The sequence below is a fragment of the Phodopus roborovskii genome, unplaced genomic scaffold (assembly GCF_943737965.1).
Source record: "Phodopus roborovskii unplaced genomic scaffold, PHOROB, whole genome shotgun sequence".
Taxonomy (NCBI): Eukaryota; Metazoa; Chordata; class Mammalia; order Rodentia; family Cricetidae; genus Phodopus; species Phodopus roborovskii.
Genome location: NW_026126480.1, coordinates 50,836,794 through 50,979,177, shown reverse-complemented (window position 1 = coordinate 50,979,177; position 142,384 = coordinate 50,836,794). Strand labels below are relative to the sequence as shown.

The following is a 142,384-nucleotide window of genomic DNA, read 5'->3' as shown; positions in this document are numbered from 1 at the left end:
CTGTAACTCCAGCTCCAGGAGCTCCAACATCCTCTTATGGCCTTCAGGGGCAACTGTACTAACGTACATAGACACATGTGTATACACATAATTAGTAATTTTTTGAGACAGGGTCTTACTATGTAGCTCTGGCTGACCTGGAAGTAACACAGTATGTAGACCAGGCTAGCTTCGAACTCATAAAGATCCACCTGCTTCTGCCTCTCAAGTGCTGGGGTTAAAGATGCACCACTGTAAGGAGTAAGGTTTTTTTCCCTGCCAGCCTGGACCCACCGTGGCGGCAGCCCCAATTAACACATAGAGACTCTGTATTTGATATAATTCTGTTGGCCAGGTACTAGTTTCTTATCAGCTAGCTCTGTCTTAAGTATTAACCCATTTCTATTAATCTAAGTATCTCCACATGGTCTTATCTTACCAGAGAGTGGGCCAGGACCTCTGTTCTCTCCAGTCTCTACATACTGACTCCTCCTTACTACTTCCTTGAATCCTCCTTCTCTTCTAGTCCTGCCTATCTTGCTTTCCTATTGGCCAACAGTGTTTTGTTCATTAACCAGTATGAGAAACATATTTATAGAATGACATCTCCCATCACACCACCATGCCAAGCAATTTAAAAATAAAATACTTTGGAGCTGCAGAGTTGGCTCAGTGATTAAGAGATGTACTGCTCTCTCAGAGGACCCACATTCAGTCCCTACTACCTATGTCAGGCAGCTCCCAGTCACCTGCAAGTCCAACTCTATGTGATCCAGTGCCTGCTCCAGGCCTCCATGGGCAGCTATACTCATGTGCACATACCCCCAACACAAATACACAGGCTTACATGCAGTTTATTTATTTTGGTTTTTTGAGACAGGGATTTTCTGTGTAGCCCTGGCTTTCCTGGAACTCACTCTGTAGACCATGCTGACCTCAAACTCAGAGATCTGCCTGCCTCTACCTCCCAGGTGGTGGGATTAAAGGTGTGCATCACCACTACCTGGCTTACATGTAATTTTTAAAAATATTTTTGTATTTAAAAATCCAGTAGAAGTGCTTGCCACCATGCGTGGCCACCTGATTTCCGTAGTTGGGTTCCATATGGTGGGAAAAGAGAACAGCTAACTCCCAAGAATTGTCCCCTGATCTCCAGGTGCACCCCATGCCACAAGCCTGCCCACACACATAAGTAAATAATAAATGCTAAAAAATAAAAATTAGGGACTAGAGAGATGGTTCAGTGTAGGGGCCTGCATGGACCCCCTGAGGCACCTTGAGCAAGCCTGAAGCTGTTGGCTGGAACTTCTTGCCCCAAACCTGTTGTTGGTACTCTTCCCATTTTGATAACACAGACCTCGTGGGGGGGAGCCAAGCCTACAATTCCTGTAATTTTCCACTGTGCTGTAAGTCAGTATTTAGGCCTATTCCGTCCCTTCAACAAATGGCATTCTGCGTTCCAACATTGCCATTGAACAAATGACCCGCTGTCTTGTCTCTTTATTTCAATCTCTAGACCTTCGCTGACTCATGGAACAGATTGTAGCAAAGGCACTACAAGTGGAGGTCCCACCGAGATCAGAAAAGAAAGAATCACCTAAGAGATTGCCCTCAGAGGCCAGCTGATAAAGTAAGTGAATGAAGGTGTATTAAAGGATGGGTGTCAGTAACTGTAAGGAAATGCTCAGTGGGCAATTAGTGGCCCTATTGAAAAGACAGGGCACCAGGATTAAAACAAGACAGCTAAATTTTTTGACATGTTAGAGGAACATAGCCCCTGGTTTATGCACTCTGGAGGCTTTAACATCCCCAATTGGGAACAGGTAAAAGGAGACCTTCAAAAGGCTTATAAAGGAGAGGGGTCTGATAATTTCCCTATTGCCACCCTTTCCCTTTGGCGTCTAGTTAAAGGTGCGCTCCTGAGCAACAATGTTAAAGTAAAAGAACAATTGGCAGAGATGAATAGGACTTTTGAGGAAGTACAAGTAAATTTAGAATCTGTGAAGTCTATCAGGGAACAAGAGAGACCCCCAGCTAGGAGATGATGATAGTCCTACCGTAATTGATGAAGAGGATACTTTGGAATCAGAAACTGAAGCTAATGAGCGCATATGCCATCTGCCACAGCACAACCCCTTTTGTGATCCCTTTAGTAGGGCCTCGAGGGTTAGTGGAAAAAGTCAAAGATTTAATAACCAAGGTAGAAGAGTTAGAAAAGGGAAGACAGTGTTTCCAGTATTGAGATAGTGGATCCTCAGGATAACAGGGTTAGGGAGCACAACCCATTAAAATTTAAGGATATAAAATAGCTTAAAGAAGCTGTCACTGCTTATGGGCCCCATGCTCCTTTTACTCAGACAATTTTTGAGTCTTTCGCAACATTAAATTGCACTCCTAGTGATTGGATGCAGCTTTGTAGAGCCGCGCTGAGTGGGGGTGACTATTTGCTCTGTAGAGGCAAATTTTAAGAATTTTGCAAGGAAACCACCCAATGCAATGCTGCTGCCAGATTTCCTGCTAGGAATTTAGATATGCTCACGGGTGCTGGGCAATATGCTACCATTGCAGCTCAAATTCTTTTTGACCCAACGGTCTATGCACAGATTGCTGTTGCTGCTACTAGAGCTTGGAAAGCCCTGCCTAATAAGGCTGCAGGAGATCAACTATCTAAGGTATTGCAGGGACCATCTGAGCCCTATTCAGAATTTGCAAACCCACCTCCTACAGCTGACTGGTTGCATTTTTGGTGATGTTGAAAATGCCATGCCCATAGTTAAACAATTGACATTTGAAAATGCAAACAAGTATTGTAAATAGGCTCTACGTCCCCATAAGGCCAAAAGTCTTAATGACTATAAACCCATATGTTGGGACATAGATGGTCATCATCACATTATGGGCCATGTGTTAATACATCATTTTTCTCCAGGGGACCTGCGGTGATCAGTTTTTAAGTTATACACATGCTTTAGCCATGCAGATCATTAACATCAATGAAACCTGAGTACCACCTGCCAGTGCAGAAGACCTTTTACAAGGACTTCAGCTTGCAGGCAGATTATTTAGAGATTGGGCAATCTCTTTCATTGGGTTTCATAGCCCTTGCACTTGGTGCTACTTCGCCACAGCATTAGATAAGCCCAGGCCAACTTTTTGGCTCAAGAGAAAATGCTTCTGCCCACATGTGGCTGACAAACTATTCACCAGAGACGGGTAAGGCAGAGGGGGCAAATATCCAACCTAAGACGGGGGTTACAGGCCTGGGTGACCTCTCCAATGACGGGTAAGGAATTACGCTGATATCCTCTGCCACCTACGACAGGTATTAGTTTATATTAAAAGAAAGGGGGACCTGTAGGGCCCTGCATGGACCCCCCCTCCCAGACACCTTGAGCAAGCCTGAAGCTGTTGGCTGGAACTCCTTTCCCCAAACATGTTGTTGGTACTCTTCCTGTTTTAATAACACACACCTCATGACAACACACACCTCGTGGGGAGGAGCTAAGCCTAAAATTCCTGTAATTTTCCACTGTGCTGTAAGTCAGTATTTAAGCCTGTTCGATCCCCTCAATAAACGGCATTCGGTGTTCAGCATTCCGACATTGCCATTGAATGACCCGCTGTCTTGTCTCTTTATTTCAATCTCTAGGCCTTTGCCTAACTCGTGGAACACATCATTGCGCGGGTGCTACAGTTCAGTAGTTAGAAGTACTGTCTGAGGCCAGGTGGTAGTAGCACACACCTTTAATCCCAGCACATGGAGGTCTCTGTGAGTTCGAGACCAGCCTAGTCTACAAAGCTAGTTCCAGGACTGTCAGAACTACACAGAGAAACCCTGTCTTAAAAAAGAAGAAGGAGAAGAAGGGGGAGGAGAAGTAGTGGTGGTGGTGGTGGTGGTACTGGCTGCTCTTCCAGAGGATCAGGCTTCAATTCCCAGCACCCACATGGTGGGTCACAACCATCTGTAATATTAGTCCCAAGAGATCCAAAGTCCTCTTCTAGCCTCCAAGAGCATTGCATGAAGGCAGGTGAAAATCTGATATACATGCAGGCTAAACACCTATCCACATTTAAAAGAAAATTAAAACCCAATCTCCTCCTGTGTGACAATAGCTGTGTGATAAGTGCCCTGGGGGAAGAGGCATCTCAGTGCCACACCCTGTACCAACCCATGGAGGTTCTTCACTTTGGGAAAACAGCCACAATCCCAGCTTCATGCTGAGATTCTGTGCTCATATCCCAAGTTCTTGGAGCAACCACCCCTGGGGCCATGGATCTCTAGGGACTTCCCCCAGTTTCGGTGAACACAGCCAAGTACTTCGAAAGACACTTGATGTTTGTACCTAGAATTTTCTGATATCTTAGAGGTAGATCTGTCAAAACTATGCAGTACACTGTTTTCCAGATGTACAAACAAGGCTACCCTAGCACTTTGGGATGCTTCCAAAATGTTCCTCATGAAGCTCTCTTCAACAAGTGCTGGCCTCCTGTTTATGGCAGACTAGAGGCACATACCATCATGGGCCACAGCCACAAGCTGCCCCTCCCATTTTCTTTGGCATGCTAAAACAACATAGGGCTGAGAGAAGCAGGGAAAACAAAAACAAGCCACACCCAGAGTTCAAGGTTGCTGCATCCCTGCACCCACAGGAAACAAGGGCCCTCTAGACCCGGAAACCTGCCATGCTAAGCCTCTTTATGGGTCTCCACTACCCATCCCGCAGAACCAACTACGTGGGGGAATGCTGTCTCAGCCCAGGAACCTCCTGGAAGCAGACTGACACAAAGATTTGAGAGGGAACGGTCACCTAGAAGGTCATCCCAGGATGCAGAACTGAAGGACTAGGAGGACCAAGATGGCCACTCAAAAGAAGTGCTCAGACTCTGCAGGGGGAAATTGAACCTGAATCTATCCAGAACCTTCTGAGGAGCCTCTGAGCAATCCACCAGAGGATAATTAGAAATCTTTATTCATAGGCTCCCCGCACCCATTGCTTTAGGGCCCAAAGGTATACTGACCCCTCCACAGTCCCTTGGAATACTCACTCACTCCCACAGTCTCTTCAATATCCAGGGCTTGAGATCAGAGGCACCTCCCAGGGCAGAGCGCCCCCTCTGGTGTACACAGACCTCCAGCCTTCCACTCTTGTCCTCTCCACCTCTCCTGAGTGTGATGGACTGGGCTTTCCCTGCATCTTCCTTGATCAATCTCATCCTGTTTTCTGGGGGCCCTGAAAAGTATGCAAGGATATTCACGCCAATGCCTGGTCCCATCTAAGACAGACCTGCACCATGGCAGGCTTGCAGAACCATATCCATGTTATATATCCATAGTGCTCTCTGTGTCTGTACCTCTCTGCCATACCCCAAGTCTCTGTGGTTCAAACTAAGTTCAAATCTTATAATAATCTCTAACTTGGGTCTCAGACCACTGGGTCCTACATAGAAGCTCGAATTTACTGGTATGAGGGAGGATGATCTTCCAAACTAGAGTCTCAGGTAGAGTAGGGAGCTGGGCTTCCAGGCCTGGCCATGACTCCCCAGTCTACCCCACACCAACCACACCTCCTCTCCCACTGTCCCAACTGGATCATTCCAGAGCCACTAGACCCCCACCAAGAGACCCTCTATCCCCACCAGCCAGTGTTGGTGGCAGCCCTTCCCTATGTGTTCCTGAGGCCAACTGCCCCTTCATGCAAAGCCAGACCTGTGAAAACTCAGATCCCAGGAGGATGTGTCCACCCTGGCCTGCCCACTTATGACCTGAGATCATGGGGGCTATTCTGACAACACAGACTTCTCAGAAACAGGATGTCACAGCTGGAACAGCCAGCATTCCGAGGATGTTGTCAGCTGGTCCTGCCCAGGGCCTACAGGCAGCACTGTAGAACCCATCCTGTGTTGGCTGGATGGCATTCCCACTGCCTCTTCCTCCTGGATCCGTGCCAACTGTGCCTCTCCTGAGACCCGGGGAGGCCTTGCCTCCTCCTCAGCTATTCCCTTACCTCACTGGTTGGAAAAGTACAGCCAAACCCCAGCCCTTGTTTCCAGAGTTGTATCTTTTACAGCCTAGCTCCCTGCCAATCTGACCATGGTCCCAGTGTCCAAATCCCCAGTGCTGCAGGGCCAGCCCCAGAGAGGCTGGTGAGTAGCAGTGATGATGGAGAGCATATGTAGAAGATGTAGGTCCAAAGTTTGCTGTGTTCACAATATGTGTAACCAGCTTAGATATCAGAACACCACTGCCTCTAAAACTGGATTGAAATGTCTCTCTCAACTATTCTCTATAGAGTTTTGCAAGGTTTAAATGGTCCCCCTCCTTTTTTTTCTGTGAGTCTGTGCACCCATATGTATGCAAGTTCCTGTGTGTACACATGTCCATGTAGGTCCAAGTGTGTGGGAGAGCAAAGGTCTAACATTAAGTGTCTTTCATGGTTGCTCTCCATTTTATTTTTTGAGGTAGAGGCTTTCAATGAACCTCTAGCTCAATGCTTGTCTAGACTGGCCAGCCAGCAAGCCCCAGAACCTGCCTCTATGTGCCCCTCCTCCCCAAACACTGGGGTTTCAGACAACAAACTCATGGTCTCCGGCCTATGCAGCAGCATTTACAGATGGAGGTTATCTCCCCAGCCCAGAATGACTCATTTCTGCCTTAAGAACCCATGGACTTACCAGCTATATCATTGGGATGGAGAATTATTTAAGAAAAAAGTGTTTAATTAAAATCCTAATTTCTAGCTGAATGGTGGTGGCACACACCTTTAATCCCAGCACTTGGGAGGCAGAGGCAGGTGGATCTCTGAATTCAAGAGCTCTTAATATTATCATTTTCATCTTTGAGGGAGTTATACCATGTCCTCCACCCTGTCACATGTGTCTGCACACAGCTCTGTGGAAGCTGTCTCTTGACCATCACATGGGGAAGGGCAGGGCATACAGTTGAGTGATAGAGTGAATACAAGGCCCAGGGTCCAGCCCCAATACTGTTGGAACCAGACATGGTAAAGCACTTCTGAAATACCAATACTGGGAGGCTGAGGCAGGAGGGTCATTCTGTGTTCAATGCCAGCTTTAACTACATAGCAAGTGCCAGGACTGGATTACAAATCCATTTCAAAGAGAAATGGGAGAGGCACCCCATTTTAGTAATTTGCATTTTTGCTTTCTAAGTTAATCTACATAAAGTTTCTCAATTCTATCAATCTTTTGTTTTGTTTTTGAAAACAGGGTTTCTCTGTGTAGCCCTAGCAGTCCTGGAACTCACTTGGTAGACCAGGCTGGCCTTAAACTCACAGAGATCTGCCTGCCCTGCTTCCTGAGTACTGGGATTAAAAGTATGCACCAGGACTGGCAAGATGTCTCTGAAGTTAAGAGCACTGACTGCTCTTCCTGAGGACCTGGGTTCAATTCCCAGCACCCACATGACAGCTCACAACTGTCTGTAACTCCAGTTCTAAGGGACCCAACACCCACACATAGGCATACATGCAGGCAAACACTAATGTACATAAAATGAAAATAAATTATACTTTAAAAAAGGCGTGCACCACCATGCCTGGCTAGAAATCTATCAATCTTTTAATAATGCTATTTTTACTTTACTGTTTTTTGGTTTTTTTTTTTTTTTTTTTTTTTTTTTTGGCCTGGTCCATTTTCTGGGATTCTTAGGTTGCCTTTCTGTCTTCACATTTTCCTGAGGTTTCTTACTGGGGTTCCCCTGGTGAACCCCTGTAGTGCCTTCTCCCAGACCTCAGCTGAAGACCTCTTCCAGACAGTCACTATGAGCAAAGGGCATGCATGCAATCCTCATCTAGAAGCATTCTCTTGGGGAGCCCTGTGTTTATCTGCCTGGTTGCCCAACTCCTATTGAGTTTCTGGTTTTTATGATGGGGTAGCAGATTCCAGCTGGTATTCCTCCCTTATAACTGGGAATGAAAGTCACTCTTGGTTCCAGGCCCTCAGAAGACATCACCCCATGCTGTGGTCTTTGAAGTGCTCATGGCTGCCTCACTCAATGCCTTTTGTTTCATCCACAGCCCATCACAAGTTTCCTCTAATTAGCCCTGAGGCCACACATACCCTGGGCTTTGCTAGCTTTCCTCTTAACCACCACCAACGCTGCCAGACCCAGCCAAAAGCAGGTTTGAATGGAACTCACGGGACAATTTCAGCACAAGCAGGGACAGTCAGGAGGCAAGAGCTGCATGTCACTAAACACAACCATGGAGAGGGAACCCTAAGACAGTGCAGGAGGCAGCAGCTGCTAGAACATTCAACCCCACCCCCACCCCCAGGCCTGAGGACTCAAAGGAGCTGCCACTGTTAACATTCTTTCAAAGCCTTGAGGCCACGCGTCACAGCTCAGACTTTTGAGGAGGGCAGGCAGCCAGCTGGTGGCTGGTGTCTCTCAAATGTCAGATAAGGAGTAGTTTTTCAAGTTTTACAAAGACCACAAACTGGAATCAACTGCTACAACCAGGTTGGGAAAATTGTGGATTGTGACAGAAGCAAAAGCAAGAGAGGGTCCAAAATGTCAGATGGGCTGGCATGGAGCTCAAGTGGCAGAGCATAGCCTAGCATGACCAAAGCCTTGGTTCCATCCCCAGAACCACATAGGCAAGGTGTGGTGTCATGTACCTATAACCTTGGTTTGTAATTCCAGCATATGGGAGATGGAGTCAGGAGGATCAGAGGTTCCAGGTCATTCTTGGCCACCTTCGAGGCCAAGATGGGCTAAATGAGACTTTCAAACAAACAAACAAACATACATGTTCACTCACAAAACTGTAGGACCCTTCTCCTCTCTAGCATCCCCTGCTGGTGAGGCCTCCCAGGACTGTCCATCAAAGCCAGAGGCAGCTTGCAGAGATGTGGTGCCACATCCCAGCACCAGATAAGCACATGGGAATGGAGCCTGGAGACATCCCAACAGGTGGTGCCCCTGGGACTCAGAATCTAGCAGTCATCAGACACCATGAGTTCCTAAATATGACTGTCACCCTGTGGTCATGAAGGGCCATGCCAGTCAGGTTTGCAGGCCAGATTTCTGAAGGGTCACTTTCACAGAAACTTGTTCCCAGCTTGGCTCCACAATGGATAAGAACACAGGGGTCATTGCCATGGGAGCTGTTTATACCTGGTGAATTTTGGGTTCTTCTTGAGACTCTCCCATAAGTCTAAGGATTTCCCCTAATACTAAGGCGAGGAAGAGAATTGCTAGGAGATCCTGGAACTAGAACATGAACTTGCCCTTCCTCATTGAATACCAGCTGTAATCAGTGACCTGTAGTTTTAAGACAATTAGAGAGCTCTGAATTATTAAGGTTCACCCTTATGAGGCTGTCTCTGGTCCCCTCTCTGCTGGAGACTATACACTAGTTCTGCCTCTGCCACAACCTGGGCTCTCACAGCCCTGATGCCTGGAGTTGCCGGGGCCAGCAGCCTCCATGCTTTGCTTGTTAAAAACAAGCTTGTTAGACCCTGCCTGGCACATGGTCACCCCTGTCATTAGTAGAGAGAAATGGTCTCTAAAAGGCCCCTAGGAGTCTAGATAGGAGAACCTGTGAGGTCATTGCTAGGCATGTGGATGCTTAGCAGGCTTCCCTGAGCTATCCCGAATCCCTCTGAGTGCCAGGCTTGCCAGCAAGGCTGAGGGAGGAGCCCGCTTTCTCTTGCTGTCCATACCTGGGCAGTAATTGAGCCCAGCTTAGGAACAGGGTCCCCAGAGAGGCTCTTTCCTGACCGGCCCTATCCCCTCCAACACCATGTGACACTGAGGAGCCAGCCAGCTGACGCTGAGTGGGAGCGCCAGCCTGCAGCTTGGTAGCTCCGTAGCTCTGGCAGCCGCTAGAGCCTTGGTCTGGGCAGGACAGTTCCCTCCAAGACCGAGGGTGGAGCAGGGAGGACCAGAACGGTGAGCAGCCAGGGGACACTGGTCAAGGAGGAGCTCTGTGACAGCCCAGTATCTGGGTGTCTTCTGGGCGTTGGGGGGGGGTGGCGGCTGGGCGGGTGGGGGAGGGGCAACTATATGACACTGGCTGGCCTGTCCTCCATCCTCTGACTTGGGCTGGGCCATCTCACTTGCAGGCAGCCCTGGGCTACTCCAGAAAGGCAGCTGAGTTAAATAGCACTTCCCCCCACCTGTGGTGAGGCTCCTGTCTCATTCTGTCCCTCTCTGTGCTATTGTGTCCATTGAGGGAGAGGAGGATGGGTCATACTCCATGGACAGTAGAAGAAATTCAGGAGACAGTCACCCGGGCACTGTTCCTCAATCCTCATTGTTCCCAGCAAGAGCAGAGCCAGGGCAGCGAGTGCTCAGTGTCAATCTGTAGAAGGCAGAGCCACACCTATGCCCCATGCCAACCTTCTGTGTTTCCAAGGGGAACCTCCCCATTTCTCCTCTATTGTCCTCCTCCCTCTCCATCTCCTTCCCACCCACAGGGCATGCAATCAGTTCTTCCTGCCACCCACCCTGAGATACCCCCACCTATAACTGGCCAGTGAGCCCAAACACATCCCACACACAGGGTTCCAGTGGGAGAGGGACACTGGCCAGGCCTGGCTAAGCCTTGCCTTGCCTATCACCTCTAAGTTGTTACTGTTGTTACAATTCTCCTGGTATGGCTATAGCTTTCCTTCTCAGTCCTCCCCCCCCCTGCCCTTCCTCTCCCTACCACCTCATTTGCCATGTGCTCTCTCCTCTTCCCTCCTTTCCAGGCTTTCCCTGGGGTCTGCAGGGCTGTGTCCTCCCTAGCCCTGTCCCCAGCTGGCTCTGGGGACCCTTCAGGTACAGAGGTGAGGAAGGCAGCCCAGAAAAGGAGAGGAGGGAGGTTGCATAGCCATAGTGTGAGAACCTCAAGGCTGGAGAAAATTACCTGCTCCTTCAGACCCAGAGCCTCCTTGCGGTCCTGGAGGGAGCTCAGTGCATGGCTGTGTGGAACTGAGTAGTTAAGAGGGTCTTACGTCGGGTGTCTCACCTCTAAATGTACCCCTTTGACCATGGCAACCTGTCCAGGCTTCCTATGTGTGGAAACACTGGCTCACCCTATCAGTATGAGCAGGGAGCCCCTGAGCCTTGCACAGGGTTTTCCCCTGTGGAGTATGGGCTCAGGGGCCAGCAGCTGGTTTCCATGAGATGATGGTATTTGAGAGAATCCAGCTTCACCACCTAGACTCCACTCACCCTGCACCATCCCCCATACTCCTTTCCATTGCCCCTCAAGCATCCCAATGCCTTAGGAGCTAGGATGGAAATGGAGCCCTTAATCTCCACCCAGGGATTGGTACCCCTTCCCTAAAGGAGACCAGAGGGCTAGACACACCAAGGCAGGAAAAAGATTCCAGCCAGTCTCTGGGGAGAGGCAAGGCCCTGCCTTATCCAAAACACAAGGAAAAGCTGGAGATAGTGACTGGGACAGATGACCACAGGTGGGAGGGTGGGACAGATGATCTGGGATAAGACAGGAAACCGCAGGTGATGGAAGAGGCAGGGAATCATGCTGGTAGGATGTGGGTGTTTTGCTGAGCTCTGGAGCTTAGCTGCCTCAGTGTCACAGCCCCAGCTATGCTGGGTCAGGGTTGTGCTGCCTCTCCGGCCCCATCCTCCAGCATGCAGTGAGCCACTGTCCCAGGCAAGGAAGGCAGGTAAGGACCCTGCCTAGCATCACCTTCAAACAGGTACCTCTTCCCCCTCAGGGAAGGAGAGAAACAAGTGAATGGCATGTGAAAAGGAGGGGCCTCCCTAGTCCCTAAAGGGCTGGAGTACTGTCACAGGCTGTAGGCACATGGCTAAGGAGAGGAATGGTTGTTGGGTCTACCTTGCCCACAAATTATGGCTAGAGGGTCCAGAGCCCATTGGCAACACCCGCATGGAATGCTTCAGAAAGGACTAGAAAACTAAAGTGCTTTCTATGCCGATGACAAACACAAGGGGACCTACAGGTCCTCAGAGAAATCTTCCATCCCCTTCTCTCCCTACAAAGGGAGCCATTAGGTCTGGGCTTCTCTTCCTCTCCATGTGTTCCAGACCATCCAGCCCCTCCAGGGAAAGTACAGAGGAAACAGGCTCCTGGGACAGAGCTCTTGATTGACAGAAACATTTCCACCTCGTGCCTCAGACAGAGAAGGAGGGTTAGGTTGGGTGATGAGACAGAAATTGGACATGGGCACCTCCTTCAGTGGGTGTCACCATTCCTGTCATCTACTATTCCCTGCCTACCTGAGTCCTCAGGAGTGGGCAGGGCCAGGCCTGAGCTGGTGTCCTTATGGTTGCAGGGGTGTCCGGAGAGAGAAAACGCAACACATACTTCTGCAGCCTCCGCTGCACCCCACAATGTCACTGACAGTGCACACACAGTCTGCCAGAGTCCAGGAAGACATGGCGTTCAACCTGACCATCCTGTCCCTCACCGAGCTCATAAGTCTGGGTGGGCTGCTGGGCAATGGGGTGGCCCTCTGGCTGCTCAACCAGAATGTGTACCGGAACCCCTTCTCCATCTATCTCTTGGATGTGGCCTGTGCTGACCTCATCTTCCTCTGCTGCCACATGGTGGCCATCATCCCTGAGCTGCTGCCGGACCAGGTGAACTTCCCGGAGTTTGTACACATCAGCCTGCTCATGCTTCGGTTCTTCTGCTACATTGTGGGCCTGAGTCTCCTGGCGGCCATCAGCACGGAGCAGTGCCTGGCCACTCTATTCCCCGCCTGGTACCTGTGCCGCCGCCCACGATACCTGACCACCTGTGTGTGCGCACTCATCTGGGTGCTCTGCTTGCTATTGGACCTGCTGCTGAGCGGCACCTGCACCCAGTTCTTTGGAGCACTCAGCTACCACCTGTGTGGGATGCTGTGGCTGGTGGTGGCCGTTCTCCTGGCTGCCTTGTGCTGCACCATGTGTGTAACCAGCCTGCTCCTGTTGCTGCGGGTGGAGCGTGGTCCAGAGAGGCACCAGCCCCGGGGTTTCCCCACCCTGGTCTTACTGGCTGTCCTCCTCTTCCTTTTCTGCGGCCTGCCCTTTGGCATTTTCTGGCTGTCCAAGAACCTGTCCTGGCATACCCCTCTCTACTTCTACCACTTCAGTTTCTTCATGGCCAGTGTGCACAGTTCAGCCAAGCCTGCTATCTACTTTTTCTTAGGCAGCACACCTGGCCAGAGGCTGCAGGAACCCCTCCGGCTGGTGCTCCGTCGGGCACTGGGGGATGAGGCTGAGCTGGGGGCCGTGAGAGAGGCTTCCCAAGGGGGGCTTGTGGACATGACCGTCTAAGGCCAGTGGGTCACAACAGCAGCTCCAGCCCATGGGGGCTAGGGGAACTGGTAAGAGCTGGGATCAGAGCTTTGGCAGTAAGACCCTGGAGGGACACCTTTGCTGATGACCCAGTGTGTCCCCTGGGAGGGTGCTGGGAAAGGGCAGACAGAGAGTGATGTTTCTGCAGAGGGCCTGAGATTGTGCGTATTAGGCAGAGCTCCAGGACCTGGTGACAGCTATTTCCCCAGCCACCCTTCCCCCATGGCTACAGCAAGGAGAGGGGCGGACATGAGACAAGTGGCAGGCAACTGTCCCCCCCCCCCCCATCAGCACCCTCCTAGCTATAGAGTGGGGTGACTTTCCCAGTGCTCCATGCTCCTCCCTGGAATGAATGACTTGAAAAATTGGATGCTTGGTTAGCTATGGGGGAATAAGTGGATTGGGATTCCTCAGAGGTTGAACTATAGCAGACCCCATACCACAGCCAGAGAGCAAAGCCTGCTTGGCCTCTGTCTGGGACCAAGAGCAGAGCTGGCACAGCAACCTGTCAAGCTGTGGCAGGGGGGGTTTAAAACCAAGTCCTGCATAGGCTACACCTGTAACTCTAGTCTCAGGGGATCTGTCTCCCTCTTTTGGCTTCTGCAGTCAAAACATGCATGTGATACACACACACACACACTCATGCACGCATGCACGCACATGCATGCACACTGAAAACAGTGTCAAGGTCAGCTTAAGATATACGGGATCTGTCTCAGAAAACAAAGCACAGAGGGGGATGTAGAAGAGAGCAGTGGCCGATGCAAACCTCACCCAACACTTCAGAAAAGCTGGTGGCTCCTGGGTCTCAATCTCAAAGCAAGGTTCTCTGCTTGGGCAGCAAGGCCCCTCTCAGCTCTGCCCACACCCAAAGCACCTCTACCTGGCAGGACAGAGCCCAGAGCTTCAGTATCCGGACAGCCCCCCCCCATCCTGGACAGGATCTATCTGGAGGTTCTTCTGAGGAGCAGTCTGGCTGCACCCCACAGCAGGTGGCTGAGCTCCTGCCTGGCCCTGGCCGGGGGCACAGAAATGTGCCTATCAACCCAGGCACAAGTGGTTTACCACCACCCAGGTGTCATTGCACTAACTCTACCCTTACAGTCAGTTGATTTACATATACACAGTGGAGTTGTGTCCAGCAAGTCCCAAGAGGATTTTAGTATATCATCAACACTCCAGGCCCACATCCAAGACGTGCTGGCTTCCTATGACATCTGTGTGGGTGTAATTCTGACTTGGTCCAGGCCCACAGATGGAGGGACATTTGGTCTCTGTCATGACTAAACGTGTACCCAAGTCTGGACAAGGACAGCAGAACCCTGCCTGGCATCCTGGAATTGACAACTGCCCCTCCCCACCCCACTCAGGATGTGCTGGGATGCATCCTGTGGCATGATGCCTTCACCTCAGATTCTCTGGCAAGTCTAAATGCAGGGATCCCAGGAGGCTAGGAGCTTGGGGGTGGTGCTGGTCCTCCTCTTCCAGAGGAGTTCCCTTCCACAGCCTGTGAGGGCCTGCCCTCCTCCACACTGGAGGAACCAGCATGACTGTCTGTCCACCTCCAGAACAGAATTCCTCAACTTCAGTTCCTCAGCTTGGGAAACTGAGAGCATGAAGGGAAGTAGCCTGTACACAAGTCCAAGTTTTGGCCTCTGGACACCCACTTCTGCCCAGTGGAAAGTCCTAGGCAGCCTTACAAGTGTCCATTCAACTGTGCATTAGCCCAGAGCCCTGTCAGTGATGTTGGAAGACCCTCCCATGGTACAGTAAGACCCCCGAGACTCGGAGAACATGAAACAGACCCTCTACTACTCTCTGAGCCAGCTTCAGCTGTCTACTTGATACAGTCCAGAGGTATCTGAAGAAGTCTCAGGGAAATGTTTTGATCAGGTTGGCCTGTGGGCATCTTCTTGATTGCTACTAGGTGAGGAAGGGCAGTCCCACCCCTAACTAAGGAGGCCTGGGTTATATAAAAAAGCTAGCTAGGCATGGCCTACAGGCAAGTCAGTTCATTAAGCTTGTTCTTCCTACCTCGCTCCTGCTTGAGTTCCTACCCCAATTGCCCTCAGTGATGGACTGCGACCTGGAAGTATAAGCTGAATAAACCTTTTCCCCCCAAAATTGTTTTTGGTCATGGTGTTTATCACAGCAACAAAAGGAAAACTTGTGCATACACTTTCTGCCTTGCTGGGCCAGGGCTGGCTGGAGTGTCATAGCTCACCTTAGGTGCCCATGCCTCTTACCCACTTAGACCCCTTAGCCACCCTGGAGTACAGACAGATCAAGGGCCCTCAGAATACACCCTTCCTCCTAGATGGGTTTGGGATACCTCAAAATTCTTCTCTGGACTTCATGACTAGAGAACTCTTCTCAAAGATTGAGAATCTCTGAGATCACCATGGAAACAGTCTACCATCCCTATGGTGTGTGTGTGTGTGTGTGTGTGTGTGTGTGTGTGTGTGTGTGTGTGTCTGTGAATGGCCTGAATTGGTAGATTGTTCTCTAGGCTCAGGTCTGCTTGTTCAGTCTTCTTCCAAGAGGCCATTCTGTCTTTTCAGCCAGCCCTCATCCTGACCAAATGTCCCCTGTGCTCTTAGAGCAACAAAGGCCTCACAAAGGACCCCCAACCTTCTACAACACCACCCCCACCTAATGTGACACTGAAGTCAGGTTCTCCAAGTTCCCCTTCCCTGGGACTCTAAGCAAAGTCAGACCTTGAGAGAGAGACCCAGGTTCTAGGAGAACTTTCCAGGGAGTCAGGCTAGCATCACCATGTCCTACTCACCTCGGGATCTTGGAACACAGGAGCTCCTTGGGAGTACAAATTTCTCAGAAACAAGGATGTCACTGTAATGTCACCACTGGGTCAGCCAAACATTCTTGGGAGCCATTGTAAGTCTGGTCCCTCCCATGTCCCACAGGGAGCACGAAGGAACCCAGCCTATGTCAATAAAAACATAGATTGAGCAGGGACAGCAGCCTAATGGTCAGTGGCCTGAGATAACACTGTACTGCCCATTCTACCCTGCTGCACGCTAATAAAAACAGTTTTCCTCCCAAGACCTGTGAGGGCCTTGCTAGCCCACACCTCACCTTTCTCTTCATCTCAGAGGTCAGAAGGTACTGTCAGACTCCAGCCTTCCCCTGGCCCCTGTCTCCTGTTGTCTCCAGGGTTGCGTATGTCACAGCTCCTTACTGCTCCGATCCTGGATTCTAGTCTCCAGTCCCTTTGGTGCCTGTAGGGCCAGCCCCAGAGAGGTCGCCTGAGATAGTGGGGTCCCACTTGCCTTCATGCTTCCATACCACTTAGTGTGTGGTCACTAAGACACACCAGGCCTGGCTCTTTCAATGAGTTAGTATTAAAATTCGGGGTTCATTTGTGACATCCTTAGGTGTGGAATCTAGGGGCTAGGAATCACTTGTTGACAGGTTCGATGTCACATAATCTTCATAGGATTGTAGAGATGGAGCAGACCAAATAGGAGGCACAGCTCAGGGGACTGAGCACCTGGTAGTGAGAAGAAGCAAGCCTCTCTCTGCATGCCATGCGGGGCCCAGCCCAGGGAAAGGAGGACAGGAAGACCTCTGCCCCAGCCACTCCCTTCACCTCAGCAGTCCCTGTGTCTCTGGTCCTGCTCTGTTTTCATGCTTCCCTGTGTCTGTGGCCTCTCCAGTGCGGAAAGACGCTCCTCCCAGAGCAGAATGTGCAGGTTCAGGGTTCCAAGTACAGGCCTGGATGCAGAGCCCACACCCCTCCTTTATAGGGTTTTTATCCTTCTGTGACCACCTCTTCCCTCAACCCCCAGGGCAGGAGCCAACCAGTCGGGGATAGCCCTTGCTCCCGAGGCCCTGACATTGTCCCACCTGACCCAATCTTTCCCATGAAAATGGAAGTCCCACCTCTCACTCACACTCCCCACTTCCTTCTCCTGTCCCCTGACTCGCTCTGGAGTGTTAAGATTGGAGCTGAAGCTGCAGTTTCTAGGGTCCCAAGATACCCTGGAGGCATCAAACGCCCACTGGCCAGGCACAGGGAAAGTAGTCTGGAGATGACATCATACAAGCTGATGGGATAAAGTCTGGCAGGACACTGGACTGGACTATGGTGTCACAGGGCTGCCTGAGATTCAAGCTACACACACTTTGCATTTGAAAGTCAAATACAAAGGTCTGGAGAGAATACTCAGTGGCTAAGAGCACTGATTGCTCTTCTAGAGGACTCAGGTTTGATCCCTAGCACCCACACAGCTTACAACCATCTACAACTCCAGTTCCAGGCAGGGGATCTACTTTCTTCTCGCACATGCGAGTACACAGACATACACACAAGCAAAACATACATAAAATGAACAAAAAATTTTAAAGAAAGTCAAGTACACTGAGGACAGAGCTATCCAAGTGAGGTCAGTCCCATGAGATGGGCAGAGAGGTTAGGACACAAAGCCAGAAAGGGTTTGGCCAGTAGCCACTTCTTGGCTTATGCAGGGAAATTCCAGACTCATGTGTACCACTTGCATGCCCAAAGTCACCAGGAACCCGCCACACCTATGCAGCAGCAATGAGGTATGGCCCAGCCCTTGCTGGACACAGCACCTCCAGGCTGACCTAAAGCAAAGGGATCCAACTGGTCTTGCTGGAGTGCTTACAGGCCCTCACTTCCAACGGCTCTCCCAATAAACTGTGTGCTGAGTGGTACTGGGTCCATCTGCCTCTCTTTCTAGGGTTTCACAGCATCTCAGGACAGTCCTCAGCCACTAGGATTGGGCTGGTCCACAAAAAATCGAAGATCCAGTAAGGAGGCTGAAGAAGGAGCCAGAAAGTGGAAGCAGAGTGGGTAAAGCCCTCAGCAGGCCAACCCCAAGCAAGGAAAGTTGGGCTCCATGCTTAATGCCTCCAGCCAGCTGTGCAGATGCCCCACCACCAACAGGTAGGGACACCCCATGGCAATAAGGAAAGCAGGAAGCCTCAGAAGTGGGGAGGCCATTGTTGCCAGCCATTCAGTGGCCATTGATGTCTAAGGATGAGGGTGAAGCTAAAGGAGTTATAGCTTGAAACAGATAAACATCTTTATATCCCTCTTATCCTCAAAGCTACCTGAGGTGGAACCATAGCTCCCAGTTAACAACCCAAGCTTATAGCTTTAGAGAAGGAGGGTGGGAAGATAAGACAGGTGCCAGCTATTATTGTGGAAATTACTTTAACTGTGTAAAGATGTAACATTTGTTTATGCTGCAGAATATTACTTTAACTGTGCAAAGGCAAGTTACATTTGTTTATGTTGCATTTGTTTAATTACATAAAAGTATATAGCTGTTTCACCTTGCCTGCCTAAGGCACCCTTAGGCAGCTAATAAAAAGCTAAATGGCCAATAGCTAAGCAGGAAAGGGATAGGCAGGGCTAACAGGCAGAGAAAATGAGGAGGAGGGGAAATCTAGGAGAGTGGAAAGAACCAGAGGGGCCAGAAGACAAGCAGCTGTGGAGACAGCAGGAAAATAAGATATACAGAAAGAAAGAGAGGTCAAAGCCCAGAGGCAAAGCATAGATAAAGAGAAACAGATTAAAATAAGAGCTAGGATAATGCTAAGCATTCATAACTAACAAGAAGTCTCCATGTCATGATTTTGGAGTGGCCCCAAAGAAAGACCGATATAAGCTATTAGCTCAGGGATGAAATGGGATGGAATGATCTGGGAACCTGGGAAAAGGGTAGAAAGGCAACTAGAGACTGAAGGCTTAGTGGAAGAGCAGCAGCTGTGAGCCACACTCCTCCTTCCATGGTTACACCATGGGAAGCAGACAGCGGGGTGGAGAAGCGCTCTACAAAGGAGGCTGCTCAGGACCACAGCACTGTCAAGTGGCCCAATACAATAATCAAGGGGCAAGCTTCACAAATGTGAGTTTCAGGCAGTAAAATGGGTGGTATTTCTCTAGCAGGAAACAGAGTAAAGTCACGCTGGCCCTTGAGGGTTTGTGCTTTGTTTGTTTTGTTTTGTTTTTGCATTCTTTAGTATCTCAGGTGAAGGAAGGATTCATGAACTCTGATAGCATCATGTTATAGTGTCAAAAGGCTGGACACATCTGATACATTCTACCTGTCAGATTTGAAGAATTCAGGCCCCTCCCCTATAGACTGAATGATCATGGCCTTGAGAGTGGCATCTGCCAGACAGTCTAGCCAAAGCAGTGAACTCCAAGTTTGGTCAGTGATCTGTCTCAAAAGAATAAAGTGTACTGGTTGGACATTGGTGATGCACACCTTTAATCCCAGCACTTGGGAGGCAGAGGCAGGCGGATCTCTATGTTAGAAGCCAGCCTGGTCTACAGAGAGCAAGCAAGTTCCAGGACAGACTCCAAAGCTACACAGAAACCCTGTCTCAAAAAAAAAAAAAAAAAAAAAAAAAAAAAAGAAGAAAAGAAAAAAAAGAAAGAAAGAAAGAAAAGAAAGAAAGAAAAGAAAAGGAGAAGAATAAGGTGGAGTGACTGAGGGTGACACCCAACATCGGCCTCTGGCCTTCACACACATGCATATGCACACATTCACATGGTACATATGTATGGTGTACATAACAACCCAGCAATGACAGGCTTCGACAGTAGCCTACCGGCCTGGCATGCCACTTCATCACTGATCTTAGGTCTCATTCATGAACATGTTCTGCTGGCTAGCACATGTAGCATGCTCCATCATGCCAGCCTCACTGCAGCCACTCTGCTGTCCAGCAGGGTCACTGTCACCATCATCATCTTCAAGTCCTGACAAGTCCTCAATGTCTCTTAACACCTGTAGTTTGGCACTCCGGTGGATCACTGAAGGCTGCCTGTGACACCAGCATTCCCTGCAGTGCACACATCTCTGTACACACAAGCGTGTGGACAGGTCCTCCTTTCCAGATCACTGGACCACCTCATTGGATGTTTCCTCTCTGAGAACAAAATTGGAAAATTCTAGATAAATAAATGTGTCAAAAGCTCTGGAGAAACTAAACACTCTGAGCACTAAGACTGATGTCAGTTGTTGGAATAAACCTTGAATAAACTCTGCCAGACCCTGACCAAGGCCCTGTGTTGAAACTCCAGCTCCTTCCCCTCTCACTGCCATTGCCAAGCTCAATCACTCACTGTGGCCCTCATCTTGATAGCCAGGACAAGGCAGTTTCTAAAGATATAACAACCTTGTCTGGACAAACAACTCCAGGAGGGAGAAACTGCAGGCTCACATGTAGGGCCAGCCACTGTATTCCCCAAATCTCCAATATGAACCCCAAGGACCCCTTCCCCTTTAGTAGACACCCCTTTCCCACTGTGTCTTCCCCTTGATGTTTGAGATAAAACACTCCCATCTACTGAGATCAAACTGCTCTCTTCTGCCTCATAAATCTAACATTTGGTGCAGAAACCCAGGAGGACACCTGGGGCCCCCCAAGCCCTCTTTTCTAGGACCTTTGCCCACTCTTGTGAACTGTTTTCTTGTGAGAACAGATGCCCTCAAAACTCACTATATAAGCTAAATATCCACCAATCTACCTGGGACCTCTGGTCTTTGGCCTCTGTCTCCTTGAGCAGGACAGGTCCTATTGATGGGTCTCTGGTTCTGGGAGTTTTATTGGTGTTCTATGTAAAGCCAGTTTGGGGCCCAAGTAAGCCTGATGGAACCATCTGCCTCTTTCAGGCAGTCCTCTTTCCTCCCACTTTCCTCCATCTTGTTCAGACCTTGGGCTCTTCCAGTGACCCTGAGTTCCCGAAGGTCACTGGCAACCCTGGCTCTGGTGACATGATCATCTGACACCTTGGCTGAGTCTTTTCAGGGCCACCGGACAGGTAGACCCACCTATCCATCACTCTCAAGAACTTCTCTCCTCTATCATCTCTCCTTTCCTCATAAAAACCAAACATTTCTCTCCTCCCATGCCTCTCTGTTTCATTTTGACCTCCAGATAAGAGGCAAGTCTCCATTTAACCAGACGGAAGCCTCCTTCTGTCTTAAGACTCCCTTGATTGAAAGTTCCAGGATCTTTATGTGTCCCCCATGAGCCTTACTCATTCAAGAGTCCTGGGAACTCTGCACAGGCCAGTAAGGCTCATTGTGGGGAGGGGGGCTTATAAGAGATTTTCATTGTTTCTTGACTCCTGGAAAGTAACAAGTCTGGGGACACCCCTCTTTCCTTCCAGGCACATTTGGGCCATCTAATACTTGGGGGATGCTTCAAGTAGCTGTATCTGGCCCCTGTTTTACCTTGGTTCCACAACCACGAGTTCCAAATTGCCTTTGTCAAAGGACACACCTGTTTGCAGACTAATCTTAAAAAGCTCCATTTGGGAGATCTCAGACCAGCCACACTTGTTCAGCAGTCCCTCTGAGGAGGTTTGAAAGAAAATGGTCCCCATAGGGAGTGTCACTATATGGCTCTGTTGGAGTAGGTGTGGCCTTGTTGGAGAAAGACTGTCACTGTGGGGGTGGGCTTTAGGTCTCCTTTGCTCAAGCTATGTTCAGTGTGAGACAATTTCTTCTGGTGCCTTTGGATCAAGATGTAGAACTCTAAGCTCCTTCTCCATCACCATGACAAAGGACTAAACTCTGAAACTGTAAGCCAGCTCCAGTTAAATGTTATAAGAGTTGCCATGGTCATGGTGTCTCTCCACAGCAATAGAACACCAAGTAAGATACCTCCCTACTTGTCTATCCCTCCCCTAAACCCCAGGCACCCTAGCAGCTTTGCCAGCCAGTGAGTTCAGGACCCCACCTCAGAATGGCCACAGGATGCAGGGCAAATTTTTCTATGCAGAAAATCTTGGTTGCAAGGCTTGGAAGGGAAACTGCTCTTGGGACTCCTTTGCCTTTGGCCCATGGTCTGCCTTTGTTTGTGCCCCACCAAGCTTGGATACTCATATTTTTAGAGTTTTCTATTTGATGGCCTCCAGGTTACCTTATATTATTGGCAATTTGATGTCTTCATAAGAGAAAAATACTTTTTACACTTTTCAGGTTGTCTGCCTCCATCTACAGACACACATTAAACCAGATCTGAGAAAAAAAAAAAAAAAAAAAAAAAAAAAAAAGACCTTCTATCTAAAATCTCTCAATAACTCCAGATGTGTCTGTATCTGTTTGACATAATCACAGCTGGACTTTAAGTTAGGTGTGGTGGTTTGAAGGAAAATGGCCCCCATAGGCTCATAGATTTGAATGTTTGGTTACCAAGGAGAGGCACTATTTGGAAAGATTAGGTGGTGGGGCCTTGTTGGAGGAAGTGTGTCACTGGCGGTGGGTTTGAGGTTTCAAAAGCCCATGCCAAATCCAAGGTCTCTCTTCCTGCTGCCTGCGGATCCAGATGTAGAATTCCCAGCTACTTCACCAGCATGATGTCTGCCTGTAAGCTGCCATTCTCCTTGCCATGAAAATGAACTAGACCTCTGAAACTGATTGCTTACTTTTTTCTAAGAGTTGTCATTGTAATGGTGTCTCTTCACAGCAATAAGACACTAATCTGTAGGCATGGTCATCTGGTCATCACCTGAGTACCAGCTGCTCCTCTCAGCTACTTGTATGCAATTAGGCCCTAATTGTGTGAGACCTCAAGAAAAAAATTGGGATATACAGGCTAAGGACTAAAAATAGGAAGACAGTCCACCTATAAAACAATGGAAAAGCTATTAAATAAACTGAGCGAGATAGTGCTAACACCTCCCCTTAGGGGAAATTTCTTAGAACAAATGATAAACTTATTGGTTAGTGGTCTGTCTTGTGGCATTTAAATTTTTTAATCAAGTGAGACTCATATATAAAAGTTAGAATGGCTAAATGTAATTATAGATGTCTGACTCTCTGAATACTTTCCCCCTTTTTGGTTCTTGTTTATAAAAAAAAAAAACAAAAACTGTTCCCCCATTCAAGGTCATGGATACCTTTGATGCTGGAATGTAAATTTTCTTTGTCTCAAGATCTGTAAGACCACTGGGGATGGGGTTTAAAAAGCTGTAAAATTCCAAGCAGAGAAAAGTTAGCTGAAAACGTATAACAAAAGAGGTTACGCCTTAAAGGTTTGCACACAGGTGATCTTAATTTGCTATAGCTTGCCATGTATATAACTTGGATACAACTCTTGTTTAAAAGATAGAAAGAAACAGTAAGTAGGAAAAAAGTTTAAACAAATGTAAAATATAAGGTTATAAAGTCAAGCCACAGAAGGTCTGAGTAAGTTATACAAGGCTTATGGAGAATGGAACTTAAGGGTGATATTATTTGTATGTCTGATGATTAAGATTTTGAAATTAGCCGGGCATTGGTGGCACATGCCTTTAATCCTGGCACTCAGGAGGCAGAGGCAGGTGCATCTCTGTGAGCTGGCGGCCAGCCTGGTCTACAGAGCTAGTTCCAGGACAGGTTCCAAAACAATACAGAGAAACCCTGTCTCAAAAAACTAACCAAACAAAAAACACCCAAAAAACTATATTTTCTAAAAAGCACACTAAAAAAGCATCCGGAAAACCAGGTTCCCTGTCACTCCATGGACTGCATCTATCATTTAAAGTTTTTCCCACCAGAGGAAGTTGTTACATACTCATTATAGGAGAAGGATGCATGTGGAATAAGGCCTGCCAGGGATCTGCTGCTCCTGTCTCCAGCTGTGTAGGCCTTGCCAGGAAAATCTCCTCCTTATCTACATGAAAATGAATTACTCTTTGTGTCTCACATGACAGGGACATGGATTCTCTCATCCAGAGGAGGATCTTAGAGTCAGCACCCACATTCTAAATGTCTAAACAACACAGAGGCAAGTAGCAATTACTCTGCCCTCAGTGTCTCCCTAACTGACTTGTAAGGATGCTGTGAATAGAGAACCTTGTACCTAAGGTGCCAATAGGTATGAGACTTGCCTGCTAGTTCAATGGTCTTGCCCTTTGCCCTAACATTCAATTCTTTTCCTAAGCAAAAGCTAATTCAGGGTCCCTACCCTGACTACCCATGTTCCCTGATTAAAGGAGGTTGGCAGACACTCTGTCATCAAACTCAGTTTGGGGTATCTTTGAAAACTTGCTAGACTTGCTTGACTCAAATGGATTCTATTTCTCTTTTAATTTGTCAGTTAGATACTCACTTTAACTGACTTCCTTTACAAAGCTTCCAGGTGCTTGTTCCTCATGCGGGAGTCTGATGTAACAAATAGATAATTACAGTTATCTTATCCTTCTGCAGAACTGGTACATGGTCCCTCCAGTTGGACAATTGCATTTCACTTTACTAAACAAAACTTATGTCAATCATGATGTTAAACTAACTCTTAATGTTTCCCATAAGGTTGAAATGCAGAAAACTCAATAGATGATTCTGAAGTTATGCTGGCAAATGACATACATCTCAGGTTCCTCCACACACACACCCCAAAAAAAGGCTATTATAATCAACAGCAATGACAAAAAAAAAAAAAAAAAAATCATCTTGCTAAAACCTATGACAAAACCTGACAAAAATTCTCTAGATGGGCCTGTTCTCCTCTTCCAATGAGGACAAAACTGCCCTATTTTCTCAGCTATATCAGTAAATTTATTTTTATTTTATTTTACATGTATGGGTGTTTTGTTTGATGTATGTCTGTGAATCATATGCATACAGGCCAGAAGAGGGCGTAGGATCCCTTGGGACTGGTATTGTAGACAATTATGAGCTACTATGTGGGTACTGAGAATTGAACCCAGAACTTCCAAAAGAGCAGCCAGTGCTCAAACCAGGGACAAATGACTAACTAAAGTGCCCATCAACATATCAAAGTAGGTGTTAGCCTCCGGGTTTCCCCAGCATCCTTCAGTCCCTATCTGTTACATGGCCTTCCTGGCTGGCATACCCCGCCCCTACCCTAAACATCTTCAGCCCAGTGGCTGGGCTGCCCTTCCCTATATAATCCAGGCATATTTGGTCACCTGGACTTTTTTTGTCTACCCTCCTGGTTGGCAGTTCCTTTCCCCTCTCAATATTCCTCATACGGCCTGGCTCTACCTGGTCATGTTTACTCTGAACTCTCCCAGATATTCCTGTCTCCGATTATGCTCTAAAATAAACCAGTTATCTATAATAAACCTCCTCCTCCACCATACCTGATTCATCTGATGCCAAAACTGGAAATGCCATGAGTTTCCTCCCGAGGAAATTGTCGGCTCTGAACCTAGTTGCTGATTTGGCTCTCCTAAGGTTATGTATGTATCATTTGTTTCTGCTGGCTCCTGCCCTCCATCAAATTCAACCCCAAATCCTAGAGCGCATCTGTTCAGCTACTTCTCCCCTCCACATGCTCTAATCATGTCTCTCCAACTTCTAGAGCCTTCTATACCTCCCAAGGCACCTGCCTGGGCTCTTGTCTCACATCTGCCAGCTCTGGCCTATTACACCTGTCTGGGTATCTCTACTAACGATACTGTCTCCCTTTTCCCCTCATCTCCCTCTAGCTTTCTCTCACCTCCTCCTAGGAACATCAGCCCTCCTGCAGTGTCTCTACACTATCTCTCATCTTCTGCCTGCATTCCACGGTTTAAGTGTCTCTCTGTGCCCACCCTGCCCCACCCCCACCCCCATGTGGGCACTCCACACTCTGCCTGTGTTTCTTTGGCTCCTGCAACCTGCTGTGCCTCTGGCCCGCTACACCCATGTGGGCATCTCCCTTCTTTCTCTCACTCAGAGCTAGCTTGCAGCCTGGGACCCTTCGCCTTGCTTCCTCTCACTACCTGCTGTACCTCTCTTTGTTGCTTCCTGGGCCTATACACTGCTGTTCCCCTGCAGTCTTCCCCCATGGACTCACTACAGCTTGGCCTCAGTATGGATCAATGGCTAAAAATTGGCACACTTGATTTCCAAATTCTCACAAATTCTAACTGCCACTGAACAAACGATCCCCAAACCTCTTACAACCTAACTTGATCTGTCCTATGCTTCCAAGTCATATCTCTAAGGTTCTTCATCCCATTCTTAAAAACCTTGTATTTCTATGATTTTTCTGCACACTGCTCTCAAAAAAAAAATAAGAAAGAAAAAGAAAAGAAAAGAAAAAACACCCTCTGAAAACTATGCTGTAAACTATCTTAGTAAATTCATTGGTTATGGTTTAAAATCTATAACAAAATGTGGCTGTATATAACAAAAGGCCTATAATTAAAAATCTATAAATGAGTATTGTTAGCATCCAGGCACATCTGGCCCTGCCCCTTGGGGACCTCAAAGAGAGTGTCACCCCTGCATGCATGGCAAGTGTACCCTGGCCCTGCAAACAAGGTCTATTCAGGTTCACAGTAATATTTGCCTAATTCTTTGTCTTCACTCACTTTGTTAAGCTCTAGCTATTTGGATAAACTAAATCATACAAAAATAAACCCTGGTTGTCTATAATGTATACTATTAAAAGGATCAGAAAAGTTTCCAGTTTCCTTATGGACTGTATTTATAGTTTAATATTTTGTTTTGAATTTTTCAGCTCAATTTTTTAAAATAAGGATAAAGCTATAAAATTCTAATCTTATAAAAGCTACTAACTTGTAAACTGCTATGGAATTCATTTAATGACAAGCTTTATTTAGCCTCCTGTATGTGTTTTCAAGATTAAGCCTAAACTCAAATATACTTAATAGATAGATTGTCCTCAGACACATGCCCCTTCCAGTGGGGATCTTATGGTCTCCAAATAAGATGATAGGGCATGCTTTAGTTAGGGTTCCTATTGCTGTGACGAAACACTGTGACCAAAAAGCAAGTTGTGGCGGAAAGGGTTTATTTGGCTGACACTTCAGCATTGCTATACATCGCTGAAGGAAGTCAGGACAAGAAATCAAACAGGACAGGATCCTGGAGGCCATGGAGGAGTGCTGCTTACTGGCTTGCTTTCCATGGCTGGGTTTCTCTGTGTATTACTGGCTGTCTTGGAACTCCCTCTGTAGACCAGGCTGACCTTGAACTCAGAGAGTCACCTGTCTCCTGGATGCTGGGATTAAAGGTGTGTACCACCACCACACCTGGCTACAAGACAAGTTTTGGTTTCTTTTTGTCTTTTGATTTTTGTTTTGTTTTGTTTCCGAGAAAGGGTTTCTCTGTGGCTTTGGAGCCTGTCCTGGAACTAGCTCTTGTAGACCAGGCTGGTCTCGAACTCACAGAGATCCACCTGCCTCTGCCTACCGAGTGCTGGGATTAAAAGGAATGTGCCACCACCACCCAGCCCAGACAAGTTTTAATGTAACTTTTTACTATTCCTGTATTTAAAGAAACTTGTTTTTCATTGACTGCTCTTAGAATTAACCATTTGTGTCTCATGGTGAATGGTTGGATGGAAAGAAAAAGTTTAAAGCTTATATATAAAAGTTTCAGATGTCTTTTCCTGTCTGTGCTATTGTTATTATTTTTTTTTTGCTATTGTTATTATTAAGACTTCAAAAGTTCAGGGTTTTAACATTAATCAACAGAATTCTGACAAGCTATTAATCTAGCTCTGATAAGCACTGACTACCAATAACATAGTCACAAGCTCAAGGTTTTAAATTTCCTTTAGTGGTTTTCTAAGAATAGGTTCAGAGTGCTTCTCTATATTCACCCCTCTGGAAAGAGTGTTACTGCTTGTAACCCCCAAGTCATTTTGGGGTTCCCATGCTTTTACTCTGATCTGAAGCACGAGACTACTGCCTCTTCTACATTGTGGATTTCAGGATAGATTACAAACAATGGTGATTAGATAAACATAGCTAAAACTTTTGTCTCTTTTGTAAACTTAAGAAATCCATGTAAGCTGCAGGGAATCGACCTGGATCCACCTCCCACAAGTCAAATGGACCCCAGACAGTAGTCAGCCAACAGCCTATTTGCTCACCCGCCTATTCGTGAGGGTGGGATTTCTCTTTCTCCCCCCCCCCCCCTGGTCTTAAGACTTCCCTTCCCCAGCTACCAGGACTGTGGGCCTGGAAGTTTCATATGTATACCCTGAATTAAAAAAAAAAAAAAAATCCCCTAAAGTCCTTAACTTTACCTTCTGCCCCTAATACGTAGCTGTTCCAGCAGATTTCCTATCAACTAAAGACTGAAAGTTGCTCTAAATTCACCAGTCCTAGGTGCTTCTGAGGAAATTTCCTACCTATAGGAGCCTTAGCAGCTAGCCCCAGGTTGTCTAGAATCACAAAGGGCCCCAAAGAGGCCTGCACTTCCCTAGCCCCCCCCCCCCCGTGGTCCTGAAAAGCCTCTACCATAATGTAACAGCCCGCTTTTCCCAGCTTTGGGCAACATTTCAGCTTTTTTGGGGGCCCCCAACAATGATGCCCAATGTCAACAGGAAGTAGAAAAAGATTGTGTTGCCCCATATCATTTTTTTTTTTTTCAACAAAAAGGCTGGAATGTTAGGTCTCAAAACTGGAACAGATGGCTACCTGAAGTGCCTATATAACACATCAAAGCTGACAGGTGGCTGTCGTCCCGCTCTCCCCCTTCCCCCCATCCTTCCGTCTTTACCTGTTATGGGGCCCTCCTGGCCAGCATTCCTGCCTCCTACCCTAAACTTCTCCAGTGCTGCCCTTCCCTATATGATCCAGCCATCATGGTTACCTGGCCCTTTTGGTCTCCCCTTTACTCTCTTGGCTCAGACCACCCCTCTAGGTTGGCAGCTCCTCTCTCCCTCTCCTCCCCACTCCTCACATGGCCCAGCTCAGTCTCTGTCAAATGCCCCTGCCTCTGGCTATGCTCTCTCTTTTATCTGCAATAAACCCCCTTCTCCATACCTAGAAGCAGTCATGTCCTTCCTTTTTTATTTTTCACTCAGTAACCACTGAGCCATCTCTCCAGCCCAACCCTTGGGCTTGTTAACAGTAGTGTAGTAACAGTCTCACTTGTTTGGTTTTGCTTTGATTTTTGAGACAGTTTCTTTGTGTGATCCTGACTATCCTGGTCTCACCTTGTAGACCTCAAACTCCCAAGCGCTGGTATCAAAGGCGAGCCAGTGCCACCACTGCCCGGCCAGTGTAGTGTCACTTTTTTTAATGTCACAGGCACTACTTCCCTCTCAAAGCATGCTCCCAGGATACACATTATCACCAAATGGCTCTCTTGTGTTCTGGGTCTTTGCCATCTGCTAAGTTTTGTCATGACCTCTCCTCTGGGGCACCCTAACTGCTGCCCCTTCAACATAGCCCATTTTGTCAGCTGGAAGCAGTTACAGAGAGATTGGCACTCCCAAACCCCTGAAAGTAGTTCGGGTGACCTCTGAAAGGGGGACTAATTGCCATGGGCCATCCAACCCTTCCCTCTTGCCACTCAAGGCATTGTTTTCAGGACTCAAAACTGAAACCTTTTCTACATTAATTAACCTCTCGTTCTCACCAGGTCTCAAATGTGGGAAATTTTCAGATCATCTTAACACCCTTCAGGACCAACTGGAATCTTTGGCTATTGCTGTGCTCCAAGACTAGATCTGACCATGCTGGGACCTGTGCCCTCCTCTGTAAGCGATGCTGCTTCTGCACAAACAAACCCTAGCTGCTTTGAGAGGGGGCCTAAACACACAGGGACTGTGGGAAAACTGAGGCAGAGAAACAGATGAACTTGATCTCAGCAGGCTGAGAGTGCTTTATTGGAACAGTGAGGGGCCCCAACCTTTCCTACGATCGAGTGCAGTTAGAGGGGCAAGAAGCATGTACATGTATATACACACATATGTAAGTAGCTACCAGGAAGTTACAGCTGTTTTTCTGTGCTTGGACTGGGAGCAGGGTGGATTGTTTCCAATACCTGGCATATTATTTCTGCAGGTGAAGCAGAATGGTCAGACTAGGGCTACACCATTACTTATGGCTAGGGCTATTGCCCAGTACAACCTGACTCAATTCCTCATGCCCTGAGGCTATTGCTCAACAGGGATGGCCAAAACAATTCAGCCACAAGCCTCCTTCTATGTGTGGGCTTTTGGTTTCCTCCCTCTCTGGCTCCTCTCCTGGACCACTTCTTTGCTCCTTGTTATCCCTGTACTTAACATTTTCACCCTGTCTTTTAAAAGCTTACTTACTGACATCACCCTCTACCCAAACAAAATGACACATGTAAATTCTCTTAATGGGCCTCACCCTACACCAGCTCCATCTGATGATGATGTATCTGCAAAAAGACCTTTCAGATGCTACAGAGGAACTCTGGCTGCAAAGTCATCCCTTTGACTGCAGGCCAAATACCATTGTTTTTTATTGGTCCTCTAGTTTCTCCTTTAACACTCTGTGGTTCCCTATTGCTTCTGCTAGCTCATTTCAGTACAGTACTCCTGGCAGTGGGACAAGGCCCAGTCACTCTGTACCCACTTCCTCTCACCAGCTTACTGCACCCCCCCACACACACACCTCCCAGCCACCCTCCCTCCCTCTACCTTCCTGGGCAATCTGTCCTTTCCACTCTACAACCAAATCATTTGCTTCTAGAGCTCTCTACCGATTATGTCTCAGAAGTTTCTCCTGGAAGGCATGTCGGCAACCGTAAGATCAAATTAAAACTCTCCTCCTGCAAAGTGACTAGAGGAACCCCCTCTTCCACAAACTCTGAATTAGACTGCCTACAGATCCCCCACAAAACCCCAGTCCTATTACTGGAACCCTTATCCTCACTGGCCCATTCCTTATCTCTTAAGAGCTGGAAAGAATATGTTGGAACAAACTCAGCCAGACCCTGACCAAGGAAGGCCCTATGTTTGAAACTCCAAGTCCTTCCTCCTCGTGGCCATTGCCAAACTCAGTTGCCCACTATGACATGCAACCTGATAGCCAAGACAAGGCAGTTTCTAAAGATATAACAACCTTGTCTGAACAAACAGTTCCAGGAGGGAGGAACTGCAGGCTCGCACGTAGCCCCGGCCATTGCATTCCTCTGAACCCCAAGTACCCCTTCCCCCTTGGCAGACACCCCTTTCCCGTTATGTCTGCCCCTTGATGTTTGAAATAAACTCCTGTCTGCTGAGGTCAAACTGGTCTCCGAAATCTAACATCCGTATTATTAGAATTAGTTCTGGGGACCCAAAGAAATGACCCCTGCAGCCAAAGCACTTCAGCAAGACAAAGGTTCTACTCGTGCTTGAGCGGGCAAGCACACCCACTGTTAGTGGTCAGCCTGCCATTCTTACTTGATTGAGGACTGACTGGAGCAACCAGGTGGGGAAGCAGAAAGAAGTTCTGAGCAGAGCACAACCTTGAGTTCAGGAAGTGCTCGCTCACCCTGGAAGAATCTAGATATTTGACGAGTGGTTTCTTTACTACTGTTTAAAGGAAACGTTGTCTCCTGTGACCCTTTGATAGAAACACACAGAACACTCTGTTTACATTTCCCACAGTATTACTCAACGCCAATGACAAGGCCAGCCACAGATCACCAGTCACTGCAACAAGCCACACGAATAATATTGAACCAAAATAAACAAACAAAACAACAACAATAACAATGAGAACCCCGACAGGGCTGACTTGGGATAATGAAAAAGTTGGAGAGATTTGGGGCAGTCTCAAGAAGTTTCTGTTTGTGAAAGGAACTAAGAAACATCTACACCCATCCTTCTAATATCCCAATGGCTCTCAAATTTAATGGGGGAACAAACAAGTTTGTTTGGCTTATTACTGCATAGGTGACCCTAAAGCACACATGCTGGAAAGTCTGCACCCAGCATGGATAATAGCTGTGTAGAGAGAAACACTCCCCCAGCCATCCCCGATTATATACTCACCTTGGGCAGAACTGCATACAAATGGCTAGTGGAGGGGGGAGGGGGTGTCAGATACTCAAGGTTCTCAAGACCCTTCCCAGCTCCTCCTTCTATGCTCGAACCTCTAAACTCATCAGGTCCATTCAGGATGGGCACAGCTGAGCTCATGAAGATGGCAGCAGTAGGTTCAAAGTATGGGAGGACAGTGACTGCTATTCTACAGGGTCTGATAATATGGTTCAGTGGGTATAGGCACTTGCCACCAAGCCTGACAACCCAGAACCCATATGGCGGAAGGAGTGAACTGACCTCAATACATGCACACATATAAGTAAATAAATGTAATTTAAAATTGAGTTTGGAGAAATGAAGGAAAAATAGATTTGGGGCAGATGACTTGTGGATGACCCTGGGAATGGGTACCCTGGTCAGCAGGCAGCACTGTGACAGGGCTGGGGATTAGGGGATCTGGTTTAATCACATGAGGACACTGACCTTAGCTTCTTTAGGTCTAGTGGCTCTTGAGGACCAAATGTGTGGTCTCGGACACTTGGCAGTTTGCCACTCATGCCAAACAGGATCCAATGGTCTCAGAGAATTAACGGGTGGCCTGGTGACTTCATAATACTTGGAATAGGACACATTGGGGTTCATGGATGCAAGGGAAGATTGTCTGCATTCTACAAGCCACGATGATTCTGCTCACCCTTTAATTGGTACAATCACTGAACTCCAGTGCTAGGAATTGGGCTCAGGTCCTACAGAAGAACAATGACTGCTTTTTTTTTTTTTTTTTTTTTTTTTTTTTTTTTTTAAAGCCATCTGTCTAGCTTGGGGCTCAAGGTGTTAAATCAATCACACATTACACTTTTGGTCACATTCAAGCAGCAGCTGTTAGTGACAGTCTACAGGCCATACATAACTCATCAACATAGAATATCAATTCCACATCCAGATGCCATCCCATGTCACATGTGAAAACCCAGATCAATACCCTATCCAATCCCACACTTACATAGGAGAGATGCTAAGGCCTCTGTTTCATTCATGCACAGGCCCTCCTGCTGCTGTGGACTCCTTTAAAAAGCCAGGCAGACCCCCTCACAGCACCAGCATGCCATGTGAATTATGTTAATCCTGGAGGGTAACACCATGAAGAAGAAAAACAACTAAAACTCCACCAGGAAAACAAAAAGTTGGAGAGCTGTGAGGCTGCACAGGACCCATCCCACACAGGGGAGAGTATGGAAGTGGCTTGACATGATGGCAGCCATTCTGAGCTACGGCTGTCATGATTGTCTGAATCGTCACACTTGGTTTTCCTGCACATTTTGTTAGTAACAGAGCCGTGAAAGCACATGTGCTCTGCATGACCTGGAGGAATGTGCCTGGCTCTTGATGGAATCTGAAGATAAACCAGAGACATTCTGGCCAGAGAACATGCTGTGTCCTAACAACACTGTCTTCTATCCCGAATGCAGGGACCCACTCAGTGATTGGCTGCCCAGCTCCCCAGGACTTTTCTCTGCCAGTAAATTCACCAATATATCTCACTGTGCAGTCCTAGCTCTGTCTGCCCCTCTCCCTCTTCTCCCCCCTACTGTGTGTTTATGTGTGCATCTGTGCTGGCACATGTACATTGTGTGCAGGTGCCTGTGGCGTCTACAAGTCAACACAGGGTGTCTTTCAATTACTTTCCACTTTAAAAAAAAATAGCATTTAAGATTTTATTTTGTTGTTGTTTTCAAATCATGTTTCACTATGCTGCCCTGGCTGGCCTGGAACTGACTCTCTATGCAGACTCACAAGAGCCTGCCTCTGCCTCCCAAGTGCTGGGATTAAAGAAGTGGGCCACCACACCTGGCTTAAATACATTTTAAGTTTACTTGTGTGTGTGCACACACATGTGCCACCATGTGTGTTCAGATCAGAGGAAAACTTTTAGAAATAAATTTTCTCCTTCCATATGGATCCCTGGAATTGAATTTAGGTTAGTGTTGGTGGCAAGTGCCTTTACCCACTGAGACGTCTCACTGGCCCAATACCTTACTTTTTAAAGGTAAGATCTTGAACCAAACACACTGATTGGCATGGCTGGCTGGATAGCAAGTCCCAGGGATCCCCCTGTCCTTCACCTCCTAGTAGTGGGGTTACAAGCAAGCACCACCATGCCCAGCTTTTATCCCAGGATCTGGGAATCCAAACTCAGGTCCTCAAACTTACACAGCAAACCCTTTACTGACTGGGTCATCTCTACAATGGCGTTTCTTTCTTTGGTCCTGAGCACTTGGGGCCAGGGATTATTCCAGAATGGGTGTTGTGAAGGCTGTCTGGTTTCTTCTCCCAATGAGGAGGAGGAGCCACCCCCCACTGACAGTTTTGTTTGAGCTCATTCCTTTGGTTCCTATGAAAAGGTGACACACCCTCCCACTTCTAGGGAACTGGCAGGAGCCAGCCCCAGAGGACAAGAGGGGATTTAGGAGCCAAGAGGAGCTCAAGACAAGGAGCAGGCTGGGGACAGCCACTGTCAGCAGGTGGTCGGTCAGCAGGTGAGAAGGTTAGTATGCCCCTCTGCCTGCTCCCCCAAGCAAGGAACATCCTTTCTCTGGCCCTCTATGACACCCTGCTCCCTGCCTGGCTCTCAGAGGGGTGCTGGTGGCTCTGAGAATGTCCTCTGGCAGGTACCTTCCCTCTGAAAGGGAAGGCAGTTAAGGGAAACTTGGAGGCTGGGGTTGCAGGCTTGGAATTCACAGCTCTGAGTCCATTGGAGAATGAGGATGAGGAAGATGCTGAACCCATCTTGCACATCCTCTTTCAGAACTAGCCTGGCCTCTACCAGCTAGAATCCACACAGGAATAGGAGTCTGGATTCCACACCGGAGTAGGAGTCTGGATTCCACACCCTTGATGTACCATGGGGCACTAAGGCCACAGCGGAAAAGGGTCCTGTCTCTGTCACCACCACGATGCTTGAGAGTCCAGACAACTAATTTTAAGGTCCTGAGGACATGCAATCTGACTCTGACAGCTGGGCTTGTAGGTTGAACCACCATCCCCTGGACATGCCAGGTAGCATCCTTGGTGACAAGCAGGGAGGTGACACTTATCAGAACACCACAGAAGGTTAGGGACCATGAGAGGAAGCAGGGCCTTAAGGGGGGTGGGCCTCTGTTGAGTGGAGAGATAGTCAGTCTCTCGGGCAGAGGGCACAGGAATGAGGATGAAACACAAAGTACTCTTTGTCACTGTCTCCTGTCCCCCCCCTCGCCCGCCTCTCTCTCCATCTCTGACTTTGTCCCCTCTCTGTCTCTCTGTCCCAGTCTCCTTGTCTGTGTCTTCCTCTCTCTCTCTCTCTCTCTCTCTCTCTCTCTCTCTCTCTCTCTCTCTCTGTCTCTCTCTCTCTCTCATTTCCAATAGCTGTTCCTCCCTGGCAGTCCCTGGCTCCAGAACCTGGTCTGGGTCCTCATAGCTGGAACAAGTTAGGACAAGGTCCACTAGGGGCCCTGTAGAAAGAGAGGTACTGCTCTGAGATGCCCCTCCACTGAGCCCCAGGAACTCTCCTGTTGCTTAATCACTCCCAAGAAAACTCAGGGTCCTGATATAACACTTCCGAGTAGCCACAGTCCTTCAGGACCCTGGGGGTTTAGTGTCCTGCTTCAGATAGAATGGATGGAGAAGTCCCCTAAAACTTCACCCAGCACAGACTAGTGTGTCCTGGAATCACACCAGGGACCATCAGAGATCCTAGGGTGGGTGTGATTAGGGCCTTGGAGGAAGAGACTTCACACTAGTACCATGATGGAAAATAAAAGGGAATCCCTCTGCTCATGGCCCCTTTGCCTCAACGTGGTAGGCCTCTGCAAGGGGGGCCTCACTCAGGAAGGGTTGGCCAGCCAGGATGAGGGCAGAGAATGCTGCCTCAGAGCGCAGCAGAGGTTGGGGCCTGGGGGGGTGGGGATATCACACACAGCTAGGGAGGCTGCCAGGACAACTCTAACTCCTGAAGTGGGAGACTCATGATGTCTTATCTTCCACACTCAAGGAGTACAGCATCTGGATAGTGAGCATTGTCACCCTTTGCAGGGTCCTCCCAGAGCACCCACGGAAGCCAGCCAGGATGCTCTCCATATTCAACATCTGGGGCCCGTTCAACAAAGCGCTCTTCTACCTGAGCCTCGCTGTCAGCCTGGCTGGCCTGGGGGGCAACGCCCTGGTGCTCTGGCACCTCGGTCTGCACATCAAGAAGGGCCCCTTCAACGTCTACCTGCTACACCTGGCTGCTGCAGATTTCCTCTTCCTCTCCTGCCAGGTGGGATTCTCTATCGCCACGATCGCAGTGGGCTATGAGGACACACTTCACTTCCCGCTCATCTTCCTGTGGTTTGCTGTGGGGCTCTGGCTGCTGGCTACCTTCACTGTGGACTGCTGCCTCACCTACATGCTCCCCTCCTATTGTAGCCCCTCCTGCCGCCCCAAGTACACCTCAGTTGTGCTCTGCCTCCTGATTTGGGCATTGACCATGCCGGCCGTGCTCCTGCCGGCCAATGCCTGTGGACTGCTGTACAACAGGATGAGTCTGCTGGTCTGCTTCAAATACCACTGGGTCAGTGTCGTCTGGCTGGTGATGCTGGCGAGCATGGCCTGCGTGGGGAGCAAGATTCTCTTAATCTGTGGGAAGTGCTGCTCTTTGCAGCCACCCCCCAAGTTCTGCAAAGTGGCCCAGTGCTCCGGGATCCTGCTGTTCTTCTGTCGCCTGCCCATGGTTGTCTACTGGTGCCTGCGGCCAGTCATAACATTCCTGTTCCCTTTCTTCTTGCCATTGGCCATCCTCCTAGCCTGCATCGACAGCAGCGCAAAGCCCGTTTTGTACTACATGAAAGGCAGGCAGCTCAGGAAGAAGGAACCACTGCAGGTAGTCCTAAACAGAGCTCTAGGGGAGGAGCCCCAGTCAAGACTTGGGGGGCTATCCCTGCCTATGAGCCAAGTATAGAGTGGCCCATGCTATACCCAGCTGTCCTGCCCTCATAGCTGCCAGGAGATCCCAGTCTTGCTCAAACCATTGCCATGTCCCAGCTCTGGTTCTAGGAACTTCAGGGCTCCCTCTCATAAGCAGGGGACAAGGGAGAGGCCAGGCTGCATGTTGAACATGCATGGAACATGGCAAGGAGGACAGGGACAGACAGAGGGGCAGGGGCAGGAAGGAGGACCCCAGAGCTACAGTGAATGCATGTGCCCTGCATCCTTCTGCCCCTATGGCATCCCAGATGAGAAAACTGCCCCTCAGCCCTCATGGTCCAGGCAATAGGAGCTTTGCCTCCTCCCGTCAAGTGACTGGAGGCTCAGCTCCAGCTCCTGGGGAGCATTCGCTGCTCTTGGAGCCACTGGCCCTTCAGCTCTGTCCACAAAGGCCTTTTGTTGAATGCATCCACGACAAGGTCTCATCTGAATTGCTATTTCTCCCTCCCTTGCCCCAACATTCCGCACAAACCTTCACAGTCCAGGTGACTACTCTAGGTCGCCTCCCCAATTCTCCAGCCTGGCTTTACACATGGAAGCCACACGGTGGCACTGTTTTACCCCTAAACAGACCCAGTCTGTCCTCGCCCCAGAGCCACCCCAAATAGCTATGTCCAGGCTACTTCTGCCTCTCAGGTGCCCCAAAAGACCTTCACAGTGACAGCAGGGCACCCCTGGCTCCTATCCAGATTCCATCCCCATCCCTCCACTCTTTCAAGATTGTGCTCAGACAAGCTGTTTTTGCAGATGCCACCCTGTCCTGCCAGCCAGCTTCACCCACAGTTGGAGAAAAGAAAAAGAGAGCTAAGCTTCCAAAGTGCACATTGTTTTTATATGTTTTATAATGGTTCTTTAAAAATTAAAAAAAAGAAACTACTCTCATTGTCACTCTTAAAGCATTCAAGTCCTGAACCTGGAGAGATGGCTCAGCAGTTAAGAGCACTGGCTGCTCCTCCAAAAGACCGGGGTCTGGTTCCCAAGACCCACATGGTAGCTCAACCATCTGTCCCAGGGGTTCTGGCCTCTGTAGGCACTGCATACACATAGTGCACAGACATAATACCCAGACACATAAAACAGAAATGTAAAGAACAGCATTCAAACCTTGCTAAGAACACCAGGAAAATAAGTCACCACCACACTTTCCAGCCAGATGGAAACATCTGGTATGAAAAACAACATTCCACCCATGTACCTTTCTGATAGACACCCTCAGAAAACTCCTCCCTTTTGTGAGTGTTTGGGGAGGGGCATATGTATAGATGCCCATGTGGGTGTGAGTGTAGTTACACACACATGTGCATGGAGGCCAGAGGTCAACCTCAGGCTGTTGTGCTTAGAAACCATTTGTGTTTTTTGAGATAGTCTCTCACTGGGCTTTGGGGCTTGCTGATTAAGCTAGGTTAGCTGGCCAGCAAGCGCCTAGGATCCACTTGTCTCATTCCCTCAGCACCGAGATTCCAAGCATGCCTCGTCCCACCTGGGCTCTGGGGACAGGGTTCAGGTCCTTAGGCTAACACAGCACACACTTCGCCCACTGAGCTGTTTATTTTGATACTTTAATTCAAAGTAAAGATGTTCTTTCCATGCTAAGTACAGTGGCATGATAACTGCTAAATAAAGTTGTGTTTCCCCATTTGAAAGGCAATCTGCTACTCATTCTGGGGACTTTGGAGAATGTTCTTACAATGGAAAGAAAACCCTGCTTGTAGCCCCAACCAAGAGGAAACACCTCTGCAGGTGTAGCCATCCTGTGTTCCCAGTCTTCCTTGAGACAGAGACCCCAGGACTGGAGTGGCTTCAATAGGGAAGTTGGGAGACATGAGACCCTTAGACTAAAGGCCAACATGGTTTCCGGAAGGGTGGATGGAGGGCCCAGTGGATGAGGCTGCCTTGGGGAGGCAGAGAGAGGAAGAGCTGCCTATTCTTCATGCATTTCACACCAGACCCCAAGGAACAGAGTGCTCCCTTCCCATAAGGACAAATAAACCCAAGGTCAGCTGCATCCTCCTTGCCCAAGGACACAGATGTGGAGCCCTGTGAGGCATCCATCTGTGTGCCAGAGGCGACAGGTGAAGATCACAGCAGCTGTCAGCCTTGGGGCATATGATAAATGGCTTGGTCTAGACAGATGGGGGGGCACAGGGCCTCTGCTCCCCAGGCCATTACTGAGTATGAGGATGCCAGTGAAACCTAGAGGCAGCAGCCATGCCTATCCTAAACCTAGTGGTATCAAGGCTTCCCTTGGGCTGGCTTAAGTTGAGACAGGACAGACCTGACTCCATTACAGAGTTGTTAAGGCTCCTGCACCTCTGGCACCTCTGTAGCTGGATAGGGCTCACCTCTCAGCTCAGAACTAGGTCTGCAGAGAAGGTCCAAGTTTGCCAGGACAGTTGAGCCAGGCTTTAGCAGCAGATAGCCTGCCCTAACAACCTCCAAGGCCCCGGGCACCCTGCCCACCTGACCTCTCACCTCCACCTTGCTTGCCTCTGTCCCTGCCTAGGGTGCTATCTGTTTGCTCTGTGATGCTGTGGCTCCTGGCAGCAGGAGTCTCTTCTCAGCTCTTCTTACCTGTCTGGGTGCCACACATGCACATGGCCACAGCAAGCCTAATGTGGGGCTCCTTCCCCTACAGCTAATGTGTTGTTTGCCTGCTTGGTTCTGCATCTCCCACTAGCAGGTGTGCTCCTGAGGGCTCTGAGCCAGCAAGCAGCAGTCAGCTATCCCTGTACGGGAGGAGGAACCGAGAAGCATTCATCCAATGAATGGATGGGTTGGTTGGTGCTCAGTGGAGAATAAGGTCAAATGAATAAATGATACAGCGGATGCAAGCTGACTGTGCTGGGCATGAATTCTAGAAGCTTCTGAGATAACTCAACCTGATATCTGATATCAGACTCAGACTCAGGCTTGCTCACTATAGAGCCAGATTCCCAGGGCTCCCTGATTCTAGCAACTTCATTCTGGGCCCTGGGTGTGGTGCTGAGGGTGTGGACCTGCCACAATGGCTCCCGTCCCAAGGAATTTCTTTTTATATTACTCTATGTCTTATTCCTAACCTTGGAGCTTACTGATTTGGCTAAAGTAGTTGGTGACTGAGACTCAGGGATCCTTCTGTGTCCACTTGCCCCATGCTCGGGGCATGCATCATCATACTCAGCTTCTTTTGTGGGTGCTGGGGAATCTGAACTCAGGTCCTTACGCTGTATAACAAATGCTCTGCTGACAGAATCATCTCCCCAGCCCCAAACTCACATTCCAACAGTGGTGTTTTCTGATTTAATAATGAGATCTAGCCCTCTGCCTCCTTGGGGCCCCTGTGCTCCTTCAGGCTGTCCCTTGTGGCTTTCCATACAGCTGTCTCTGCATGCATCTAACAGACTCTCCTTCAGGTATTTGTGGTTTCTGTATCTGCATGCTGTGTAAACACGATCTCTCTTCATTATTGCTTCCCAGTTGTTAGCACTGACTTGATTTAGTCTGCTGACCTGACAGCTATCCTTTCAACCTACTGCATTCACTGATGTCATCCAGGATCTTTGTGAAAATGTCTGAGGTTAGCAAATAGTTGTGGTCTCTCCATCTCTGCCTTTCATGCTTGCTTCCTCACAGAGGCCTTCTTTCTGATGGAACCACAAAGGTAGGCATCACTGTCTTATCCCCAGTCTCACAGGGAAAATACTTTTCCTTCACCACTAAACACAATTCAGGGGCTCAGCCATTAAGAGCACTTACAGCTCTTGCAAAGAACCAGGATTTGGCTCCTAACAGCCACAGGGAAGCTCACAATTTCCTCTAACTCCAGTTTCAGGGAGTCTGCTTCTGGCAAATGTGAGTACTGCATGCATGTGTATACATGTAATGTCTATACACACTAGCAAGCAAACTCTCATATATAGAGACAATAAAAATAAATATTAAAGAACTGATCCAGCTGTAGACATATTGCTTATTTGAATATTCCCACCATGCTGGTAAGTTCCACATACTCACAGTTTTCCAAGAGTGTTTCAAACATACATGCATATTGGGTGCTACCAACAGTTCTTTCCTTCCTCTGTTAAAATGATCACATGGCATTTCTCCCTTTGTTAATGGGGTGATTTACATTAATTTTTTTGTTGTTGTTTTTGTATTTTGAAACAGGGTTTCTCTGTGTAGACCAGGCTGGCCTCAAACTCAGAGATCTGCCTGCCTCTGTTTCCCCAATGCTGGGATTAAAGGTGTGTGCCACCACCACCCAGCTATGTTGATTTAAAAAAAAAACAACTTTGTATTACTTTTAATTACATGTACACATGAGAATGCAGCTGCTCACAGAGGCCCCAAAAGGAAGTCAGATCCCCTGGAGCTGGTGTGATAAGCAGTTGTGATCAGTGCTGGGAACCAAACTCTGACCCTCTACAAGACCAGTAGCGCATGCTCTCAACTGCCAAACCATCTCTCCAGCCCCTGCACTGAGTTTTTTTTTTTTTTTTTTTTTTTTTTTTTACAGTGCTGACAATCAAGGCCTTTGCTCATGCCAGGTGGGCACTCTACCAAGCCCCACTCCAGCCCAGCCCAGCCCAAATGACATCGATTCGTCTCCCCACACTGACCCCGTGCTTCTTGGGTAGCCCTCACTGGATCATGATACATTCTCCGTCTGGCAGCTGCACAGGTTGAGGAGCCTGCTCATGTTCTGACAAGAGTGCTTGCATGCCTGTTCACAGGGAGGCTGGCACCAGTCCACTGTTGTGTGAACTGTTCCCAGGGAGTTATGATCAAACATCTACTCACCTCAGATAATGCATCCATAGGCTAACAGTTTCAGCCTTATGAACCAACGAGATTATTGGTGTTATTTCCAGGAGTGTGGGTGACTGTGTCACCAAGCAGCTGTGTCACTGAAATGTCTCACCACAGCATATATGATTGCTTCCCTGTAGCAACATAGATGGAGGCCCTACCTTCATTAACCGTCTACTCTGTATCCTAATGTCTGCTGGGACCACATACAGCTGGGAGAGAATTCACACAGCTAAGAAGGAAGTGTGGGTAGGAGTGGCTGGAATCTCGGGGCAGGGTCTATGGTCATCCCTACTCACCCCTCTTTCTATGGGAGCATCTACAGGCTGCATCTTGAGTCTCTTGTAGGTCATCACAGCTGCTCTGATGAAGATGGTAACACTACTATGCTTGGAGGTCAGTGCTCCAGGACCGTTCTCAGAGGTCAGTGCTCCAGGACTCTTCTCAGAGGTCAGTGCTCCAGGAGCCTTCTCGGAGGCCAGGGCTCCAGGGCCCTTCTTTCCTAGGAAAGTCCTTGAAGAGGTCTGAGTGCTCTTTCTTCCTTCACTGTGAATTTGTATAAAACCAGTCATTTTCACCAGGGAAGCTCTCATGAGAAGGCTTCAAAATTCAGCTTCCATTTCTTTTCCACCTGTTTATTTTTGCATTTAAAAAATTAATTTTACCTGTGTGTGGTGGTGCACACCTTTAATCTCCCAGCACTGGGGAGGCAGAGGGAGGCAGATCTCTGTGAGTTCAAGACCAGCCTGGTCTACAGAGTGAGCTCCAGGACAGCCAGAGTTACATAGTGAGACCCTGTCTTGGGAAAAAAAAATAATTTTAAAGACAATTGATTTTATTTTATTTATATATGTGAGCGTGCTTATGTCTGTGTGAGTATATGTCCACACCAGTGTGCAGCACCCAAAGGGGCCAGGAGAGGATGTCAGATCCCTTGCAGCTGGATTTATAGGTGTTTGTGAGCTGCCCATTGTGGGTTCTGGGCTCCAGGTTCTCACCCTCATGATTGAGCAGCAAGCATTCTTAACTGCTCAGCTCCTGTATTCGCTTAATCTTTACATATATATATATATATATATATATATATATATATATATTTGCTGCAGTCAGCAAATGCTAAAACTTGGAGTGCCCGGGAGGGAAGAGTAATGGCACAAAGATGCACAGACTCTCCACATTCCTTTATGTGGGAAAGAGACCGTTATTTTACAGTTTGGTATATTAAAGGGCTGAATGGGGTTACCGGGTTACTGGGTTACCTAGAGCTTTGGAGGTCATAAGGGCACAGAGCTACTTGTGAACATACTTCCCCAAGGCACACCTGAAGGCATTTCCTCCTGACTATCAGATTGCCCTGCAGTATTCCAGAGACATGTGAAGTCAAGAAGAAGATTAGTCACAAGCAGTCCTCAAATTTAGGTTTGTCCTTGATGAAAGCTTTATGGGCCACCTGCATAGCAACTAATATCGTCTTCTGTGTAACCCTGGTTAGCCCTGAATTCCCTGTGTAGATCAGAATGGCCTCTGATTTGTGGTATTCCTCCTGCCTCAGCCTCCAAAGTGCTGGGATTACAGGTGTGTCTCACCACACCCTGTCCTCCATGGTTAACAAGTAACTGTCCACAATGAATTCCCTGCCAGGTTGGGAATCTACCTCATCCTAGCCTCATAGCTCATCAGAAGAAAGGCTGAGGCCAAGCCAGGGTCACTGAGGTAACCAATACTCAGCAGTGATGGGGCCAGGGCCTCTGCTTTGGCATTTGCCATGCTCAGAGCCCTGACTCTGCTGAGCACTTGCTATGTGAGGCTCAGGCCTGGTGGAGACAGTTCCAGCCCTTCAAACAAGCATATAGTGTCGTGCCCCACCCCGCCCCCGCAAGGGCGGCAGGCGGCTAGGCAGAGTTAATGGCCTGGAAGAGGCTGGCTGCAGGAGGTGCCTAAGAGACGCTGAGTAAGGATGTTTGGCAGCTTCCTGTGGGGAGGTAGGTAACCCAACTTCACCAAAGGTAGGAGAGCCAAGCAGACAGATGGCACCTCCCCTTGGAACCAGCATGGCCTGGCAGGGTGCCATCTTCATTAGTGCCTTATTATATGATGGAGGGCTGCTTAGAATCTCTACAGAGAAGAGGGCCAATTTCTCACTTAGCACAGGACAGCCACTCTGGAGTACAGTTGGGGAGCTATTCCCCGCCCCAAATATTGCTTCCTTGTTCTTATAGGCTCCAAAATCCTATTGGTGCTACATTTTAGTGGGGTAAGGTTAGATAAACTGACCCACCAAAACAGGAAAAGAAAATGACACAGGAGATTTTTTTTTTTTTCTCACATAAGGGCTGGTCTGGTGCTGGCCACAAGCAAAAGGCAGACGAGCTGCAGTGTTGCCCAGACACTGTGGTGAGAAATGTGGGGGCTCTGAGCATCCAGGAGAGCTCTGGAACTGGGATGTGCCCTCATGCAAGGTGCCTCCATTTATTACACATCATCACTGCTGCTACACAACCTCGATCACTGTCACCATCACCATGAACACCAGTGTCATCACCACCATCACTATCGTTACTATGAGCACCATCACCATTGTCACCACCATCAACATCATTACCATCATCGTTGCTTTCTTCATCAGCGTCATTGCGTCATCATTACCATCATCATCACTTTCATCACCACAATTGTTCTTCATCACCATCATCACCACTCCTCCCCTAAGGCATCCACACTGTCTGCCAAGGACAGATGCCAGCTCAAGTGATCATGGGATCAGGGGCTATGCCTCTAACTTGATATTGTCATGATTGGGCATAGCCTGCAAGGTGCCCAGTTGATGCTGAATAGAGGAAAGAAAAGGAAGAGAGGAGGAGGGGGAGGGGAGGGAAGGGAAAGGGAGGGGAGGAGAAGGGGAGAAGAGGGGAAGGGAAGTAGTTCAGAGAAGAGGGGAGTAGAGATGATAAGCAAGGAAGAAGGAAAGGAAGGAGTAGAGGAAGATGCAAGAGGGAAATCAGAGAGGGATTCAGGGAGGGAGGGAGGCGGAGAGGAAGCAGGGATAGGTGTTAAAGAGAGGACTCAGCGGGGTTTCTCTTTGGACCACCAACTAGCACCCAAAGAAAGACATGGAGACTTATTATTAGTTACGAATGCTTGCCTTAGCTTAGGCTTGTTTCTCGCTAGATCTTATAACTTAATTTAGCCTGTTTTTCTTCATCTATGTTTTGCCTGGGGTCTGCTTATCTTTCTTTCATTCTGTATATTCTACTTTTCTGCTTTCCTCTGTGTCTGGCTGGCTGGCAGCTGCCTGGCTGGCTGGCCCTGGGCATTTCCCTCTCTCCCTCATTCTCCTTCTTTCTCCTCCTGGGCCTAGATTCCTCCTCCTACTTATTCTCTTTGCCTGCCAGCCTTTCCTATTCCTCTACTGCCTAGCTATTGGCCATTCAGCTTTGTATTAGACTAATCAGGTGCCTTAAGCAGGCAAGGTAAAACAAATGTAACACATCTGTACATAGTTATACAAATGCAGCATAAACAAACGAAACACAACTTTACAGAGGACCTGCAGGGATCTGCAGTTGTCCTTTTGGTCAGTGTTAGGAATCCCAGCCCCAGCTGCTGGGTTCAGGATGCCCTAGAAAGCAAAGAGCACTCAGGATGAACAAAGTGAACACCTCAAACCTACTTCCCATGTCCTGCAGCCTCCTTCTGCCATTGTGCCCAAGTACACACGGGATGTTAAGCTCTCCATCTCCTGAAGCCCCTCCCACCCCCCACCCCCCCACCCCCCATGGCAGGGACAAGCTGAGGAGCCTCTGAAAGAGTCATCTACATTTATGTTCTGGGCAACAGGACACCTTCCAGGAGGAGGAGCATCTGAGAGTCATGTGAGGGGAAGAGTGCATCCTTGTGTGTGCACTTTTGTACCATGAACTTCGCTCATCTATTTACAAAGGTCACTTGTCTTGACCCTTACAAGGTGGGTAAACCGAGGCACAGAGAGAGCCTGTGTTCTGCCAGCAGGTGGCCTCTAAGACCTCCTGTTTCCTCTTTGAGGTGTACAGGGCAGGGTGGCCTGCCAGACTGCCACTCTGAGCAACCTCTGCTGCCCAAATCCTGTGGCCCTGGCCACTGTCCTCCGCACTCTAAGGTTCACTGCCCAGGAGTCTGTGCCAGGGGTGGAGCCACGTGTAAACAAGCTGGACCTTGCCACATTCTAACATGCAGAGGTGGATACCCACAGTGGGGGGCAAGGACAGTTTTGCTGACATCTTAAGTACACAGAGAGACACTAAGATTGTCTGTCCAACTGCCCCCCATCCCCCACAACCACCCCCGAGGAGCAGGCATGGTGCTTCTTCACAAAGAGTTCTCCTGGGAGCTACAGGGGAGAAAGGACAACTGGACAGGAGAGGAGAGGGAAGCACAAGGGGGAGGAGGGGAAGGGCCAGGGAAAGATTGGGCAAGGTGCTGGTGCTCACACAATACAGACAGCACTAGAATACGATGGGCCACACACACCCTCTCCCTGCTTTGTCCTTGGAGTAAAAAGACCATCGAGGGGTTAGCGTGCCAATCAGTGGGGTCTTTGGTGTTTGTTACAGAGCCATCTCTCCTTCTGCAGCCCCTACCCAAATCAGCCGCAGAAGAGAGAGCCCTGGTATTAGGTAAGCACAGCTTTCACCAAGGCAGCTCCTGCTGCATCCAGGTCAGGCTGGATGCCCAGAGGGAGGCTGCAGAGGACCATGCTGGAGAGGACAGCTGTCCCGAACACCACATACGGAACCATTGTGGGTAACTATGTGTAAGTCTCTGGGGTACATCCCTGCAGTGAGCCCCTCAGTTCTAGGTCGCGTGCCTTACGCGCCCTCTAAACAGACAGATCCTCACTTGCCTGTGGCTGCTGCCATCCCGCCAGCAAGAGCCCTCACTGGAGGCGGGGCGGTCGGGTCCTGATTGCCATTGGCTCTGAGAGGCTAGCTGGAGGCGGGATTAGCCTACTTGGGGGTCCAACCCGCTGGAGATAGCAGAGCAGAGCGTGGCGAACTGAGAATCAGCCTGGAGGAGAATCTGCCCTGTGCCCTCATGCCGTGCTGCACGGTGAGTATGCAACATCCACTACCCGACCCCGCTGAGCCTTGTCCCATCCTTGAGGCTGCACTGCTGGAATCTGAGGGTCTGGAGCCATGCCGGGAGGAGACTGGGGACCCTGTAGGGTTTTCTCCTGATTCCAAAGTTTCCTGGAGTTGCACCTGGTCATCTGAACCAGACGTCGGAGGGGTCTGCTCAGGTCTGCTGTCTCCCAGCATTTGTCAGCCTTACAGGCCGATAGCAGGAGTGATGGGAGCAGACAAAACATTCCAGCAGCCCTCAGGTGCCTTGGGCAGGATGCTGCATTGCACCCACACACCAGGGCCCTGCTCCCTTGTCAGGATGGCTCCTCCCACCACCCACTGCTGGCACTACTGCCTAGAGTGGTGAGGGGACTGCACACACTTCCTGGATAGGGAAGCCCAACAGGCTCACACCCTATGCCTCTTCCTGCAGAGCCCTCTCCCAGGCTGTCTGAGACTTACAACTTAGCTCACTCTTTAAGAAGAAAGGGGCTGTTTCTAAATTCCTAACTTAATATTGCATTGGTGAGACTTGGGACAATACTGAGGTGCTCTTTGGATGTATCTCCCCATAGCAGGAATAGGCAAGAACTTGGCTAGATCCATGCTGGGTACAGACAGGGACCTGGGACCAACAGGGAGTCAGCAGGCTGACTTTCCCTGGCTGAGGCTAGCTGAGGACTTTGAGCATAGCTGGGATCCCAGGTTACTGACTAGTACAGGCTCCCTAGAGCAATGGTTCTCAACCTGTGGGTTACAACCACTTGAGATCACATATAAGATATCCTGCATATCAGATATTCATAACAGTAGCAAAATTACAATTATGAAGTAGCAACAGAATAATTTTATGGTTGGGGGTCACCACAGCATGAGGTACTGTATTAAAGGGTCACAGCATTAGAAAGGTTGAGAACCACTGCCCTAAAGGGAAGTTGGCTTTGTGGCTGATATGAAGGGACACACTGCCCCCACTACCCATATGATGTCTAAGTGCCCATCGGTGTATGGGAGAGGCAGTATCAGCTCTTGGGATGGCTCCTGAGAAAGGAGGTGCTCTGCCCCGGCTCTAGATATTTTCAGGAGGACATTGTGGAGAGCAAGGCTGGCCCATCCCGGCCCCTCAGTGCCGGCCAATGTGGGGAGGCTGGGGTCACATGACAGCTGCCAGGGGGAAGAACAGGTGCCATGACTCTTACTCCTCACTGCGTCTGCAAAGAAACAGGACGTCTCTGCAGTTCTAGACTCAAAGGAGCTCTGGACTCTGGGTGGTGGTACTGGTTAAAGTGGACTGAGCTGTGATGGAGCCTTCGGGGCCTCATGCTCCCCAGGTACTAGTCAAGTCGGGGTTACCACTCTCCATGGCCAAAGCCCAGGAGGAGTGAGGGTGACGGCTGCTGCTCCTTGCTCGCTCACTGCCAGCCTTTATGTAACACAACTTGCAAGAGGCAGCCACAGACTGCTTTCCTGTCTACCAGGGAGCCCTGCCTCCTGGAGGCTCTTCAGCCTCACCAGGCTTTCTACCCTCTCATCATTCCTATGTGCCAGCCAAGGGCCCCACCACAGTGACCACTGTGTTCTGGAGTCTTTGGAGCATTGTGCCAGAACAGCCCCACCCCACTGACACCCTGTTTCTAGGCAAATATGGCAGCTGAGCACCTAAGGTGGTGGTGGGGGGACCTGAAGCTGGGGACAACCCTGCCTCTGTGACCTTGGAGGACCACGAAGCCATTCTGAGCCTCAGTGTCCCCATTTGCATGTGAGAGATGTCCCTGCATAGGACGATCACAGGCAGGAGGACAGCAGGCTCTCTGTAAAGGCTTGAGCACCATGCCTTGCAAAACTCACAGCACCAAACCACCTAACACTGCAGGCCAATTCCATGACATAGTCCAGGGCCCAGGGCTGCCACTCATCCTAGGAAGATAGAACTGACTGAGATAGGTGAGTTAGGTGTGGCCAAGAGTCTGAAGTTGGGGCCACAGGATCCTGTGAGTTCTAGCTGTCTGCTGTTTTGAAGGTCTTAACAGGATATAGGATGCTATGGCCCTCATTACCACAGTGCCCTTTTCCCTTTGCATGGCCCCTCTGGGTATCCCCTGTCTAGCTGATGGAGTCATTACTGTTTCCCAACTCTGTGATCCTCTCTGCCACTAGGGCAGAGTCTACTCCCAGATCTGCATCGCTAGGCTGGCCTGGCAAGATCCTCCCCTTGGACAGGGCAGCAATGAGTCCTCAACTCCACTAGCTGCTGCTCTACCCATTTCTATGAGGAACACAAACAAGGCAACAAAGGGCCAAACCAGGGCCTGTTCAGGGCAGTGGAAGCCGAGAAGATAACTGCCTTGCTCTCCTCGTCTGTCCCTACCCCTCCCCGCCTGCCTCTTTGACTGTCGTTGGGTGCCCAAGGTAGCAGGCCACATTCCCAGGTGATAAGATGGCAGCAGGTCCAGGTCTCAATGTGTACTGTGGTCAGTGGTCCAGTGAGTGCACCTGCCAGACAGCCTCTGCAGTGGGCCCTTCACCCTGTTCCCAGATAGATTAGGTAGTGAGCATTCAGTGTGTCCCAGGATTTTTGAGACATCTATTGAATGCAGACCCCTCTGCCCTAGCAACCCTGAGCTGGCCTGACACCTGCTGACCAGCCCAGGACCCAAAGAAGCCCTAGGGAAAGGCCCCCCAGGCTGAATGAGCTGAGCTTGCCCTAATCAGTAGCTGGGATGGAACGGGGGTCAGCAAGGGGGAAATGAAGACTGAGACATGGAAGGTCTCTAGAGGTGATTCTGACCCTTGTCATTGGCCCTTCATAAAGCCCATTAAGCAACAAATGTAGAGTAGGTGGCAAGAACCCAAGCAGGGTCAGCCTGGTGGCAGCAGACTCTTGGCAGGATGAGAGGTAAGGTTGTGTTCTCGGGACGTAGTTTTAGATGTCAGCCTTGATGCTTCTATGCTGGAGTGACAACTTGCAGCCTTCTCTGCTTTGCTTTTCCCATCTGGGAATGATGGCGACCATTGTCTGTGTTCGGGAGAACTGAATGCTTGCAGGTTGTTTGCTGGGTGTGTAATGAGATAGATGTTTTGTGTGATGACTCTGGTGACGGTCAGGCCACTGGAGCACCACTAATTTCAACGTGACATTGTAGCTGAAGAAATCGGAAGTTTGGATTTTTGTTCACTTGTTTGTTTGTTTTTTAAGAGAGTTTCCTATAACCTAGGCTAGTCTCTAAATGCCTATATATAGCGTAGGCTGACTTTGAACTCCTGATCCCCTTGCTTCTACCTCCCAGTTTCTGGGACTTCAGGCATGCAACACCACACCCAGCTGAGGACTGAGGAGTTTTGGTTGCTTTCAACACAGCATGTAGACCCCAGGCACAATGCCCACAGGACCCACCGGCAAACTGTTCTTGAGCTTTGGGCCCCAGCAGGGCCAATCCTCTCACAAGCTAGAACCTGTATGCTACGCTCTGCCTCAGGGGCTACTGTCCTTGAGAGGTGGGACCTGCTGTGCCCTGTAGGCACCAGACCTGGGTCTGAGCCCCTAACCCTAGGCTGGGCCCCATCCAGACACTTGTTGGTGCCTGGGAGGCTGGGCCCCATGTGCTGTCCCTCAGGGATCTCAGTTCCCAGTTCCTCGACATCCTCTTTGTCTCTGGCCAGCTCCTGGCCTTGGCGGGCAGGAGGAGGTGAGGACAAGAATAGCAATTGGGCTGAGAAAAGTCTCTAGAACTTGTGTGTTTCCAGCCAAGGAGGTGAGGGAAATAGCAGGGTGGGAAGTGAGGCCAGCGGGTGCTCAAGTGAGAAGATATGCCTGCTGCCCCGAGAGTCCTTGGCCAATTCAAGGCTCCCTGCTGCCCTGAGGCCACCAACATCATGGTTGTGATAGTAGATTTCTGAGCCACCGAAGCCAGGAGCAGGGATGACTACAGGGGGTATGGTTGGGTTGGTGGCTGCTGGGTTGGGGCAGATCTCATCTGAAGGAGGGAGGGACAGGAAGGGCTTGATAATCCCTACCTCCCAATACTGGCCTTGTTGCTCCTCTTCAGCCAGAGCCCCACCCCCAGGCCTCATGCACCCCAAGCCTGTACAGTCCATTTGGATCCTCACTGCCTCTGGACCCCCGCTGCATGAGCCAGACGAGACAGGTCTCCAGCCCACCTCCTCCTCACAATCTTCAGGGTGAAGCTGGGGCAGGGACAAGGATACTCAAGGCCTGCCAGCCAGAGAAACCTGCAGGGCACCCAGTGCCAGGGTGACCTGTGACTCTGTCCCCATCTTTCACCTCCATCTGGTGACAGTCACATCTTGGCTGAGTCAGGAGCTGTCCTTTTGAGGGCAGCAGTACTGGCTGGCCCATCATTTGTCCTTGTCACATGAGTGTCTGTTTCTCCAGACCCTGCTGCTCTAGGAGTGGGTGGCTGCCACGTCTTGTTGGCTCTGTCTCCAGACCAAGGGACTGTTGAGGATTACCTCAGACTGGGGCTCCCTGGTGTCACAAGAGACAGGAGACATATGTGCTGTAGCTGCTGGAGAGAGAGCAGGCAGGAGGGGCTGCAAGGAGGGACCTCCAGTCAGGCTGCCCACCATCTTTCTGTGTTTAACCGTATGGTCCCCCAGACAGCAGTCTGGAAGATGGGACTCAGCCTCACTTGCCACCAGGTGGTTCCGGGACATACAGTGCCTGACCCTTGCCAAATTTGCATCCCACCTGAGCCCTGGCCATCTGTGAGAGTGCTGCTCACTGCCCATCTGGGCACCGAACTGGCCTCCCTGGACTTCTGAGCCAAAGGTTTATGACAGGTAAACGCTGCATTTCTCCAGACCTGGGACTTGTCCTTGGTACTGGCGCCCCAGAAGCTCTCAGCTGTCTCGGTGTGCCTCACCTCAGCCGTCCTTGTCAAGTGTGCAGGAAAAAGCAGGGACACACAGGTCTTCCAGCACAGGCCAGCCTGTCTAGGTGGCTTAAGTTATAGCTCACCCCACCTCTCTAAGGAGAGAGGGCCCAACAGCAGGACGGTCTCCAAGCCGTTAACAAAGCCCCACGGCCAGTGCCAGAGTGCTCTCTTCAGTCGCCCCTCACCAGGCATTGTGGGTATCTGACCAGAGCTCAAGTATCTATGTCTGCAGTCAGTCCACACAAACATGCTACATACGTGTTCCCTGGTGTTCTCAAAGCCCAGTGGGCCTAGAAGCCAGCAGCATTGCTTAGTGACAGACACAGCTTCTTTGATTGCTCTATGGAAAAAGCAATCAAAGAAGGGCTGTCAACTGCAGTGTGGCTGTGGGCCACCCCGCCCATCACACTCAGCCCCAGGGACAGTCCATTTAAACAGTTTTTAGATTTATTTTGTTTTTATTTATGTGTGGCAGGTAGAATGGGCGGCACCCCTCAGCATGTGGCCAGCCACCGTGCCTCTCTGTCTAGGAGGAGATTGCTTCACTCTCAGAGACATTTTGACACCATTATCAAAAGTCAATTGGCTATGCTTGCCAGAGCTGGTTTTTTCATGCATCTGTGTGCCAGCAGGTTCTGTCTGGGTACTAGAGTGGATTTTTCTAGCTCTGGGAAAATTCACAAATCTTAACAGGGATCCATCAAATTTACCTGTAGCTTTGGGAAATGGGACATCTTCAGGAACAACCCTGGAACATTCCCACCTATATCCCATGTAAGCCCAATGTCCCACCACAAAGCAAAGTGTGCCTTGGCAGCCACAAGCTACCTAAGGCTCTTTAATTGACATTTAAATCTACTAAAGTAAATTCCTGGATTGCCTACTATACCCTCCATCTGTGTTCATGTGTGGCTGGTGGCAGCCACGCCAGGCCACTTTGCTTATAGAATATTTCCAACATTCCAGAAGTATCTGCTATATAACACTCTTTTTGGTTAGAGTTGTAAGAAGCTGAAGGTGTGAGAACCCTAAGTTCTGGGCTGGGGAGGTGGTGGCTCAGTTTGTAAAGTCCTTGCTGTGAAAGCATAAGGACATGGGTCTGAGTCAGAGAACCTAACTTTTGTGGGGGGTGGGGGGGGGTTAAGACAGGGTTTCTCTGTGGCTTTGGAGGCTGTCCTGGAACTAGCTCTTGTAGACCAGGCTGGTCTCAAACTCAGAGATCTGCCTGCCTGTCTCCCAAGTGCTGGGATTAAAGGCGTGTGCTACCACCTGGCCCAGAACATAACTTTTAAAAGATGCACACACTTGTAGAGTCAAGTGGATCCCTGGGACTCAGGGGTGATCCAGCCTAGCCTAGCCTAATTGGAAAGTTCTAGGCCAGTAAGAGACTTGATAAAACAAGATGAACAGTGCCTGAGCAACAACACTTGAGGGTGATCTTGGACACACACACACACACACACACACACACCGGAGGATAGAAAGAGAGAAAACATCCCACTGGGAGCAGATGGAGGATGGGTCTCCATCAGAGACCTGCATACAGCCAGGGAGGATATGCTTACCCCATCTTTGCTCTCATAAATGGTATTTTCACATGTACCCACTTGTCCCCTCTACCCTCAAGAATGAAGTGGACCCTCCATGAGGCTGGAGAGATGGGCTCAGGGAGGCTCAGGGAGGGTCTGTGTCATTCCCCATCCTACTTCTGAGCCTCACAGTCCCATCCACATCACTCCAGGTCACCTGTGTCCCTTTCTCTCTGGCTGAGCATGGACTGGCAGCCTGAGTTACATAGCCTCCAATGGGGCAGGATACAACCCATCCCCTTTTAGTGTACCTGGGCCTGGAATTGGGCCAGGCCCTGAGCCAAGAGTTGCTCTACTCAGGACAGAGGACCCCTGTCACCTACTGCCCATCTGTTCCTATGTTGCTGACAGGTCCCTAACCCCACCAGGATGAGACTTACTTGAGGCCCCAGTGGAAGAGACTGAAAATGCCAAGTGGCCACATCTACTCTCTCCTTCCCATACCCTGTCCCATGAGGACCTAAGACAGCCACCACAGACCTGCCTGCCAGTTTCCCAATATCTATGGTCCCTTCCCACATCCAGAGCCACTCCCAAGCTGTGCCCTGATGACTAGACACAAGACCTACCATGATGGGATTTGCTCTCGACAGGGCCGGGTCTGATTTGGGACAGCATGGCCTCCAGGGCCTTCCTCGTGCCAGCTGCTCAGCTTGTATCCACCCCCACGGCCCCTCTGCATATGTGTTCATGTCCCGCAGCCCTTCTGTGTATGAGCGTACATGCTTTTGGATGACTCCCCCATCGCTGGCATTTCTTTCCATCGTTAAATCAGTGTGCTTTCTGGGCTGTTGTAGTTTCATTTCTGTTGTGGAGGTAACATGCCCTGCCAGAAGCAATTTAGGGGAGAGAAGGTTTATTTCAACTTACAATTCCAGCTTCTAGTCCACAACACCTGGGAAGTCAAGGCAGCAACTTCAAACCATTAGCCACAGCCAGCACATCCATAGTCAACAGCAGGGGGAAATGAATTCAGGTGTCCACGCTTGCTTGCTAATCTTAGCTCCGTATCTCTATTACACAGCTCAGGAGCTCCTACCTGGGGAATGGTGACATCTACAGTGTGGCACCAATTAGCTTAATCAACACAACCCCCCACAGATATGGCCACAGCCGACACCTGTCTTCCCTCCTCGACACTGCCGGCCTGTAGACAATTAATCTCTCATTGGGATTCTCTTCTTCCTGGGTAATTTAAGGTTGTGGCAAATTGACTTAAAGCTAACTGTCACACAGGATGCCATTGTAGTCCCACAGATCATGTTGATAGTGTGCGGGGAGCTATGTGTCCACAGTGGTGTAACTGTCACCACAGTCTAACTGCAGAGCAGTTTGCACACTTTTTTTTTGGGGGGGGGGGTTGTTGTTGTTTTTGGTTTTTTGTTTTTTTTTTTTTTTTTTTTTTGGTTTTTCCAGACAGGGTTTCTCTGTGGCTTTGGAGCCTGTCCTGGAACTCGCTGGCCTCAAACACATAGCTATCTTCCTGCCTCTGCCTCCAGAGTGCTGGGATTAAAGGCATGCTTCACCAACGCCCAGCTCTGGACACTCTTAAGACCAGCCCTGGAGTTTGTAGGTGTCCACCTTATCCTCTGCCTCTCAGCCCTGGCAAACCTGATCTCTCTCCTGTCCCTACACTTTTGCCTTTTCCAGAAAATTGTATGAACAATTGGTGGGTAGACATTTGGGCTTCTATGCTGCAGAGAATTTAGGAGATCCCTGCGTGCTACTGAGTGGAGGAAGGGGTTTGGGGGGGATGGGAATGTCTGCTCTGCCCAGTGCCCTGGTGCTCCTATGCCGCGTACCAGCTTGCTTATGTCTTGGGCATTTGTGAATGAAGCCATAGACAATACACACATTTCTGTGCAAATGTCACTTTTCTTGGGTGGGGCTGTAGTGCAATGAAGTCCATGAGTCTTCTCGAAGTGTGTAAATAAAAACCTGCCCATCTGCCTTCCAAAGGCCAGAGCCACTTGGCGTTCATTTCAGTGACACGTAGGGGCGCTGTTGTTCCATGGTCACCCACACCATCTGTTGTGATCTAATTTGCCAGTAACTCCTTCAAGGGCACAACCTAGCCCTACCTCCTCAGGGTCTCACCACCTCCCAGTAGCACCGCAGGTTGGACACAAATCCTCCTTACATGGTTTTAGCAGACTCTTCTCTAAAAGGCAGTATGGATCAAGGTTTGTCTGTGTGCAGAGAAAAGGCCAGTTGTCACAGTGCCTTTTGTTTGGCAGCCTGCCTTTTCTCCACTGATCTGCCTTTTCTATCTTTGTGTCAGTGTCAAAAACCAACGGTCCATGGATTCCTGGACTCTGCTCCATTCTGTTAATCTGTGTCTTTCTTTTGCCAACACTAATGCGGCACGGAATTGATTCCTGTGTGTTTACAATGAGTCCCCAAGCCAAGTGGAAAGAGCCCTCCCACCACACTGTTTCAAAACTGTATTAGCAATTCTACTTTTAAAGAGTATTTTTTTCATCTTTATTATGTGTATGAGTGTATGCCTGTGTATGCCTGTGTAGAGAGGCATGTGCACTTGAGTGCAGATGTAGAGGCCAAGAGGCATTAGCTGCCCTGAAAGTGCAGTTATAGGCTGTTGTGAGCTACCCAGTAACCAAACTCAGAGCCTCTGCATAAATAGTACCCGACCTTAACCCCTGAGGCATCTCTCCAGTCCCAGCTACTTTAAAGTTTGTTTGTTTGTTTGTTTGTTTGTTTTAATTGTTAGGCTGTTGAAACGGTTTAACAGGAAAAGGTGCTTACCCATTCTTGTGCAAGCCTGACAGCCTGAGTTCAATCCCTGGGACCCACATAAAGGTGGGAGCAGAACAGGCTCTGGGAAGTTGGCCTCTGACTCCCACACACATGCTGCAGCACGGCATCCCCTCACACACCACACGCACCAGCACTAATTACAAATTTTCAAATACATGAATATACATGACTTCCACAAAAAAATGGGTTTCTTTTGGGTTTTGTTTGATGGCTTGGGTCCTGAGAATGGTTTTCATTAATATCGTGTTTATATGTCATACTCCCCTTCTTCTTTTATGTCTTTTTGTAAAGTTTTTACTTATGTATGCATTTTGGTTTTCGAGACAGGGTTTCTCTGTAGCTTTGGAGCCTGTCCTGGAACTCACTCTGTAGACCAGGCTGGCCTTGAACTCACAGAGATCCACCTGCCTCTGCTTCAGGAGTGCTAGGATTAAAGGTGTGCCCTACCACTACCCAGTGTAAAATATTTTTAAATGTTTACAAATAAATATGTTTTCATTGATAGTAGATAAAACACAACTTGATACATTTTGTAATAAATAAACCCATAATCCAGGTAAAAAACTGAGAATACCTTCATACTCAGTCAGCGCTGGGCTCCCAGAGGTCACAGCATGTTGGCTTTTATCACAAAGGTTACCACCTCTGCCTGTGTCCAAACTTCATATGAACAATACTGCACAGCAATAGTCTTTTGTCAGGCTTCTTGGATACTTTTAATATGTCCAGTATTCACCTGTGCTGTGAAATGAAATTTCTATCTAAATATGACAATTTATTCACTGAACTGCTAATGTACACTGGACTGTCTTCGGGTTTTGCCTGTGTGAATGAGTTGCTTAAGTTTTATTCTTGTTATTTGTAAATTATGTGTGGGTCTGTGCACAAGGAGGACAGAAGAGGGCATCAGAACCCTGGAACTGGAGTTCTATACCATTGTGCGAATGCTGATGGTTATGCTGGGAAGTAAACTTGGATCCTCTGAGTCTGGCTTATTTTGCTTAATATGATCTCCATTTTTACCTGCTTTCTTATTTTTTTTTAAAGATTTATTTATTGTGTTTACAATGCTCTGCTTACATGTCTGTTCCAACACCAGACCGGATTACAGATGGCTGTGAGCCACCATGTGGTTGCTGGGAATTGAACTCAGGACCTTTGGAAGAGTAACCAGTGCTCTTAACCTCTGAGCCATCTCTCCAGCCCTACCTGCTTTCTTATAAATGACATTTCATTCTTCTTCATGCCAAACTACAACTCCATTGTGCAATTTATCTGTTGACCCTGAACATGCCTCATTTTCTTCACCATTCGTGTGTGGATGCACCACTTGACTGTCCCAAATAACTTCATTATGAATGCTGCCTTTTTGTGTGAATTTTAGAATCGCTCTGCTGGGCTCTTGTTGGGATCCCACTGAGTCTTAGCAATGCTCACTCCTGACAACACAGAGCTTTCTGATTGTTTTGTCCATAGCTAAACCCTTGGCATATTAAGCAGTTAATTGCTGCATGATTAGATTAGACCTGAGTATTTCCCACACTTAATTGTATGTGAATACTGTTTCAATAACACCATAGTACGGGGGTCTCCTTTGTGTCTTCTTTCCCAATACTTACACACATACACAATTGAACTTTACCTTGTAGTATAAGACCTTGTTCAAGCCATTACTGGGTTTGGCACTTAGTCTATTCTGTAGGATGCCCCACATAGATAATTAAAATGCTTTCAAACAGAGGCAATGTTATTTCTCCCTTCCCAGTGTGCCTAGCTGCCCCTCCTGTCCCTTTTATACCCCCTCCCTCTCTTCTTCCTCCTCCCTTTCCTCCTTCTTGTCCTCTCTCACTTTCTCCTCTTCTGTGCTGGGGTAGAGGCCTGATGTACTGGTTAGGTTTTGCTTTGTTTTTTTGTCAAATTGACACAAGCTGTTGTCCCCTTAGAAGAGAGAATCTCAGTTGAGGAACTGCCTCCTTTGTATTGGCTGTGGGCTAGTCTGTGAGGGCATTTCCATGATTAATGATTCATGTGGGAGTGGGAAGGTCCAGCTACTCTGTGTGGTACCACAATGGTCAGGTGATCTTGGGCTGTATGAGAAAGCAGTCTGAGCAAACCAGGTAGAGCAAGACAGTAACTGTATCGCTCCATGGTCTCTGCTTTAGTTCCTGCCTCTGGATTGCTGCCTGGAAGTTCTGTTCTGGCTTCCCTTCATGAGGGAAAACAAACCCTTTTCCTCCCTAAAGCTGTTTCTGGTCATGGTGTTTATTCCAGCAGCAGAGAAACAAACCAAGACATCAGGGCTTTTTAAGCTGGGCAAGGGTTCTGCCACTGAGCCTCTGCCCCATGAACTTTTGGGTGTTGTGTTCAGTTCCACAGCAATGGGGATGTGCACTGAATATACCTTTTTCTTGTCCCACTGAGCTGCCCAGGACCCACAAGTACTGTTGAATAGCAGTGAGACCCTGGACAGCTTCGCTCTATTCTTGGCACAAGGAGAAAGCGTTGGTGTTTCTCTGTCACCTGTGGTATTTGTAGTGGGTTTTCTCCAATGCCCAGAGCTGCAAGTGGTGGTGAGCTGTCCAGTATGAATGCTGAGAACTGAATCTAGGTCCTCTGTAAGAACTTATGCACCCTTAAAACAAGCAAGCAAGCAAACAAACAAACAAAAAGGTTTTTGAAACCAGAAGATTTTTTTTAAAAATTTGCTTTATTATTTGTATTTATTTAGGTTCCCCGCTCTCCAAAACAGGATTTCTCTGTGTAACAGTCCTGGAACTTACTTTGTAGTCCTGTCTGTCCTAGAACTCACTTTGTAGACCAGGCTGGCCTTGAACTCACTGCCTCCCGAGTGCTGGGATCTAAAGTGTGTGCCACCACCGCCTGGCCAGAACTTTTAATTTACTGACTGTTGAAATCCTTAGGACAAACTGGATAACTGCCCCCTTTGAATTTAGGTCTTGTTCCTCCGCAGAATCGTGCCTTAATCTGTGATAGACACTTTTAGGTGCCTCAGTCGCCCAGTCCCAGTAGAGTTCGCCTCTTAGCCTTGGCACTCCAGTGACACTTTCTCTTTTACTTGGTGAGGCAGCCACATTTGCCACAGGTGGACTTCTGAAAGTGGTGGGCCTCAGAGCCTCAGCGGTGGCACAAGGGTGTATGTCTCCAAAGGATGACTCTGCTTTCATCACCCTGCTTCTGCCACCACGCTCAAATAGTATGCAGTCTTAACCACCGAGCCCTCTCTCCGACCCCAGTTCTGCTGAGTCCTTACTTTGTTTCTGTCAAAAGGGAGGACCATCTGGCATTTCTTCCTCAGTGTGCTGTGATGATGCATGGCGTTGACAGTGGGAGACTCTCTCCGTGTGTGAGAAATCCCACATGGGCATGGTATTTACACAGGATTGGACTTGGTTAGCTCCTTCTGCTTGTTTCTACGTTCCCTCTTATTGTTTTAGAAACATGTTCTCCCTCTGTAGCCAGGCTGGCCTCTGCGGTGCTGGGAGCACGGGGAGCATCAGCAGGTCTGGCAGTCACTGCCTATGATCTGAGAACAATGTGGCCTTTTTTAAAAAAAAAAAAAACTTCTGTGTTGTGACACTCTCAGTAATTCTCAGCACATCTGCCGTGAATACAGTCTGGGGAGGGGGCTCCCGGAGAGGGAAGCAGGCTCTGATCTCCAGGAGATTGTGGTTGGCAGATAAGGTCATACACACTGCATGCCCTCGTGGCAGAAGACAAATGTTAGAATCTAGACCAGTGGAAATGATGTAAATACAGTATTTATGAATGACGTTCTCCAAAAAAAATTTTTAATTAAAAACAAAAAAAAAAAAAAAAAAAAAGAATCCAGACAAGACTGCTGCTCAGACCACACCCACCCACAGCAGCCTCTTTCTTCTGTAAAGAAGATGGTAAGCCCCACATAGAGACTGTGACTCCTTACCCCTTAAGACACCCCAAGTGCAGGATGCCAGGAGAGAGAGGCAGGCACCAGTGCCCGGGGACATTTGCAGACTCAGGTTGACAGACTCCAGGACCTCAGAGGGCTGTGGGGTAGGTGGCACATCCCTCACCCATACAGTGGGTACACCTCAGCTGAATGTGCCTCTCCTCTCTGCCCCACATCCCTCTTCCTGGAAATACAGGACTCCCTTCTCCTCCCATGCCAGCTCACCAAGAACCAGAGGCATCCTGATGCCATGAAACCTCCCTCTTCCTCTGAGAGCTACAAGGAGGGCCATCGATCTCCCTGGCAGGCCTGAACCCTTATCAGAAACCCCACCATGCTGTTTATCTATGATGTTGGGGCTTGAATGCTCCTCAGAGCCCTCACTCTGCTGCTGTCTGTCTGCTTATGGTGTTAATGACTCTTTGAATAAATCTCTTACCAAAAGAACAATCTACCTCAGTGTCCCCATGAGCCTCAAACCCAAAATCTTTCAACAAGGTGCTTTTGTCATAGAAAACATGTGCCCCTCAGTTACCCCAATGGAGACTTTAGCACCCTTCAAATCCACATTTGTTTACCTTCAAAGGACAGTGAGGAAACGGAGACATTAACAGATCAAAGTCAGCTGGCTGGGGTGAAGAGCCACCTGGAGCCCTGACCCCATGCCTGACTCTACAGCTTTCCCCTCTTTAGACTGGGAACCTCCCTTCCTATCCTGAAGGTCACAGGCTGGGTGCATGTCAGCCTCAGCCTCTCCTTTGGGAAGATTTGTCTACTTTTAATAGTTCCTGTGTTTGTGAGTGTGTGTGTGTGTGTGCGCTCTCTCTCTCTCTCTCTCTCTCTCTCTCTCTCACACACACACACACACACACACATCCCAACAACATGTACAGTTACATGAGGAGACCAGAAGATCCTCTGGAGCTGAAGTTACAGGAGGTTTCGAGCCCCCCAATGTGAACTGAACTCAGGAATTTAACTTGGATTCTCTGCCAGAGCAACAAGTGCTTTTAACCACTGAGCCATCACTCCAGCCTCGTGACCTCCTTAAACACACCTGGACAGAGTTCCATCCTTTCATGGAACTCTTGCTCACCAATGCCAGGCAGGTGACCACTACAGAGCCACATCCTAGCCTTCTACTGCCATGCCTGTTCCTCTACATCAATGGTTCTCAACCTATGTGTCTCAACCCTCTCAGGATGGTCAAACAACCCTTACACAGGGTTCTCATATTAGATATCCTACATACCAAATATTTACTTTACGATCCGTAACAGTAGCAAAATTGCAGTTATGAAGCAGCAACAAAACAATGTTGTTTTTTGGGGGTCACTACAATATGAGGATCTGTATTAAAGGGTCTCAGCATTAGGAAGGTTGGGAACCACTGCTCTATAGTGTAGCTGGTTTTTCTTGCCCTGCCTAGGTCCCATCACCTGTTCAGTCCCAAATAAGCACACAGACACTATATTAATTATAAAACTGTTGGCTGATGGCTAGGGCTTCTTACTGGCTAGCTCTGTCTTAATTATGAACCCATAACTACTAATCTATATATTTCTACAAGGCCTTACCTTACCAGAGAATGCCTGGTGCATTCTATCTTCCTGGTCTCTATATGGCATCTCCTCATGGTCTCTCTCTTTCTACCTTTCCCAGAATTCTCCTTGTCTCCTAGTCCCACCTATCTTTCTGCCTTTATTGGCCAGTGTTTTATTCATCAACCAATAAGAGAAACATATATACAGAAGGACATCCCCCATCACTACAGGGATGGATTTTTTTTTTCTCTAATCAAAAATAAGATCAATGGGCTGGAGAAACAGCTAGCTCAGTTGGTAAAATGGATGCCTTGCAAGTAGATCCCCAGGACTCAAGTTTAAAAAAAAGTTAAGGCTGGGCTGTGGTGGCACAGGCCTTTAATCTCAGCACTTGAGAGGCAGAGACAGGCAGATCTCCGAGTTCACAGCCAGCCTGGTCTACAGAGTGAGTTCCAGGCTATCCAAGGCTATACAGAGAAACCCTGTCTTGAAAAACAAGACAAGGCAGGTGGTAATGTCGAATACTTTTAATCCCAGTACTCAGGAGGCAGAGGCAGGTGGATTTCTGTGAATTCCAAGCCAACATGGTCTACAGAGTGAGTTCTGGGATAGCCTCCAAAGCTACAAAGAAACCCTGTATTGACAAAGAAAAAGAAAAGAAGGAATAAAGGAAAAAAGGGAGGGAGGGAGGAAGGAAGGAAGGAAAAAAAGAAGGAAGGAAGGAAGGAAAAGAAGAAAGACAAAACACAAAACAAAAACTTTTTTAAAATGCAGGCATGGTGGCACACACTTGTAATCGGAGCACTGGTGAGATTAAAGCAGAAAGAGAGCTTCCTGGTATTTGCTGGCCAGCCAGCCTAGCCTCATTGGTAAATTCAAGTCCCAGTGAGAGACTGACTCAAAATAAAACCAAAATCCACACATCTTCTAAGAAGCCCCGGGCTAGACAAACCTTCCAGGCTCCTTGACCTCACCTCCTGCCCTTCTCCCCACTTGGCCATCCTGGCCTTCCCAGCCTCTGGCCACTCCGTGACGCATTTCTTCTAATAAGGTCATGCCCACTCCAACAAAGCCACACCTCCTAGCATCACTTCCTTTGGGACCATTTTCTTTCAAACCACCACATTACAGGGAAACCAGGTATGGTGACACATACCTGTAATCCCAGCACTTGGGAGGTAGAGGCATGAATATCAGAAGTTCAGGCTTATCTTCAATTACACAGTGAGTTTGAGGCCAACATGGACCACATGAGACTCTAAAACAAAGCAGACTAGAACCCAGAAGGAATGAGATGCTGCATGGTGACAGAGCCAAGCTCAGCAGCAGCAAGGTTAGAGCCTGCCTCCATTCACATCACTACCTTTCCCAGCCAAGCAGGGAGCAGGATGGGGGACTTCCCGTAAACCTAGCTCCCGCTATGCACCTGTCCCTGAGACAGGCAGGTGGCAAGTTCCTCATCCCCATTTGGCCACCTGGCTCTGAGGAACCTCGTTTAGACTGTATTCCCCAGCCTGCTCTTCCTGCTATCCTGTAAAGCCCGCCCACATTTTGCCAGCAATCTGGCCCTTATAGTCCACATTCAAGAAACAAGTGAAGACAGCTTTGCTGAGACCTTGCCCCAGGGACAGGGGCCTTGTTTTCTTCTTTGATTCCCCTGAGGGCTGGCCATAGCAACTGCTGGCTCACTGGTTCAATAGCAGCCACACCCAACTTTTTGTTTGAACTCGGAGCAGGCCTAGCAGACAGGCTGGTCTCTGCCTATGAGGTGTCCTACACTATACACAACCCTGCTGTAAGGCAAGAGCCATCCCTCAGATCTCAAGAAGGTTTCACCATGGCCCTGAGCATCTTGTCCGAGCAGTTCTGCATCCGAAGGCCTCGCCAGGTGACTGGGGTTGGGCAGGGATGGTCCTGGGATGGACTGAGAATGAATAAGTCTAAGTAGCCCACTTGCCCTGCTCATCTGCACTCAAGAGGCTGGCATTTGTCCACCAGGTGGACCCCACCACCTATTCTAGCAGGGTAGGCATGGCTGAGGCTGAGTGGGCAAGGGATCAACAGGGCCTGGAAGTTGGCTATCCCAGGTTTGCATTCTACAGCCCTGCCCAGTGGCTTTTAGCATCAGTGGCTTTCCACAGCCTGGAAGCATGTCTGCTGGCAGCAGCACCCACTACCAAAGTGGGAATCAAGTGGGGATTTTCTCACACTCATGCCTGTATTCCTAAGGTTGAAGGTTCTGTTGGAAAAAGGTCTCCACACCTGGATCCTACCTGATTCCAGGGGTCTGGAGGAGGCAGGCCTAACTCCCTGCTTAGGTGGCCCTTGGGAAGGACCCTTCCATTCACCCAAATACCTCATGCTGAGGGCTGAGGCTGAAGACCTCCAGATCAGCCCCTCTCACTATGGGTGGTATCGAATTAGAAGTGTCTTGTAAATACAGGAGGAATGAGGAATCTGGAAAGTTCTTGGGGAGGAGGTGGAAAGGATGGTAGACACACAGGACTATGTTCTCACCAAAATTGGGTCTATTATTATTATTATTATTATTATTATTATTATTATTATTATTTCTATTTGTGCATGTGTCACATGGGTGCAGGTACCAGTAGAAGCTTGTCAGATCCCCTAGTGCTGGAGTTACAGGTGGCTAGGAGCAGCCTACCTGGGTGCTGAGACCCAAACTCTGGTCCTCTGAAGAGCAGCATGTGCTGTCAACCCCTGAGCTGACTCTCCATACCTAGTCAGAGTGTCGGCCAGGAGTGTAGTGGGAATCATAGATGGCGGCCGAGGGGTCCCTTTGACCCCTGTGTAGAACAAGAGCAGTGAGTTTGGTTTCTGTGTGTCTTCTTGTGTTTTGGGAAGGAAGGAGGTTCTGCACACAGGTACATCCCTCAAATAGAAGACCCTCCCCCAAGAAGCCCTGCTTACCGCCACTCTCCCCTCCTCTGACTATTTGTGGGATGGTGTCCCCAACCCTGGCACGCAGATGCCACCCACTTCTCTATACTTAAGGATTCCTATGTTCCCAGCGCGCATCGGGGAGGAGGAGCAGGTTCCAGGCAGGGACTGGATCCCCAGAGTGTCTCCCCAGCAGCCGATCCGCCCTCCGTCCGCCCGGGGTTTTGCGTCCGCCGCTCCCTCCTCCCTCCTCCGCCCTCCGCTCCCTCGCTCCGCCTCGCCTGGATCAGCCCTCTGGTATTTCCTGCTGCTCGGCGACAGCTGAGCCCCTCGCGGGCCCAGCGCGGCCCGGCCCGGCCCGAGTACTGAGTGCGACCGGCACGGTAGGAGCTGCGTTGATGGGGACCGGGAGGGACAGGGATGGTAGACAGGCCCGGGAAGGCCAGAGGGGACTCAGCAGGCCTGAGAGGCTGCAGGGCCATCGAGCCGGTGTGGGGGTCAGGGAGCCCTCACGGGCTGATCTGGGAGCCCCTTGGATGCAACCGGGTAGACTTTGGCAGCAGCCGGTACCGGGAACAGCGCCTGGCTGCGGAGCCCGGGTGTGTGGGGACTTCTGGGTGGCGGGTGAGGCCCGCGTGTGGGTGCGGCATGCCCAGCCCCACTTCGCACTTGGTGGGGCTTACAGGAGTCAGGACCAGCCGAGTGGTTAGGAAGGTCTGGCTGTTTCCCACCCTGGGAGTGGAGGGGTCCGACCCCAGCCCTGCAGGGAATTGGTGTCTTAGAGGTCTGAGATCTCAGGTCTCTGTCTGGCTTGATTCCTAGGTTGGTTCATCAGGGTCTGCAGAGCAAGTGGCTGCTGACCCCACCTTGCCCTTGGACTCTGTCCACCCATGGCTTCCATCCGTAGGACTGGGCCCCTAAAGAAAGCATGGCAGCCTGACATTGTGGAGATGACTTGAGACTGTACTTGAGGATTTCTGGGACTGCGGTGGGGTAGGATGTGAGACCCTCCCAGCCAGTTCAGCCTAGCTTTGCCTCCCAACCCAGACATCCTGGCTCTTTAGGTCCAAGGCCCTGAAGTCCCAGTTGTGAGTGGCTCCAGGGGTGTGGGTAGACACCCCCTCCAGAGCCAAGGGGGCTGCTTCACCACTCACCCACCCTGGGCCAGGCTGGGCTTGTAGCTGGGAGGAGCTTACTTACTAGTAGAACCATGGGTTTGAATTTCTTGTTTTTTGCAATCTCAGGGTCTCCCCCAGAGACTTAGAGATTCCTATTATGTGTCTGCCTTTGGCTCCAGCCCCTGCAAAACACCTTTGTCAGGTCACAGGACCTAGAGTGCTGCCATCAGGGCCTTGAGAAGTAGACAAGAACCTTGGGGTAGATATTGCAATTTTGAGTTTGTTTATCCTGAGTGAGTCCAGCAGCCACCTCCACCCCACCCTGCACCCGCAAATGCACATCCTGCTAATATCAGCCAAGTGACTGTTGGTCCTTACTTCCTTTTTGCCCCTCTTTGCTCAAGTGGGGGCCTGGGTGGATGATGGGGTTCCAGAGGAGCCCAGAGAGATTTGCAGGTGTCAGGCAAGTCAGAGTGACCTGGGTAGCAAGTGGTGACATCTGGCTGTCCCCTTCAGGCTCTTGACTGCAGATCTTTTGTCTGCCTGCACGTGGATGGGAGCAGCATAGTGGGGCCTTTTAACACCAGGCTGGGATGCCAAAGAAGTAAGAGCTTATGCCTGTCTGGTCCGCCTTGCCAGGCAGTGTTTAGGGAAGGGTGAAGCAGCTGGGTGAGTCTCCTCCCCCACAGCACTGTGCCTCTTCTCAGCTGAGGCCCAACCCCAGCATCACGCATCCTGGATGTCAGAGGGGTTCTCTTTCCCAGCCAAGGGTCTGAGTCCTTCAGAGCTTGGCTCTGGGCTCTTTGCAGATGCCTGGAGCATCCCTTCCCCCACACCCCAATTGTGTCTGCCATGCTGAGCCATCCAGGGTCAGTTTCTTCTGACACCAGGCTTCTTCCAAGAAGCTCCCTGAGTTACAATAGAGATCTGACATGCGGGGGGGGGGGCAGAAATGGCACGTGCTGGGGAATGTTGTGTCTGGCAGCTGTACTGGGGACTTGTGCCATCTGTGTGTTGTATGGTTCAGCCACAAGCAAGTAGACACACACCACTCCTGAGGCACAGGTGCTGCTTGCTCAAGGAGGTAGGGGTGTGTCCCACCTTCATTCCCATTTATTGTTCAAGAGGAGGGTAGATCTGAGCGTGGGGCTGCTTCTTGGTGAGTGAGGCCTAGGAGCTTGAAATCTTAACTCCAAGTAGTGGTGCAAATGACCCCAAGCACAGGAGACAGTTGGGTTCAGATTCCTCCCCAGAGCTGCTGTAGGCTGTTTGCAGGTTTGGCTAGACAGCCCTGCTGAGCACCTTCAGGGTTGAGTGGGACAAGGCGATGAAGTTGGCCTTTCCACAGGCTGTGCACTGAAAGCCATACTGCCTGCCCCCGAGGATGTCCTGTCACTGTTGAAGGCTGTCCTGTAGGAAAACTTCGGTTCCCTGTGTACTGCACCTTCAGCTCAAAGACAAAGAATTCGGAGCCTGCCAGGTCACTGAGGGTTTGTTTAGCAGCCATTCATTTGAGATGTGTGCCTGGGGTCAAGTACAAAGGCCTTGGACTTGGGATCACATCTTTGCATTGCAGTTCCCAAGCCAAGACTCGGGAACAAGCACACATAGGTAACAGGTTGCCTCAGCATCTAAGCTAAGGGGACTGGCACCAGTCATGGACAGAGGTTGGGATGCCACTGGGGCAAAACAGAGGCTCCAACTTGGAGTTCTTTGTCCATAGAACTAGTTGGGCATCCTTATAGAAGAGAAGCAATGATACAAAGCGTGTGTGAAGAGGACCAAGCTGGTTTGGGGACCCAGAGAGGGCATCCTTGCAAGGGTGATAACAGACCTGTGGGAAGGGGTGGACTTGAAGACCATTGAGAAAGAGCCCTAGGGTGACCCTAGTCAACATAGCCTTACTAAAATCACCCAGGTCATCAAGACATAAGAGAATGCCTTTACAGTTCAAGATAGGAGCCTGGCCAGCCAGTGCAGACTGGCAAGTGTACATGGGCCTAGAATGCACAATACCCTGATCAAGGCTCAGAGCCACCCAGGCTCTAAGCTCAAGTTTTATAGGACTTGTCCAGCCTCCTACCTACCCAGCTCCTGTGGGGAGCATTGTTCTCCAGCTCACAAGCTCTCCCTTCCTATCATACCTAGTCATCCAGACAGAAACAGTGTGGCCTTTCTAAGCTGGAATTAGAATCAGAGCACTTACTCAGTGTGAGGCTTTGGATTCCATTCACAGTACTGCCAAGGTGCAAAGGTGTGTGTGTGTGTGTGTGTGTGTGTGTGTGTGTGTGTGTGTGTGTGTGTGTGTGTTTTCATGTAACTTGAGCCCTCAGAGACCTTCTCTGGGCAAGTCCATGATCACAGGGACCTACCCCAGGTCCCTGCCCTCTGCTTTCACCTTGCCCCATCCCTCGCTCCTAGGGACTCACCCGCTTGCCTGGTTTTCTTACCCAGTGGCCTTGTGTACTCTGTGGTCAGCTTTCTCACAGATCTGAATGTGGTGAGCTCTATCTTATCCAAGTTCTACTAAGGTGTCACTTCTCCAAGACACCCTTTGTCCTTGTCCTAAAGTGCCTGTTTTAGATTCACCAGCTCTCATGTTTCCTTCTTAACAGCATGTAGTTATATCTGAAATTATCTTGATTTATTTAATTGGATGTCTAGATACACAGAGAACATTTGGGCCAGAGGCAGCCAGAGACAGGATACTTTCACCTCCCATCATTCTTTGCTGTCTAATGTGAGCTCCAGCTCATTCCCAGGGCCTGCCACACAGTAAGTCTTCTGTGCTTGTGTGAGGTTGGAAGGGAAGTCCCTGGAAGTTGGAGGTCTGAGGCCAGCTGCCTATCTTGCCTCTCCTACCCCTGCCTCCCCAGCATCAGGAGATTCCAGTCTCTGAATTAGGACCAACTTCTGAAGATTAGCCTTGGAGCACAAGACACCTGTATTCTTATGTGCGCTATGCAGGTGGCTGTTGCCCTGTCTCAAAGGCAGACAGAAGAGAGTTAACTCTTTGGGGTTCTTAAGTAGAGACATAGAATGTCCTGCCTGCACCTGGCCGCTGGCCTGGTGTGTGATCACCTTCCCTGGACAAATGCCTGGAGAGTTTGGAAACCCATCTAGGCCACACTGTGTAGGTATAGCAGTAACATTTTCTCTCCAGGGGTATGTGAGCACACAGTGTGTCTGCACAGGGAGAAGCCAGGCCTCCAAGACCTGATGGGAACAGTGCAGAGAGTGTTATGTGGTTCCATTAAGGGACAGGTTCTCAAACCCAACCTGAGGGAACATGAGCTAGAATACAAGCAGTGGCACCTGGACAGTGATGGCAGAGAGATGCCGGCACACTCCCTGGGTGAGTGCAATGTGGAGAATTCAAGTCTCTTTAGACAGAGGATCAGGCCTGGGAAGTGGTCTCCACTCACAGGCTCAGGGTGGTTCCTGTCTGAACTCTGCCTTTTTTCAGGGTAGGAGGGAAGCCAGGCACCTCCGACATAGCCACGGCCACTTCCCTAGGAATGCAGAGGACCCTGGAATTGACCATAAGCACAGGGCAGGGGGAAGGAGGAAGGACAGGCTTTCAGTTTACATGACAAACTTTATGCTCAGCTACACCAGAAAATCATATTCTTTTGGGGAGCTCAGGCCTGTGGGGCAGGGACCAGAGTAAGTCCTGTGTTCCTTGTTCTGCAAGGGTGAGCCAGGGCAGTGAGGGGCTGCTGAGCTCTGGACCACCTTTGGTCCCTCCGCCCAGCCACAATCTCAAATGCAGTGATCGCTGGTACAGTTCCTGGACTCTGAGACTCACGGGGGGCTCAAGCGGAATGAGTGGATAGAGAAGCCTAGCCATGGGAACCTTACAGAAATGTTGAAACCCGAGTGTTCTGCCATGTTGTTCTTTTTGTCTCCAAGTTGTTTGCCCTTGTGTGTATCACGGGGCTCGCATGAAGTCCTCAGTATTGGGTAACATTAGCCATTATGTGGTGACTGACTTGTATATTCAGTCAAAGGTGTCCACCTTCCAGCCATCATCTCTTGGCACTCCCACCTGCTGTCACCATGGGCCTTCTTCTGCAACTGGAATCCCAAGTGGACCCTGCTTCTACACAGGACCTTCCATCCTCCCCCCCTTCACATCTCCCTCTCTGCTCATGACCTTAGCCTCCATCCCAGCTGTCCTGAGCTGTCTCTGTGGGAAGTGGACACCCAACCTGTGAAGAGGCAGTGATTCCGTGGGAGGGGCTTGTTTGGTCCCCAGTTTCTAGAGTATGCCTGTCATCACCCACAGAGCTAGGATCCCAGCACACAACATCCTCACAGGCCAGTGAGACTCCCTGACCCAAAGCCTGGAGAACTGGGGTCTCTTTATCTCTGATGCTCACTTGTCTAGCAATCAGCACTTCACTTAGGAACCAGATTGTTCATTAGCCCAGACCTGGGTACCAGAGCTGGATAGGGATGGTGACCTCTGGAACATGCCCTGTCCCCCTGAGAAGACTTGGCCATGGGAAGGGGCTGGCAGCTCTAAGTCCTTAGGTGCCACCCTCTTGCTTCAGAGCTCCACATTCCTGATCCTGAGCTCTGTTTCCCCATCCCTTCCCAGACTTCCCTGGATAAATGCAGGCTGCCAGCACCCCAGTATTCATTTGATGGGGATCCAGGAATGCAAGGTTACCCTTTACCTGGTCTCAATTTCCCCATTCTTAAGGCTCCCTCTCCATGACACTGCCCCCTAACCAGCAGATCCAGAGACTCCTATGAGCACATAATGTCCAGGCAGGAGCTTAGAGTGCAGCTGAACACCTCCAAAGCAGGGGCTTTCCACAGAGCACCACCTGCAGTGCTCCATGAGTCATTTTCTATCATTAGAGTACCATCAGTTTTATGCACAGAAGTTTCCGTTCATTCTAAAGAGTTTGAAAGATGTTTCTTACTCCTTACTCCCTCTGGCTCTCACACACTGCAACAGAGAGATGCGTTTTCAGTAACACTCATCATCCTCGAGTCTACTGCACATGCAGCCTTGTGTGGCCTCTCCATGGCTGATGTACCTGCCCTCAGAGGCAAAGCCCACTTTCCCATAGCCCTGCCCTACTGTCCTGCAGTCCCTGGACCAGGACAGAGTGGAAAGGACAGAGGCAGATGTGAAAAGCAGGTACTAGCATGAGTAGCAAACCTTTACCTGATGCCCTGTGGCATCCTTTGACTTCTGTGGGCAGAGGGATGGAGCAGCCAGCTTTGAAGGGAGCCCTCACCCACTGTGGTGCAATGCTGGGTTTCCACTTTGGGCCTGGCACCTGCAGGAACGCGTGGGCCCCAGCTGCTGAGAGGCCTAGATTCTGCCTCTGAATAGCAACAGAATGACAAGTCCCTGGAAAGCAGGTCCCCAAAGGGCAGGGGAGGCTGCTGGGAAGAGGAGAGCACTTGGCTACATATGATGGGGAGTTTGGGATGTAAAGAAACTGTTGCTTTAACCTAGAAATTCAGCCCCAGCACGTTAACCCAAGGATGTGAGGCTACTTGGGGCCGGACTTGGTTGCTGGTCTCAATGCCGGTGGCTACTGTTGGTCAGCCCTGCTGACCAGACAGGTAAGCTGTTATAGAGGGTCTTTCAGGGAAAGGGCACAAGGACTTCCCTGTTGATGACTGACACATACGAGGTGGTATTAGTGTGCACAATCCAGATGGGTTGCTTAAGAGTGCCTGTCAGCTGGTCTAGGCTCCATGAATTCTGACTGATGGAACCCACATCCTTGTTGCCCTCCTTCCCCCGAGAGTATCCCAGCAGGCTCTTTCCCAGTACAAGACCTTTCTGATGGTGCCCTCCATAACCAGTGCCCACCAGGAAAACTTGAGCTGGGCGCCCTGGGCCATTTTTTAAAATAATCTCATTTAGAAGGTAGAGGAGTGAGGCACGCGATCCTTATGACCAGGGGCACTGTCACCCTCACTCTACCTTCAATATGACTCAGGACAGCTGGTGCTAGTAGCCACGTGGCCACTCAACAGGACTAAGTACAGGACTGGCCCTGTGGACTTTCCCTGAACATGGTACTGGCTTAGCTGGGCCTCTTGCTGACTGCATCTCTCTGTCTTCACAGATGTCCTTCCCTGGCTGAAAAACCTGACTCAGTGTCCCTAGCAGGTACAATGTAGTAGATGCAAGATGTTTGGGGCAGGCTCAGCACCTGATATCTGGCTCACATCTCTCATGTTTTCTGGGCACCCACATCACTGAAGGCTAACTCCTTTTCTAAGGTGGCCTTTAGTTTAACTCCATCCATTTCCCTTTCTTTCCTTTTGTTTGTTTTGTCTTTTTGAGACAGAGTCTCACTACTACATGTCCTGTCTGTAAAATGTACGTTTGGGTGATGTATGAGTTTGGGTTTTGTTGTTGTTATTTTGTAATTCAATTGTGTGGTTCTCCAGTGTGAACCTTGTAGATGACAATGTCCTATCCCAATGTCAAAGGTCAGACACTCTTGAATGGGCCATGATTTCCTTGCTGCTGGCCTCTACTTCCTTCTCTCCAGGCTTAGTGGAGTCTTCTCTCTCTCTCTCAGTTTTTCCAGACAGGGTTTCTCTGTATTGCTTTGGAGCCTGTCCTGGAACTAGCTCTATAGACCAGACTGGCCTTGAACTCACAGAGATCCCCCTGCCTCTGCCTCCCAAGTGCTCAGATTAAAGGTGTGAGCCACCAACGCCCGGCCTACTCTTCTCTCTCTAGCCAGTGAGTGTCACATGGTTGCTGTGTGACATGTCTGTGTGGTTCAGGGGTCTTTTTGGGTATGGAGGCATATAGAATCTGGATTGTTAGCCGTGAAGCCATGTGCCCCAGAATGCTGTGACACTTGTCTGACTCATGAACTCTGAGTGGCAGTCTTAAGTCATGGATCCCAAGTGCCATGCAGTTAGAACATGGATCCAGTAAACTTCACAGGAGCTCCTTCCCTGAGTGGTCCTGACTGTCCAGACCTCAGTTTCCTCGTTTGCCTGTGAATGGGCCATCATGTTGCCAGGTTTGTTGGGATGCTGAAAGGACTTGGCAAGAGTGTAGACTAAGTTGCATGCAGGGTCCAGCCAGGTTACAATTCTGTTTGAAGATGGCAGGTTTCTCAGAATGGAGAGAAACATTTCCTTTCATTAATAAAAACATTGATTAATAATTAAACATCTTGAAAGCTTTAAACACAGAAACCACATAAAATAACAGAAGCCATGCCAGTCTCATGAGTAATATAGTACCAGCTATATTAAGGCACCTATGTTTGTCTGTGTTTGCTTCAGGTTGCTTCTGAGAGATTAGAGTCAGGCTGTTGAGAGAGGTAGGAAAGACCCTGTGTAGTCTTCCATTGTCCAAGTGGGCATTCCCAGGTATGGTTTTACTGCCTTGGCTGTTGGATGATGGACCTTCATGAGCGAACACCATTCTCTGCCTTCATTTATACAGGGTCCATTTTCAATCTGTTTGCTTTGTTTTGGTTTTTTGAGACAAGATCTCACTCTATAGCCAAGGCTGGCTTTGCACTCACACAGTTCTCCTTCCTCAGCCTTTAGAACGCTGCAATTTCATTTTGCTTACCCTTCCTTCTCGCATCTCAGAACCTACACCTACAGAAAGTTGTGCATAGCTTGGGCAGCTGGCCTCTGCTCTGTGGTTTCAGAACCTGCTGTTTCCCTTGCTTTGTGTGGTAATGTCTTGTTCACTTCCATTCTCTCTGTCCAGGACTCCTTGGCTGTGTCTGTAAAGATCTTCTAAGGAATTGGGTGGTTAAGGGTTCCCATCAGCAGCCCATTGGGATGTGGTTACATTCCAGCTAAGGGCATTCCTGACTATCCTGGCCCTGGGGTCTCCACTTACTACATCCATGTATCTATTGTCCAAGAAGACTCCCAATTTCTCTTATCTTTAGAGAGAGGATTTTAGAGGGAGAATGCCCCCCCCCAGCTTGCAGAATAAAAGCTTGTTCCCATGGATGCTTGTGAGGCCCTCCAGCATTTCTAATTGGCCAATACATTTTGTTAATTAAGAACCAAAAAATTGGCCTGACCTTCCCTGAGGCCCTGAGAATCCAGAAGGGTAGAGTCTGGCTGATGGGCTACAGGGTCTGCATGGATCCAGTGATAGCACAGGGCCCACTGTTGCCATCTCCTGTGGTGCCAAGTTGCCTTGCATATGTACCCATAAACACACAACATAAATGTTCTCAGCATATACCTGTTTAGACTGTGTCTGTTTTATGTCTGGCCATAAAAGGAGCTTTAGGTGAACATGATGACTCAAGCAGTAACCACTCAGGGCTCACTCACACTAGAAGAGCCAGCAAGAAGTGTGTTGGACAGGTTGTCCCATGGACATGGCCAGCAAGGTTTCACAGTTCTGTCCTGTCACTCCCTGATCATTTCTACCATAGGACTGTTCTCCCCCTGTCAATCATTGATTCCCAGGCCAGGATCCACAGGCTAGAGGGCCATTAGTGTCATGCCTTTCCTAGGTACTCTCTGCCTCCACTGTATCAGGAGATCACATACCCCTAATGCCCACCTCCTGCCCTTTACCGGCAGTGAGGGGTCTGGGGACTTCCCTGGGTTCCCCCTATTTCCCTTATCAGGCACTATTTGTAGTCCCTGGGAGAGTGCCCTCAGCACCCTGGGCAGCTGAGGCTCCCAGAGCCCCTGGTACTCCTATGGATGTTGTATATGACAGAGGAAGGAGATACTCTAGGGCTTCCTGCTGCCAGAGCCTGTGCTCTCAGACACTGAGAACTCCAGTGCAGTGTAAGGGGAAGACTGGAGGCTCCTCTCAGGCAGCTATGGTGGACAACTGTCCATCCCTCGTGGCTTAGCCACGTGGGTCATTCGGGAATTTTCCCAACTTGGGTCTGTGTCACCCAGCAGCCTGAGCTTCCCGTTGGTGTAAACTGTAGTTTAATGAATGACTACACACAAATAACCTCCCTCACCCAGAGTGTTATTTTTAACCTGTGTCTGTTCTCCCATTTATTTGCAAACCTTGTCTGTGCAGGGAACAAGCTGTGTATCTCCAGCAGGCGCCTGTACCCACTGAGAGTGGTCATTGGTCATCCTGGGAGCTCATCCCAGTAAGGATGCTGGTGTTTGTCATCAGTCACTGTGGACCCTAGAAGTTTCTTTGGGGCACTCGGGTTCTTTTCCCAGATCACACTGCTAGTCCTGCCGGGATCCAAGTTTTGAACTCTTTTGCATGCTCAGTGGAAGTAGATTGATATAAAGATACCATGGACTCAGTTCCTTGTAACCTTAAGGTTACACATGAAGAACAACCCTCTTCTGCTGGCTGTGGTGGCACAAACCTTTGATCCCAGTACTCAAGAGGCAGAGAGAGGCAAGGAGATGTTTGTGAGCTCAAGGCTAGCCTGGTCTACATATAAAGTTCCAGGCCACCCAGGACTAGCTACATAATAAGAAAATTAAAGAAATAACCCACTTCCTGTGACTAGAGTCACTTTTGAGATCCTTTGGCATTTTACAAAAGTACTTACTTTAAAAAAAAGTTTTGAGAGGGCTCAAGGTGTCCAGATTAGCCTCAAACTTACTATATAGTTGAAGATAACTATTAGCTGCTGATCTCCTGTTCCCACCTCCTGGGTGCTGAGATTGCCAGCATGCACCACCTCATTTGTTTAGGAGGTGCTGGGGATGGAACTCAGGATTTCATGCCTGCCAGAAAAGCACTCTGCCAACAGCCACATTCCCAGCCCTGTAGGCCTTTTAGTGACTAATCTCTGCTCACGCTTAAAATAACTCTAAGCAGTAGACACTGCTGTCATCTCCTTTTACAGATGAGGACACTGAGGCTCAGAGGTGACAAGAGCTTCCCCAGGTCACCACTCTGTACAAGGCTGGGATTGGAACCAGCACAGTGTAGCATCTCACACACAGTGATATGCTAGACTCTAGAGAGCAGCCATAGTATTCTACAATTATGCCTATGCTCCAAACTCCTTAAACTTCCTGTGGGAGGGGCTAAGTTGCCCAAGAAACCAGATAAGTGGTGGTGTTAGAATTGTGAGCAAGCCTTGAGAGATTGTTTGGAAGTTCTAGCAGGGAAGCCTTGGACCAAGATCCAGCCTTCTCTATTCAGGGAAGGTCTCCCTCTTGGGCTGAGCACTGACTGCAGCATCCAGAGGGACACACATGGAACCATGAGAGAGGAAGGGAACACCTGCCTAGCCACAGTATTGAGATGGGCTCTTAGAGACCTCTCTAGGTTAAGGAAGCCATGGGAGAATGTCATTGAATATTATGTGTTAACCTGGGAGGGCAGGTTGCTCCTGAGTCCTAGTCTTGCTCATGAAGGAATGGTTCAACCACTTAGGTCTAATTATCTAGCCCAGGCTAGTCTCAAACTCTGGCTCCTCCTGCCTCAGCTTCCCAAGTACTTACCTTGCACTTGGCTAGCATCTCATATGCCACATGGCTAATTAAAGCACATTCAGGAACAGAATGCCTATCTATACTGTAGCCACTGAATGCTTTACTATCTTTTTTTGGTTAGTGGCTTTTGAGACTATATATATATATATATATATATAGTCCAGGCTGGCCCCAAACACTCCTAGGTGCTGGAATGGCCTCCTGAACTTAGCTCATCTACCATAGGCTTTGCTAGGACCACTGTCTCTAACAGATAGAGGGAGAAGCAGGGTTGGCGGCATGGGAGTCAGCCCCTTTCTCCTTAACATCATCAAGAGACTAGAAGAACATCAAGGACAGGTTTCATGCTTCCCTGACTGGGCTGGGTGAGGCCACCCAAGCTGCCAGTGTTGTCAGGAAATGCAGGTGACATGGACACATCTAGTCTGGCAGGGAGTAAAGAGGTGCTTTGGGGGCTGGTTCTGGGAGCTCTGAGTGTGAGTCTTTCCCCAGGAGTGGGCAGGGGTCAGGAGCTGACCAGGCCAGGGGCCTGCACATGGGACTGGGAGAGAACAGTCTACACCTGACTGTTAGGAACCCAGTCATCTCAGTGTGCCATGCCGCCTGAGAACCACCCCCACTCCTGGGCATGGGATGGCATCTGCAGCACCAACAACAGCTCTCAGGCATCTTGGTATCCCTCTGGGTTCTGCCAGGCAGGTGTCCAACAGTGGATCAAAGAGGAATAGCAGATCCCGGCTAGTACTAGTAGGGAATCAGGATGGGAACTCAGTTCGAGCCCCCTTTTCTTTGAGGGGAGAGGACAGGGGCTGTTGGGGAACCCCTGAGATGGGACAGGCCATACAGCCAGGTTTGAGTGCCACAGTCAGTCACCTTGCACAGCAGTGGCTCTTCTAAGGCCTTTGTGTTGCTGGAAGCAGAGACTTCCAACGCCACGTCCTGAAGGTAGGGAGCATCCGCTCCCTTCAGCCAGGGTTCCCCCACCTGGTAGGTCTTCACACTGGATGTCAAGATATTAGAAATTTAGCCAGGCATTGGTGATGCACGCCTTTAAAATCCCAGCTTGGGAGGCAGAGGCAGGCAGATCTCTGTGAGTTTGAGGCTAGCCTGGTCTGCAGAGCAAGTTCCAGGACAGGCTCCAAAGCCACACAAAGAAACCCTGTCTTGGGTGGGGATAAGGGCAGGCTACCTCTGTGGACCATCAGGGAGGGACCATCCTACTTCCTTAGCTTCTGGGGACCTGGAGTCACACACTGTGGCCACTTCCCTTCCAGCCCTTCTGCATCTTCACATCAGTCTGTGTCTCTTCTGTCACTAATAGGACACCACGTCTTTGAGTGCCCTCTTAACTGGTTACCTCTCCAGGCACCCTCTTCCCAAAGTCACCATACTCTTGGATTAGAAGTTAGATGTGTGTGTTGGAGGGACAAAGGCCACTTTCTATACCCTTAGGTAGTGGTCAAGAGCTGCTGAGACTCTGAGGGAGATGAGTGAGCAAAGAGCCAACACTGGAGGCCAACTGATGTGGGGCAGGGACATAGAACAGCGCTGCGGAAGTGACCGCTCATAGCAGCTGAGCTGGGTACTGATGTGACAGTGCTATCTTATTTACTGATAAGGACAGTGAAGATTCAAATGAGCAAGACCTAGGCTGCCCAGGCAGTGGGTGAGGAGCTGGGAAGGACTGGTGTGGCTGATGGGGGAGATGCCCCTAGGAGGAGAGTCGCCTGAGGGCTCTTGTACTTCCGTCTTGGTGGGCACACACCTTGAGCCTCTGCTTTCCACACTGTCTTGTCACAGAGGGAGATTTGAGCTGGTCCCTCCTGGCCCACACTCCTGTGTTAAGTGGCCAGCCTGGCCATGTTGGATGTGCTCTGGGGACCTGGATCACTGCTTACCTACCAAGGGCCTCCCGGGCCCCTCCTAAGCTCTGAGACACTTGGTCTGGTCCTGTGCCCCAGAGGATCAACCTGAGAGGAAAAGCAGCCATTGCATCAGCATGTTTACTTGGGAACGGAAAAATAGTCTTCCAAAAGCCCTAATCCAAACAAGGGAAATCAAACAGCAGTGTCTGCTCCCTGAGACCAGGTCTTCACTAGCTTTCTGTGGAGGAAGCTGCCTCAATTGCCTCTCACAGATACGCAGCTCCCCTGCCCTGAACGCAGACAGCAGCAGAGCCCTCTAGCAGGGGACTGCCACCCAAATGGCTCAGGTGCTTAGGCACCTCTGATGTGGTGCTCACACACATTACATGTGTGTGTTTGTGTGTGTGTGTGTGTGTGTGTGTGTGTGTGTGTAGAAAAAGAATCATGAGTGGTCAGGGTGGGTGAGAGGAAGCAGGAAGTGAGGATCTTGTAATACTATACAGAGCTCATCAGTAGTGACCACAGCCGATCCTTGCGCTCCCAGCTGCCTGGCACCAGAGTGAGGTTGTGGCCACCTGTTGATGGTTCTTGGGAGACAGATTGTTTGATCAAGAGGCAGATAGAGTAAGCACAGAAGGCTATTCATCTTGGAGTATACCTGTGTGCAGGACCTCCAGAATTCTAGACAGTCCACAGCCTTACCCCTTTATGTTTATACAATGGGCATCTTGGCAGCACCTGTTTCTCATGAGCCCAGAGCCAAATGACACTGGAGCCTAAGCTAGCCTTTCACCTTTAATGGAAGAGTCCCCACGCTGCAGATACTGTGGCTGCGGCTGCTTCTGTGCTGCTGTGGCCGTTGTGGCTGCTGTGGCTGCTTGCTACTTGTTTCCTGGGCTGGCCCTAAGCTCTGAATGGCCTCCATCTGAGGAAATGTGGAGGTTGGAAGAGTGGAGCTGTGGTGGTATCCTGTCAGGGTACATGCTACATCTAGGCCACAGAGCATGGCCCAGGCTTGGCAGTAGGAACCCAGGCTGCGTCTCCCCTAGCACACCCCTAGCCTTGAGCTCCTTTTTTTTCCCTTCTCCTACAGCTCCCGCACTCCTACTCTTCACAGGACTTGGTCCTGGCTCTACAAAGGCATTTTTTTCTAGGCTTACTCCCAGCAAGCCTCCCTTCCAAGGGTGTGAGACACTGATGAGCTGAGCCCTCACCCCAAGGACTCCAGCAAGTCCCATGCCCCAGCAGTTCCTTGTATGGTGTGAGGTAATAACCCTCAAATATGCCCAACCCTCATCCAGGGGTCTGTGAAGGTGATCTCACTTGGCATGGGATCGTTGCATGCGGAAATGAGGATCTTAGTGGAGATCAGTCTGGATTTGAGGGGAATGGAGAAGATGCACATGGAGCCTCGGCAGATGCAACTAGAAGCTCTGAGATGCCCGGGATGCCCGGAAGGTGCAAAGGCAGGCAGGTCCCTTCCCTGGAGTCCTTGAGGGGACTGTGATTCAGCTGACAACTTGATTTTAGAGTTGGGGCCTCCAGAGCCATGGGCAAGTTAAGTCCTTGTCTACGGTCTTTTGTCAAAGCTGCCCCTGGGAGGCATGCACCCCACCCATCTTGGGGAAGCTGGTGTCTGTCAAGGCCAAGGAAGGCCCTACCCCAACCAACTATGTTTTCCATCAGTAGGAGGCTGAGGGCCTGCGTGTAAGTCGTGTGACTGGAAGGCTTCAGTTCCCGAGGAAATGTCCCCAAAGACAAGGGTAGTGAACTACAGCATCAGACTTCAGACTGCTGGGGGTGGGAGGGGTTGGGAGTGTGGTGTGACCAGGGACCCATCATGTACCCAAGTCTCCAACACAGCCTGCAAGTGTCACCTGCTGCTCACGGGGCCTGTGGCTGTGCTTCTGGTTTACAAGTTGTCATTTCAGAGTGTGACCAGTATGTCTGTACAGATCCAAATTTAGGCCTGGCAATGTTAAGGACGAGACATGCTTTCTCACTTTTCCTCTGGAACTATTTCTTAACCCTAATAGCTCTGGGGACTTAGGACCACTGTGGGGTGGAGTATCTCCCCTCTATGTCTCAGTGCTAGTAAACTGGCCAGTCATGGCAGAGGACTGGGTGTCCCCTGTGGTTCCCTATTCAAATGGTCTGTCTTTCTGCCCCTCCAGGGAAGAGTCAGGCCATGGTTCCTAGGATGGGTAATGGGATGACGAATGGTGTGTCCTTGTGAGGAGGGAGTAATCTTTGCCAGATCCATTTGAGTATCAGGGGAGCTTCTTCAGGAGGGGCTGCCTTAGGACTTCTGGTGATTCTGACGAGGAAGACTAGGAGAGGGCACACCTGGGCTGAGATGGAGGAAGAGCTGCTGCACAGTGGTTGCTAGGACCCCTGCCAGGGAGCATGCTGAGCCCTCCATGGAGATAGTCCAGAGTGGGCAGGGCAGCCCTGTGGTTAGTTTGTTCTTCCACCTGAAAAGCCATGTACCCACTTGTGGGCCTTCGGGGCTGGGGAGTGGGTTCAGGGTCCTATGAATAGAGAAACCAGAACCAAGGCCCACAGGCTGGTCACCCCTCATACAAACTATCCCTGGTGTTTGGTGGGGTGTGGTGGAGAGTTGGCACCTGGCAGTGCTGGGCCCCACCCACCTGTCAGAACTGCTTGTAGCTCTCACTGTAGCTTTCACCTGACTGCCAGAACCAGTTTTCCTACAAAGCACAGGGAGGGGCCAGCTAAGGTTATAACCCACAGCATAGGGTAAGGTGACCAGGACTGTCATAGCTGCTTATCTGCAAGGGTCCCTGAGGAAGTCACCCTCCTGCACTTATCTGTCACCCTCGCTTGCTTGGGTCCCAGCAGCAGCCCCGCTAGGCTGCCATCCAGTAACTGAGGTGATTAGAAGAGGTCGAGACGCTGGTTTCAGGTGAGTACAGGAGGTGAGGCTGGCAGAGCAGGGGTGCCCCAGCCCTGAATCAAACTGTAGAAACCAGTTGACTTACCTTTTCCTTGCCTCGGTTTCCCTAAATGAAAAATGGAAAGGAGCTAACCACCTGTTGTGAAGCCTAAGGGGGAGGGTTGTGGGTGGGGTCCCCTAAGCATCAAGTGGACAGGGCTCCTGGATTCTTGGAGGGAGCAGAGCAGGGCAAGGAGGGAGGTAGGCTCCCAGGTGTCTGCATCCAAAGCTCTTCTCTTGGGCCAGCCTGGTCTGGTGGTCCCTACAGACGCTGGCAGTCACCATAGAAGGTGTCTGAGTCAGTGATGCTAGCCACACGGGCCTGTGTGATTCAGTGCTTGCTTGTGCCTCAGTTGCCTCATCTGTCAAATGGGGAGAAGGCAGAAGAGAGAACTAGATGCCTCTGGGCCCCTTCCCCCCTTTTTATTTCTTCTTCTTTCCCTATTTTATGTTTTTGTGCATGTGTGCATGTATGTTTTTCTCATGTGTGTGGGTACATGTGAGTATGTGTACATGTGTGTTTATGTGGAAGCCTGAGGTTGATGTCAGGACTCACCCTCAATTACTCTTCCACGTTTTTTTGTTTTGTTTTGTTTTGTTTTGTTTTGTTTTGTTTTGTTTTGTTTTAGGGAAGGTCTCATTCGAACCCAGAGCTAGTGGGTATGGCTAATCTCACTTGAGCCAGCTTGCCCTGGGAATCCCCTGTCTCTGCCTCTGAAACTGGAGTTACAGATGGGATGCCATACCCTTCTGGCTTTTACACAGGTTTCTGGGGACCCAAACTCTAGTCCTCTTGCTTGCATGGTGAATACCTTAACTCCTGAGCCATCTCTAAATCTTCAGGTACCCAGAACCCTGCCTGGGCGACGGGGAGGTAGAGGAGAAGGGGAGTGGCCTGCTGCCCTCCTGGCATCTGCCATATGTGGCAAGCAGGGGCAGGAATGCAGGGGTGGTTCCCGAAAGAGCTGTTGATGAAACTGAGCTTGCCAGACCTAGGTGCACAGTGGCAGCTTTGCCCTGTGGGCATTTCATCTTCCCCGGGGTAACCCTCCCCCTACCAACCCAAGCTGCGGTGAAGCTCCTTGGTCTTGTGTCCACTCCATGCCTCTGGTAAGAATGACCAGGCCCTTCTGGAAGCCTCTCATGGGGTGAACAACAGAGGGGTTGTGTGGCTGGCCCCACAAACTAGAGCAGAAGGACATGTGGGGGTCTGAAGCATTTCATGGAGGAAGCCAGAACTCTGACCACCCCCAGGTGAGAGAGGGAGGGCCCAGGTGGGCAGGGACCTCTCAGATAGGTAGTCACACTCCAGCTTGGCTCAGGGGCATGTATGCAAGGGTTATAGCTCATGGGATTGGGTGCTCAGTTTACCCCTCTGGCAAGTGAGGAAGCCATTACTTATTACATCTGGGAGAGAGGCTCCTCACTTCCCAGGTGTAGAACCTCTAGAAGAGGAGGGTGTCTAGGGGAAGTGGAGAGGACAGTTTGACCTAAACAAGGATCAGGCTCACATGAAGCACCTGTAACCAGGTGGATACAAAGGAGGGAGCTGATGCATGGCGGGACTCCAGAGGGGTGTGTCCTTGGGAGATCACCTCATGCCTTTTGAATAACTGGTTCTTGGTTTTAAGTCTCATTGCAGCCCAGATGCACAGCTACATGTCCTCAGCCCACTCAGAGGACAAGGGAACATGGGAGGTAACCTTGGAATATCCTGTAGTATATGCTACAAGCCTCCCTGGCCTGATCCAGAGCTAGGACTGGGACAGCACTAGAACTTAGTTACCTCATGGTATCCACCAACCCTGTCCTCTAAGTATCACTAGGGCCTGAGCAGCCACATCTAATGTGGGTGTTGTCCTGTGTTGGGTTAGCCTCCTCACAACACTTCAGGGTCCCAGGTCTGTGACCCTTGACATTCAGCAGGCAGAGCTGAAGAAGTAACTGTGGGGTGTCTGTTTCCAGTAGTCACTTATCTAGATCCTTCTGGCAGATGCCACATTCCCAGGTCAGTACAGTTTGTGGACCTGCCACAGGACCAGCTACAGCCATGCTTGGAAGTATGAAGAGATCCACACGCCACCTTGCTTCCTGGTACTGGACCAGTCCAGCTTTATTACACTCCACAGATGGTAGCTCCTAGACATGTGGGGCAGCCACGCACCCACAGATCACATGGTAGGGCTGGAATGGGGACAGCAGGCAGCAGAGGTCCCTCTGGCCATCCCTTTGGTCTCAGACACCACAAACACACACACACACACACACACACACACACACACACACACACACACACAGCAGAGAGAGAGAGAGAGAGAGAGAGAGAGAGAGAGAGAGAGAACACCAACCAGATTACCTACCATTTTAGAGATACTGGCATGCTGGGTCCTTAGTATCCTTTCTGACTGGGAGGAAGAAGTCATGTCCAGAGTACAAGCAGGCCCACCATATCCAGGAAGCCTGAACCTCCCCAAGGCAGGAGTCCCCAATGGGTGTGGGATGAGCATTGGGTTGGGGTGGGGTGGAGAAGCTAGGGGTGTCTGGGCAGTGTACAGGCCTCTCAGAACCAACACTGGCAGTTGCTGCCCTTTGGACCTTGGGTCTCTGGTGCTACTAGGGAGAAAGCAAGAGAGACTGTAGCCACCTTGTCTCCTCCAGTCTTCTTGTGGTCTGTCCAGGTAGTACAACCAACATAGAGAAAGTGAGTGGCTAGGCCAGGTAAGCAAACAATTCCTGGCAGCACTTACCAGCTTTCCTGCTGGGTGACCTACTGGCAGCTGTCACTCCATCAGTCCCCACCCAGGGTAGATGGTGACCTGCAGAGCATCCCACTGGGGATGGCATGCCAGGCACTAGAGTGGGAGAACTAAACTAAGGGTGTCTTTGTAGCACCAACCCCCTCTGAGAGCCACTCAGGTATGTCCAGTTGGCACAGAGCTGCCCATGACTCTGCAGTGGAGTTTTCCCAGAAGTATGTCTGTCTGTCCAAGGGAAGCCTGGTCCTTTTTCCATCTGTTTTGTTTCAGGTGTGGAGGCTCATGGTGAGCCTGCTCTGAAAGTGGGGCAGAGTTCTTTGACACCCCTGGTAGGTCCCTCTCCCTGGCTGCACTATCCCCTGTCCTTCCTCTCATAGTCCCCCATGCCAGCTTGCTTGACTACAAAGAGTATCACCCCTATTGCAGTTTGTGTCCAAAGTCAAAGTCTTCTCTCAGTAGGATGGGACCAGCAAGGACTGGGCAGGACATGGTGGGGACAGGCCTTTTAAGTGGTAGCTGCTATCATTCTATAGAGGCTGCTTGCTTTCCAGTGAACGTGCAGAGAGCTGGGCTTGTAGGCCACATTTCTTCATCCCTGAGTTGGTTCCAAGGACTTGACCCCCCCATAGCCTTTAACGAGACCCCAAGTTCAGACAGAAACATCAGCGCATACAGAGAAGGAGGAGAGCCCAAGCAGCCGGAACCTCACCTCTCCCCTGCCTCCCTCTAGCAGTTCCCCAGGGGCTGTGGGTGAGGAGGAAGCAACCCAAAGGCCACAGTGCCAGCCCTGGGAGAGCACTTGGCCGCTGCAGGTACCCCAAAGCCCCACTCAGAGAAAGACTCTATACATAGCTGTAAATGAATGTGGTTAGCTGGGGCAACACAGCCATGATGTTGGGTCCTTCTCATGATCCCCAGGCCTCTGCAAGATGACAGAGAGGACTCAACTCAGAACTGCCCCAACCACTTGAGTATGTGCAGGTGGAATGTGAAGGGAATCTGGGAATGGCAGACTTCCTTGATTCTTTCTCTGAGGCTCAGGCGAGCCTGGGCCTGGATTCCAGATCTGTGCCTTGACCTTTCTCCACAAAGATCCCATTGTTTTGGCTGAAGGTGGGCGTCTGTCAGCCATGGAGGGAGTGGTGCATTGGTGGCCAGATCCCTGCTCAGAAAGCTGCTGGAGGGCAGTGAGCTTTTTGGTGGGGTGACCCAGCTGGGAGGGATGTCCTCATTGGGGATTGAGTGTCTCAGATGGAGGAGTATCCTCATTCTGATAACTTAGGTGGTGGTGTCCCCACTGTATGTGGTGTCCCAGCTGGCAGGTAAAGCATGGGAAATAAGATTCACTGGACTCAGTATTGGATAAAGCATGGTTTATTTGGGGAGAATTCACATACACATGCAACAGATGACCACCTCGGGTTCCCGCTGCACGAATGCCTCCTGGATGCTCTCCGTGACCTCAGATCTAGCCTTCCTGTCTGCATCTGCCCCACGCACAAATGGGCATGCCGGCGGGGTGGATATCTCACCGCAGGCAGGGGTCCTTGTCTACTTTCCAGTCCTTTGTCCACAGGGACATGGGACTGATGGAGCAAGGACAGTAATGACCCCCTCCTTGTCTGTTCTGGGAAGCAACATCACTCCTGATGCCATGACAGGCTTTTATGCTCTAGATGGGAAACTGAGTCTGAGGAGCCTATCTGGGTCCATGTGGAAGGCAGGCAGGACCGAGCTAAGAGTTGGAGCTGCCTCCTACCCCTGTTCTGCCTTGCTACCTTGCTGACTCCTAGGTGACTCATGACCCTCAGTTGAGCAGGAGAGTGGAAGCCCTGAGAAAAGGGACAAGGGAAGATAGCCACATAGTGACTTTTTTTTTTTTTTTTTTTTTTTTTTTTTTTTGTTTCTCCGTATTGCTTTGGAGGTTGTCCTGGAACTAGCTCTGTAGATCAGACTTCAAATTTACAGAGATCCTCCTGCCTCTGCCTCCCCTCTGCTGGGATTAAAGGCGTGAGCCACCAATGCTTGGCCCACATAGTGATTCTCAGGCATGAGTGGTAGCCACAAGTCAGCTGTCAGAGCCCCTGCTGCTCCCAGGCCCAGCTACATGGATGAACCTCGGCTGTGGCCCCAGCAGCATGGTAGGAGCTATGGACACTGTTATGACATCAAGAGGCCCAGAGCCCCAGAGCCCCATGCCCATCAGCCATGGGTACCGATAGGGAGGGATCCGGAAATGGTCTGAAATAGGAAGTCAGGGTCTCAGGAGGGATGTATCTCTCACTATTTTAGCTGGGCAGCCACTGCTTTACCCAGGGGTCACTTCGCACAGTCTCAGGGATGGGTCTTTCATAGAGTTAGCAACTCTAGCTTCTTCTGAGCCCCTTTCTGTCCATGAGCTAAAGTCTCTGCAGAAGGACTACATTAGCCATGTGTATACCTAGACCATGGAGCACAGCAGGGCTTGTGGAATCAGCTGGGGATGAGCCCTGTACACAAGGCCAGTATGGCATAGCCCAGATTCCATATTGTCTGTAGGGAAACATCAGTGCCTGGACTGCAGCCTGAGGAAGCCTATGGAAGAGCTAATTCTCTAAGGAAGGAGAAGAGCTCCACAGAAAGCCCTGTGGAGGCAGAGGCACACCTCAACTACCTGGTGGAGAGAACAAAGGCCACAGACCTACTGGATGGATATGGCGGCTCTCCTCTCCTAGTCTAGTAATTCTCAGAGCAGAGCCTGCAGGCCTACCCTCACCCGCATTTCCATGAGCTCTGCCAGCAAGCAGGCCCTGCCTGGCCCTCATGGCACCCACACTGTCCCTGACTTGACATGCAACTTTGGCTCCCTGTGGATCAGGAATCTACCTCTGCCCACACCGCACACACACTTCTCCCATACTCCCATCAAAGCTCAGAGTTTCAGGCATGCCCAGCCCATCCTCTGCATGGAACATTGTTCTTCTAAGGGTCACATGTCTCTGCCCTGAAGCCAACTTCAAAATGCCCCGTTCTGAAGGCTGTATGTCCCTACCTTCTAACTACAGGCAGAGCAAAGAGAAAGTTAGCTGGATGGCCAGGCCAGGTGGCCAAGTGAGTATGGCCAGGGCAGAGCCACTCTGCCAGAAGCAACAGGAGGGAGATAGGCGGGCGGTGGGTGTCCATGCTTCACCTGTGGCCTTAGGAGTGGGGTCTGGCTGACACTGAATAGGAAGGCAGTCTGTTGTAGTCCCAAGGTCTACTCCAAGCTGCATTCAAACTTGCAAAGCAGGGATGCTGGGTGGTGGGTTCCAATCCTGCCAGCCCGATAGGCCTTCCAGGACCACACCTTACTGCATAGCGAGGGGTTATAGCCTTAAATCTGGAGATGACTGGCTTAAAAAGGGAAGTCCTGGCTTCCCAGCCTATCCTTGATCTGTTGGGGTTTCCTCAGTTCTTGTCTTGCAAAAACTTCTCTTCCAAGGCCTGGGCCAGAACTGGGCAGTGCTGGCCATATATGCCTAACACCCCATTCCCTAGCCACCGCTCTGTCCTCTGCCTCATAGACTGGCCTTTTGTGTGATCCCACCTCAGGGGATCAGGGTCTCTAGGCTGGGAAGAAATGGCAGCACCACCCTAGACTTCCACCCATGAACCCAAGCATGTGCCAGTGTGTCATATGCTTGCCTTGAGCTCTTTCTTCTCAGGTTCCACAGGGCCCCTCTGCACTTAGACTTCAGAATCGTGAGGAAGACACCAGTTAACACAGAAATGGCATCATCTGCAGCAGGGAGGGGCTTTCGGAACTGTGGACAAGGACCAGCTGTGTTCAGATGACACAGAGTAACTGAGGTCTGAAAGGTGGCATTGCTGACTTTAGTCACAGAGAAGAGCTGGAGTAAGCACCCTTTGGCTTCTAGTGGCCTTGGGCGAGCAGAATTCAGGATCCAGAGAGTCTGGCTAGATCTTGGTATCTAGAGTCGAAGTCGAGGAGACCTCTCAGCAGGCCACATGGGCCTGAGGTGGGCAACACAGCCCTCCTGAGTCACCCAGAGTACTCAGGACTCTGCTGCTGTGGCCAGCATTCCATTTCTTCATCCATTCTTCCCTTCCTTCTATGTTCTCTCTTCTTTCTAGGCCCCCTTGTACCCTGGCGCTCTCATGGGTGGACATATATGGGGGGAGCTCCCAGGACCTGCCAAGCTAGAGCTTCTATTAGGGGAAGGAAAACATTGGCCCAGTGTGGACTGACAGCTCCCACTTGGCCCTCTGTATGTAGGATGGTCTCCGCTGCCCACCCCACTCTTCAGCCATTCCAAGCACTCTACAAATACTGCCCTTTACCTGGCCACTAGCTAGAAACAGACTCCAGTTGTGATATGGACAGCAGGCTTTACCTTGGTCACCTGTCTGAAGCTTCTCCCTGAGCTGGAGACTTGGTGGGCCCAGTGTAGGAAGCATACTGTTCAGAGAACCCCGCTTTACTCCAGCACTTTCAGCCAGCATCATCTATAGCCCCAAATTCCTAAGTCCCCACCCAGAATCCTCATTTGTTGATGCCCTGGGTGGTGGGATCACGTGGTGGGCAAGACATAATCAGAGAGAGCATATATTTGAGCACAGGATACACATGTCTGCATATGTGTATACTCCTCAGGTGCAGTTCCTCAGACCCACCCACCTTGATTTTGAGACAGGGTCCCTCACTATCTTAGGGCCTTATGACTCTGGCTGGCCAGCCATCCCCAGGGATATATGTGCCTTTGCCTCCCCAGCATTGGGATTACAGGTCCTGAGGACTGAGCTTGGCCCCTCATGCTTGTCTAGCAAACATTTTATGAAATGAGCCATCTCTCCTGCCCAAGAGTTTTAACAGAGTAAAGAACTGCCAGGAAGGGTGTCTAGGAGACTCCAGTGCTATGCAGAGAATGCACATAGTACAGCCAAAGAGTGGTCACCCAGAGGACACTCTTCCTGAGTGGAATGTGACAAAACCCAGCCTGCGCAATAGGGGTGGGGACGCAGAGAGCAGAGCAGAGCGGACTTGGTCTCAGCGTTTGTCAGGACTGTGAAGAGGCCCACTGTGGCTGAAGCCCAGCAGGTGAAAAGAGTGGAGAGCAAGGGCCAGCGGCACAAGGTGGGCAGAGCTTGGGATCAGGAGATCTGGCTGTCCTGTGAGGTGCTAGGAGTGTGACAGTGGCCTTCAGACAGCAGGTGCCTCTAAAGGGCAGGGCAGGGCACAAAGGATAGCGGAGTCAGGCTTTCAGGATAGCTCTGCAGAGCTGAAGCCTCCTGCTGAGCAGATCGAGGGAAGCTGCTGGACCATCACTGGCCTGTAGGCATCAGCTATAGAACCCTTGGCTTCTGAATTGTACTGGAGCTGCAGGGACAGGGTGTCTGTTCATGGTGGCAGGGTAGTCACAGCCCTTCCCACCTCCTGTGCCTGAGTGTAGGGTGAATGAGAAGGAAGTTGAAACCAGGTTTCTCAGCTGACTGACTGGGAAGATTTAGGGAGGGAAGAAGAGAGAGTGAGAGGGTGAATGGATGATAGATAAGTGGATGAGATAATGGATGAATGTATGGATACATGCTATATGGATGGATGGATGGATGGATGGATGGATGGTGCATGAACACATTAAATGGATGATTGATACATGGATATGTAGATGAGTAATAGATGTTTGGAGGGAGAGGAGGGTGAATGGACAGATGGGTAAGTTAGTGATTAGGTAGATGGAGGGAAGTGGGTACATGAGTGAACAATGGGGTACACTTTCTAATGAGTCCCTCTAGCCATTTACATACACCCTCCCCTGACCATGCTTACTACAAGTGGGCAGATGGCATGATGGGACAGCCGAGAGCAAGCTGTTAACCCTGCCCCAAGCCCGTGTTACATAATCCCTAAGGAAAGTGAAGCTCCAGGTAGGGCAAACTAACCATGTCAATATCCTTTGTCACACTGCCAGGGATGGCCCTCTTGCCCCCTGTGGGTCCCTAAGGGCCTGATTTTCCTTGGGCACAACCCAGATGCCTGGGAATCTTAGCTGAATAAAGAAGTGGGCAGGGGCCACAGACGGGGTTTGGGCTGTGGACAGAAACCTCTGGGACCATTGACACCCCAGGTACCCTACCCATTCCTGAAGCTCCACCTGGTCCCCAAGTCCAGCAGGAAAGCCATGTGTATTTGAGATCAGGCCATTGGGAAAAGAGAGGCTAAAGTTGGCTCTTTGGGAAGCCATTGGCCACCTAAGGAGGCTCAGGCCATGTCCCTAGAAAGCTGGACAAGGGAGAAAGCTGACCAATGGGCTGAAACCGGTCAGGTGATTCCAGAGCCAGGTCTTTGTGATTTTTCTCATTTTTAAGAGTAGCTGAGATTGGATGTGTTCTATCCAATCAACAGGGAGAGGCTTGGGAGGCGGCTGATCAGCTGTTCTCAGCTGCCAGGCCATGTTTAGGGTGAGCTGTGGGGGCCTGTGGCCTGCTGAAGACATTGCAGTGGCTGAGAGTGTGGGAGTGGCTGGCTGCAGTCCCTCTCCTGTTCCCAGGGCTGTTTCTAGCAGGTAGGTGATGTCATGGGCTGGTGTGAACCTGTCAGAGCACACCAGCACCTTCTCACCTTGTTCAGGACTTTGAGTCCAGGGACCCACACAAGACCAGAGACACTCAGGTGGGGCCATGTATCTCTTGTCCTAAAATGGAACAAGCAGACCCCAGCCTCCTAGTGCCTTCGGCTAGCTTGCCCCCTGACACTCTGGAGGCACCTCGCCTGTCCTCTCTTGATTTCTGTGTGGCCTCACCCCAGGGCCCTGTATTTTGAACGTGTGTGATCATATGCCCCACCCTTCTTCCTTTCAGAAGCCCCCCAGTACCCACGCCATGAAGGAGGAAGCCTTTCTCCGGCGCCGCTTCTCGCTGTGTCCGCCAGCTTCTACTCCACAGAAGACTGACCCCCGGAAAGTTCCACGGAACCTGCTTCTGGGCTGTGAAAATGAGCTGGGTCCCATCACCCCAGGTCAGTGCAGGCTACGGGCAGCTGGGGTCCTCCTGACTGCTCGTTCAGTCTCCCACCCCTCCAGTACCCTCATGGCAGTGAGGGCGACTCCCACACGAAGGAAACTAAGAGTTTAGTAGGCAAAGGGTTCACAGCACACTGAAGACCAAGTTTGCTGACAAGGGATTAAACTTAGGGATGGCAGAGGGCAGTTATATCACCTGACCCCAGCCCTGCTGTCCTGGCTGGGTGCCCACAGACCAGTTATTGGGATTCAGTTTAGTCATTTATAAAATAGAGATATCAGTAACTATGTCCCACTTCCAAGAGGTCCTGAACCCTGGAAGGGAACAGGTCAGTTCATGCTACCTCCATGCCACTTTCTGGATAAAGTTCCAGGTCCTGGAATGTAGGCCCCACCACAAAGAACGTCCTCACGGCTGCTGGGCTTAATGGCTTCCATACATGTCCACCCATAGCCAAGTCTGAGCTGAGTCCTCTTTACCCTGTGGGTGACAGCTAGCCTTAGAGAGCCTAGCCCTTCCTTTCAGGGGTCCCTAAGGAGAAGGAGGTGGGATTGCAGTGCTCCTGAGGACTCCAGCCCTGCCCACCCCTCCCCCTCTCCTACCCCCTCCCCCACTGCCAGATGCAGAGTGAGGAAGAAACACTGGCCCTCTCTTGGGGTCAGCTGTCATCACAGGGAAAGAGAGCTAAGAGTCATACCATCAACAGTCTCAGTCACCAGAAGAGGAACTGAGGCCCAGAGTCGGGGGTGGGGAAGGGCCGGTGCCTGGACAGTCACTGGCATTCAAGGAAGGTTGATGCCTAGGATGTAACCTGTAGCCCCCATTCACCCGTGCTGCAGGAACAGCGGGAGCACAGGGGAAGAGAGGGGAGGCCCCATGGTGAAGAGGGCCTAGTGGCAAGCCTCACTCAGTTTCTGGAGACTTGAGCTGTGGAGCAACTGATTGGGCAGGGTAGGACTGGGAGGCGCCAGGCCCTCTTCAAGGAATGCAAGAGGTGACAGGTCCCAGGAGCTGGGGTGTGGGCAGGGTATACTTGGTGGCAAAGAGCCAGTGCTGGGCTGTCTGCACTGACATGACGTGACACTTCTGTCTTCTTGGGTGCTTAGGGCAGAACCCCTCCCCACCCAGGATGCATCTTCCCACATGTGGTCTCTGAGAGTGGACAGCTGCCTCCCTGTCACTATGGGCAGAAAGTAGGAGCTCCGGAGGCCCAGTCACATGGAGGGCAGTCACCATGGCAGACTTGGATATTAGGTGACATCAACTGGCTACTGCTCTCTGACCAGTGGGCAGAACTACTTCCTCAGGTCACTGTCCTGGCTTTTCTGGAGAGAATGTCCCCATTGCCCACCAGCCCTTCCCAGAGTTCCCAGGAGTTGATCTGCCTAGCACCCAGCCTCCTAACTGTCCCATCATACCCATCTCTGGTCTGTGGCTTCAGGAACAGTTTCACCCACCACTGACTCATGGCATCTGTTATAACCACAGCCCCCCCCCCCGGCAGTGGGTGACAGTAGCCAAATCACACCCATGCCTGGCTTCAGTCCACCCCACCATCATCTCTCTCCTTCAAGCTACAGAGTACAGGGAGGAGGCAAGGCAGGGTTCCAGGTGCCAAGCCTCTCCTCCCACCTCTTCAGCTAATCTGGAGCAAGACTATGGGGCTACCAGGGTCCTATAATTTGAACCTGGGTGCCATATTTCTTTGGTGATCCAAAGGCCTAAGTCACACCCCACTGGCTCGGCTGCCCTCATTTCTGCCAGCTCCTCCCCTGTTTCCTCTCTGTGGTTGTGAGGGGTTGGCCAGAGCCTCTGAGACCCTTTACCGAAGCTCACTCCACCTCTCAGGACCACAACACTCTAGTGGCTTCCTGCCCCTCCCAGGCAGCCTTCAGGGCACTCTCTGAGGAGTCCTGCCTTCCCTCTGTCTTTCAGGGCGGGACATGGAGTCCATTGGCCCATCACTACCCAGAGATGAAGAGCCCCTGACCCCAGGCTCTGCCACGAAGGTGCCACCGGTAAGAGCCTGCCTGTGGGAGGACTGGGAAACAGGGAGCCTAACTCAAGGGACAGCGGGGTGCTGGCTGAGCCTGCAGTCTCCATGCTTACTGGGGAAAAAGCCTCAACTCTCAGGCTACATACACCCTTGCTGCATGGAGTTTAGTCATCTGTCTCTTCTGTTTTCTTAGGAGCTTAGCATAGCCCAGGGCGCCTGAGAAGGGATGTGTGCTGGCCAGGACTATTTGGGGAGTAGAAAGTATCCGTGAAAGGAAGCCCCTCTACTTAGGGAGACCCTCCATGCTATTAGGCATGCTCCATTCCTCCCTCGACATCATCTGTGCTGTTCCCTCTGCAGCCACTTCCTAGTGGTTTCCATTCTTCAGCTGTAGTAAACAGCTATTGTGGGTACCCATGTGTGTCTGGGCCATGGCCCTCCGTGAACTTGCCAGGCGCTAAGGTAACTATGGACTTCTAAAACATTCTCTGTTTAATTTTTGAACAACTGCCAAACTCCTGTGCACTTGGTGAACACCAGCATGCCATGGTTGCCCTCCCTCAGGTCTCCCCAGCCAACACTGATGGTTTCTTTTCTGTTTCTGACTGTGGCCTTCCTGATCGGCATCTCAGTACAGTTGGGTTTCCGTGTTGACTCAGATCTGCATGTGCGTCCTCCTGGGGGATGTCTGCTGAATCTTTCACCTCTCTTCTGATTGGGTTGTTTGTCTTTTCTTGTTGAATTGCAAGTATTCTTTATGTGTATATATTCTGAGTCCTCCGCCCTTCTCAGATGTGTGGTTTATAAATACTTCCTTTCATTTGGAGGTTGTTCCAAATTACAGATTATCTTACTTTATTACACATGTGTAAGTGTGTGTGCTATGTGAAGTTTGCATGGTACATGTGGTATGTGGAGACCTGAAGTTGGTATCAGGTGTCTTTCTCTATTCTCCACTTTATTTACTGAGGCCCAGTCTCTCCCTGAACCCAGAGCTCACCAGTTCTGGCTAATCTTGCTAGCCAGCTTGCCCCAGAATACCTCTCAATTGTCGGGATTACAGGTGTTTACAACATCTGTCCTGCTGTCAGGTGGCTTGCTTCTAGGAACCCAAATTCTGGCCTGCATGCTTGTGTGACATGTGCTTTATCCACTGAGCCACCTCCCACAAACCCTCATATTCCACTTTTCAAGTCATTTTTATAGGCCACAGAGTGCCAGGAAGATTTTAGAATCCAGTTCTGAGGGGCCTCCCTGTTGTTCTTTTGCTATAATTATTGCCTAAGAAACACAAACACGAGACTCAGCACCCACGTGGTGTTTATTGAGAGAGGGGATCCCATTTCCTAGGAGTTCCTGTGAGGATATAAGAGTGACTTGGCGACTCTGGTGTGCATGTGCTTCACCCCAGACCCCCAGCTGGGCCCCCTTCTTTCTCTGTGGCCTAGAGCAAGTTTACCGGTCAGTCCAGGCTGGCAGAAGGCTAGGTGATAGAGATCATCCACAGGGCTGTAAATAGTGAGGTTTTTAGATGCATTTCTCTTTACTTTGTGTGAGGACACTTTGCCTGCATACACATTGTCCTGGGAGCCTAGAAGAACCCTGGAACTACTGTTACAGACGGTTGCTAGCCACCACGTAGATGCTGGGAATCGAACCCTCTGCCTCTTGGCCACTGAGCTGTTTCTCTCTGTAAATAGTGTTTTAATTAAACCATTGGTTGCACTCTAACAGCTAACCGCGGTCCCTGCAGAGCTGGGACTGTCTAAGCCCTGGGCAAGTGGAGGGAGCATGTCACCACCAGTGTGGTCAGAGCTGCCCTCCTTCTATACAGGCTGCTCAGGGATGAGGAAGAGAAGCATCTACCCAACCATGTGGAGGAGCAGGCCAGGCTGGGGAGCCTTCTGCAGAGTCCCCACAGGGTCCTTCCCTAGAGGCCTGCTACCTGGCATATGCATTGTCATTCACCACCAGCTCAAAGACTGTTTCTGAGCAGAGCCCCTGGCACTTATGGGGCTAAGAGGGCATAGTATGTGGGGTTCAGGGCACAGTTTGCTATCCCCAAACCTGTGGTCTTAAACAAAGTTCTGGCTCTATGCCCCAGACCTCAGTTTCTCCATCTGTTGGCTGTCGCTCTTTCTAGCTGCATGATGCATAGATTACTGCTCCGGGTCCAGGAAGTGAATGATCTGTGACCCCAGGTTTAAATGATTGGCTCCTGTCTATGGCCTCAAGCAAGGCCTAGACACTGACCCACCAGACATACATCCCCAGAGCCAGTGGGCATCCCTACCCCAAAGTCTCCTTGTTGGCCCCACTCAGAGATAAACCCCTGCTGGTGGCCAAGGAGTGACCATTCTGGGTGTCCCGGAAAATAGGGCTCTGTCCTTAGGGCTGACACACCCTGGCAGCTTGTCACCACCGTGCCCTAGCTGCCACCAAAACCCTCTTTTGCAAACCCCACCATATTCTTTTATTCATTGTTGAGACAAGAAGCCTGATGAAGTTACCTTAAGGGAAGAAGGATTGATCTGGGCCCACAGTTCAAGGGCATGGTCCATTGTGGTGGGGCGGGGAGGACATGGCTGCAGGAGCTGAGGCAGTCCATCTCGTCACAGCTACAGCCGGGAAGCAGAGACGACTGCTGCTATTCAACTCACTTTCTCATTTTTGTTTATTCAGGGACCCCGGCCTTCTGCTGCCCCAGCCTTGGCAGCACCACCTATACCCCGACACCCCTCAGCACCCCATCCTCTCTCTTACAGGCCGAGTACAGGCTATGCAATGGATCTGACAAGGAATGCACCTCCCCAACGACCAGGGTCTCCAAGAAGGACACTCTCAAGGTGGGCGTGGCCCAGGGCGAGGAAGGAGGGAACACCCACACTCTTTGCACCAGTGGTTCTCAACCTTCCTAACAAACACTATGACCCTTTAATACATCCTCATCCTGTGGTGACAGCCCCCCAAACCATAGACTTATTTCGTTGCTACCTTGTAACTATAGTTTTGCTACTGTTATGAATTGTGATATAAATGTCTGATATGCAGGAGATCTGCTATTGTGTGACTCTCCCTGAAGGGGTCACAACCCACAGGCTGAGAGCCACTGCTCTCTATCCTCCTTTCCCAGTGTCCTGCTGGCAGTGGGAGGAGCTGGGATGGCCCCTGCTCTCTGTGACCCACTTCTGTTGTGGTCGCAGGCACAGAAGGAGAACTACCGGCAGGAGAAGAAGCGAGCCACGAAGCAGCTGTTCAGTGCCCTGACCGATCCCAGCGTGGTCATCATGGCTGACAGCCTGAAGGTAGGCAGGTGCCACTCACAGGGGCCTCCTATAGGCTAGCACATCTGTGGCACTTGGGAAACGCGTCTAAACGTCTGTCACTACAAAGCTATCTGAGTGGCCCGACACTGAAGCCAGCTCCTCATAGGTCTGGAGGCCAGAGTCCAAAGTCAAGGTGTTGTGAGGACCACACTCCCCACAGAGCTCTGGAACACTCCTCCTAGCTTTTGGAACCTCCAGGAGTCCATCACCCAAGTCCCTGCCTCTGGTCACTCCCCCCCCCCCACATACACACACACTACACACAAGCTGTGTAGATGACTCGGGGAGTAGCCTCCATGGATGACCCTGACCGTGAAGTCCTCTGCAGATCCGAGGGACCCTGAAGAGCTGGACTAAGCTGTGGTGTGTGCTGAAACCAGGCGTACTGCTTATCTACAAGACGCCCAAGGTGGGCCACTGGGTGGGCACGGTGCTACTGCACTGCTGTGAGCTTATCGAGCGTCCCTCCAAGAAGGATGGCTTCTGTTTCAAACTCTTCCACCCGCTGGACCAGTCTGTGTGGGCTGTAAAGGTGAGCTGATCATCAACAGGGCACCTAGGGGGGCCCCTCCCAGGACCACAATTCCAAAAGGGGAGCTCTAGCAAGGGATCCCTGGGGGGAGGAGGAGGGGGCAGATCCAGGCTTTACATTAGCTCCCTGGTCCAGTGCTGTCTGGAGGGGAGGAAGGGCCTGTCCCTGTCTCAGACCTCATCCCTCATCACCAGGACTACTCAGTCAGGACTGATCAGGACAAGCATGAGTGTCCCCAGGGAAAACCTGGTTACATTTGGGTTTCAGAGAAATAACAAAGTTTATGTTTTGTTTGGATTTGGGAGTAGGGGGTGGCACAAGGTGTCACTATGTAACTTTAGCAGGCCTGGAACTAACTTACTATGGAGGCTGGCCTCAAACTCATAGAGAACTGCCTGCCTTTACCTCCTGAGTGCGGGGATTGAAGGAATGAGCTACCTCACCCAGCTGGGTTTGGCTTTTTGAGGTAGAGTTTCCCTTACTCCGTGACCCACACTAAGATAGAACTCACTCTATGGCTCAGGTTAGCCTAGAACTTGTGGCAGTCCTCCTGCCTCATTCTCTCAAATGCAGAAATACAGGCGTAAACTATCATGCCTGGCTTCTGTTAGTTTTAAAAGTAATATTCTTTCCACTTTTGGTGAAATTATAACTGAATAAACCCTTTGTAGATTAAAAATACTGCACCTCAAAAATTTATTGACCCACCTGAGATAGTACAGCACAGCCCCCTTCAGCATGCTGAAGACACTCCATTGTCCAAAGGTGCACAGCACTTGGGAGGTGGAGGCAGGAGGACCAGAGGTTCAAAGCAATCTTCAGCTACATAGAAAGTTCTAGGCTTGCCTGGGCTGCAGAGTGAGAGTTACCCTGTCTCAAAGCAAACAAGCAACAACAACAAAATCAAAAACTGTCTGAAAAAACAAAAAGGAGGAAAAAAATAAAACTATTTTATATGAAAATGCTGACTTATAAATTTATTGCAGCCTGGCCCTCTGGGTCACACCTGTAATCCCAGTACTCTGGAGGCAGAAGCAGGCCAGTCTCTATGAGTTTGAGGCCAAACTGACTCTACACAGCAAGTTACAGGCCAGCCAGAGCTACATAGTGAAACCTTGTCCCAAAAGTGAAATGAAACAAAATAGACATGTATTACAAATACTGGACAGGCTTCCTTACACTGAACAGCCTTCCACTGTCCCTCTGAAGTTCTAATTCAACTGCAAGTCCAGAATTTACCTTAGCTGGGTCTGACCACCATAATCGGGGAGCTGCACCAAAGGAGGGGCCTCTGCTAAGGAGATGAGGAGTCCCCCACCCCCTTCCTCATAGCCTTCCTGGCCCAGTGCCTGACACTGCAGGTCTCTGTCTCTCCAGGGCCCCAAAGGTGAGAGTGTGGGCTCCATCACCCAGCCCCTCCCCAGCAGCTACCTGATCTTCAGGGCAGCCTCTGAATCGGATGGTGAGTGCCACCTGCCCCGTCTCTGCCATCCCAGAATCCCCTGGAATCAGTCTTGGGACTATAGCTAAGGTACAGGCCTTCAGCTACCCAGAGACACGGACTGGGCCTGCCCTACAGCAGTACCCCTCTCTCAACTGAGTCTCATTTTCCTCATGGATTAAATGGAACTAGCTGTACCTGTCACTCCAATGCTATGGGAATCCCAGGATTGTATGGAAGCAATCAGGTGACAGTTCTGAGTGCCACCAACCAGTTCTACTGTGACACTTCATGTTTGACAGATGGGGAAGCAAAGTAACAAGTGGCCTAGAGGTAGTCTAGCAATAGGTTTCAGGTATTAATGTGGGCTTCCCTGAGTCCAGATTCCCTGAACTAGATTCCAAGCAGAAGCCCATATCTCTGTAACTAGGAGTCCTTCAGGTGATGGCCTCTAGCCAGTGCCATGAGTCCTTATCAAAACCTCAGAGCTGATGCCCCTTGCTGGAGGTCCAAGGCCCTAACAACTAGGATCCAGCTGTCCAGGCCCGGAATCCCACACATAGCTTAACTGCTGGTGCTATGGTTCCCCCTGGTGGTCACATATTATATCCACACTCCCTCCCAGGCTATCTTGAATGCTTTTAATATTGTTCACCCTTTCTGTCATTGGTCCTGCTGGACTCTGGGGTGGGCAGACAACCTGTGCCCTAACAGGACCTATGCACCTTGAGGATCTTTGATCAGTGAGCCAGCCACCAGATGACAAGCCTGAGCTGAAGCCCTGATTGTCAGGGGCCACAGTTAAGAAAGATTATCAGCAGCTCTATGTGTATCAGGACAGACTTCCTACAGGAGGAACCAGAGGCTTTCAGATGGGTTTCAAAGGCTGTGTAGCGTTCAGGATGTCTAATCTTTTGTGGCAGCCAAAAAAGCATGTTTGAACCCTAAGTCCAATTCCACAGTAATCCCCCGGCTCTCATCCCGGGTTACATAACCTCCCATGATCCTCTCACTGTCCCCACAAATGCCCAGTGTCACTGGTGGTAGCACTGTGTTCAGAGCAAGTCTACAGTGAGCACAGCAGGATCCCAGACATCCTTCAGCAAGAGAGCAGTTCCAGGGGACCAGGAGGTCTCATCCAGGTGGGAACCCCTGTGTTTCCCAGTGTAGCCCCAGAGACTCTCCAACAAAAGGCTGTGTAGCTTTGAGTTAGGGAAAGAAGTCCACCAGTACTCAGGGACACTCAGCATGGAAGCTTAGGAATCAAGCTTCCTTCATACCGCCTTAAGCTGGGGTCCTCACACATGAGTCCCTTGGAGACTGCGTGGCACCATTTATAGGTGACTCTGAGGCATGGAGTGGAGGAAGCAGTGCTGTTAGCAATCCTGCAGGGACTCAGGTATCACCTGTGTGAGTGCCTCTCCCCAGAGCTCTTAACAACATCCTCCTATCTATCACCCCACCCTACTCCCAGGGACAGTGGTGAATAGGTCTAACCCAAGCCCTGCAGACATGCACGCCGCGTGTGCACACACACACTGTCATGAAGAAAGTGGGACCTCAGGAAGCCCTGCCCTGCCTGTCCCCTACTTTCCCACAGCCCTTGGCTGTCTTTTGTTGCCTCTTGAAGCCTGGTCACTGGCTCCTCCCAGCCCCTCAGTCACACAGGGTCCCTGATGTGTGCCCCATGCTCTGCCATTCCCATGGGCACACATGTTCCCAGGGCTGTTGGCAGCCCCAACAAGCTGGACTCAGCCACCCATTCTCAGTAATCAATTAAACAGACAAACCACAATGAAAAGCAGAGGGGGGAGATTTATTCAGTGTGGACACACTGTGAAGAGAAACAAAGATCCTTAAGTCCATCTTTGGGTTCCTGGTGTGAAATTTGGGGTTAAACAGAGGGCAAGAGGTGCGCATAGCTAAGCAGTCCTGACCAAGGTGTGGTCCTGCCCATCACTGACCATCACTGTCAGCTCCAGTCTCTCCTGCAAGGTGGTCTGACAAGATCTCAGAACTCTGTGAGATCTCTCTGGGAGACAAGGTCCCCTTCTGGCTGGCACCAGGCTTCAGCCTTTCCCTTCCCCAGAGTGAGACTCTTGGGGTCCATTGTTTCAGTAGTCTGATGGCTGAAGGGAGGGGCACATCTATCTCGTTAGTTTATATTCATTCCTGCCAGAATGGCTACAACCAAGGCTGGGGTCTGTGGGGGAGGCAGGTCTTTAACTAGTACCTAGTGGAGTGAGGTGTGGAACCAGAAGTTTCAGGACTAAAAGACAGGATACCTTAGCAGGAGATTGCTTTCTGGAGTCTTCTTCCCAAAAATAGGCAGATCAAGTTCCTTTATGGGTGTCTTAGGGTTTCTATTGCTGTGAAGAGACACCATAGCCACAGCAACCCTTATAAAGAAAACATTTCATTATGGAGGCTCTCTTACAGTTTCAGAAGTTCAGTCCATTATCATCATAGCGGGGAGCGTAGCAGTGTGCAGACAGACATGGTGCTGGAGAAGTAGCTGGAGAAGTTCTATACCTTGCAGGCAACTAGAAGTCAGACACTGGGCTGTACCCTGAGCATAGGAGACCTCAAAGCCTACCCCCACAGTGACACACTTCCTCCAATAAGACTATACCCACTCCAACAAAGCCATACCTCCTGATAATGTAACTCCCTACAAGATTATGAGGGCCAATTATATATATGCAAACTACCACAGTGGGGAAGTAGAGAAAGCTGCCCTATCAGACTCACTCTGTATCCCCCAGGCCGCTGCTGGCTAGATGCCCTGGAGCTGGCCCTGCGCTGCTCCAGCCTGCTGCGACTGAGCACATGCAAGCAGGGCCGAGATGGAGAGCAGGGGTCCTCGCCCGATGCCTCACCCTCTTCTCTCTATGGATTGCCCACTTCAACCACCATCCCAGACCAAGACCTGTTCCCGTGAGTGAGCTGGGTGAGAGGGGGTCTGCCTGGTTTCCGCATAAGCTGCCGGAAGGAGGTCAGCTGGGGCGGCGGGCATATTCTCATCCGAGGGTGCCAGTCTTTGCATCGTTACTGATAAAACAGGAGCGATAGTGCAAATGCAGGTCTCTTAGTACAAGGCAGTATGTGAGGTGAAAGAGGCCAAGTGCCAGGATGGGCGTCAGAGGTCCTAGGTGTCACCTGGAACTGGGGGCCCACCCGCACTTTTGCTCTCCAGGTTGAATGGGTCTGCCTTGGGGAACCACCTGGAGAATGATGCGTTCTCGGACAAGTCAGAACGGGAGAATGCTGAAGACTCAGATGCTGACACCCAAGATCACAGCCGCAAGACCAATGAGAGTGGGAGCGACCCGCTGGACAGCCCTGGGGGTCCCCGGAGGGGAACTACCTATGTGGAGCAGGTCCAGGAGGAGCTGGGAGAGGTGAGACCGCTTTCAACTGACAGTGCGAACAGGATGCAGCAGGGCTGGGGCTGGAATTTCCACCCTCTTGTCACTCAGTGTGTGGCCAGCAGCTGTGTCTCTGAGTGGACATCTCTGAATGATGTCTCTTCAACTCTGAGCTGCCCACCTAGCATGAGATGTAGGGGTGATGTGAGGGTCCGTCCCCAAATGAACAGCTTCCCTGCTCTGGGGTGGACTGTGGCCAGAGGACAGGAAGCTCAGGAAAGATCCCAGCCCTTCCTACTGGGTAGATGACAAACTCCTGTACACTCTAGGGACCTGCATACACCTCGCATGACCCTGTCCCTGGGAGACCTATGTGTTGTCCTCTACTGTTGTTATCTGCATGTTGAGTGTCCTCTAAAGGCCAAGTGTGCAAAACTTGTGGCAGCTGGGAGGTAGCAAAACCTTGAGGAGCTGCGACTTAGGGGGAGGAAGTTAGGTCACTGGGGGTGTGGCCTCAGAGGGTCTGCTAGTTTTCTTCTCTTTTGCATCCTGACCATGAGCACTTGTGCCGCCATCTACTTCCTCCATGAAGTACCACCTCTCCAGAGGCCCAAAGCAATGACACTCACCAATCCTCCACCAAGCCCCTTACACTGAAGATAAACCTTTTGTTTCATTTGAGACTGGGTGGTGTAGCCCTGATGGGCCCAGTATTCACTCTGTAGCCCAAGCTGGCCACAAACAGCAGTCCTCTTTGTCAGCCTCCTTAGTGCTGAGATTAGCTCAAATCTTCCTTCTTTTAAAATTGATTGCCTCAGTTATTTCTTACAGTAGCAGAAAGCTGCCTGTCAGACCCACAAGCATAGAAGGGCAGGGAAACCAGATTTTTACACTGGAACTCTAGAGAAGAGAGGTATTTAGCTCAGGGTTTTGGAGGCCAAACATACATGATCGGGCAGTCCTGGGGGTTTGGCCTCTTGTGAGGATCTTGTGGATGCCCCATATGGTGACTGGCACCATGGCAGTGGTACATGTGAGAAGGAGAGCCATGACACCAGAAAGAGAAGAGCTTGTCTTGTTCTCAGACCTGCAGAGGAACCTGCTCACTCCCAAGCCCAGAATGGGCGGTGGCACCCATTCACACAGAGTGGACATGTATTGGGTGGGCAAGGACCAAGTGTGCTGTTTTGGCTCCCTGTTCCTCGGCTCCTTTGGGCAACCCAGAGCAGGAACTCCACGTCCCAGCTCACAGGGCTTGACTGTGTGCCTCTGCTGCAGCTGGACGAGACATCCCAGGTGGAGACAGTGTCAGAGGAAAACAAGAGCCTGATGTGGGTGCTGCTGCGACAGCTGCGGCCGGGCATGGACCTGTCACGCGTGGTGCTGCCCACCTTTGTGCTGGAGCCTCGCTCCTTCCTCAGCAAGCTCTCGGATTACTACTATCATGGGGACCTGCTCTCCAGGTGCATCCCCGACAGAAGGGGGCCCACAGCCCCTGGGGGCTGCAGAGACAGGGGATGGGGTAGAAGCAGGAAGAGGGAAGTGAAGGCATGAGCGTCAAGGGTTCTTCTTAGGGGTAAGGGTATTCCAATAGCCCAGAGCACGCAGAGGCCTCTCCACCCCAGCCTGGAGCTGGCCACAGCACTTTCTGGCTATGTGCTAACCCCACCTGGCCTGTTTCTGGCTTACCTGGAAGGATGGAGCACAGTGTTGGGGTCCTCTGGGATGAGGCTGCCTCTTTTGGCCAAGTGGGTGAAGGCTGGAATGGTTGGAAAAAGGGGTGAGAGCTATGGAGGGTATCTGGGGACCCCAACCTGAGTCACAGCTCTCCACTCCATCACAGGGCAGCCTCAGAGGAAGACCCATACTGCCGCATGAAACTTGTGCTACGATGGTATCTATCTGGCTTCTACAAGAAGCCCAAGGTAAGAGGGGCCTATGGGAAGGGCAGGACCTCAGCCCACCATGAGTGGAATCAACACTCTCCTCTATGGCCTGTAAGAAATCCAGCTATCTCAGTGGGCTGTTGGTGGTGCACAACTTTAACCTCAGCACTCAGGAGGCAGAGGCAGTCAAATATCTGTGAGTTTGAAGCCAGCCTGGTCTACAGAGCTAGTTCCAGGGTAGGCTTCAAAGCAATACAGAGAAACCCTATGAAAAACTAAAAAAAAAAAAAAAAGAAAGAAAGAAAGAAAAAAGAGAAAAGAAAGAAAGAAAGAAAGAAAGAAAGAAAGAAAGAAAGAAAGAAAGGAAAGGAAAGTAACCCAGCTATCCCCACCATGGCCCCAGATCCTGAGAGGTGGGGAACAGTCCTCTGACTTTTAAGGCCTAGCTCCCAGTGCTGGTCCCATTAGTGTTAGGAAAAGAGCATTTGATCCTGAGTTACAAGGTACCTCTGGGATCTGGAATTATCTATCACATTTTGTCATGGAACCCCTTTTGAGAACCCCCCAGCCCAGGACTCTGCTGGTAGCAGCCACTCTGGTTATGGAGTGGCCTGCAGGTCTACCTGGAGCTGGGGTTCCATAGTACACAAACTTGACAACCTAGATTCTAACCAGACATGGTGGTACACACCGGTAATATCAGCACTAGGGAAACACAAACAGGATTTCCTGGGGTTCAAGGCCAGCCTGAGCTATACACATGAGAAGCCATCTTTAAAAGGGGAGGGAGGATTGGGGAGAGCTCAGTCAGTAAAATGCAGGCTTGAAGACTGGGTTTTATTACTTAGATTACTGGGACTGGTTATGGTAGTGCATGTTTGTAATCCTACTGCCGAGGAGGCAGAGACAGGAGGATCCCCACAGCTCACTGGCCAACCAGGCTAACCTGCTTGGCGAGTTCTAGCTCAGTGAGGGATCCTGTCTCAAAGACAAGATTACTGAGGGACAGCACTCAAGGTTGACTGCTAGTCTCCACAGGCATGTAGACCCATATACCTCTTTGTGCGCGCGCGCGCGCGCGCGCACACACACACACACACACACACACACATATGCATGAACACACAAGTGCACACACACAGGTGTGGTGGCTCACACCCATAATACTAGCACTCAGGAGGCAATAGCAGGAAGATTAAAGTGAGTTTGATTCCAGTTCTGCCTCTTATTGTGTAGATGTGAGCCTGAGGCCCAGAGAGAAGAAACCAACCCAGAGTCATACAGTAGACTGAGATGATAGACCTACGTCTCCTGGGAGCCTGGCACCTCCCAAGCTTGACTTTGACCCAGTTATGTATGGGCTGTTCCCTAGTTCTGGGACAATCAGATCTGTTTGGGGTCTTGAGGTACCCCATGAGCTGAGTGGAAGCCAGGAATTCCTGAGACAGTCTCCACAAATATAAGCCACCAGCAAAAAGTTGTTCCCTTAAAGCAGAAGCTGGGTGCTAATGGCAAGTCAAAATCCCTTCTAAGGCAGGAGCATCCCCTACACCCCTACCATCCACACCACCCCTTGCGAGCCCCGAGAAGTGGCTTTCTCCTCCTGGTTCCTCCAGCATGTATTTGTGCTCCCCACAGGGCATCAAGAAACCCTATAACCCCATCCTGGGGGAGACCTTCCGCTGCCGCTGGCTGCACCCTCAGACCAACAGCCACACCTTCTACATAGCAGAGCAGGCAAGACCCAGCTGTGTGGGCAGTGGGCAGTGGGCAAGGGTTTGTGGGACTGAGGGTGGTGTTTTCAGTGGCCCATACCCTGCTGTAGGAGGAGCTGCACTGTCCATGACGATTCTCCACAAAGGGCAGGCTTGATGCTGTGACGGGGGTGGGGGTGGGGTGGGGGGGGTCAGGGGGAGCAAGCAGCCTGACTTCCCAGCAAAGGGCATCCTTAGATGACTCAGAAATGTGAATAGGTTCCCAAATATCAGGGTTCAGGCCCTGCCCTGGTATTTTAGGGATGTGTCCCTCACCCCACACTTCCTCCTGGGACCCAGAGGTATGTCATTTCTGGGATTGCCTCTCTGGGGCCATCTCCAGAGCCACCTCTCTTCACACAGGTGTCCCACCATCCTCCTGTGTCTGCCTTCTATGTCAGCAACCGGAAGGATGGCTTCTGCATGAGCGGCAGCATCACAGCCAAGTCCAAGTTCTACGGTGAGGAGGCTCCCGGGGAGGGGGGGGGAGTTCAGGGTGTCTGAAGCGGGAGGAGAACGTCACTCCAGAAACCCCAACTCTCCTCTCCTGAGAGAGAACATCTTCTGCAGGGAAGCAAGGGAACAAAGGAGAAGAAGCCTATGGAGAAGGACTTGCTCCAACCAAGCCACCTGATTCCATAGCCATCAGCTACATGTGGCTCTTTGTACTGATTAAAAAGGGGGGCTGGGCTTCAGATCATTGGAAAGTGCACACCTAGTGTGCAGAGGCCCTGGGTTCCATCTCCAGAACTGCAAATGATGGTGGTAGATGTCTATCTAGACAGATAGACAGACAGAAGGTAGGTAGGTAGATGGTTAGAGGGATAGCTAGGAAGTTAGAATATAGATGATAGATAGATAAATAATTAAATAGACCGACAGATAGTAGGGAGATGGACAGAAAGTGTAGATAGGTAATAGGTAGATAGAAGGTAGGTGGGTGTATAGATGTAAAATCAGAGTGAAAACACAGTGTTCTATTGCATGGGTCTCATCAGATATTTAATAGCCCACACCTGGCTGGTGGCAGGCACTTGCATGTTCCAAGCAGGCCAGAGCAGCCTGGAATCACAAAGCATGCTATATTTCTCTGCTGCTCTGAACCTGAGAGTGGCAGTGCCCAGGAACCTCACCAACACCTTTCCCCATCAGGCGCCTCTTTACTGTCATGGCGTGTGTGCAGGTGTGTGCTCAGGGCCTCTGTGATTCCCCTTTCCCACCTATGCTCTGGGTGCAGGCTGGCTCCAGGTTTATGGTCTCCACCCTGAAGCTCCCTGGTGGAGTAACTGAAATAGACCACTAACATGCTGCAAGGCAGATGATTGCTCAGAATTCACAATGGATACAAACTAGAGTTTCTATGATCGCCAAGGGCCAGAGGTTGTGTGTCTCTCCCTCCGTGCTCCAGTGGGAGGCACTGGAAACTCTGGGATATGTTGTAAGAGCACTCAGACCTTGGGATCCAGCAGCAGCCTGATGCTGAGGGTCTGTGCCCACAATGGCCCCTGCCCTGTCCTTGCAGGGAACTCACTGTCAGCTCTTCTGGATGGCAAGGCTAAACTCACCTTCCTGAACCGCAAGGAGGAGTATACCCTCACCATGCCCTATGCCCACTGCCGAGGTGAGTGACTGTGCCATGCCCCGACAGCCCAGGCTAGCCCTCAGTCATGGCATAGGGGGCTATATTAGTTACTTTTCTTCATACAATGATATGGTAAAAACAACTAAAAAAGGAAGAGTTTGTTTTCTATCTCAGTTTGAGGGTGCAGTTCACCGTGGAGAGGTAGGTGACACAGCTGGCCATATTGAACTCACACTCAGGTGCTCGGCCAATTTCTCCTTTTTATTCAACCAAGGACCCCAGGGATGTGCCATTCATATCTAGGGCAGGTCTTCCTTGCTCTGCTAATCTCCTCGGAAACACCCAGAGGTGTGTCTCCCAGGGGATTCCAAATTCAGGTGGAGTTGGCAATCAAGATCAGCCATAGCAGATAATGCTAAGCACTCGGGTGTCTGCTAGTTTGAAGTGTTCTGATGTTGTGAGTGGCTTTTCAGAACTGGGTGTGTAACTCTGGGTGGACTGATAGTTTCCCCTCTTTGATTTTGCCTCTGGCTCCTGTTGTGTTAGTGATCAGTCCCAGCTATTGAGAAGGCTGAGGCAGGAGGATTAAAACACCAGAGCCTACTTGAGCTGCAGAGTGACTTCAAGACCAGCCTGGATAATTTAGTAAAGCAATGTCTCAAAAATTAAAAGATAGGCCAGGCATGGCGGTGCATGCATGCCTTTAATCCCAGCCTCAGGAGTCAGAGTCAGGCCAATCTCTGAGTTTTAGACCAGCCCTGATCTACAAAGTGAGTTCCAGGACAGGTTCCAAAACTATGGACAAACCCTGTCTCGAAAAACTAAAACAAACAAACGAACAAACAAAAAGTTAAGATAAGAAGGGAACTGGGCTCCCTGCTCAGTGGTGTACACTTGCTTTGTGTCTGTGAAGCCTTTATGCTCTTTCCTCCCTATCTGTTCACCCAGGCACTTAAGAACTTCGTAAGAGCTGGCTATGATGGTGTAAGCCCACAGCCCCACCTGTCAAGAGACTGAGGTAGCCCCAGGCCAACATAGTCTACATCGAAATAATGTCAGGTGTGGGGCAGCAGCTGTGGCTTGCCTCTCCAATGTTCCAAGCCACAAGTCTCTAGGCTGACGGCCTGACCTCGGTTCTTCTCCCGTCTAGCTTTGTGACACAGGAAGCAGTCTTAGGATAATGGGTCTCTTGGTGCTATGAGCTTGCTTTCTGTAGCCAGATTTGTGTTAAGCTATCTTCCAGGAACTTTCAGAGTCCCATGGAGTAAAAAGGTCCCATCCAAGATTATACCACCACTCACACCAGGCTGAGTTTGGGAGTTTCAGTTACTTCAAGGAATTCCTTCAGTTTATTTTTTATTTATTTTTCATGTCAGGGTTTCTCTGTGTAGTCCTGGCTGTCCTAGAACTCACTTTGTAGACCAGGCTGGCCTCCAATTCACTGATACCACCGCCCAGGCAAAGATTTCTTTATTATGTATATAATGTTCTGTCTGCCTGCACACCAGAAGAGAGCACCAGATCTCGTTCTAGATGGTAGTGAGCCACCATGTGGTTGCTGGGAATTGAACTCAGGACCTCTGGAAGAACCTCTGAGCCATCTCTGCAGTCCCAAAATTCATTTGTCTATTTATTTATTGGTTGTTGTTTGTTATGTTTTTTGAGGTGGGGTTTCTCTGTGTAATAAGCTATGGTTGTCCTGGAACTCACTTTGTAGATCAGGCTGGTCTTGGACTCAGAGATCCACCTGCCTCTGCCTCCTAAGTGCTGAGATTAAAGGCATGTGCCACCACCACCAGGCTTAGTTTGTTTTTAATTACATTTATTTATTTAGTTGTTTGGAGTGAGTGTGTGTGCCACTGCATACATGCGGAGGTTAGAGAGCAGCTTGAAGGAGCGGGTTCTCTGCTTTCACCATGTGGGACTTGAGGATCAAACTCAGGTCCTCAGGCATCTTGCATCTTATGAAATAAAGACTTTATTTGGGCTTATGATTCCAGAGAGATAACCATCCATCGTGGTGGGGAAGCATGCATGATAGCAAGCAGCAAGCATGGCAGCTGGAACAGGAAGCTTTGTGTTCATATCTTGAGCCTCAAGCCAGAAGTAGAGAGGACAAAGGGAAGAATCGAGTCTTTAAACTTTCAAAGTGGCCTCCATTGACATATGTCCTCCAACAGAGCCACACATTCTAAACCTCTCCAAGGGAGCCTCTGGGGGACATTCTCATTCAAACCACCAGTCTCCTCATGTAACCCAGGCTAGCCTGATATTCACTCTTTAGTGCAGGCTGACCTCCAGCACATAACCCTCATGCCTCAGCTTCCAAGAGTGGAGGCCACACAAAGCTTGTCGCTGACTTTTCTCACCTTGTAATGCAGCCCAGAAACCCCCTGGAGCAATGTGAAGATCCTGCCTTCCTCTAAGCTGCATAGTTCACTGTGGCACTTGCTGTGTATAGCCAGTCCCTTTGGGAAAATATAGGAGTAGCCTTTTGCTGTGACAAATGGCTCTTCCTTTTATTTTTTTTTTCTTTTCATTTTTGAAAATGAAAGATTTTATTTCACATTTCTGAGTTTTCACATAGAAATGTTTGGATGTTTCGTTTCATCGTTGTCTTAGTCAGTGTCCTATTGCTGTGAAGAGACACAATGACCATGACAACTCTTATAAAGGAAAGCATTTAATTGGAGCTGACTTACAGTTCAGAAGTTTAGTCCATTGTCATTATGGCAGGAAGCATGACAGCATGCAGGCAGTGTGCTGGAGAAGGAGCTGAGAATTCTACATTTGGATTGGCAGGCAGCAGGGAAAGCCACTGGGCCTGGGTTGGGCATTTGAAATCCCAAAGTCCACCCCCAGTGACACATTTCCTCCAATAAGGCCTCACCTAGTCCCGCAAGACCACACCTCCTAATCCTTGTCAAGTAATGCCACTCCCTAATGACCACGTTTTCAAATATATGAGCATATGTTCCTATTCAAACTACTGCAATCATGGTAGTGATTTCTAAAATTAGGTTATGTTTTCCATATGACCAGAAGTGGACCGAGAAAAAGACATACTGGATTTTCAGATGCACGTGACACAGTCGTGGGGGACAGCTGGGAATAGACACACTGTCCAATCCCGGGGGCGCTGGTCTAGTTCTGGTGCAGAACACAGCCACAGACACTGGGATCAGGGCTCCTGAAGGAGCTGACCCAGAAGAAGGGTGTGGCATCTCCAGACCAGGGCAGATGCCCCTTCCTGGGTCACAGTACTGAAGGACAGACAGGCTTCTGGCTCCATCTCTACAACCCCCTTCACACACCCTCCCCACTCTCCTTGCCTGTCTCCTGACACAGGCTTTCAGGGATGAATCCAAATACCAATTGCATTTCAGGGATCCTGTATGGCACCATGACCATGGAGCTAGGGGGAAAAGTGACCATTGAGTGTGAGAAGAACAACCTCCAAGCTGAACTGGACTTCAAGCTCAAGGTAATGTATGCAGCTTATGGGAGGCAGTGCATGGAGCTCAGGGAGGGAGGGAGGGTTGATCCTCTCCTTCCACACCAGGCGAAGTGCTCCAAACAAGTACACCTTTGCATCCCCATAGAACAGACAGAGCCCAGAGAGAGATAGGGGTCACCCACAGACCACACAGCAGAGCCTGCAGGCCCAAGTTCCATTGCCCTAATGGCGGAAAACTACAGATTTGAGCTCAGACCTAAGGCAGTGGGGTGAGGGAATAATTTTCTAGTAGTGAGCCTCCATCTAAGCCATAGTCATGAGAATGACCACTCCGCTCCTCTGAGGACGTGCCGCTAAGCAGGACATTCTTCCTCCCCACTCATCGGCTGTCCCCCTGGTCTTGCAGCCTTTCTTTGGGAGCAGCACCAACATCAACCAGATCTCTGGGAAGATCACATCGGGGGAGGAGGTCCTGGCTCGCCTCACTGGACACTGGGTAAGACATCATTCCTCAGGAACCTGGCTGAGCCCTAGGGTGGTCACCAACCAGGCCAGCAGCTCTGATGCTGCCGTGCTATCTGGGGCAGGACAGAGATGTGTTTATCAAGGAAGAGGGAGGTGGAGGTACTGAGGTCTTCTGGACTCCGAGTGAGGAGGTCCGCAGGCAGCGGCTGAAGCGGCACACGGTACTATTGGAAGAGCAGACCGAACTGGAGTCTGAGAGGTGAGGCCCTATGCCTGGGAGCCCTGCTGACCACAGACTTTGGTGCCCAGGGGAGGGTTGTTAGGGTCACCATTCTGGGAGCACATTCCAGGATGTCCTTTGTCAAGGACAACCTCAGAATAAAACCTTCAACTGTCCCACTGGGGACAGCTGGAGGAGGGAGCCTCATCATAGCCAGCGAAGAGATCCCTGCAGGTAGCAGGGAAGAGTACCACTTAGGAAAAATACAGTTCATGGTGTATAACCAAAACCTGGGAGACACGGGCTTCCTGCAAGATATTCAGCCCCAGACCCCTATCACTGAAGGCAACCAAGCAGATAGCTTTCTAAGCCCTCTTCTGATGTGGAGGAGACGGATTCCACCCACTCTGAGTTCCTAGTGGGTTGGTCCTCTGGCCTGTAGGCTCTGGCAGCATGTCACCAGGGCCATCCGTGAGGGTGACCAGCACAAAGCCACACAGGAGAAGTCTGTGCTAGAGGAAGCGCAGCGGCAGCGTGCCCGTGAACATCAGCAGAGCCTTACTCCATGGAAGCCACGGTTGTTCCACCTGGACCCACTCACCCAAGAATGGCGCTACCACTATGAGAAGTGAGTGGAGAGTGGCCCTGGGGCCTTGCAGTGGGGCCAGAGCTTGCAGGCTGACTCCACTGTGCCTGTTTTGACTTGGGGAAGTCATGGAGTCTCTAATCTCTTCTCCCTGCCTTCAGCAGTACCTTACAGATAAGGGATACAGAGGGATGGTCAGATAGACCCCACCCCCAACCAAGCCTCCCCTGTAGAACCTGAACAGTGGTCATCCCCTGGGTCACCATGAGAGGCTGAAGTCTAGGTTAGGAGAGAACTCTTTCCCATGAGGGATCATCACTTCTACTGATGGACACCATCTGGACCCTCCAGCCACAGCCCCTGGAACCCCCTGAAGGATATCGCTGAATATGAGCAAGATGGGATTCTTCACACACTACAGAGGGAGACTATGTCTGGCCAGACAACCTTCCTTGGGAGTCCAGTGTCCAGGCACAAGGTCAGTACCCTTCACCATGGCTCCAGCCCAGGCTTGATCTCAATGGCTACCACTGAGACCCAAACTCGCTCCACCTGGCCACCTGGCCTCCTCCCTATGTGTGTGATATCGTAAACCTTACCTGGCAAGGGGCCTTCACTGACCCCAGGATCCTCATTGCTCCTTCTTCCTTTCCAGTGAGGGACCCAAGATGCAGAATTCTTGATTCATGGGCACCCTGGGCATCACAGGTCAAGGCTCTATGCAGGAGTCAGTTGGCTGCCAGACTGTTTACTGCCTGAAGCCACTTTGTCCCATGTCCCATTCTATAGCTAAAGAAACCCAGGATCAGGGTAGTGCAAGGAGGAAAAGAAGCCAGCATCCATACATGCCTAGGGCCTGGGAAGGGCAGGAAGGAGTCAAAGGGTGGTATGGGGCTCCAGGAAAAGAGGGATGGAGATGCCCTTGCGTAAGGTGAGATTATGAATAACCCCACCTATGGAGCTTTTCTGTCAGTCCCACAGCTGCTAATAAAATAATCACTCGGAGGTTTAATTTAATTATAGTTGTTTGGCCGATAGCTCAGGCTTATTACAAGCTAGCTCTTACATTTAAATTAATCCATTTCTGTTCATCTATGTATTGCCACATGGCCATGGCATTACCTCATTTTCTCCATGCCCTGCTTCCTCAGTGGCTGCTGGTATCTTCTCTTGCCTTTGCCTTCTTTCTCCCTGCTCCCTGTCTCTCTACTTGGATTTCCCACCTAGCTTATATGCTGCCCTGCCCTAGGCCAAAGCAGCTTTAACCATCAACCAATAAAAGCAATACATATTCAAAGCATACAGAAGGACATCCGACATCATCCGCCAGGTGGGCCTAGCCATATGCTTTGGGTTCCAGGTGTGAACAGCACCAGCCATGTGCCAACCTGGTGGCCAGACCATGCAGAGCTGGCTGGTCCTCATTCCTGAAGAGGGGGATCAATGGTTTTATGTTCCTGAAGGGAAACTGAGGCTCTAGAGAGGGAATGGCTACAGTTCATGCCAGGTGATTTAAACCACCTGTGTCCAACTGCAAAGCCATTGGATCTGTCCTCTGCACACTGCCCTACTCTAGTGCATCCTGACATTAATGGGACACCATGTCCCCAAAGGACCCATGGAGGGGACCCAAGATATAGTGAGTCCATCTCTTTACAGAGGCCTGGCCCTGACCGGCGGCTCCGCAAGGCTAGTGACCAGCCCTCTGGCCATAGCCAGGTAACAGAGAGTAGCGGCTCCACACCTGAGTCCTGCCCAGACCTCTCTGATGAGGACTTTGTTCCCGGTAAGTAGCTCCCAGGGTCTCATGCATGCTAAGCAGGCCCTGGCCCTGGCCCTGGCTGGTGGAAGTCTTGGACCTTGACTAAGAGAGGGATGGTAAAGGCCAGGAAACTTCTTCCAGAGATGAGGATACAGGAGCAGGTATCCTCATAGTACATCTTTCTTGTCCTGCCCTGCCCTCTCCCTAAGGGATCTGCCTTTTCAGAGTCTGGGGACAGTCAGGTTTAATGAGGGCTGTATCCAGGGAAGAAAAGAGAATATCAGATATGTAGCTTAGTTGTAGAATGCCTGCCTGTCATACATGAAGCCCTAGGTTCATTTCCAGCACAGCATAAGCCCAGGGAGGTGATGTACACTTATAAATAACCCAGCTCTCCAAAGCTAACACAAGAGATCAAGAATTAAGATTATCTTCAGCTACATAGTGAGTTCAAGGCCAGCCTAGGATACATGAAACCTACTCTCAAAAATGAGGATTGGCCAGGTAGGTGGTGGTGGCACATGCCTTTAATCCCAGCACTCAGGAGGCAGAGGCAGCAGGATCTCTGGGAGTTTGAGACTATAGAGCTAGTTCCAGGACAGCCTCCAAAGCCACAGAGAGACCCTGTCTTAAAAAAACCAAAAAAAAAAAAAAAAGAAAGAAAAGAAAAAGAATTGGAGGGAGGAGGAGGATGTGGATGTGTGGATGTGGTCCCAGGCTAGGATTTTCCTGAGCTGGCCACTCATCTCTAAGGCTTGCAGGCTACCTGAGCCTGAGCCTATATCTCATCCTCATCTTTCCCTTCCCTGTCTCTCTGCGTCTGTGTCTGGCTCCTGAGGGTTTCTCAGGTGGTAGATCAGGATCTGTGTCAGCCGGGACATTCCTAGATCACCGTGGTTTCTTTCTCCCTGCTCTCTCCATTCTGGACATCCAGGTAGCGAGAGCCCGTGTCCTCGGTGCAGACGAGAGGCACACCGGCTACGGATGCTACAAGAGGCTGTGCTGTCTATTCGGGAAGCTCAACAAGAGCTGCATAGGTAAGAATACGGCAAGTGGAAGGACCTGCCAGCGTAGGAGAGTACAACCCTCATGGAGGAGCCAGTGGGCACAGGCAAGGGGCTCAGAAGACAGGGCAGAACCAGGGAAGCCCCCTCAGGGCCAGGGGAGCCCCCAGCCCCAGGTGTGTTCAGCCCTCCTGGACACCTCAGGCTCCCTGCAGCTTGCCAGCACCACTCACTGTACAGACTGTCCTCAATAGTATGTGAACTCAGTGGGTCTAAGCCAGAGCCGCACAGTTCCTGCCTATCAGCACACAATATCATGTGAGAGAACTACATGCCTTCACATTTAGTTCTCCTCTGTAAAATGGGTTAACAGCAGAGCCAACCAGGGGTGGGGAAAGAATGAAGAGGGTGTGGAGAGCAAGGGTTGTGTCCATCCTGCAGGCAGCCCATAAGTGATTGGCATAGTACTTATTCTGGGATTCCTTTCCAGCTCCTGCCAAGAGAACTGGTTTGTAGATGGGACATGGAGCTGAAGAGAAATGAGTCAGAATTGGGACAATGAGGAGGATGGGGACAGGAATGGGATGGAGTGGGATGGGATGGGATGAGTACCTCCTGAGTCAGACAGGCTCCCACAGCACCACTTAGACAGAGATCTAAATACCGGACTGTGGATTGGCTAAAGTCAACTGCTGTAGTTTTGGAAGTTGAAATTTTTGCTGGCTAGAAGCCCTTGGGTACCTGCAGTAGCTTGAAGGGAGGGGGGCAGGGTTGGAATGACTTACAACCCTAGGGCTTTGCTGGGTGGTGGTGTTGTACACCATTAATCCTAGAACTCGGGAGGCAGAGGCAGGCAGATCTATCGAGTTCAAGGCCAGCCTGGTCTACAGAGTGTGTTCCAGGACAGCCAGGGCTACACAGAGAAACCCTGTCTGGGAAAACCAAAACGAACAAACAAACAAACAAAAAAAAAAAAAAAAACACCCTAGAACCTCAGAGGCAGAGAACTTGGAGTGGTTGTATCTTGGTCCCAGAAAAAAACTGATACTCTTCCAACCTACCAGCACTCCCAATGCTAAGTGCCATTTTTTTTTCTTTCTCATATCAGTGTCCTCTAGAGGTCTAAAAACTCATTATTTCACAGAAGAGTGTGAGGAAAATTGGCTTGCCATCAGAGGCAAGAAGTGGTGGGTGGTGAGTCAGACATGACAGCTCTCTTGTTCTGTGGACTGTATGTGTCATATGGTTTGCCTGCAAATGGCCATCAGCAAAGCCACAAGTCTCAATGCTTGCTGGCCTTGTCAGTCACATAAGTACATACCAGCTAATGAGAATGGGGATTCCTAGGGCCTCTGGGGTTCTTCTAATGTCACAGTGGAAAAAGAGGGATAAAGAGGTGTGAAGTGGACTGTGCACATCCCACTGAGGACAGGGTCTCCCTGGAGATGCTTGCCCAGGTCCCTAGGTACCCTAGGTACCCTGAGCTAGGTTGACACCTCTAGCTGACACAGCCACATGTCTTTCAATCTGCTCCTTACCCAAGATGTGTGGGCAAAGAAAAGGAAATCTAGTACCCCCAAAATTATTGCTGCCAGCCAGAGGAAACAGAGAGCCCAGATACCAGAGTTCAAGCTTGGTGAGTTTGTTCCTATGCCACTGGCTGACACACAGCCTGGTATGGCAACAAACGAGACACTGAGTACTTCACTCCTTCCTTCCTTCCTTCCTTCCTCCCTTCCTTTATTTGATTTTTTGAGACAGGGTTTCTCTGAGGCTTTGGAGGCTGTCCTGGAACTAGCTCTTGTAGCCCAGGTTGGTCTCAAATTCAGAGATCCACCTGCCTCTGCCTCATGAGTGTTGGGATTAAAGGCGTGCACCATCACTGCTTGGCAGTATTTCACATTCTAATGGCTAAAGTCCAAGATGAAAGTCTCAGGTTTAGCCCTTCTCAGTGCCCTGTACTTGGCTTGATGTATGTATGCCTCTGTCTTGATCCCCTGTTAGGGTCCCAGTCTAGATTAAGGTCACATCCTAGTGAACCTTTTAATGTAGCCACCTCTTCAGAGATCTTATCTCCAAAGAGCTCAGGGGACTTCAGCACAGGTTTGAGGAAGACACCATTCAGCCACCATCCCAAGGGTGGCAGGAAGGATACAAGAGACCTATTCCCCAAGCCCAGACCCTCCTGTCCCATGATTGATACCCTGGGACCCTTCTCCCTAATGAGCTCCCTACCCACGCTTGTAGCCATGTTCCCAGCAGGTAGACATGCCATCCTGTTTCAGACTCCCCTGTAGGCTGGGAGGGTGGCCATGCTGGTGTTGACACAGCCTCTGCCCTTATCATTGCAGGCACCTCTCAGCCATGTTGAGCTCCACAGTGCGTGCCGGGCAGCCGTCGGCCCCTAGCCTCCTGCAGAACCCCCGCTCCTGGTTTCTGCTCTGCATCTTCCTGACATGTCAGCTATTCATTAACTATATCCTCAAATAAGAGCCCTTGGGATCTGCAGGCACGGCCTGCAGGGTTCCCTCCTAGGCACCCAGCACTTTACACCAGCCCATAGAGGCAGTGAGGCCCACAGGCATGGCCACTAGGACAGAATGGTCCTTGTATAAAAGGATGACAAGTGGGGCCTGGGGGCTATGAGAGTGTTGTGACCTCAGCTGTAGGACCCTCCAGGGAGCGCTGGCCTTTCCCACGGGGCCCTCCACCTAGCACCGGCCTTAATGCTAAAGCCAAATACGGTTTCAGTGTGTCCCTGGTCCTCCCAAGTTGCCACTCTCAAGCCAGTCCCCACTTGCCACAAGGCATCAGATCTGGGGGTCAGGAGGGCCTGTGCAGGCTCTGGAAAGCCACCCATTGGAATGCAGGAGAAAGTGAGGTTTCCAGGAGCAACAGGAAGGAAGCCTCCAGGATTTCCCTGGGCTCTTCCGGGTGGTGACATTGACTTTTGGGCAGTCTGCCCACTCAAGCACCAACAGGCTGTATCTGCTCTGGAGAGGACATTGGGACTTTTATCCTGTTATTAAGCTGTTTGGACAGGAGCCTGTTCAGGGACTTACTGTACTCACATTAGCCCCATAGCCAGAAGAGCCCACAAATACCCTGGCCAATGGCAGTGTGAGCTTGTAAGCAAGAAAAAGTGCCCAGGGGGTGTCCCCAAAGGCCAGGGAGACTCAAGCTTACCACATGCCCTGACCAACACAGTCTTCCCATTCTGTTGACATTCTGAATACATATAGTTGCAATATTCCAGGCAGCTGTGTGCAGTGACCAGCCTCTGCATCTGGCCCCCAACCCTGTGTGGATGGCCCTCTGTGGGTGTGTGTGCATACGCACGGGCACCTACACGTACTCACATTCGGAGCCTTAATACCTTGTTGGTGCCATCTCCACTGTAACTGATCCTTTCAAGTTTTGTATCCATTTGTCTTTCTCCTTCCCCCGCCTGGGGGATGTGTCTGCTCCATGCCTTGAAATAAATGGAAATACATATATGTTCTCTTCTTGGGTGTCCTTGAGAACAAGGAAAAACTTCTGGGGAAATGGAAAACCAGTATAACAGGGCTGTCTTGAGGTACCAAGCAAGGGCTCCAGAAGGTGGGGTGCAGGTTCACAGTGTGGAATGAGAAGGCAGCCCAGCTGGAGCCCTGGGGAGCTGGAGTTCCAGCCATTGGCCAGTGAGCAATTGTGGACATGGAAAGGATGCTGCCTGCCAAGGGAAGCAAGCTATCAGGACTGGGAAAGTGAGGGATGGGATGAGGGCCTTTCTTTAAGTCATTATAAAGGAGAGGCTCAGACTGGGCAGCCTGCTGTTGCCAGTGTGGCCTTGCTGAGAGGATTCTGTATGCTCAGATAGCTTGGAGGCATCCAGAGTAGCCCTAGGCGGTTGATGACACCCCGCACCACCTCAAAGGCAAGCTGTAGCCTTTAACAACACAAGGAAGATAATGGAGACCATAGGGAATAAGGTGGCCAGGCAGCACCCATAAGAGTGGACACCAAGGATGCCTCCCCACCTCAGGACCCAGGAGAGGGTGAGGCAAAGAAGAGTCAAGTGGGACTGCCTTCACCCATCTCAGGATTCCACAAGTGGGTGCTGCTCATGGAGCCTCCATGAGGCGGTCAGCCAGTCATCCTAGAGCATGGGTGCCTGCAGGTGGCCAGCTTATACCACAGACATCTGTTTCTGGTATGGACAGGAAGCCCTGAACCCCTCTCCTTATCTTCTGCATCTTGGGCCCATGCAGAACTAGGTCCTGTCTCTCAGCACCATCGTACACCCTGGAATTTTGGAATGCCCTTCCTGCACTCTATTCTTTTTTTCTTTATAAATTTAATAAACTGGTTCAGTAGGGGAGCTGTGATACAGACTTCAGGCCTTTTATAAAAACATACACACTGTGCTGGAGAGGTAGCTCCACAGTTAGGAGTACTTGCTACTCTTACAGAGGACCTCGGTTCTGTTCCCAGTTATCCACATGATGGCTCACAGCCATCTCTAACTCAGTTCCAGGGGATCTAATCAATGCCCTCTTCAGGACTCCATGGTGCACTTACATATATGCAAGCAAAACAGTCATACACATACAGATATGCAAAGAAAGATTTTATTTCTATATTTTTAATTTTTAGATCTTTATTCACTTTTATTATGATTGTTATTGCCTCAAGTGTATGTCTGTTCACCATATGTGTGCCTGGTCCTGTGGAGGTCAGATGAGGGGATCAGATCCCCTGGAACAGGAGTTAAAAGTGACTGAGTCACTGTGTGGGTGCCCAGGTCCCACAGTGCTCTTAACCATGGAGCCATCTCTCCAGTCCCCTTGATTTCTGTTTTTATTAATAGACCCTTGAGCCAAATATTCAGTGGGGGAACAGGCAGCCTCTTTAATAAATGACTCAGTGTGAAAGAGTGAAGCTGGACCCTTCTGGATTCAAGTCCAGCAAATGGTAAATGCCTGTCCTCCCTGCGCTGTAGAGGTAGAAGAAGGAAGTTAAAGGTTATTTGGAACTATATACTGAGTTTGAGGTAATCCTGGCCTAGGTAAGTCCCTCTCTTGGCCTCTCAAATGCTAGGACTACAAGCATGCACCTCCATGTCCAGTAAAAAGATCCACAAGAGAACAGAGCATGTGCTCAACGTTGCTGATTATGGGAAAATGAAACCCCACACGAAACACTTCACATCCATGAAGATAGTTACTAATTTAACACAAAATAAAACCCAAGCTAGGAGAACTAGAAATGTTTGGATGAGGAGTAATTGTAACCTTACACCCTACTGGTGAGCACAGGAGTTGTACAGACATGGTGGAAAGTTGTATGGATAGTCCTCAGAATATTACAAATAGTATCAATGGAGCAAGCCAGCCCACCTCTGGGTATATCTCAGAAGGGTCATTTTCTGAACATCCCAAAGGTGAGAGCAGCCAAAGGTCCACAGGTAGATGCATGAACGAACAAATACAGCCTGTATATTCAATGGAATAGCATTCACTCTTGAAAAGTACAGAAGTTCTGACACAGCAGTATAATAAGCCTTAAAGACAGTGTGCTAAGTGAAATAAGCCTGGCCCTAAGGGCAAGTGCTGCTGTACTCCTGGGTGAAATAGAGAACATTGGGGACCACAGTCTGGGAACAAGGCTGGGAAGTTAAGTGTCCACTGGGGGCAGAGATCAGTGAGGGAAGATGAGAAAGTTTGGTACAGTAAGGGAAAGGATGAAGTGTATGAGGGCCAACCCCCATCCCCCGACCCCCCCCATACCCTGCATACACAGTGGGCAAAGACAGGCACACCCAGCCCTGAGGGTTGAGTCCAGGCAGGGCACCCAGTTAAAAAGCCCATGTGCTAACAGGGTGCAGCTCTTTTACATACCCAGGACATGTCTCTCCACTCTGCTGTTAGATGTGGCAGTTCTGCTGTTAGGGCAGGTAGGCTGGGGCTAGCAGAAAGGATCAGTCAGGGCTGGAACTCCTGGAGGAGAGCTCTGGGAGGAAGGACCCTGTGAACTCCCTATAATAAAGAACAATATAATAAATGTAATAAAAATATAGCCGAGAACCTAACTCTACTGCTTGCAACAATATGATTCTATTAATTGCCCCTCCCAGGAGCAGAGTACGGAGCTGGGGGAGGGTGCTGGGATTGAAGCACTTAACAGAACCCGAGAAGTGAAGAAGCTGCTGTAATGGGTTTATATACCCAAGCCAGGGGATGGGCTAAGCAGAGGAGGAAATCATGTACCACCCACACCTGGGGGATCAAGGTACCAGCACTGCGTACAGGAAAATTCTGAGAACAACCTTGTTTGCTCAACCTTGAGAGCACCGGAGTTCTACAGCTGAGTGGGTAGGAAGAAAACTGTAAGGGACAAGTACTTAAGTTTTCCAACAGTTAATAACTTCATTGGTGTTTAAAATTACATCTGCATTTATAGAAAATTAGATATTACATGAACGTGGCGGAAAGGAAGGCACTGTTCAGCTCGCCCAGAGATTGGGAAACCATACAGGAAGCAGTGGGCGGAGGAGAGGCGGTGCCCCATCCTGGGTTTTTAAGGTAATGTAAGCCGAGACTTGTGGCAAAAGTTATGACCTCCGATCCTGAGTCGGTCTCCAACCTGGGTCGTTGTTTACAGTTGTATCTGCTGGTGCAGGTGAGTAGACGCCGGTCACGGCACCAGGACTGTGGGCGGCAGGTCTCGGGCTGTGTGGCGCGCCGCCATCAGCATCTCGGGAGGTCGCCTACTCTTAAGCAGTCCGAAGTCGGGGATGGGGCGGGCAGTCGGGACAGAGGTAGGGAAGTGACCTCGTACACAGTCTAGAGAAAGGTATCCCTGATACTGGGACAAGCCAAGTATCCCACTCGGCCTTTTCCCTGAAAAGCCACCAAAAGCACAAGAATTGCTTCGCTGCCCGGCTTCTCTTTTCCTCCTGCGGGGACACACAGGTGCAGTTGTAGGCGCGTGCACGCCTTTAGTCTTCTGTTCCTCGGGTGGGTCCAGCCAGGCTGGTCCAGAAATATGCTAACTACTGCTAAAGGAGCAAGCGTGTAGAAGGAATGTCTCTGCCTTCTGCCTTTCGTGGGCCTTCCTAATCTCTGTCCCAAAATTGCTCATTGTCACTTCAATAATGAAGTGCAGTTAAATTTAAGTTAGTAAGCAGCCTGGGTCTACATATCGAGCTTCAGGCTAGTCAGAGCTACACACAGTAAGACTCTGAAAATCAAACAAAAAAACTGGACAACCCTGTAAACGACCTTTCGGTTATAACCAACTTAATTTTCACTTAAGGCTGGTTTGGTGTCACACACCAGTAATCTCAATACTCAGGAGGCAGGAGGATTGCCACAATTTTGAGTTCAGCCTGGCCTCTGAAATAATATTCCAACCCAGCTGAGGTTACATTGTGATATGCTGTTTTAAAAACCAAAACAGCAGGGTGGTGGTGGCACGTGCCTTTAATCCCAGCACTCCCAGCACTCGGGAGGCCAAGACAGGCATATTTCTGTGAGTTCAGGGCCAGCCTGGTCAACAGAGTGAGTTCTAGGACAGCCACAGTCAAAACTACACAAAGAAACCCTGTCAAGCAGAAAAAGATGCATGTTTTATAAACCTGTTAGGATATAGCATTTGTGCAACACATTTAGATCTTTAGTTGCAACACGAACAAAAAAAAAAAAAAAAAACAACCTTAGGTTGTTCTAAGATAGTATTTGAGCAGTCAGAGACCATTTACATACAATCAGCATTCTTCAAAATTACAGTGGGCACACACCTTCAATCCCAGCACTCTGGAGGCAGAGGCAGGTGGATCTCTGTGAATTTGAGTGGCCAGTTCAGGACAGGCTCCAAAGCTAGAGAGAGAACCGTGTGGGAGGGGGAGTGGGGGGGAAACAGGACACAAAACAAACAAACAAACAAAAACAGGTGGTGGGGCTGGAGAAGTACTTCATTGGTTAAGAGTACTTCTTAGCTGGCTGTTACTAGGCAGCTCCTTTGGCAACAACCAATCAGACACTATCTGACTCTCCTGGGGATTTTTCTCCACGTTCTGCCCAGCAGATATGGAGCCTTGACTCAGCCTTGACTCAGCCTTGACTCAGAGGTGGCTCACAGTGTTTTGAGAATACTTCCTGAACTTCTCCAGGAGGGGAGGAGCCCAGACCTCTCACTGATTGGGACTCTGGAACTCCATGCCTGCATCTCCCTCCAGAGAAGTCTGGGCTCAACATTTTTTATTCCAGAAATCCCAAGAAACAACCTAGACAAAGTTGTAAAGTAGAAGTGTTGATTTTCAGATACTGTCACAAAAAGAAGGTACTGCAAAGAAAGATTGAAGACTTGAAGACGAGCAGGTGGGAGTGTCGCACAACTTTAACTTCAGCACTGGGGAGACAGGAGGATGGATTCCTGTCAGTCTGAGGCCAGACTAGTCTATATAGTGAGTAGTGAGTTCTAGAACAGTCAGAGCAGTGTAGTGAGACCCTGTCTTGTAAAAGTCAAAAATAAAAATAATGGACTAAATACAAAAATACAGACTATCTTCAAAGAGTACTCAAAATAAAAGATTTTTTTTTTTTTTTTTTTTGAGACAGGGTTTTTCAATTTAGACCTGATTGTCTGGGAACTCTCTTGTTAGACCAGGCTGGCCATGAACTCACAGAGATCCACCTGCCTCTGCCTCCAGAGACCTGGGATTAAAGTTTTGTACCACCTCACTGGGCTGAACATAAAGATATCTTAACAAATCCGGTATGACCTGTGGTCATTGTCCTTCCTAAAATAAATTATTGGGGAAGCAGGCAAGCATTCAGTCCTTGCAAGGCAGGGGGAAATTGTGAGTATTGCCTTCAGGGCATTGATAAAAAGTTGTCAGGTACAACAGGTGATAGTGAAGATGACACCAAGAAAAGTAATGATGCTGGTAACCTTAAAAAGAGTTAATGACAGAATTCCTGACAGAATAAGTGGGCCAAGATTACCAGAAGGCAAAAAGAAAAATTGTCAGATGATCCGAAAATACGAACCAGGAAATCCTGCAGTTAAGGAGTTTCTCTTGCTTATTGAAGAAACCTTACTGAAGGAGAGAGATCAGAACCACAGGAAGTTGAAGATTGTAAGGTGGGTGCTAGCAGTGTGATCAGAGCAGAGAACAGTGGGGATGTGGGATAGGACAGCTTCCAGAATTTTCAAGAGTGTGTGCATGCAAATGCAGACATGAAGAAGAGGGCCTAGGCTTGATGATTTGTTTGGTACAGAGTTTGAGTGATCTGTATTCTTAGTTTGAGACCCTTATGTTTAGGCTGTAGATCAAGGCAGGTCACTTAGTGCTTGGAACATACCAACTGTTCTACATGCATTATTTAATCTCATAACCCTAAGTAAGTATGTTACTATCCTCATTTTACACAGACATGACAATGGTAAACAGTTTTTCCAGTGTGAGTCACCTATTAATTTACAGGATCTGGATTTGCCTGTGTGATACCATGGCTCTACCGATATTGTCCTTTCAATCCCCTATCACTGACCACCACATCAAGCCTTTTTTTGGGGGGGGGTTGAGACTGGGTTTCTCTGTGGCTTTGTAGGCTGTCCTAGAACTAGCTCTTGTAGACCAGGCTGGTCTCGAACTCACAGAGATCCGCCTGCCTCTGCCTCGCTAGTGCTGGGACTAAAGGCTTGCATCACCAAGGCCCGGCTTGTTGTTTGTTTTCAAGACAGGGTTTCTCTGTGTAACAGCCCTAGCTGTCCTGGAAGTAGCTCTGTAGACCAGCTGGCCTCTAAGTCACAGTGATCTATTGTGAAGCATTCTCCAGACAGTGGCAGGCTCCAGCCTTCTACAGCATAGCCTCAGATAGGCCCTGCCCTGCTGCCTGTATGCTTTCAACAAGGGGCTCCTTTTTTTGGTACTTCTGTTTCCACCATCATCCGACCATCCTCTGCAGTTACCAATAAATATAAGATGTCCCTTGTCCTTTTTCCAGCTACAGTTAACTGCTATGGCTGAACAACTCTCCGGACAGAGTGAGAGCCTCTTCAACTGCAGCACCGATGAGCACTTGTCTGGAGGCCACTGCTGTAAGAACTGTAATGCAGGTGAGTTCTGCAATGGCAGCCAGTGCCAGAGCATAGGCATGTGTGGCCTTTGAAGCACACCAGAGGCTGTATGGGATGAGGAGGGAGAGGGTATGGGCCAGGGAGCTCAATTCAACCACTGCCTACTCTCTCACACTCTAGGAAGTGGCTTCTAACCCAGGTACACAGACACCCCCCCCCCCAAAGGAGCCTCTGTGTGTTCAAAAGAGTTAACTGGTGTGACGACTTCTACCAAGGCCTCACTGGTAGAAGGTTCACCCACCTATCCACCCTCCAAGGCATGAGCTGTGGTCCCAGGTGAGAGGAAAGTTCAACAAAGGGAGCTGGAAGGGTTAACATCACCTACCTTTGACAGGTGCCAGGAGCCAGCCCCCCCCCCTCCTCTGCCATCTTCACTCAGTGGAATCTTGGCAGGACAACTCACCACACCATGGTTCATAGGGTCTTCATGACTCATGTAGGAACACATAGTAGGCTGCAGAGACTTGGGGTGGCCCAAGATCCTAGTCTGTCAACACAAATGTACCAGAAATCACACCATACCATGGTGAGTGGAGGCGCTCTTAGCAGGCCCCTCCCATGAGTCTCCCAAGCCCACTGAAGTAAACCTGCCCTGGACCCATGTCCCACCAATTCCCTGCTCTATCACCCCGGATAAATCATTTAGTTTCCTGTTCCTTAGGCTCCTGTGCATAGCAAGGAGTCCTTGCAAAGCCCAGGTCCCAGCTGTTTCTAGAACTGAGCAATTTTGTGTTCAATGTAGGCAGAACCATGTGGGGCCAGAGTGAAGCGACTTACAGCTGTAAGCCTCAGTTTCCCCTTCTTCCCCCAGCCCTGGAGCAGAGCAGAGCAGAGGGACTCCTCTGGAGACAGAACACAGATGAGTGTTAAAGGTGTACACCAGCCCTTCCCAGTCAGTGTCAGCCTGTCCCCTGCTACCTCCTGGCATTCCCTCAACAGAAAGTCATCCCCTAATACCGGTAGACAATTATCTTTGAAGCCAATGCTGCAGAGAGTGGCAGGCAGACAGGGGCACTGTACTCTGTCCCCCAAACTGGCCACCCATGTCAGCCTCAATCCCAGAATTTAGGGCTTGACTTTAACATTCTTCTTTATGGTCACTCACTTACTCATTCCAAGTTGGTTTGCTTCAAAAAGAAAACCTGGCTGGAGGTGTGACTCAGCAATTAAGAGAGCTTATTGTTCTGGCAGGGGATCCAAGTTTGGTTCCCAATACCAATATCAGGCATTTTACAACCACATAAGACTCCAGTTCCAGAGGATCTGATGCCCTCTTTACTCTCTATGGCCAACACACACTAAAATAGACACAAGAGCCAAACACCAAGATTCAGGCAACTGTCCACCAGGCTTGACTCACTTCAGGCCTAGCTGAAGGCCTGACCCATACTGCCACAGCCCATCCAGAGCACCTTTGACCCCGTCATGTCTCGGTCTCACTCTACTAGTCTGTCTCCTACAGTGGACTTTGCATGTCTGTCTCCTGGTCATGTCTGAAGCTGTCCTTTGGGGAACAGATGAGAGAAACATGCCTTCTGGACTTGATTGTTTTCCATATAATTAGTTGTTTATAGTTTCCTTTACAAATAATAGGAAAGGAGATTCCCCAGGGCCACCTGAATGAACACTTCTAAGGTTGCATCAGAGAGCCTGAATCAAGAGGTACAAAATAGTCTCGGGAATATTTGCTAGGACAAAGAACTGCCCTGCTTTTTAGGAAAGACCTAAGAAGTTGAGTATGGTGGCTCACCCTGTAATCCTGGCATTGAGATACTGAAGCAATGGGTTTGCCATGAGTTCCAGGCCAGCCAGGACTATTGACTGATCCTTTATCTCCCCCCCCAAAAAAAAAAGTAGAAAGGGAAAGTTAAGTACAGTAGTTCAAGCCTATAATCCCAGCAGGAGGGAGGAGGAACGTTGCTATGAATTCCTGGCTATCTTGAGCCATACTGTGACACCCTGTATCAACACCATCTATAACAACCAATAGAGGTCTGAGAAAAAAATTTCTTGTTAAGTGACATGTTTATAAGGCAGTAAATGGAAGTGACCTGACTCCATCCAGGTCTCAAATGCCCCTCAGAACATTGGGACTGTCACTCAAAGAGGGGGGAGGGGGGACATAGGGCTTGAAGGGCAGTAGTCAGTTACTTAGAAGCTGAACCCTGCAGGGAGTCCGAGGAGCCCATTGTACTCCTGGTTCTCTCCAAGGGTCAGATAACCACAGGAATGAGTGCAGTTCAGGGAGCCAGCAGCCCTTACAGATCCTCAAGCAGTTTGTGACAGCCCAAAGATAATAGAACTTGTACTAAAGACATAAGCCCACCCAAAGTAACATAGTCCTTACCCATGTGTGCCTGGAGCAAGCTGATCCCTGTCTGTCCTATCCACAGGTGAGTTTGTTCAGGAGTCCTGCACAGTCCCCCACACCCTAGGACAGTGTGAGAAGTGTCACCCAGGGACATTCACAGAGGCTGGTAATGGCCTAGGGTTTTGCAGATCTTGCTCCATCTGTGGAGAAGGTAAGTGTCTGAGCAAGACTGGACTAGGAATGACATTCACTGTCTATCTGTAAAAACTGGCAATAGAATCAGAAACACATTAGTCCAGCATTGTGACAGACTAGCCATGACTGATGGATGCCAGGATGCAGCTGTAGAGTCCCCACTAAAATTTGTTTCTTACATCTGGGCATGGTTGTGCAACATTAACCCCAGCACACAGGAGGCAGAAGCAGCTGATCTCTGAGTTCAAGGCCAGCCTGTGACCACAGTGAGTTCCAGGGCAGCAAAGGCTACACAGTGAGATCCAGTCTCAAAACCACACCAAACCAAAAAGTATTCCTTATGAGTGAGAGGGACTCAGAGTAACAACTTCATAAAAATCACAGTCACAAAGACAGCCTTCTGCCATTAGTTAGATATTTTCTCTTAATTGTTAATTGAATGCAGAACCTAGTAAAACACATGCAGGTAATGAGAAAAATTGTCCCTTCCATGTGTGCAAATTCCCAAACATGTAGAAGACCTTAAAGAGCAGGGAAGCAGGCATGTGAATCTGGGAAAGCAGCTGAGAGAAGAGGCACATGCCTGCAGGAGTCACTGGGAGGGTACGGAAATGTATGTAATAAAAGTAGTTTTCCAAAATCACTTTAAGCAGGTGGCCTATGCTTTTAATCCTAGCGCTCTGGAAACGGATCTCTGTGTGTTCAAGACCAGCCTGGCCTACATAGTGAGTTTAAAGACAGCCAGAGCTACATAGTGAGACATGTAGCCCTGTCTCAAAGAAACAAAACAAACAAACTGGAAGCGATTGCTGGGGCAGTGGAGACAGTTCAGTGAGATTGCTTGCCTGGTATGCAAAAGACCTGTGTTTTTCCCTGGCATTATGGGAAAAAATTCTGTTTTGTGTGTGCATGCATGTGTGTATGTGTACACACTCCTGTGTCACTGCATCATATTAAACTAAATAACAAAAACCACAATACCCCGTGCCTCAGTAGTCATCTGCATCTCCTAACCATAAAGATGGAAGCAGGCTGAGTATGGTGGCACACATCTCTAATCCCAGAGCTCGAGAGGCAGAGATAGATGGAAAGATCACTTCAGTGTGTAGCCAGCCTGATCTACGTTGTGAGTTCGAGGCCAGCCAGGACTACATAGAGAAGTATTATCTCAGACAAACAAACAAGCAAACAAAACAACAACAAAACCAGAACCATATTCCACAGTCACAGATTGTGAAATGTGCTATAAAACATCTGCACAGAGCTGGCTGAGAGTCCTCCCTTCCTGTGCCCACTGCTGTACTCCTAGAAGGGACACTGCCTAACTTCAGAGCACTGTGAGGTGACACAGATTGAATGCTTGTGGGGCACTGAACTATAGACACAGGGTTTAAATGGAACACCCCAAGTGGGAAACCCATCTTCTTTCATAAGCCACTGAATCAGTCTCAATTAAGACAGGTCGTACCCAGAGCCCAAGGACCCACCTGGGGTCTGGTCACATGATCACTAGGAGCTCTTCAGCAAAGAATGAGTTAATTAAATAAGGCAATGTCAGAGATGTCTGAATGAGTTGATGGCCTTGGAATGGGGGGTGGAGGGGCTTGGTGGGGTCTATGTGCATATTAGAGGATGCTCACCTTGACCTAACCCTACTTTCCCTGGATTGCAGACCAGGAAATGGTGGCCGATTGCTCTGCCACCAGTGACCGGAAATGCCAGTGCCAAATGGGCAATTTCTATTCTGACTCAGGATCCAGTGAATTCTGCCGCCGGTGTACTGAGTAAGGACGATGTGGCAGCATGGGTCTGTAGTGGCTTTATACACTGTTTGAGTAGTATTTAATGTCCAGAGAAGGGGACAGTCTGTGTCATTCCTTGTCAGGGGGTACTGTTGGGTGGGGACTCTGTGGCCTGGGTAGTCCAGGACTTGTTGCTAGCCGTCCCCAAAGCTAATGTCCCTTGAGAGAAAGTAGGTATCACCTACTTTTTCTCTGAGTGATGTTTCCCAGGGTTCTTCAGTGTATCAGGCTTTGGGAGGGCTATGGAAAGCCTCATTCATTCCCAGGAAGATAGTTCTGGGTTAAATTGTGTGGGCAAAGACTTCAGGGCAGGGTTTTAGGAAAATTCTGTAGGTTTTACCCTCAATAAGAGGCACTCACTCCAGTCAGATGGAGTTGTTATTGTGTCTTCGAACCACTAGGGGGTGCCAGCACAAGCCACACTCCTGGGGAGTATTGTTGCCTGGGGAACCTGATGAATCTTCACTCCAAGGCCACCAAAGAGACTATGAACTGTGGAGAAGGGAAGTGTAAATTTTGTGTATTTATTGAGAATCACGTGATACTGCCTGAGATGCCGGTTGGGCTGGTGACAGCTGTGTAGCCAGCGCCCTGTTTCAGATCTTGGATCATGATGCTGCCTGACATGGTTTGGAGCTGGCATCAAGCCTTTCTGGGCATATTCTGCTGTTGATTGGCAGGAAGAACTGAGGGTATCTCTTTGCAGGTGTCCCCAAGGAGTCCCTGTCCTCCAGAAATGCAACTCCACATCAAACACAGTGTGTGGTCTGGCTGCTACAAGTAAGACAGATTTATTTTTAGTCACTATGACTATTTTCTTATTGAATGAAAATTTACACACCACAGCAAAGTCGACATCAAAATAACATTGAATACCAGCCCTCCATCTGTTGCAAAATACATGTCCCCTGAAAGGAACCTCTGTCTCTGTCAGATCCTGACACTCCCAGGTCAATCTGCGTTAGTCTCCTGGCCTGTCTAGATTGTTCAGAGAGGTAGAGGCACCATGTGTAGCTTCTGTGCCTGGGTTCCTGAGCATCATGTTTTCTTGTAAAATATTTTACATGTATGAGAGTTTTTCCTGCATGTGTGTCTGTGCACAATATGTGTACACGAAGTGACAGATTCCCTGGGACTGGAGTTACAGATGGTTGAGAACTACCATGCACATGGTGGGAACTGAGCCAGGTCCTCTGCAAGAGCAGCCAGTGCTCTTGACAACTGAGCCATCTCTCCAGCCGCCTGAGTATCATGTTTAAGGTTGATGTAGGTTGATGCTATCAGGGCCTCATTCCTTTTTATGACTGAATCATCATGTATACCCACATTGTCTTCATTTGTGTGTTAATGGAATTTTAAAAATCCTTTACAGTAAGTAGGCACTTAAGCTGAACATTCAGTAGGGAAAAGGCAGCCTCTTCAATAAATAGTGTTGGCAAAAAGAATATACATGTGTGAAAGAATGAAGCTGGACCCTTATTTAACAATGAATGCAAAAATTGGGGCTTGGCTGAAGCTCAGCATGAAGCCCTAAATTCAACCCAGGGCTCCAAAAATTACAGTAAAATTCAACTAGGACACAGTGACTCTGGCCTATAAGCTCAGCACTGCACACCTGTGAGTGTCAACAGCCCAAGGGTAGAAAGCAACACAGGGTCTGCAGGTAGATAAATGAACTAACAAATATAGCCTGTATATTCAATGAGAATAGCATTCACTCTTGAAAAGTAAAAAAGTTGTGACACAGCAGTATAATAAGCCTTAAAGACAGTGTGCTAAGTGAAATAAGCCTGGCCCTAAAGGCAAGTGTTGCTATACTCCCGGGCAGTCCTGGAGCAATAAAATGACAGAGGTGAACATTGGGAATCATAGCTTGGGGATAAGGCTGGAAGGTTAGTGTCCATTGGGGACAGAGGTCAGTAAGGGAAGATAAGGAAGTTCTAGACTGATGTGGAGATGGCTGCACAGCCATGTAAAGACACCTCAGATTAATCGGCTGTGTTCAGAAGATGGGTGAGATACTAAGTGATGTGTGATGTGTGTGTGTGTGTTTTTACCAAATTGTATAGAAGTCAACAACAAACTCTTAGGAATGAGATGTCTCCTTCTTAATTGGAAGACAAGGCCAGTCCCTTCTCTTCTCAGGAGTGCCAACATGGTGGTCTTCTTTCTTGCCTGTGTTAGTCTGCTTTACATCACTGTGATAAAATGCTGGCCAAAAACAACTTAGTGAGGAAAGGACATATTTTATTTGCTTACATGATGGACTGATTATAGTCAGTCCCATCAGGAAAGGATGTGGCAGGAACTCAGGCAGGCATCTGGAGGCAGGAACTGAAGCAGAGGCTGTGAAGAAATGCTCCATGGCTTGCTCCTCATGGCTTGCTGAGTTTGCTTTCTTAGACTTCTCAGGAATGGCACTACCTACAGTGGTCATCTCTTGAGCAATGAAGAAAATGACCCACAGACTTGCCTACAGGCAATCGGATATAGGCATTTTCTCATCTGAGGTTCCCTCTTCCCAGGTCACTGGGAAAACTTGTCCTGTTCTTCAGACCTCTCCCATGCCAGGAAGAAGACTGTTGGCTTCTCCATTTGTCCTTTTCATAGACTGACGTAAAAAAAAAAAAAAAAAAGTTTGTTCTTGACCAAAATATTTCTTGATTTTCCAACTTTTAGATCACAGAAACCGGCTATACCTACTAACTGGTCTTCTGATCTTGCCTGGTATTGCTTTTGTCTACTATTATTGCCTGCAAAAAGAAAGGCCCTGTAGGAGGCATTGCTGTATCCAGTTCTCTGGTGGAGTCTCTCCTTAGAGACAAGTGACAGGTTAACTGAAGGCAAGTCTTACTCCAAATGAAACTCAGAACAGACGGCTACCCATGGTGTCTATGAGCATGCAGGCCTCCAGGCCCACTCAGTACCTATGGCTCTTCTCAGCTCTTCTCACCCCGCCCCTACCCTGAACTTGTCCAGCTCATGGGCTCCCCTTTGCCCAGTTTCTCGTTGCTGGGTTACCTTGCTGTTCAAGATTGTGCCTTCTTAGTTCTCCCTCTCGCATTCTCTTGCCCACTCTTTCTTGGACCTTTCTTCCTCTTCCTCTCCCCACCCCCCACCTTTTTCTCAAGGACCAGTTAAGTCTGCTGGCCATATTTAGTCTGCTACTTCCTTTCTCTGCTCTGGACTCTTCCAGAAGCCTCTAGCTGTATTCTCCCTCATATCTACAATAAAAACCTATCCCCAACCATAATTGGAGTAGACATGTCCTCACTTTACATGCCTGGTGCCCAAAACCCAGGAGGAACATATATGAGCCCCTCTGTCAGGGCCCATAAAAATGGCTTTGCTTCATCTTAACTTAGAGTCAGAGAGTTCAAAACTGTCTTTATTCTTCCAAGGTTAAAGTCATAAGACCTAAAGGCCTAAGGTGTGGTTACTGTAGGATGTTTGATCTTGGTTGTAGAGGTCATATCTAAATAACAAGAGACTCGTCTGAGCTGTGATTACTCTTAATCATCAAGGCCAGATAATGAGAAATTTAGTCTAAGGTGTGGTTACCAAATGTTTGGAGAATTAAGAAGTCTGTTTCCTCCTTGTATCTTGATAAAAAAAAAAAAAAACCTTTTGCCATTTTCACTGGATTGAGCTCCCAACTCTATCCTGTGTCCCTGTCTTTATCTGCCTTTTCTCGATCCACACTCCCTCTCTCAGGCCCAGACACAGGATAATACAAACTGGCTCTGCAAAGTGGGGCTACTACAGATGGCTACTATGTCCTCTCTTAACCTGCCACCCTCCATAGTTGGCTTAAATTTTAGGGTTCACCCCCAGGCACTTCTTCTACCTGCTCTAAACATTTGTCTATCCCTGCCTGCTCAGTTAGTTTCTTCTCAGTCTCTCTGGCTCCTGAGGCCTGCTATGCCCTCTTGGGTACTGAACCCATGGGCATCTCTCTGCTAAAAGAGTTGCTCCTCTTTCCCTGTCTCTCCCTGCCACCCTCTTCAGCTGCTTTCTTCCCTACCTGCTCTACCAACTAATCTCTTCCCTTCTACTGGGTGAGTGTCTCCCTGGAGCTGCCTGCTAAATTAAAACAACAAAAGGCTAAGTGTCTAAAAAACTCTATGCACAGGTAATGTTAATTTGCTACAGCATTTTATATATGGGATTCAACTCTTGTTTAGAAAAATAGATCTGCTATAGCATACAGTATCTGAATATGTAACTTGAATTCAACTCTTATTTAGGAAAATAGATGTTTTTAAATAGCACCTGAAAGACCCAAGGAGCTTGTGGACCCTCACACCCCAACTCAGGAAAGACACCCCCCACCCCAATCACTCACGAGAAGCGGTCTTGAGGCAAAAGCGTCTTTTATATTCCAGTGCACTGGGGTCCGCAGCCATACTCCATGTGGGGTAGAGGACTGGGGAACCCTGGGTACAAGATTGACACAGCTTTTATAGGGTTATAACAAAGCCCTCGCATCATAAACCAATCATCTCACAGCATCCAGTGCGGACCAATCAATTTGAACTATCCAAGCCCGTGCTTAGCCCAGGAAGTCTGCTTTTGCCCAGGCTCTTGGGTGGGGTGACAAAGCTCATTTCCTGTGTTCACTCACTCACAGGTGCTGTGGTAAACAGTCAAGAATGTGACCTTTTGCCTATTTACTGGCTGAGGGCAGGGTCTGGGGAGAGTTAGGCCAAATTTTTCCATCCTTACAACCTATGGCTGAGTGGTGGTTGTGCACCACTCAGCATTTGGGAAACAGGTGGATCTCTGAGTTAGAGGCCAGCCTGGTCTGTAGAGCCAGGGCTATACAGGGAAATCCTGTCTTGAAAAACAAAAACAAAACAAAATATCAACTATATGTCTTGCCTCCATCTTTGGCTGATATCAGACCTCTTCAGAATGGAAGCGATAATAGATGGTAGCCATCTTTACTAAGGTTAAAGAATACAAGTAATGTAACTTGATTAAGGTGACCATGTGGTATAAGCCAACTAAGGCAACAAGTACAAAACTTCTTAGTCCTGTTGAGTACTCTGCTTGCTGTTATGTCTCCTTTTTAGACTCAGAAGGTAACAGCACAGCTCTCATCTTGGATAGACCCTGGCTTATACACCTGTGGCTTTAATCTTAACAATGTTGTTTAGCAGATAAAAGACTGGTGGTCAGAAAAAGATAAAGATTTACAGTAAAGACAGATTCAAATTAAGAAAAACCTCTAGAGGTTTACAGTGTGTTTTAAAATATATGTAGGCTTGGGAGAGAAAAAGAAACAGGATAAAGTGGTTTTAAAAAAAGAGAGAGTAGCTGAGGCATTGGAGGCACATGCCTTTAATTCCAACACTGGGGAGGCAGAGGCCAGCGGATCTCTGTGATTTCAAAGTAAACCTGGTGTATGGAGTGAATTCCGTGTCAGCCAGCATTACACAGAAAAACCCTGTCTCAATTTAAAAAAAAAAAAAAAAATTGAAGTTAAAAAAAAAAGTGTAATAAAAAAGCCACATAAAAAATGGAAAATACACAGAGAGTCTGGATACTGTATGCTATTGTGTTGTCTTTGAATTGCTCAATTGCTAAGGAAGGAACAATTACTACAATACACTTGATTATCAATGTTGCTAAATTAATCCAATTTATATATTTTTAAAATGCTTTGACTTCAAATTTTAAGTCTAAGGACAGATTACTGGAGAAAGAATTTCTATTTTTGTTTCCACAGAAAATGAAAGGCTGTGGATTCTTTCCAAACTAACATGGTTTGATCAAGCAAGACCCCCCCACCCCAGGTGATCCAAAATTCAAAACAGCTGGGACAAGGCAGCCTTGCAGACTACAGCCAGGATATCTTCATCTTCTTAGGATCCCCATGACAGTGCCCCCTACCAGCAGGAAGCAGTTTGAAAAGAACGATGCCCAAATTCCCAAATATTGTTTATAAATGTTTGTTTTCATTTAAATGGGGTTGATTATAAATGGTTAATGATCACAACCAATCTCTTTTTAAAGGTAAAAAGGGGATTATGGCATAGAAATAAATACTTTGTTTTAGAATGAATTTTCCATTTATTGATACAAATTTAAGGTCAATTTTATGATTATATTTCTCCTCTTGTTTAGGTATTATGTTCATAAAGCTCGTTTAAAATTTAATGTATAATTTAGTACAGATTATAGATAGTTATCTATAAAAGTCAAAACTTATAGTGTTAGTTAGGTTTTCTAGATATACAGAGATATATTTCAAATGGACAGGCATTCTTCAAACCTTTCAAAGACCTACAGACTGTGACATTTAAAATAGTTTAGGGCTTTTCTTAACAGTGAGGCACAACTGCTCCTGGCAACACCACCTGTGTCAGAAAGGAAGATGGACATTGAAGAAATTCATATTGGTTACTTCCAATATGGCAAAACTAGCCATTTGGGTAAAATACTGCTCTTACCTGGACTATTTGACTTTATGCTGTATAAACTGGACATTCAGGACCCACAGAAAAGTGACTGATGATACAAGATGGACATTGCTACAGGGTTCCTACTTTATGGAAGAGTCTGCCAGACAGTCTATAGGACACAGAGAAAAATGACTGACAATCTGCCAACACAAGTTGGGACAGTTTGAAATTTCATGCTTTGATGAAAAGTCTGCCAGACACACTATGACCTATAGGCTAAAGATGGAACATTACAGAAGAATTTCAGGTGACTGACCATGTAGCAAGATGTCTCTTTCATTTCTAGAATTTATATATTATCCTTCTGTGGTCTTTGAGGGTGTTAAAGACAGATAGTTATGGTTATAGTTTTCCTTCATTATGATTAAAGATAAGTTACATATAAGACTAACAATAGTTCTTATTTGATAACTGTTTTGTTATGTATAATTTTACTTTGTTAAAGTTAAAACCCTTCTTTTTATATAGACAGAAAAGAGGAGATGATGGGAGATGTCATTCTGTAAATATGTTTCTCTTGGTTAATGAATAAAGCCCTATTGGCCAATAGGAAAGCAAGATAGGCGGGACTAGGAGATAAGGAGAATTCTGGGAGATGTAGTAAAGAGATGCAAGATATAGGGACTTGAGAGAGAAGAGGTCTGGACCCTCCTGTAAGATAAGACCACTTAGATTAATAAAAATGGGTTAATAATTAAGACAGAGCTAGCCAGTAAGAAATGCTAGTAACATCCAACAGCTTTATATCTAACACAGTGTCTCTGTGTGTTACTTGGGGCTGATGTGGCTGTGGAACCAGGCTGGTGGGAAAACTGCTCGTAACAACAAAATTTGATTAAAATTAGATATACTTAATAGATGGTCTGCAAACTCCTCAGAGAGCTGCTGAATATGGCATTTAATGTGTTTAATGAAAAAACTTGCCATGGGAGCCAGGCAGTGTTGATGCATGCCTTTAATTCCAGCACTTAGTTGCAGAGGCAGGCAGATCTTTGTGAGTTTGAGGCCAGCCTGGTCTACAGAGCAAGTTCTAGGACATCTAGGGCTGTTACACAGAGAAACACTGTCTCGGGGAGTGGGGGTGGGGGGGGAATGTCACTTATTAGTGTTGATCTAAGGTCTCCAAAGAAGATGGGGTACAGATGACTACCTGGATTGTAGTAACACTAATCAATGGGCAAAGAAATGTTCCATGCCTCACATACCTCACATACCATAAACTGTGGCTACTGTTAGGTTGACAGCCCTTCTCTGTCTCACCAAGATAGGTCAGTTTTCCCAAGTTCCTCCTCCACCAGAAAAACCTCTCAGACCTATAGGTTTGGCAACTGAAGAGTTAATACTGTCCTGTGTGCCACAGGGGAACCTAGGGAAACTGTCCAGATAGTGAGTAAGTTGCTGTCATTTTAGTTGATACAGAGGCCATTTGGATTATATTTCCTGCGCTAATGTATCCTTCTTAGATCTCTAATGATGTAGATGGCTAACTGTAGCTTTATCGCTCTAACAGCAGCAAGCACTCATCTCTTCTCACAAAGCAGCAGCTGCCTGGTCCATCTATTTCATATGCAAAAATCAGAGACTCACAGGCAGTTTAGCTTGCTTGCTGACTTCACACTGAAAGAGACAAAGTTACAAAACCAGGTTTCAATGTAACATTTTACTATTCCTTTGTTTAAAGGAACTTGCTTTGCAATGACTGCTCTCACTAATCACTGTTAACTATTGAATTTAACTATTGAATAGAAAAAGAAAATCTTTGTTGATGTAAGTTGTGAGGGTCTAAGAATGTAATTTAAGGTATGTAAATGAAAATTGTAAAGGTCTGAGGATGTAAAAGCTTAAGTAAATTATGAAGGTCTAAGAAAGTGACTTAGGACACAAATGCAAGTTATAAAGATCTAAGGAGGTGGTTCAAGGTATGGGAAAAATAGCAGTGTTTCAGATTTCTTTCCATGTTGCTATGCTGTTATTATACTAACACTTCAAATTTTCAGAGTTTTAACATTAATCAGTGGAGTTCTGATAAACTACTAATCTATCCCTGGTAAAACATTGACTACTATTATCATAGTCACAAGCTCAAAATTTTATTTTTTATTTTTTTAGTTTTTTGAGACAGGGTTTCTCTATTGCTTTGGAGAGTGCCCTGGAACTCACTCTGTAGACCAGGTTGGCCTTGAACTCACAGAGATACACCTGTCTCTGCCTCGCAAGTACCTGGCAAGCTCAAAATTTTAAAGGCATGGGTCTGCTGCATTTTCTACAATGTAGATTTCAATATAGATTACAAACAGTACTAATGCTGCTATATCTAAAACTTTTATCTCTTTTATAAACTTAAAAAAAAAATCATGTCAGCTTCAGGAAGTCCTGACTTAGCTTTACCTGTCATAGGTCAAACAGGTTCTAAATAAATACTCCTGTCAACCAACAGTCTAAGCTTCCCACCTACTGCCTATTCTTGAGAGTGGGCTCCTCTCTGTCTCTCTCTCCCTCTCTCCCTCCCTCTCTCTCTGCTTCTCCTAGTCTTAGGACTACTTTCACACACTCAACTACCAGGACCTGGAAGTTTCAAGTATATACCCGAGATAAATATTTTCCCTAAGGTCCTTAACTTTACCTTCTGACACTAGTCTATATTTGTACAAATAGATTTCCAATCAACCGAAGACTTTAATTTGCTCCAAATCAAAACCAGCTAGCCCTGGATTTGCTGAAAACTAGACACTTCTGACAGAATTTCCAACCTGAGCCCTTGGCTTGAACCAGCACTTCCAGACTACTCCATAGCAGCCTGCTCTTCCTAGTCCCAGGTGGTCCCACAGAACCTGGGCAGGAGTGAAACAGATGTTTGCCAGCCTGCACTCCTTTCCATTCCTGGCCTTTGAACAGATTCCAGCCTTCCTGGGCCCTGACAATGATACCCTAATTACAGCTAAGAAGCAGTCACAGTAGAGATTGCATTGCCCATATCATTAACAAGAAAGCTGGAATGTGGGTGCTAAAAGGAACTCAGAATAAATGACTAACCATGGTGTCTATGAGCATACTGAAGAGCATGCTGGCCTCTGGGCTCACTCAGCACCTCACTTCTCAATTCTTCTCACCCAGCTGCTGACCCTAGACTTATCCAGCTCATGGGCTTTCCTTCCTCCAGTTTCTCATTCCTACATAACCCTGTCATTTCAACCATGTACCTTTTTAAGTCTCTCTTGGTGCTCCCTTAGCCCCCACTCTCATGGTCATCCTCTCTTGCTCCCCCTCTCATAGCCTGGTTCAGTCTACTGGCCATGTCCAGTCTATTACTTTCTCTCCCTGCTCTGGACTCTTCCAGATGCCTCTGTCTGTACTCTCCCTCTCTACAATAAAAACCTTCACATCAACCACACCTTGGAGCAGTCATATCTTTATTTTATACACTGAGGAGCTTGGTGTTGTGTTAAGCCCCCAGGAAAATGCTTTAGACTATGTTGCGTTGGTCTCAGGGCCTGGTTACCTCTAGACGCAGCAGGGCAAGATGCTTGTTTCCTCTGTGGTCTACCAGTCTAGATTATCAATAGGGATCTATTTCTAGAGGGGCTGATAGGTTGATGAATAAAATGGGCTTAGCACTCTTACTGTTGCACTCATACTGACAGATTTGATGGCTCAAAACAACAAATATATATTTTTTATGGAGGCCATGGTAGAAGTCTGAAAAGAGACTGGTTGATTGTACACTCCTGAAGATGAATCCAGAGGATTCCTGGGAGTTTAAGACAACTTGTGCTACTTATTGGGTTCCAGACCAGCCCAGTCTATAGAGAGAGGTGTCAGCCTATACAATACTGAGTCAAAGACAAATAACATTGCAGGTGGATTTTTCTGTTCCTTCTGCCAACTCCCAATCACGACAGGGAGACCTCTTAATTATGAAAGCTCAGTTGATAGCTTAGTTTTGTTTTTAGTCAGCTCTTATAACTTAAATTAACCCATTTCTATTAACCTATGTGTTACCCTGAAGGTTTGTTTACCTCATCCAGCCTCTGCAGGCAGTCATGCATGGTCCCTCAGGGTCATCAGGCAGCAGGGTGGCAGGATTAATGACCAAGGATTTATCAAAGATCAGTTTGTCCTTATCTAAAAGAAGAGCTTAGTACTGGGTCAGATGATATCTTAGAGTTTCTTTTGCTGTAAAGAGACATTAGGATCTCTGGCAATTCTTATAAAGGAAAACATTGATTTGAGGTAACTAACCAGTCAGAGGTTTGGTCCGTTATGATCATGGCAGGACATGTTGGCATGCAGGTAGACATGATACTGGAAAAGGAATTGATAGTTCTACATCTTGATCCACAGGCAACAGGAAGTGAACTGAACCAGTGTAGCTTAACCATAGGAGACTTAAAGCAAGCCCCCCACAGTGACATATTATTCCACTTCTTAATCTGCTTATCTCCTTGAATATAGGACTCAGTTCCATTCTACTTCCTAATGCTTTTTCTCCTCAAATTGTACATTTTATATTTTTCCTTGTTCAGCTTGCCTCCTCTAATCATAAATCTAGTAACCTCATGAATACTAGTAACCATATGACAGAATCTTTACTGGGACATTTTGAGATTTCTTTTGTGATGGAATTAATACAAATCTCTTCATTTTAGCCTCAGGCAGTAAGTGTTGATATGTTCTGTGTAGTGTTGTATTGTATGATGAATGTAGGTTCATGCAGGTCCAAGGAAGAAGACACAGGACACTTTCAGGACCATTTTAGCCTTTCCAGCTGCAGGGAGACTCAGCCTCTCATGGACTGAGACACTCTCTCTTTGACAAGGGCTTTTTTTTTTTTTAATTGTTCTCCAGTTTATATCCCTAAAACATCCTCACTTGTGCTTCCAAATAGACAATGTCAAATGCATACTCTTGATTAAGGAATATCTCAGTGTGCCGGATTTTCCCCAACCAAGTTTTGCATAGATTTTGTAACTTTGGGAAACTCTCAGACATGATTCATATATGTTAAACAGAAGGTGCTGAAGACAAAGGGCAGATTAAGGCTGTGTGCCCACATTCTAGAGTCAGCTGCAGCTGTGTAGGAGTTCTCCCTATACAACCCCCTTCTGCTTATGCTGAAAATTATGTAACCTTATAGCAAACACAGCCTCCTTTCTGTTTTTCTGTTTTACAATCTTGTGTAAGTAAGCCACAACACATTTTTTGTTGTGGATTTGTTCTTGTTTTGTTTTGCTTTTGGTTTTGGGAGACAGGGTTCCTCTGTGTAACAGTCCAGGCTGTCCTAGAACTCACTTTGTAGACCAGGCTGGCCCCAGACTCACTGAGATCCACTTTTTCAGCCTCCCAAGTGCTGGGATTAAAGGCATGAGCCACTAATGCCCCTTGCTAAAACATTTTAAAGCCAATAAGGTTACTATCACTAAAACAAGAGTAACACCTGCTAAAACAAGATATCTATTAAAGTGATTCACAGGGTTGAATGAAGCTATCATATCTGCAAGACCTTCCATAACATTCATTCCTGTCATATCAGGTAAAAAGTTTCAATTTCTTGCTGTTCATCATAAATCATTTGAGAAGAATTAGGGTGATCCAATGCCCCAACCCACCGGGCAGTCAATGACGAACCAGGGAACACCTAGAAGAGAATGGGGGAGCAAGGGAATACAAAGAATGGACAGCAAGACAATATTGTGATCAAGCTAACACATTTTATTTTCTCAGGGAAGGCTTATATAGGACCATGGGCAGGATGTAAGCAGGGTTTGCATGTAGCTAGGTCGTGGGCACTGGCACATAGGCAGAGTAAGAAGGTCAGTAGAAGGAATGCCCTAAGTTGTTTAGCTAACCTGTAATTGGCTGTAAATTATGGCAGGAGAGAGCCCTGAGCTATTCTTTAGCTGGCTGTGAAACCACAAGCCTGTACCTTGGAATGTTCTGTTGAACATCCTGTTTATTTCTTAAGAGACAGTAATTTTCTATCTCAGACACCTGAGGTTGTGAGGATGGTGATGGTCCCCAACAATCCAATAAATGCATCTTAATCTTTTCCCAATCATACTTGCTTTCATTAAACTTTAAAGGTGTGATACAATAAGATGTAATATTCCAATATATTTTAACTTTATCTGTTCTTTCAATATTTCTAACTGATCCCCTAACTATATAACAGCTTGCCTCAAATCAGCTAATTCATTAACTATCTCATTATCTATCTTATTTTGTTCAGTCCAAAGTTCTGTTGAATGTTTATTACAGTCTCTAATGAACTCAGAAGTTTGAATTCCTTTATGAAGGGTCACTCCAGCTGTTGCAGCAGTAGCAGTCAATACAGTAATTCCCGTAATAACAGCAATTATCAGTCCAACCATTCTATATGTTCTTTTTAATGTTCTTTCAGCAAGCTTCTGTGTCAGGATGTCAGGATCATCACAGGTAAGTCTTGCCATGGCCTTGACAACTTCACCAGTATCCAGACTGTTAGCCTTGCTTTAAGAATGTATATTTCAGAGATTGAATTAAAAGACATACCAGAATTAACACAGGAATGAAAGGAACAGTGTAAGGTGTACTGTTTTTTCCTCCCGCCACCGCTGGTCTTGTCCTGCTGCTGCGCCAGCCCCAAATAATACACAGAGACTCTGTATTTGATATTATACTGTTGACCAGGTACTAGTTTCTTATTGGCTAGCTCTGCCTTAATTATTAACCCATTTCTGCTGATCTATGTATTTTCACATGGCCTTCTCTTACCGGGGAGGCGGCTGCCGTCCAGATCTCTCCAGACTCTCCATCTTGACTCCTCCTTACTACTTCCTATTTCCTCCTTGTCTCCTAGTCCCTCCTATCTTCCTTTCCTATTGGCCAACAGTGCTTTATTATTAACCAGTATGAGAAACATATACAGAATGACATCTCCCATCAAAACAGCATTCGCACGAGATGCTGTAACTATTAGGAAGCCATTGTACAGGCTGCTTCAGTAGAAAGTAAGGTAATGAATGGTACATATGCCATAAAAGGATGGCTTTGATTTAGTCTAAAAGACAAAGTACACTTATTGTTCTTAATATTTAAGTTTCCTTCCCACACTTTAAGAGGGTGGAAGGCACTTGGTAATTTCCACAAGTTAGTCTGAATTGAATTGCCATATTGCAGGAGAGGACTTGACATTCCAACTCAACACCGTTGTATAGATTTGTTAACAAAAGAATTAATTTCTACAGTTCCATTCAAACTATACCTTAACTTTGAGTGAGAGTATTTTCTTTGTGGGGAGCCATAATTAATCAGCACTTGATGTTTCTCACTCTTACAATGTTGTGAAAGCACCCAGTCAGATTCCTTGTTGGTAAACTTTATCTCAAAGAATGGTAGATTTATGGAACTGATAACATTAATCTCCTGTCCTCTAAAACCTGATACATGAAGCATATAAAATATATTATGATAATTTTGGGTAGTATTGACTGTAGATAGCCATACTTG

The 142,384-nt window shown here is 49.1% G+C and overlaps 4 protein-coding genes across 6 annotated transcripts; all 4 read left to right on the top strand.

Moving 5' to 3' along the window:
• The first annotated feature begins 12,304 nt into the window (after positions 1-12,304).
• Mrgpre (MAS related GPR family member E) lies at positions 12,305-13,302 on the top strand. Its single transcript, XM_051192085.1, has one exon. The coding sequence runs from the start codon at positions 12,311-12,313 to the stop codon at positions 13,238-13,240; it is 930 nt and encodes a 309-aa protein (XP_051048042.1). The 5' UTR covers positions 12,305-12,310; the 3' UTR covers positions 13,241-13,302.
• Positions 13,303-36,037: 22,735 nt separating this feature from the next.
• On the top strand, positions 36,038-37,063 carry Mrgprg (MAS related GPR family member G). The gene has a single exon (XM_051192084.1). It carries the CDS (start codon positions 36,069-36,071, stop codon positions 36,939-36,941), a length of 873 nt encoding a protein of 290 aa, XP_051048041.1. The 5' UTR covers positions 36,038-36,068; the 3' UTR covers positions 36,942-37,063.
• A 9,678-nt stretch (positions 37,064-46,741) lies between these two features.
• Positions 46,742-117,496, top strand: Osbpl5 (oxysterol binding protein like 5). 3 transcript variants are annotated; one of them, XM_051193463.1, is made up of 22 exons: positions 46,742-46,840; positions 90,459-90,615; positions 92,556-92,638; positions 95,382-95,462; positions 95,820-95,921; positions 96,271-96,474; positions 97,852-97,936; positions 100,681-100,852; positions 101,112-101,316; positions 102,562-102,746; positions 103,127-103,208; positions 104,808-104,906; positions 105,287-105,383; positions 106,446-106,544; positions 109,892-109,989; positions 110,369-110,458; positions 110,550-110,686; positions 111,090-111,275; positions 111,585-111,711; positions 112,893-113,023; positions 113,934-114,032; positions 116,351-117,496. In XM_051193463.1, exons 1-22 carry the CDS (start codon positions 46,826-46,828, stop codon positions 116,487-116,489), a joined length of 2,673 nt encoding a protein of 890 aa, XP_051049420.1. In that variant the 5' UTR covers positions 46,742-46,825; the 3' UTR covers positions 116,490-117,496. The 3 variants fall into 3 exon arrangements, with proteins under 3 accessions (XP_051049420.1, XP_051049422.1, XP_051049421.1); XM_051193465.1 differs by lacking the exon at positions 46,742-46,840 and adding an exon at positions 64,735-64,893; XM_051193464.1 differs by lacking the exon at positions 46,742-46,840 and adding an exon at positions 80,686-80,835.
• A 3,097-nt stretch (positions 117,497-120,593) lies between these two features.
• LOC127227817 (tumor necrosis factor receptor superfamily member 23) lies at positions 120,594-129,298 on the top strand. The gene is made up of 5 exons (XM_051192142.1): positions 120,594-120,659; positions 123,992-124,103; positions 126,518-126,646; positions 128,303-128,414; positions 129,139-129,298. The coding sequence occupies exons 1-5, from the start codon at positions 120,594-120,596 to the stop codon at positions 129,296-129,298; spliced, it is 579 nt and encodes a 192-aa protein (XP_051048099.1).
• Positions 129,299-142,384: the final 13,086 nt, after the last annotated feature.

Coding starts and splice junctions, on each gene's coding strand:
- LOC127227817 (XM_051192142.1), top strand. CDS start 120,594: ATGACCTCCGATCCTGAGTCGGTCTCCAACCTGGGTCGTTGTTTACAG. Junction 126,647..128,302: donor TTGCTCCATCTGTGGAGAAG/GTAAGTGTCTGA, acceptor CCTGGATTGCAG/ACCAGGAAATGGTGGCCGAT. Junction 128,415..129,138: donor TTCTGCCGCCGGTGTACTGA/GTAAGGACGATG, acceptor ATCTCTTTGCAG/GTGTCCCCAAGGAGTCCCTG.
- Mrgpre (XM_051192085.1), top strand. CDS start 12,311: ATGTCACTGACAGTGCACACACAGTCTGCCAGAGTCCAGGAAGACATG.
- Osbpl5 (XM_051193463.1), top strand. Junction 110,459..110,549: donor CTCGCCTCACTGGACACTGG/GTAAGACATCAT, acceptor TATCTGGGGCAG/GACAGAGATGTGTTTATCAA. Junction 114,033..116,350: donor GCTCAACAAGAGCTGCATAG/GTAAGAATACGG, acceptor TTATCATTGCAG/GCACCTCTCAGCCATGTTGA.
- Mrgprg (XM_051192084.1), top strand. CDS start 36,069: ATGCTCTCCATATTCAACATCTGGGGCCCGTTCAACAAAGCGCTCTTC.